This window comes from Chelon labrosus (assembly GCF_963514085.1).
Source record: "Chelon labrosus genome assembly, chromosome: 1".
In the NCBI taxonomy this organism is placed as follows: Eukaryota; Metazoa; Chordata; class Actinopteri; order Mugiliformes; family Mugilidae; genus Chelon; species Chelon labrosus.
Window position 1 is genome coordinate 27,799,378 of NC_140337.1, and position 121,896 is coordinate 27,921,273.

At 42.9% G+C, this 121,896-nt stretch overlaps 7 protein-coding genes, 1 long non-coding RNA gene and 1 pseudogene across 11 annotated transcripts; 5 read left to right on the forward strand and 4 right to left on the reverse strand.

Annotated features, from left to right (window-relative positions):
* Nucleotides 1–7,769: 7,769 nt before the first annotated feature.
* LOC311506846 (tripartite motif-containing protein 16-like) lies at nucleotides 7,770–9,455 on the forward strand (the record flags this gene model as incomplete). Its single annotated transcript, XM_084570958.1, has 1 exon — nucleotides 7,770–9,455. Exon 1 carries the CDS (start codon nucleotides 7,785–7,787, stop codon nucleotides 9,453–9,455), a length of 1,671 nt encoding a protein of 556 aa, XP_084427084.1. The 5' UTR covers nucleotides 7,770–7,784.
* A 12,071-nt stretch (nucleotides 9,456–21,526) lies between these two features.
* On the reverse strand, nucleotides 21,527–28,120 carry LOC311508207 (uncharacterized protein). Of its 2 annotated transcripts, XR_014699750.1 has the most exons (4): nucleotides 27,833–28,120; nucleotides 26,212–26,535; nucleotides 22,006–23,271; nucleotides 21,527–21,907 (listed from the first exon to the last, which is right to left on the reverse strand). XR_014699750.1 is itself a non-coding variant. In XM_084572894.1 (3 exons), exons 1-3 carry the CDS (start codon nucleotides 27,861–27,863, stop codon nucleotides 22,823–22,825), a joined length of 804 nt encoding a protein of 267 aa, XP_084429020.1. In that variant the 5' UTR covers nucleotides 27,864–28,120; the 3' UTR covers nucleotides 21,527–22,822. The 2 variants fall into 2 exon arrangements, 1 of the variants encoding a protein (XP_084429020.1); XM_084572894.1 differs by having other exon boundaries at nucleotides 21,527–23,271.
* A 7,407-nt stretch (nucleotides 28,121–35,527) lies between these two features.
* On the forward strand, nucleotides 35,528–37,092 carry LOC311505815 (tripartite motif-containing protein 16-like; annotated as a pseudogene). Its single transcript has 2 exons — nucleotides 35,528–36,875; nucleotides 37,020–37,092. The product of its transcript is annotated as a tripartite motif-containing protein 16-like (transcript).
* A 17,309-nt stretch (nucleotides 37,093–54,401) lies between these two features.
* LOC311504573 (tripartite motif-containing protein 16-like) lies at nucleotides 54,402–56,424 on the forward strand. Its single transcript, XM_084567752.1, is given in 3 exon segments — nucleotides 54,402–54,485; nucleotides 54,489–54,510; nucleotides 54,513–56,424. Coding segments are annotated over 3 exon segments (1,743 nt in total). The 5' UTR covers nucleotides 54,402–54,455; the 3' UTR covers nucleotides 56,204–56,424.
* Nucleotides 56,425–60,547: 4,123 nt separating this feature from the next.
* LOC311509642 lies at nucleotides 60,548–63,007 on the reverse strand. Its single transcript, XR_014699854.1, has 3 exons — nucleotides 62,681–63,007; nucleotides 62,229–62,585; nucleotides 60,548–60,940 (listed from the first exon to the last, which is right to left on the reverse strand). It is a non-coding gene; the product is annotated as an uncharacterized lncRNA (long non-coding RNA).
* A 3,573-nt stretch (nucleotides 63,008–66,580) lies between these two features.
* LOC311505079 (tripartite motif-containing protein 16-like) lies at nucleotides 66,581–70,988 on the forward strand. The gene is made up of 2 exons (XM_084568482.1): nucleotides 66,581–67,027; nucleotides 68,812–70,988. The coding sequence occupies exon 2, from the start codon at nucleotides 68,970–68,972 to the stop codon at nucleotides 70,638–70,640; it is 1,671 nt and encodes a 556-aa protein (XP_084424608.1). The 5' UTR covers nucleotides 66,581–67,027; nucleotides 68,812–68,969; the 3' UTR covers nucleotides 70,641–70,988.
* A 109-nt stretch (nucleotides 70,989–71,097) lies between these two features.
* Nucleotides 71,098–104,929, reverse strand: LOC311503226 (uncharacterized protein). Its single transcript, XM_084565830.1, has 14 exons — nucleotides 104,721–104,929; nucleotides 92,587–93,083; nucleotides 92,208–92,369; nucleotides 92,038–92,099; nucleotides 88,683–88,785; nucleotides 88,485–88,570; nucleotides 87,322–87,422; nucleotides 85,459–85,529; nucleotides 81,977–82,084; nucleotides 80,444–80,514; nucleotides 78,648–78,765; nucleotides 78,363–78,527; nucleotides 76,528–76,623; nucleotides 71,098–76,441 (listed from the first exon to the last, which is right to left on the reverse strand). The coding sequence occupies exons 2-14, from the start codon at nucleotides 92,902–92,904 to the stop codon at nucleotides 74,156–74,158; spliced, it is 3,747 nt and encodes a 1,248-aa protein (XP_084421956.1). The 5' UTR covers nucleotides 92,905–93,083; nucleotides 104,721–104,929; the 3' UTR covers nucleotides 71,098–74,155.
* LOC311505256 (tripartite motif-containing protein 16-like) lies at nucleotides 82,103–85,143 on the forward strand. Its single transcript, XM_084568722.1, has one exon. It carries the CDS (start codon nucleotides 82,660–82,662, stop codon nucleotides 84,328–84,330), a length of 1,671 nt encoding a protein of 556 aa, XP_084424848.1. The 5' UTR covers nucleotides 82,103–82,659; the 3' UTR covers nucleotides 84,331–85,143.
* An 814-nt stretch (nucleotides 104,930–105,743) lies between the features above and the next one.
* On the reverse strand, nucleotides 105,744–119,987 carry LOC311507678 (arfaptin-1-like). 2 transcript variants are annotated; one of them, XR_014699734.1, is made up of 9 exons: nucleotides 119,737–119,987; nucleotides 117,683–117,776; nucleotides 113,856–113,931; nucleotides 112,777–112,892; nucleotides 112,473–112,694; nucleotides 111,802–111,959; nucleotides 110,521–110,695; nucleotides 109,320–109,626; nucleotides 105,744–107,213 (listed from the first exon to the last, which is right to left on the reverse strand). XR_014699734.1 is itself a non-coding variant. In XM_084572119.1 (8 exons), exons 2-8 carry the CDS (start codon nucleotides 117,758–117,760, stop codon nucleotides 109,462–109,464), a joined length of 990 nt encoding a protein of 329 aa, XP_084428245.1. In that variant the 5' UTR covers nucleotides 117,761–117,776; nucleotides 119,737–119,987; the 3' UTR covers nucleotides 105,744–109,461. The 2 variants fall into 2 exon arrangements, 1 of the variants encoding a protein (XP_084428245.1); XM_084572119.1 differs by having other exon boundaries at nucleotides 105,744–109,626.
* Between the last annotated feature and the right edge of the window lie 1,909 nt (nucleotides 119,988–121,896).

Below are 121,896 nucleotides of genomic sequence, written 5' to 3' on the forward strand. Positions count from 1 at the left end.
CGTATCGCCCACCTGCTCCTTACTCTGAGTTTTTATGTGATTTAGTTCTTAGAACAGATAAAGTCATTATAGTAGGTGACTTTAACATCCATGTTGATGTTGTCAGTGACAGCCTTAGCTCCTCATTTACATTATTATTAGATTCAATTGGCTTTTCTCAGAATGTAAATGGATCAACTCACAGCTTTAATCACACCTTAGATCTTGTCCTAACATAGAAACTGAAGGTTTAACAGTATTTACTCATAACCCTCTTCTGTCCAATCATTCCCTCGTAACTTTTGAATTTACAGACATTTCATCACAGTAGATGTTTATCTGATGATGCTGTAACTAGATATAAGGAGTTGCCATGTGCCAATGATGTGGACGACAGCAACCACAATTTAACTCCCACACAGATTATTTTGTTGATGGCACTGCAGCATCTCTTAGTACAACTCTAAACTTAGTTGCCCCTCTGAAAAAGGTCATGAATGGAAGGAGGCTAGCTCCATGGTATAATTCACAGTTGATCTGTTCAAAGCAGGCAGTCTGAAAGATGGAAAGAATTTGGCATTCCACTAATTCTGAAGAAGCTCACATAGCCTGAAAAGATAGTTTACCAACTTATAAAAAAGCTCTCCGTAATATTAGAACAGCATATTATTCATCATTAATAGAAGGAAACAAGAACAACCCCAGATTTGTTTTCAGCACTGTAGCCAGGCTGACAAAGAGCCACAGCTCTGCCATCTATTCCTTTAGCCCTCAGTAGTAATGACTTCATGAGCTTCTTTACTAATAAAATTGTCGACATTAGAGAAAATATTTTAAACAGGAATGGTCTGTTTGAAGAGTTTCACTCAGGTTTTAGAGTTCATCACAGTACAGAAACAGCTCCGTTTAAAGTCACCAATGATCTCCTCATGGCTTCAGACAGTGGACTTGTCTCTATACTTGTTCTGCTAGATCTTAGTGCTGCATTTGACACTATTGATCATAACATTTTACTACAGAGACTTGAAAGTGAGATCAAGATTAAAGGAACTGCATTAGACTGGTTTGAATCCTATCTGTGTGACATGTGATTCCAATTTGTCCATGTCAACAATGATTCTTCTACTTATACAAAAGTAAGTTATGGAGTTCATCAGGGTTCTGTGTTAGGACCAATACTCTTCACATTATACATGTTTTCATTAGGCAAGATTATTAGAAAACACGGCATAAACTTCCATTGCTATGCAGATGACACCCAGCTATATTTATCCATGGAACCAGATGAATCAGCTGGTTAAACTCCAAGCATTCCTTAAAGACATAAGGGCTTGTAATTTTCTACTCTTAAACTCGGACAAAATAGAAGTCATAATATTTGGCCCTAAACATCTCAGAGATTCATTATCTAATCCTCTGGTTTCTTTGGATGGCATTACCTTGGCCTCCAGTACTACTGTGAAAAACCTCAGTGTTATAGCCGACGAGCATATGTCCTTTAAATCGCACATAAAGCAAGTAACCAGGACTGACTTCTTTCACCTATGTAATATTGTCAAAACATCCTGTCTCAGAGTGATGCTGAAAAACTAGTTCATGCATTTGTGTGGTCCAGACTGGATTTCTGTAATTCATTACTGTCTGGCTCCAAATAGCTCTTTAAAAAGCCTCCAATTGATTCAAAATGCTGCGGCAAACAAGAGAGATCATGTTACTCCAGTTTTAGCTTCTCTTCATTGGCTCCCTTTAAAATCTAGAACAGAATTGTTCTAGATTTTAAATCCTCCTTACATACAAGGCCCTCAAAGGCCTAGCTCCATCATATCTGACAGACCTCATTGTACCAGATCATCCCAACAGATCACTTTGGTCTGAAAGTGCAAGCCTACTTGTGGTTCCTAGGATTTCAAAAAGTAGAATGGGAGGTAGAGCTTTCAGCTATCAGGCTCCTCTCCTGTCGAACCAGCTCCCAGTTTGGGTTCGGGAGGCAGACACCCTCTCTACTTTTAAAGTCAGGTTTAAGACTTTCCTTTTTGATCAAGCTTATAGTTAGGGCTGGATAGAGCCATCCCTTAGTTATGCTGCAATAGGCCTAGGCTGCTGGGGGACGATGCACCAAGCACACATCCTCCACTTTCTTTTCTCTGGCAAATAGCTCTTGTCCTCTAACTTCTTATCTACTACGAGTCATGCAGCTCTGTACTATTACTGTATAGCATGTTAACTGCAGTGTTAACTGCTTGTTTTCTTGCTGTTCTCTTCTCTCTTTTCTGTCTCTACCTGGCTGGCCTTAGGCAGATGGGTCCCTCCATATGAGCTGGGTTCTGCTCAAGGTTTCTTCCTGTTAATAGGGAATTTTTCCATTGCTCCAGGGGTTTCAGGCCGGGTTTTTGTAAAGCGTCTTCAGACAATTTGTATTGTTATTCACACATTATATATAAAATTGAACTGAACTGAACTATTTCACTGATAATTGTGCATTTTTGTTTTGGACGAAGCAGTTGCACAAAACCAGATGTTTAATTGGCGTCGTTAAATAACTGAAATGTGTGTGTGTTACCTGCAAGAAGTTGTCCAGTTGCTACAACAACTCAGTGTCTCTCTGGACACTTTCCTCTACTGAGCGCGTGTGAGATGTCAGATACTGCAGATCAGCATCCAGCTTTTTCAGCGGGATCCCACCAAATCCATTCTGGGTCCTCTACTATTCCTCTTTCACGTTCTTCCTCTTGTCAATATTTTCCATCAATTGCTGATGACACCCGACTCTACTTCTGAATCTTGACTTCCTTCCTTGTCTTTTGACTTCCATCTTCTTCCTTCTTCTTGTATCTGCCTAGGGACAATAGATGCTACTAGCTATGGTGCTAATTCTAGCATATTTACATTGTGTACTGATGTGCATTAATATGCACTGTCCCTATCTAAATAAACAATTAAACAAACTTTTCCAACCCACCACATTTCCACCCATCTAACTGAAATCAAATCCTGGTTCAGAAGTCCTTGTTAAATATTCATAGCTCCACCATACTTCCTCCCCCAGCAACATTAACCGACCCCTCCCTAGCACAAAGTACCACTGCCAGTCTTGCTGAGGATTATGGGAAATTTAATATGTGACCATGAAAGCATGTCTGACCTGGCTGCAGCCTGGATGTAACTCAGCTTCAGAGGAAACTCCAGCAGCTTCTCATCTTTTTTCTGAGCTTCCTGAAAGGAAACATAGGAACAATTTGAGTTTTATACGTATACGTATATACAGTTGAAACCAGATGTTTGCATACACTGTGTTAAAAGACACATAAACCTTTTTTCCTCACTGTCTGAAGTTAAATCAGACTAAATCTCTCCTGTTTTAGGTCAGTTAGGATTACCAAAATTATTTCTATTTGCTAAATGCCACAATAATGAGAGAAAGAATTTTTTAGAGAATTTTTTATGTATATATTTGAATCGTCACAGGTTTGGTCCAAACTCTTGACGACTGAATCAGCAAAGACACAAAGATGAAGCTAAACATGAAGGAAAATGACCACAAAAAGACCTTAACTTAAGGCTCCCCTCACCTCTGGTGTCCACCAGCAGGTTCGTGGGTTGCCGCCACGAACAGCACCAGTGACCTTGCGGCCGCAACTTGCTACAGCCGCCTTCACAATGGCGGAGCGGAACATGGCCCATTCGGACTGACTCAATGTCCCCCACCACTCCCGGGACGCAGCTGAAGCTCTGGCGGAAGTGGGAATTGAAGACCATCTTGACAGGTTCTTCCCCTAGGCGTTCCCAGCAGACCCTCACTACTCGTTTGGGCCTACCAGGTCTGCGTGGTGTCTTCCCCTGCCATCTGGAGTCCCCAGTCAGGGCGCCATCCAGCGTCCGTCCTAGGGCCTCCAAAAAGGGAGGGTACTCTGAACTGCTGTTCCGCGCATATGTAAGGACCCATTCCCTGACTCGAAGGCGCAGGGAAGCAACCCTTTCGTCCACCCGGGAGAGCCCCAACGTACAAGCAGATAGTCCAGGGGCAAGCAAAAAGCCTACCCCGGCCTTCCGCCTCTCACCCGGAGCAACTCCAGCAAGGAAGAGAGTCCAACCCCTCTCAAGGACTTTGGTTCCAGACCTCAACCTCTTCCACAAGCTCCGACTCCTTCCCCGCCAGAGAGGTGACATTCCATGTTCCAGAAGCTAGCTTCCATAACCGAGGATCAAACTGCCAAGCCCCCCGCCTTGGTCTGCTGCCCGATCCACACAGCACTGGGCCCTTCATGTTCCTCCTGCGGGTGGTGGGCCTACAGGGAGGCGAGCCTATGTCTCACGTTTGGGCTGGGCCCGGCCGGACCCCATTGGAGAAGGCCCAGCCACCAGGCGCTTGCCCACGAGCCACAGCCCCAGGCCTGGCTCCAGGGTGGGGCCCTGGTAACCCTCCGGGACGGGTACACAAACTCTTTTTGTTTTTCTTCATAAAGTGTCTTCTGAACCGTTCTTTGTCTGGCCCTGCCTTGGGAGACCCTACCAGGGGCAAATTGCCCCGGACAGCATAGCTCCTAGGCTCATTAGGACACTCAAACTCCTCCACCACAATAAGGTGACGGTTCAAGGAGGAGTAAATTTAATTGAGCGAACCCTAACCCTAACCCTAACCCTAGGGTATGATGTTGACTTGAAGAATCAAACTTCTAATGAAAAAATACTTTTTAAAATAGGGAACATTTTTGGCGATTTTGTTCTTGTGTACAAATTTAAGCAGGAGAAACCTCACAACTGATCTTTTGTTCAAAGAGCAACAGTTTTATGTGTTATATGTTTAATGACCTCATTTAAGGAAAAAAAAAATGGAGGGTCTTCCTGCTTCAAATTGGACACTAGAACAATATCAGTAAAAGTGTTCATCATTTAAAGGAGTCCTAGAATTCAAAACCACATTTACGTTGTTCCTGTTGAATTTAGGCTCCGAGTGGTGTCTAAGGACCACACCAAAAACTTCACCGCCTTCTCCAGCCTGCTTTCGTATGCAAATTCAAAACTAGAAACGGCCGTGTTGAAATGGGCAAATCTGAACAGAGCTCCGATATTACGTAATAGGCGCCCAGCCCTTTTGGATACACCCTCTCTCATTTGCATGTTCCAGCCCACTGTAAGGGCGGAGGCGTTAGCTAGCTAGCCCCAGCGACAGCTAACCGCAGTTTCTGACAAGAGGGATACGGTATGTCGGACTATGCGTGTAATGTTCCAGGATGTTTGGGGCAGGTCAAGACTCTACACAGACTTCCCCAAGAACTCCACTGTCAGCGGGAATGGTTGATGTTCATTTACAACCCCGTTCCACAGAGCTTCAACCTGAGGTTGGTAGTTTGTTCTGCCCACTTCACCCCGGAGTGTTTCTCCAACCTCGGACAGTAACAAGCTGGCTGGGTCGCCGGGATAGCTCAGTGGGTAGAGCTGGCGACCCATATGCCGATGTTGAGTCCTTGCTGCAGCAGCCCAGGGTTCGAGTCCGACCTGTGGCTCTTTGCTGCGTGTTATCCGCACTCTCTCTGCCCCCTCTCCTGTCTATCTTCAGCTGTCTCTATAATAAAGGCAACAAAAAGCCCCCAAAAAATATATTTAAAAAAAAGTATCAAGCCGGATTTGCACAGCGCCTGAAATTAAACCCAGGATCAGTGCCAACGATTTTGACACCACAGCAGACATCCGTAAGTATCACGCTAGGATTTCGTGTGTTTTGTTTATGTCGTTAATGACTAATGTATCAGCTATTAGGCATAGTAGCTATCTGTATATGATTTGGCTAGCTATCTCTACGGCTATCAGTTTGACGTCTTGCGTTTTTGTGACTAGTTTGTATGACAAATGGCCGGTTATGGTTAAGGATATGTTTTTCCCTGTTTTTTCCCCGTTTGTGGACCATTTGTGGCAATGCAATCGATCACCTGTTGTCATTATATGGATTGAAAACTAAGTTTGCCCGGCTCGAAAAATACAGGGCAGAATTAGTGTTGCTAATTGGCATAGCGTTTGCTAACGCCGACGAATTCGACTAATTTCTTTCTCAGCAGTAAACGTAGTTCGGTTAGCTATCGATGGCTTTGGCTCTAGCTTCAGCCCGGTGGATTAGGCCAATCAGCTTTCAGGATATGTGGGCCAATCAGCCTTTGGGTAAACTGGCCAATCAGCACGCAGCTCATTTCATTATTCATGAACTTGCTGAGTGGGCGGGAAAAACAAACTGTTTCATTGCAGGGCTTATTTATGACCTTGTATTAGGCTCTCTAGCAGTGCTCCTGGGGCGTTTTCAGCCCCACAAATTTACATATGCCATTATTTAGGCTCAAAGATCAATTCCTAATGGTCAAAAAATGTGTTCTAGGACTCCTTTAAATGTATTTATGTCATGTTTTCTGTCACATTTTCTGTCATGTCTTCCGTCATGTCTTCCCTCATGTCTTCCTTTCTTGGGTTTTCATAGTCATGGTTTAGTTTCTTCTGTCTTCATACTCATGGTTTAGTTTCTTCTGTCTTCTGTCATGGTTTAGTGTCTTTGGTTTTCTGTTTATTGTATGTTCATTGTTAAGTTCTTGGTTTTTTCATAATCATGGTTAGTGTTTAGTTTTTCTGTTCTTGTTTCTGTTCTGTTTCCTGTTTTATTTTGCTAAGTTCTGGATTTCCTGTTTGTTTTACTTCTGTGTTTTCCTTTTGATTAGATCATTGGTTTCACCTTGTGTTATTTCTTGATTTGCTTCACCTGTGTCTCGCCACCCCTCTGTTCCTCATGTGTATATATAGCCCTGCCTTCCCCTTTGTTCCTTGTTGTGTCATACTGTTTGTCAGCCTTGTCCATGTCATAGTTTTTCACACTGCCAAGTGTTTCATGCCATAGTTTTTGTCATGCCAAGGACTTTCATGCCACGTCGTAGTTTTGATAGTGTTTCTGATTTTTGTTTTTTAGTTCTTGGATTTCCTGCCACCTGGCCAGCACTTTTGGTTTGTTAGCTTTGTCTTTCGTTAATTAAAAACCCCATTTTCGCCTAATCCTGCCTACTAAGTCCTGCGTTTGGGTCCTAAACTCCATTCCCCGCTACCCCTACTTGACAATTTATTTATTAAACATTTGTTGCTTAAGGCAAAACTAAACCCTGGGGTAAGGGGTTATGTTTGAAAATGTGATATTTTAAAGCAGGAAGAAGAAATAAATTCATTGAAAACATCAAGTTATTAACCAAAAACTTAAACAAACAGATTTATCTAGTTTTATTTTTATATTACACATTTAATATATTGTGAAATAAAAAGTGTAATTTTATGTTCAACGGCACACCAGTGTCAAGAAAACAACATGAAACAACCAGTGTCAAGAAAACAACATGAAACAACCACTAAATGACAGGAACCAAAAGAGAAAGAGAAAGCGAAAAGCAAAGAGAAAGATGTAACACGACAACAAAGACGAAAAGCACAACAAATAAAATGAGTGAAAAGGGGATTTATTACAATGAAGCCTCACGACCACGTTAAAACTGCAAAATGATATAAAACTGACCAGAGGGACAAAGTGCAGCAGGTTCATGCCCGGTCTGTTGGCCAGAGACAGGAGCGACAACGACTTGAAGCCCACTGCGCTTCCTGCATATCCTCCCTGGAATTAGTCAACGTCTAATTCCAGGAAATTCCACTACTTCCACTCCCTCTTCCTGGACCAGCTCCACTCATATTTCCTCATGTTTCCCTGTTCCCTCTCCTGTACATCGGAGCTCAGACAAGTTTCACTTCTAGCAAACAGAAACTCACACAGTCGTAGACACAGAGGTGAAATGGAGGAGAAAGGAGTTCAGCTGGACAGAGAAACCTTCTCTTGTTCCATCTGTCTGGATCTACTGAAGGATCCTGTGTCTATTCACTGTGGACACAGCTACTGCATGAACTGTATTAAAAGCCACTGGGATGAAGAAGACCAGAAGGGAATCTACAGCTGCCCTCAGTGCAGGAAGACTTTCACACCGAGGCCTGTCCTGGAGAAAAACACCATGTTAGCAGAGTTAGTGGAGCAGCTGAAGAAGACTGGACTCCAAGCTGCTCCAGCTGATCACTGCTATGCTGGACCTGAAGATGTGGCCTGTGATGTCTGCACTGGGAGGAAGCTGAAAGCCTTCAAGTCCTGTCTGGTCTGTCTGGCCTCTTACTGTGAGAAACACCTCCAACCTCACTATGATGCAGCTCCATTAAAGAAACACAAGCTGGTGGAGCCCTCCAAGAAGCTCCAGGAGAACATCTGCTCTCGTCATGATGAGGTGATGAAGATTTTCTGTCGTACTGATCAGCAGACTATCTGTTATCTCTGCACAATGGATGAACATAAAGGCCATGAAACAGTCCCAGTTGCAGCAGAAAGGAGAGAGAAGCAGAAGGAGGTGGAGGTGATGCTACAAAAAATCCTGCAGGGAATCCAGGAGAGAAAGAAAGATGTGGAGCTGCTTGGACAGGAGCTGAAGGCCATCAATGGCTCTGCTGATAAAACAGTGGAGGACAGTCAGGACATCTTCGCTGAGATGATCCGTCTCATCCAGAAAACAAGCTCTGATGTGACGCAGCTGGTCAGATCCCAGCAGGAAACTGAAAAGAGTCGAGTCAAAGATCTTCAGGAGAAGCTGGAGCAGGAGATGACTGAGCTGGAGAGGAAAGGCTCCGAGCTGAAGCAGCTCTTAAACACAGAGGATCACAACCAGTTTCTACACAACTACCCCTCACTGCCACCACCCAGTGAGTCTACACACTCATCCAGCATCAAGATTCTTCCTCTGAGGAACTTTGATGACGTGAAAGCAGCTGTGACAGAGACCAGAGAGAAACTACAAGACATTCTGAGAGAGACATGGACAAACATCTCACTGACAGTGACTGAAGTGGATGTTTTACTGCCACAACCAGAGCCAAAGACCAGAGATGAATTCTTGAAATATTCACGTGAAATCACACTGGATCCAAACACAGCATACACACTGCTGTTATTATCTGAGGGGAACAGAAAAGTAACAGTTATGAATCAACAACAGTCTTATTCTGATCATCCAGACAGATTCACTGTTTATCCTCAGGTCCTGAGTAGAGAGAGTCTGACTGGACGTTGTTACTGGGAGGTGGAGTGGAGAGGAGGAGTTTATGTAGCAGTCGCATACAAGAATATCAGCAGAGCAGGGAGCTCAGATGAATGTGTATTTGGAAGGAATGACAAATCTTGGTCATTACGTTGTTCCACAAACAGTTATATATTTTTCCACAACAAAGTCTCAACTGATGTCTCAGGTCCTGTTTCCTCCAGAGTAGGAGTGTACCTGGATCACAGAGCAGGTATTCTGTCTTTCTACAGCGTCTCTGAAACCATGACTCTCCTCCACAGAGTCCAGACCACATTCACTCAGCCTCTCTATGCTGGACTTTGGTTACTTGGTTGTGGATCCACTGCTGAGTTGATTAAAGTCAAATAGACAGAAGTCCCTTCAGGGACAGTTGGTTAAAATGTGTCTTTTAGTCTCAAGCTGAAGCTTCACATGATGAATAAAGCTGCTGTTTTTGTCATTTGTGTTTAACTTTTATTAGTTCTAGTTAAATTAGTGAGTAGGAATAAAAGTCAAGGATTTTGACTTTGATATAAAACTTATTTGCATTTGTTTGTTCTATCGTTGTATTGGAGTTGGTTTGTTTTTCCCTGGAGCCTTGAATTTATCTAATCATGTGGACATATTGATTGATGTAAAGAGTTTTCTTCAATATAACCAGCTTATTCTACCATTAAAACATATGGATGGACTTTATGTTAGTCTCTACGTGGGCATCTAAAGGTTTTTTCTTCTACATTCTTCGTTGATGGTTTTTGTGCTTCTAATAAAGTTTCCTTGAATAATTAATAAAAGTTGACAGAGTTTAAACACAACAGAGTTTCAATGAGGTCTTTGTGATACTGACAGGGAGGATGGAATAAGATGGTTTAAGGTTAAAGAATAATTAAGAAAGAAGGTTGCAGATAAATCTTAGGTCAGGGTTAAATCAATTCAAATCCATTTCTAAACATCTTTAAACAGGTGTCTCCACTACGTCTATATAAATCTATAATACTTCTATAACAATATCTATAACAATGATGGATGTCTCAGTTTACTGGAGTGTATCAGGGTTATCACGGAGTCACTAAAATGTTTGATCCAACTGTGTTTGAAGACGATAAAAGAAGTGGAATATGACAAGACTATGACAGACAATCCATTTGAACTGATGTTTCAGTCTTGAACAGAAATATTAAGTTTGATTAATTCATTAGTTTTAGTCATTTGTCCAGCAACATTATTGCAAGTATTAACCAACAAGTGCATTTCAATACTTCTCCACAAGACCTGGGGCCTCATGTATGTGGCACCCCTAACAGGGAATGGCCACATTAATGTTATTTTTTATGAAACTCATGTGTTCGTGAGACACTTTTTGTTAATGTATGTATTTATTTTCATTTAAAAGTAAAGAAACCTGTAGAAGTGGGTCATTTTATTTTGAAAGCAGTGGGGGGGAACATTTGTAATCGCTCCAGGTGTTCGGGGGTACGGTAAGGGAGCCCCACCTTCCGCCGCTCCCCCAGACACATTCTGGAAGGAAACAAAGACGCATCCTGTCTTTACTTCTCCGCTATATAACTGCTTTCACAGGCAACATATTTGTCACCCCGGTCCCACCCACGGACCGGTAACAAATCTTGGGGGCTCGTGCGGGATCGGCGCCACCTTCTGGTTTGGAGCTGATCCACTCATGACATCTGGGACCAAGACCGGAGTTGAGGTTGGCTGAACGAGCAGCGATCTGGAGCAAAGACTGAGTCGTTGCCGTGCTGAGTGGCCCATTGAGAGGGACAAGGAGGAGCTACAGCCATGGCCGAGAGAGGGAGGAAGAGCCTAGTGTGGGACATTAGGAAAATCCTACTCACCTTGTCGGCGGGAGAGCTCTATCAAGTCGCCAAAAATGTGGGTCCAGTGCCAGATCAGGATCAGCTGGAGCTCGGTGAGGAAGATCAGGAGGGCTGCTTCGATCGCATCAGTTCTTTTATGTACAGTAAGCACTTACTTGAGACAGAGGACGGCGGAATGGTGGAGTTGTTAATGTTAAAGGACTTCATTGATGATGTGATTAAGAATCGAGATGCACTGCCTGTACCTGATGATAGGGAGGATGCAGATTCACACCTTACCCAGATAGTTACACAAACTGTGTATACGGCTCACCCCTCGGGTGACATTGGTGTTAGTCCTCCACAGACTGTCCCTGTGACTACGACAGCTAACATGGTTAACCAGCCTCGAGTTGTAGGTGCAGCTAGTCAGGCTGGCCCAGCTAGTTCTATGTTCGATGGCAAATGCAGTGACGCTTCCACAGTTAGCCCTATGAGAACATCAGCTACAGCCATCTCCAATATCACCAATACTGAGTTACGGGAAATGTTAAATAGCTATGAGGAGCTTGGTAAAAGGCTTAGGCAGAGCATAATGGTACCTGTTGAACAATCACCACAACATTCTACACGGTTACCAGTTCAAGCTAACAACACCCATAGTGACCCACTCCGATCCAATCCACCTGGGCAGCCTATAGCTCAGCCCACCCGTGAGGGGATAATCTCTCTGAGAGATCTTTCTTATCTCCAGAGAAGAGAGTTCAAAGTGCAAGGGGGTCAGGTTGGTGATCATTCATCCGACATTAGCTACAACAATATATGCAAGCAGATGGATGAAGGGATTAGAGAAGGCTTCCCTGACACAGAGATAGTTCGTGGTGTACTCAGAATAATAAAACCTGGGACTTTCAAAGATATGTTAATCAATAAGGATGATCTCACCGTCATAGAACTGAAGGGGTTTCTCCAAGCCCACCTGAGAGAGAAAAATAGTACGGAATTATTTCAAGAGTTAATGTGCGCCAGACAAGACGAGAGTGAGACACCGCAGCAGTTCCTCTACCGTGTGATAGGGTTGAAGCAGCGGGTCCTCTTCACATCCAAACTGTCAGATGCAGGTATAAAGTACAGCCCAGCGACTGTTCAGGATGTCTTCTTACACTCAGTCTACCAGGGGCTAGGGTATAAGCACAGTGACATTCGGCGAGAGTTAAAACCTCTGTTGTCAAGTGGAGAGGTGAGTGATGAAACCATACTGCGTCACATAATGAGGATCACTAGCGAGGAAAGCGAGAGGCAAAAGAGGATAGGTTCTTCTCGTAGGCAGAACACAACTAGTGCACACAGCGCTCAGTCTGACCTTAACAGCATCCAGGAGTGCAGTACACAAGATAGAGCAGTTCACACAACAAAGGCAGACCCAATTAAAGAACTTACAGCCAGAGTTAATGAGCTCACTGGCCTGGTGGAGGCGATGAGACAACAGACCCTCTCACAACCATTAGACCCAGTGAACCCATATTCACATAACCGGACAAGAAGTAGAAGAGACAAGACTTTTGGGTGTCCAACCTGTGTTGAACAGAACCGTCCCGATTGTTGTCATTGTTTTATCTGTGGGGAAGAGGGTCACCGGGCTGTTGGCTGCTTAAAGAAACCGAGGAACCAGGGAAACGCCAATCGGTCTCTGCCGCGGGGCACCCAGTGACCGATTCCAGGAAAGAGCCCCAGAGTGAGCACTTAAGGCAAGTAAGGGCCCAACCTAGCCTTGACAACAGCAAATCAGATTCTCCCTTGTCAGTTACACCAGAAGTAGCTAACCATCAGCAAGGTGAGACACTTGCTCCGTCTAGTGTTATGTCACTCCACACTAAACGTGGAGCAGTTGCTAAGCTTATTGGAAAGAAAGCCCTTATACAATGTAATTTGAATGGCTTAGCGGTGAAAGCATTACTTGATACAGGTGCTCAAGTTAGTATCATAAGTCGAGATTGGAAAGATAGATACTTGCCTGACTTGGTCATGCGACCACTGTCGGAGATCATTGAGGAGATGGATGAGTTGAAAGTGTGTGCGGTCAATGGGGAGCCCATACCATTTGACGGCTGGACTCCCATCATGATTAATTTACCAGGGGGCGAGGACCCCAGCCTCTCTATCAGTACTCCGGTCCTTGTAAGCACTTTGCCTATGGACAAACCATTGATTGGTTTTAACGTCCTGGAACAGATTATTGAGGGGCAACCAGAACGGTTGATACCTACTCTGGTTACGTTGCTTTGTAATTCCATCTGTCTTCCCCCTGAGAAAGCCGAGGTGATGGTAAACTTCATCCAGACGGTAGAGCCAAACATGCCACAAGGCCGCTTAAGGATGGGCGAAAGAGATGTGGTTATCCCTGCTGGACAGGTTTCCTGGGTAAAGTGCCGGGTTCCATCAACCATGAACCCTGCTGATTGTCTGATGTTGTTTGAGGCTGATGAAGGCAGTCAGGCCCTAGAGCAGCTCGATGTCTTGACAGGGTTAGTGCAAATACAGAATCAAGCTAAGCCCTATGTCACAATTGCTGTGAGTAACGACACCAAGCATGACATTACCTTGACAAGAAAGACAGCCTTGGGCACCTTACAGCCTATTGGGCGGATTGTGGATGCAGAAACCACAAATGAACCCGTATCTGGTGTAGCTGTGGATGAAGTAACAGTTGAGCCAGCTGAATCAGCTCCGTCTTTGTGGCACCCTCCAGTGAACCTGGATCATTTGGAGGGGGAACAACAAGAAGTTGTCAGGAGGATGTTGTTTGAGGAGTGCAGGGCTTTCGCGAGAGATGGAAATGACATTGGTTGTAATCCCGATCTGCAAATGGTGATTAATCTAAAAGATGATATACCAGTACAGAGAGCATACACCTCCATACCAAAGCCACTGCTACGGGAGGTTAAAGAGTATGTTCAAGACCTCCTTGTGAAGGGATGGATAGTAAAATCCAAGTCCTCTTATGCAGCTCCCATGTGCGGAAGAAGGACGGGTCGCTCCGTCTATGCATAGACTACCGTCTGTTGAATCAGAAAACAGTGCCAGACAGGCACCCACTGCCTCGGATACGTGACTTGCTTGATACCTTGGGTGGATACTCTTGGTTCAGCATCCTTGACCAAGGTAAGACCTACCACCAGGGTTTTGTGGCTGAAGGCTCACGCCATCTCACTGCCTTCATCACACCCTGGGGCCTATATGAATGGGTGAGAATCCCTTTCGGTCTTACTAACGCGCCCGCAGCTTTCCAGAGAAGCATGGAGGAGATCTTAGGCTCTCTGAGGGATGACTGCTGCATACCATACCTGGATGACATCCTTTGTTACTCACAGTCATTCGAGGCTCATGTAGAGGTGGTCCGTAAAGTACTCCAGGCTCTACAAATCCACGGGGTGAAACTCCGGCCTGAAAAGTGTGAGCTATTTAAAGCTGAGGTTCGTTATGTTGGGCGGCTAGTTAGCGCTGAGGGTGTCAGGATTGACCCAAAAGATCTGGAGGCCGTCTCGGCTCTGAAGGCCAAATCACCACGGACTGTAGGCGATCTTAGGCGTGCCCTTGGCTTCCTTAGCTACTATCGCTCGTACATACAGAACTTCTCAAGACTAGCCCAGCCACTGTACGAGCTACTCAAGGGCAAGTCTTCAGAGCGGCCCACTCACGGTCGTCAGAGTAAGACCAAGGGGCCCCAAATGCCATCTAGGGCGCCCATAGACTGGACTCCTGAACATCAGAGGGTACTTGAGCAACTGGTCGATATGCTAACTCATCCTCCAGTTTTAGCATATCCGGACTTTGACCAGCCCTTCGTCTTGCACACTGATGCATCCGAGCAGGGACTGGGCGCTGTTCTCTACCAACAACAGGATGGAAAGTTGCGTGTTATTGGTTACGGATCACGGACCCTTTCACCTGCTGAGCGAAACTACCACCTGCACAGTGGCAAGTTGGAGTTTCTGGCTCTTAAGTGGGCAGTGTGTGAAAAGTTTAGGGACTATCTTTTCTACGCACCACACTTCACCATTTACACTGACAACAACCCACTTACATACATCATGAGCACAGCTAAACTCAACGCTGTCGGACATCGCTGGGTCGGGGCACTGGCAGACTTCCGGTTTAGCATTAAGTACAGGCCGGGAAAGGCTAATATAGATGCTGATACATTGTCCCGTGTTCCTCTCGACATTAACCATCTCACGTCAGTGTGCACGGAAGAACTGTCACAGGAGGTGGTAAGCGCGGCTTGGGAGAGAACGCGAGTAGCCCAACAGAAAGATATTGCTTGGGTGGCTGCCCTTTTGGCTTCTTCTCAGGATGTCATCCTGCAGCCTTGCGCACCCCTCCGGGAAATCGAACGTGATGAACTGATTCAGGCTCAAAGGGATGACCCCACAATAAAGGAGGTCATCAGACTCAAAGAGTCCAATGCCAGACTCACTGAAGAGATCAGGAGGTCTTTAAAAGGACCTGCTTGTAAGCTCTTCCGCGAGTGGAATAGATTACAAATCGAAAATGGAATTCTGTATCGACGAACACCAGAAAGGAAACAGCTAGTCTTACCTCTCCGGTACCAGCCTGTTGTCCTGAAGTATCTCCATGATCATATGGGCCATGTGGGCACAGAGAGGGTACTTCATCTCGCTAGAGAGAGGTTCTACATGAAGAGGTGCATAGAGGACTATGTAACTAAGAAATGTTGTTGCATAAAACAAAAGAAACCAACAGTTCATGTGCGAGCGCCTATGAGTAGCTTGAAATCCAACTCGCCACTTGAACTAGTTTGTATTGACTACTTGCATCTTGAAAAGAGTAAAGGGGGGTACGAGTACATCTTGGTTGTAGTTGACCACTTTACGCGGTTCGCTCAGGCCTACCCAACCAAGAACAAAGCTGGTCGGACGGCTGCCGAGCGAATCTATAATGATTTCATACCCCGCTTTGGGTTCCCCAACAAGCTCCATCACGATCAGGGGCGAGAATTTGAAAACGAGCTCTTCCGGACTCTTGGGCAGCTCTCGGGGGTTGGTCACTCTCGAACATCTCCGTACCACCCCCAGGGTAATCCCGCCGAACGCTTTAACCGTACGTTGTTGCAGATGTTGCATACCCTGACAGACAAAGAAAAGGAGTCATGGAAAGATCATCTTCCACAGGTTATACATGCGTATAACTGTACTCGCCATGAGTCCACTGGTTATTCACCACATTTTTTGCTCTTTGGTTGTCACCCCCGCCTTCCAGTGGATCTCTTGTTTGGTTTGGTCGAGCAGACTGACCCTGTGTCGCACAAGGGGTATGCTGAAAAGTGGCGTAAAAGAATGATAGAGGCTTATCGTATTGCTAACAAAAACAGCCTGTCATCCAGTTCTAAGGGCAAGTCCTATTACGATCAGAAAGTGAGGGGAGTAGTCCTGAAGCCAGGGGATAGGGTGTTGGTCAGGAATCTAGGAGAGCGGGGTGGACCTGGCAAATTGCGCTCTTACTGGGAGAACAGGATATACGTGGTCAGGGAACAAGTTTCAGATAATCCTGTGTATGTCATCCATCCAGAAGGTGATGCCCAAGGAAGAACTAGGACCTTGCACAGAAACCTGCTTCTGTTAGTTAATGACTTGCCAGTGGAGATTCCACAACAACCAACTAAACCGACCCCAAGACCAACACAAAGACATGCAAACGCTCGAGTGAGAGTTGAGAACAGTAGGGACCAGACAGGGAATGCTGAGACCTCTGATTCAGATGATGACTCAGGAAGTGGGTATTGGTTGAGAATACCATCAACCTGGGCTGAGCCCCAAGCAGCAGTTGCTCCTGAGAGACTAGCTGTCAGCCAGGAGAGGAGAAAACCAGTATGGCAGACACAGCTTCCCTCTGAGGAGAGGTCTGTTAAGATTCTGAGGGGCCGTGATGAGTCAGGGCAAAGGATGCCAGAGATGGATGCTCAAGACATTTTTGAGGACCCACCAGATATGGCTGGGGTCCACGAGGGAGGTCAGTTAGGAAGGGAGAGTCAGATGACACCTGAGACTGGGCCCACACTACTGGTGGATGATGGGGTGGTGGAGGAGACGAGCCAGGATGAGTGGCAATTAAGGGATGAACTTGAGACATCTCACCAATCTGGACTAGAGAGGAATGATAGCCTAGGAGCTCTTAACTTACCTCAGGCAGATGCAGAGCCTGAGTTCCCTCAGCATAGGTGTTGTGAGGAGCAGATAACAGAACCTCAGTCTAGCTCACCTACCCCCTTGAGACGGTCCACTCGACAGAGGCGTCCAGGCCAAATGCTCACCTATTCATCCCTGGGTCATCCAACATACCAGTCGCGTCCCACTGTGAATACTGTAGGTACTTACCTCGTGCCTCCTGCTGACCTGTGGCACCAACAACCATACTTACCTTCATTTCGAAGTCCACCTTTCGTTCAGCACCCGTGTCTATCTTTTCTTTATCCTATCTGTAGCTATTAGGAAGACCCAGCAGTCGTAACACACATACACACACACACACACACACACACACACACATGCACACAAGCCATAACATACATTAGTTACTTACTTACCCGAGGACCCAGCATTGCTAAGTATTTTGAAATTTTGATTATTATAAGGCTTTCGAGTATTGCCTGTTTGAGTTTTGAAGAGAGCACAGTGGTGTAAATGACAAATTTGTTTTGAAGTGTCAGGAGCCACTTTTGTTGTCGGGGAGCGTGTGGCACCCCTAACAGGGAATGGCCACATTAATGTTATTTTTTATGAAACTCGTGTTCGTGAGACACTTTTTGTTAATGTATGTATTTATTTTCATTTAAAAGTAAAGAAACCTGTAGAAGTGGGTCATTTTATTTTGAAAGCAGTGGGGCGGAACATTTGTAATCGCTCCAGGTGTTCGGGGGTACGGTAAGGGAGCCCCACCTTCCGCCGCTCCCCCAGACACATTCTGGAAGGAAACAAAGACGCATCCTGTCTTTACTTCTCCGCTATATAACTGCTTTCACAGGTCAGTAACCGGTGTGTTAACCGGATAAAAATGTTATTTTATGTTGTCGCTTTATCAACGCTAATGAAAACAATAGCTGTCAAGATAGTTGTCTGAGTGTATTTGTTGGTAGAATGTGCTAGCAAAGGGGGAGAAATTTCCCGTACGGCCGCCGTTACGGAGCAAGCTCATTTTAGTTTGTGCTGGTTAACGAGAACTCGTAAGCTTTACACACTTTGATTTCTTTTTGATTTGATTTCGATTGGGCATTATCTATATATTCCGTTAAATTGTATTTCGTCATGATGTAAGTATTTCCAGTTGTGTTTAGAAGTGACTGAGTCGATTAACTTTTGTAGCACAAGCACTGTATTAGCGATTTGGTGTAGTCACAGATGCACTTGAAGTGTTAATCCAACATGCTGGATTTTATAATACACTGTGAATAGTGAATAGCATTTCTACCAGTAAAATACTGAATCAGGGAACATGTAATGTATTTACAGATGTTGTTATTGAATATAACTGCGTAAAAGAAATGTGATGGTAAAGAGAAAAAAGTAGTTTAAAAAAAAAAAGAACAAATTTGGAAGTGATGCAAACAGAGAACCAGATGCATTGTAAAGTGAAGACTGAATTGTTTGTTGTTTATATATTATTTTGTGAAAATAAATCAGACTCAGACACATTCTGGAAGGAAACAAAGACGCATCCTGTCTTTACTTCTCCGCTATATAACTGCTTTCACAGGCAACATATTTGTCACCCCGGTCCCACCCACGGACCGGTAACATGTACAAAGACTGGATCTCCTTCTAAAACGCAGTGCATGGTCAGATCCAGAAGCGCATTAACCTTTGTACATCCCAATCAACGTGGAATTGTGCGCACATATTGTATCCGACCCCTCCCTGTCCACGGCCCCTTTTAAATATGCAAATTATATTTAAATTGACCATGCTCCTGAGATTCCCCTCTCTGCACGATCAGAAAATGAAAACATAAGAAAGAGTAAGACGGGAAAAAAGAAGAACTTCACAGAGAGTGAATTGGAGACGCTACTCACTGGAGTGGAATGTTATTTAATGCATTTGCGCATCACGTATGATCTGTACATTGATCGAATGAAACTGTTTCCTGCTGACATTTACAAATTCATCATATGATGGCACTTTGATATCAATGTGTGTTCAGTCGATAGCTCTGATTACATTCAGAAAACCATCTCTCGCTGCAAATTGCTCTTTAATGTTGACCTGTTCAGATGCATTGTGGGAATTTGATATACCTGACTGACATGCGGATAATTCCGTCCCACACGGCTGGCATGGCTCTGCTCAGGGTAGACCTGCACACTCCCGATCATTCGGACTAATAGTTTTCACATTTATGACAGTTTCCCGGCATCACCTTTGGCGACACCAAGTAAAGGATCAACAGCTGTAGAAGTGTGCGCCAGCCATGACAATGGCGTAGGCACGTACATGTTCACGGACATTTAACTCTTGATATATCTGAACTTTTCCGTGAACAAGAACCTTCGTACATGAGGCCCCTGATGTGTATCACAACGACAGAGGGGTTCAACTGGGGTTCAACAACATCCACTTCAACAAGCATCTTTTGAAAAACTTCAAAAATGTATTCTAGAGTTTTGGGGTATTTAAGGTCCAAGGCATGAGTTAGCCCAAGCAAGTAGCAGCAGGCTCTGCTGAGATCCTCAAGGTGGCTGAGTACGATGGAACCCTCAATGCTGATCTCTACATCCCTGACTTGTCCATTTCCATTACACACATGATACAGAGCCATCATCTCTGCTGCCAGCTCTTCTTCCACATTGATGGCTGAATCATCAAAAGTCTGCCGATGTAAAATCAACTAGTTAGAGCAGGCAGGATGTCACCACAATGAAATAAATGACCAAACTAACAACATAAATCAGCTATACAAACATCACGTTGTAAGTTGTCAATTATTTTAACTAGTATATATGACAAACATGAATGATATGAACAGATTAACAACAATAATGACAATGACTTGAAAACACTAATGAAGGTGTCTGTGAATATTTCCATTATTTCAAGTCATAGGTATCTCAAAGATATTTAAGTAAGTCAGCTGGACTTAGCTATTTGTCTGTTGGTACCATATGTAGTTTTTATGTTTTTTGACAGAGCCCAGCCTGAGACGTTCAGGTACATGAGAGACAATGAACAAACACGAGCACATGTGGCATATCAAATTAAAGACAGAGAAAAAGAGACATGAACCGAGACGCCTTGAATTCAACCTCTTAACAAAACTCTGTGAAGCCACCAAAACAGGACATAAAGCAGTGCGTCTTGACTGGGTCGGCGTTTAGAGCAGCCTAAAAGACAACATGTTCGAGCTGCACAATGTTTCAAATCCTGTGACTAACTTAAAACAGTGTAACACCTAGAGATGTTCAAAGGCTAACAAGGCTAATTAAGTAGCTAAGCTAGCTTTCGGAGAGGAATGGCTTCGTCGCGATAGTAATGTTCGTCTACTGATATTTCACGCTCATGTCTGGCTTCTATAACTAAAGGAAGGTTTTGAGAAAATCCACATTTGTTCAAAATTACTCACGGTTCAGTTGTCTTCATCTTCTGTAACTTCTGTAACCCTTCACTAACTTCCTGTGAAGGGTCAGGTTGTAATTCCATTCATTCCACTGTTCCCGCCAAGCTAGCTAATTTAGGAAAATGATGTCACACATATGAAGCACATGAAGCACATTGAAACACATATTATAAAGATTACTTAAGAAAATGTATTAAAGGTCTTTTCAGCAAAATGGAATTAAAAGATCTTGAGAAACAGGATCCTTGATCGCGTATGTTCACGTGTTGAAAGTGCTGCATTAATATTACTCATGTTTAAGTAGCCTTTTAGCAACAGAGCTGCTTGTTGACAGTCAGCCAGACAGAAAACTATGACATGTGATTGGACTGGACTTCATCTGAGGTTAACAGCAAATGTCAAGTAACTTTTTGAGTTTCAAACCAGAGCAGAGAGAAAAATCACATGACTCTAAAGCACCTAACTATGTGGTCAGTTCTGGGTGAAGCTCTGGAAGGACAGAGCAGAAACACTGAATGCACATCCTTCAGAGTGTCACAATAATGTTTCATGTTTCAAAACTCCACACCATTTTATTTTAACCCTCCTGTTGTCTTTGCATTTACTGCACACCTTTTGTCCTCCCTGGCTGTTTTGACTGCTGCTAAAGCATGAAGTATAATTATTATTTTATTTTTTTTCACCTTTTTATTGAACTTGTTTCTAACACATTAACATAAAATGTATATTTATTTTTGCAATTTATGGTATGATACACCTGATTTACAAAAAAGTACAAATCGTTTTTGAGTAAAAAAAAAAAAAAAAAAAAAAAAAAAAGAAATTCTGAATTATTTTCACTCAGCTTATGATCAGAGACATATGTGTTGATCCATTATCACAGGCTGGTAGACATCATTGTTCAGGCAGGATATTGTTTTGAAACCTTTTTTTTTTCCAATGGCACCAAATAAGGTCAATTTGACCCAGGATGTTTTAACTGGTTACAATGCATAATCACACCATTCCGTGTTACATATTTTTAGCCAACTTCATTACAAGACATTACCACAAAATTGTAAACTTCTACACTTGTAATAATGAAAATAAACCTAATTTACATGAAATTATTAGTTATTTGGCATAACTACTGATTGGTATACGTCAAGCATTAGTCAGGGTACCCCCAGGTCAAAACTGACTGGTGCGCTTGTTTTCATAAGTAAGAGAGCAAAGAAATATTATTTGGAAAGTGCAGCATTTATTTTAATGAACTCCTTCTTTGACGTTCTTTATAAAATAATAAACATAGAAACACAGTGCGAGCATGTGTGTGCGTGACAGACGGCCCATTGGTCCCTGACAGGGGGCTGTAATCCGTTTACAGCTGTATACAGTGGTGACCTGCAACAAAAGTAATAAAACAACAAATCATTCAAAAATTATTATTTCACACAAGAATGCAATGCATTAATAAATATTACATGAAAAAAGTGCAATACCTTGTCAAAGTTATGGACTCCCCCTTGTTCTTGTTATAATCAAGGATGATCTGTTGTCCTCCATGGTGCTACTAAAAGCAGTGTCTCAACGCAGAATGATCATGAGAAGCAAATTCTTTTCTCTATTTGAGGCGGTAGGAGACAAGAGAATGTCTCCTCTTCATCACGCTGTCTCAGAGTGAAATGTAAAATTCCTCGAGGATGCTGTATTTATAATCTCAGTTTTTTATTTATAGTTATCTTGTCCAGAATTGGAAAAAGGCAAATCACAGGTGTAAAATTAACATGTTCACAAATGTTTAGCTTTGACATTTGGTGTTGTCATTTTGAAACCAGGTCAAATTGACAACAGGAAGTTAAAATACTGTATTCTGTAATCAACAAGTTTTTACTTTCCTTGTTTTGACCTGTACTGATGACTACTTTATCTGTGTGCATGAAACAACAGCACCACCTAGAGGCTGCACGATAGAAACACACCAACTGGTGATTTCTCCTGGATCCACATTCAGATGGAAGCAAGAAGAGATACGGACAGAGCTGAAGATGTGAGGGAGCAATAAAACCATCTGGACACAGTGGAAATTCACAGAGACTGATATGAAAGAAGAAGAAAGTGTTGAGCTGATCAGGACAAATATGTGGAGCTCAGCTTTCCTGATCTATAGTCGAAGACCAAGGACGACAACACGTTGATCAACACCGATCCTTAAAGAGTCTTCAGGCCAGGGGTAGGAGCTGACAAAGCGTCCTCCTCTCTTCATCCATCGTCCATCAGGTCCTTCACTGATCAATAATCAAAGATCAAACTGACTCTTCAGCCATCAGAGGAGACGTTACATCCTGGACATGGACTCTCCCTGCAGAGGAGACACAAGACAGTTAGAGACAAAGAAAGACAGAAATAAAGAAAGAAAGAAAGAAAGAAAGAAAGAAAGAAACCTTTCACTCTGAGCTTCACTGTTTTCCATCTCAGGATGTCTCCCTCCTTGTTGTAGACTACACAGACGTATCGTCCACTGTCTCTCTTTGTGGGGTATTTCAGGGTCAGACTGAGGTCTCCAGTTTTCAGCAGGTCTTTATTCATCTTCGTTCTGATTCTGTAAATCTGGTTCTGGTCTTTAAGCTGGTCAGAGCCGTTCTGATACACATGGACCTTCCTGGTGTAATTGTCCCTCCACTCCACTTTAGGGTCTTCAGGCAGCTCTGTGGTTCTGAAGGGCAGCTGGACAGACTCCACCCCCTCCTGCACCTCCACCTGACAGACTGAGAGGACAAGAAATCACATCATCAGCTGTAGAGACAGCAGCAGCAGGTTTTCAGGGGGTTTTCGGGGGTTAGTAAAGGTGTGCTCAAAGGTGTGGATGCCTCTTGTCATGAAAAGATTGACCCAGTGTTGAAACAGCTTGAAGCCTGCGTGAACAAAATCACAACGCTGGGTACGTGTGTTACTGAGGCCGAGGGTCGCATTTCGAGCCAAGAGCTAGCTATCCATGGAGCTAAGCTATCAGAAGTTGAGAGTCACTGGGCTCCCTGAACGCTCTGAGGGTGCTAACCCTGTTGCCTTCTTTAAAACCTGGTTACCAGAGCTTCTTAACGTCAGCTTTAAAGGCGGGTCGATGAAACTTGAACGATGAAAGTTTCACAACTTTCAAGGCAAAGTCCGGACCATGCAAGCGGCAAGGAAAATGCACCCCTGCTACAAAACGGCGTTCGGATCATGATATTTGAGGATTTTTCTGCAGCAGTAATAAAGAAGCGACACGATCCCTTTTGCCATGACGTACCCAGCCATCCTCAGGATTAAGCATAATGGGCAGGAGAAATTCCTTAAGAATCCAAAGGAGGCCACCACATACCTGGATAAATTGCCACAGCCTCCGGGGTCATCTTCCGACCCCCCTGCCTGCTGAGGGAGTTTCCTTGTATCAAGTAAGACTATGTCTTTCTATCTTTTTTTATGATCGTAACAGTTCCCTTGTTTTATGGTTGTGTACCTTGTTATATGTTTGTTTACATAGACATATGCTCACTTCAACTGTGGTCTACTCGCTGAGTATGGTTTCTAACTGTTTATAACAGCTGATTGTTGTTACCAATTTAAGGTTTGAGAGAAGTGTTTTTACTGGTCCAGCATCTTCCACTGACCTCATAGGGATGTTAGCTTGCACCCTGAGATAGGTGTGATAGGACAGACCCTAGTCTGACCCCCTGGTCCTTCTGTTGTCTTTTTCTGACATTGAACCACTGCTCGGCCATTGTTCTGTGTGCTTTACATCAGATTGTACAAAAAAGGAGGTAAAACTGATCAGATGTCCTGCTTGTAATATGATGTGATGATCCACTGGCTGTTATATATAAAGCATAAAGTGCCTTACCACGCCAGCATTTAACTCGTCAAGGTATGGCACCCCGCCATACCTTACACTCAAGGCAGTATGGTGTTGCAGATGGTGGATGAGGCATTCCATCAAATATACATCGACTCGCTCTCATTCTTAACCATGTGCTTAGCAGCCATGGGTCTCGACGCCGAGATCAGTCTGCGCGGCGACGAATTAAGCACGTTTTCTTTTCACATCAGTTCAGAGGCCCACTTAAATTATGTAGGCTCTTACCCACTCCAGACGCGTACAGCGTAGACAGAATGTCAGCGGACACAATGAAAAAATTCATTCATTCAGCCTGGTACGCCACCAAGTAGGGTTGCACGTTTGATTTCAAAAAAGAGGCCGTGCTTTATTGTGACAACGACACAGAAATCCTAGCAGCGTCTCGCTTCCGCATGCATGAAAGCTTTTAAAACAAACTTCCTTCCTCCCAGCGCTCTGGCTCTCCCACCCACCGATACCTACAACTGCCAATTCAAATACTACTTGAATGCGAGGGGGATTCAGAGGTCAGAATGGATGTCACACAGTGAAAACGTCGCTAGTCAACACGCTCTAAACCAGAGGTGCTGAATACGTTCATCGACTGGTAGATCACGAGGGCAATGCAGGGAAATCGTGTGCCATTGAAAAAAAAAAAAATGTTTTCGATGTTAGTCTGATCATTTAACTGTCCGCCTCCAGAACAAACAGCAAGACAAACTTTTTTCTTTTATTTTTTTTTAAACATTTTATTGCAACCTGCCTTCAGTTCAGCGGCACACATCTGCAGCCATAAGGAGATCACTTTGACTTGGTCATTGTACAACTAGCTCGCAAACCAAAAAAGTGTGGGCACCCCTGCTCTAAATGGAGTTGAGAAAAGGCTGGGGAAATACGTCGTACACAACTATGTGGAAACTGGCGGCGTTCAAAAGGCGCGGGAGTTTCTTGGCTGTTTCTTCCACGGGTGTCCCAGGCGTTTCTCACCCCGCGAAGTTAACCCCCTGACAAAAATTCCCTTTGAGCCTCTCCACTCAGCCCAGTAGGAAAAGCTGTTAAACCTGCGGTCGAAGCTAAACGTCTCCGTAGAGTTCATATGGGAGCATGACTGGACCCAAATGACAAACTCTCATGATCGTGTGAAACAGTTCCTGAGTCATTATCGTGCTCAGAAGCCTTTGAAACCTTGCGATGCGCCGTTTGGAGGTAGAACTTGTCTGAGGTACACGGCGAGTGACACTGAGCAGGTTTGTTACGTGGATGTCACATCTTTGTACCCCTGTGTCAACGCGTACTTTGACTAGCCTCTTGTCCACCCCAAAATCATCCGCCAGGATTTTAAAGATCGTATGTACTATGTATGTACTTTGGTCTGATCAAAGCCTTCGTGTATCCTCCTCGAGGGTTATTTCTACCGATTCTGCCTTACAAAACCCATTGAGGTAAACTGCTGTTTACTCTCTGCCACCTGTGTGCTGAAATAAACAATCAAACTGTGTGCATAGCGAGAAAGAGAGAGCTTTATCTGGCACCTGGACAACCCCCGAATTCACAAAAGCCCTCGACACTGAAAAAGCCCCCTCCCCCCATCCCCTTGACCTAGGTAGGCAGACAGGAAGAAAAATGAAAGAAAGAAAGTAAAAAGACAAAAAGAAAGAAAAACTGAAAGGAAGAAAAAGGTGAGAAAGAAAGTGAGATGTAAGAAAGAAAGAGACAGAAAGAGAGGCAAAGAGACAAAAAGAAAGAAAGTAAGAATGACAAAGAAGGAAAGAAACAAAGAAAACAGCAGACAGAAAGATATAAAGAGAAACAGAAAAGAAAGAAAGAAACAAACCTTTGACTTTGAGCTCCACTGTTTTCTCTCTCAGGATGTTTCCCTCTTTGTTGTAGACGGTGCAGGTGTAGGTGTAGTTGTCTCTCTCTGTGGGGTATTTCAGGGTCAGACTGAGGTCTCCAGTTTTCAGCAGGTCTTCATTCATCTTTGTTCTGTTTCTGTAAATCTGGTTCTGGTCTTGAAGCTGGTCAGAGCCGTTCTGATACACATGGACCACATCGTTGTATCTGTCCTTCCACTCCACTTTAGCGTCTTCAGGCAGCTCTGTGATTCTGAAGGGCAGCTGGACAGACTCCTCCCCCTCCTCCACCTCCACCTGGGGGACTGAGAGGACAACACATCACATCATCGGCTGTAGAGACAGCAGCAGCAGCAGCAGCAGCAGCAGCAGCAGGTTTTCATAACTTTATTGAATGATTGTAGAGAAAGCTGAAGGACAGAAGCAGATGAGAGCAGAAGGAACAGGACAGAGCCTGATGTAACAGGTGTGTTGGTTTAATGGGTTTATATTTCACCAAAATCCACCTTTGTTCATATTTTCTTACGTATTTACCCTTCATTAGGTGTTTATTTCAGAGGGATTTTATTTTGTTGAATGTGCTTTTATTCTGACAGTAAAGGATGTCAGTACTCGTAGCCATTTAGCGCCACTTTCCTCAGTTCCATTAGACTCCACTGAGGAGAGGTAAGGTAATGCTCCTGAAGGGTAAAACATGTAAAAAAAACTTCTACAGAGCTGAAAAAAAAACTTACGTGGGCAAAACTGTGGCACATTTTTGGAGTACTTTTTACAGTGTGTATGAATAATGTAAATGTATTTTCGTTGTGTACAGCACTTTTAAAAGTATGCTAACTACCGACCTCTGGTTAAACTAAACTCGACTTTTTCTCATAGAAGTTTTGCGTTCTGCTCTTTTCTTTTGACGGTGTAAATGTTAAACCCGTGGAGTCTTGGTACTGACATTATCGTGTTTTTACACAGGTATGTGATCTCCCTCTTTCTGTCTTTTGTGTATTTATTTAATACACATCGTTCTTATTTCAATTTGTGTTAACACTGATATTGTTAATTCCCATGAAGTAATGGCAAAATTGTCATCAGGGACTTATGAAATTAGTAGTATTTATTTTTTATTTTTTAATGTAGTTGGAACATTTTGTAAGACAGTATAACGCACGTTTTCCTGAGTTGCGTCAGGCTCCGCTGAGGAGAGGTGCAAATGTTAAAGCCTGTGATATGGAGTTGTGGTACTGACATTAACGTGTTTTTACACAGTTTTACACAAATTCCTGGTCGACAGTGAAGTGTCCTCACTCATTCCTGAACCCCCCCCCCCCCCCCGACACTACGCAGAAATTGTAACAGAACGAGTGTTGAGCCAGACCGGCTCCACTAACATGTCTTCAGTCTTTCTCTCTCTGGGGTGTCAAAGGGTCTCAGCTCCACGCAGCATTTCAAACACAGAAAGACAGAAAGAAAAAAGAAAAGGAAAGAAATAAACATGAAAAGACAGAAAGGAAGAAAAAGGAGAGAAAGAAGAAGAAAAAGAAAAAATAACAAAAAGAAATTAATGAAGAAAGAGAGCAAGAACGAAAGAAAGAAAGAAAGAAACAATCAAACCTTTCACTTTCAGCTCCACTTCTTTCTTCATCAGGATGTCTCCCTCCTTGTTGTAGACTCTACATCTGTATCGTCCACTGTCTCTCTCTGGGGTATTTCAGGGTCAGACTGAGGTCTCCAGTTTTCAGCAGGTCTTCATTCATCTTCGTTCTGTTTCTGTAAATCTGGTTCTGGTCTTCAAGCTGGTCAGAGCCGTTCTGATACACATGGACCTTCCTATCCCACCAGTATCTGTCCCACCACTCCACTTTAGCATCTTCAGGCAGCTCTGTGGTTCTGAAGGTCAGCTGGACAGACTCCACCCCTGAATCCACCTCCACCTGACAGACTGAGAGGACAACACATCAGCTGTAGAGACAGCAGCAGCAGCAGCAGGTTTTCATGACTTTATTGAATGATTGTAGAGAAAGCTGAAGGACAGAAGCAGATGAGAGCAGTAGGAACAGGACAGAGATCTAGAAAGGTGTTGCAGATGATCAGAGTCTTGATGGTTGGTTGTTTGTCCATGTGCTGCTTCACAGTAATGTCTCCTGTCAGTGTGGAGCTGCTGTCTGCTGCTTTTCAATTCAATTCAATTCAATTTTATTTATATAGCGTCAATAACAATACAAATCGTCTCAAGACGCTTTACAAAAACCCGGCCTGAAACCCCCAGAGCAAGCCTGAAGGCAACGGTGGCAAGGAAAAACTCCCTTTTAACAGGAAGAAACCTCGAGCAGAACCCAGCTCATATGGAGGGACCCATCTGCCTAAGGCCAGCCGGGTACAGACAGAAGAAAGAGAGAAGAGAACAGCAAAGAGAGAAGAGAACAGCAAGATAAACGTACATCTGTCATAGATACACATATCTGACTAAAGTGTACATGTGGAATCTTATGATACAAACTGATGATGTTACATGACAGTTTGAAAATGTAAGAGAAATCATAGGCAGGTTGGAGAATTGTTCATTCAGGTAGGAGTGGATAACTGCAGGATTCCATGAAGACTGGGCAGGCTGATGAGACCACGACAACAGATGTAGTATAGAGCTCCACAGGAAACACACCACTCCAGGCCAGAGATACTCACAAGAAGAGGGGGGAAGTGGGGGGGAAGGGGGGTGGAACACACACAGCAGTAAACATTCTACATAGTAATAGCACAGAATTGTATGACTAGTAGTATATAGGGAATTAGAGGGCAAGAGCTCTGTGCCAGAGAAAAGAAAGTGGAGGATGCGAGAGAGGAGAGAGAAGAAAGAAGGAGGACATGTGTTTGGTGCATCGTCCCCCAGCAGCCTAGGCCTATAGCAGCATAACTAAGGGATGGTTTAGTCCAGCCCTAACTATAAGCCTGATCAAAAAGGAAAGTCTTAAGCCTGACCTTAAAAATAGAGAGAGTGTCTGCCTCCCGAACCCAAACTGGGAGCTGGTTCCACAGGAGAGGAGCCTGATAGCTGAAAGCTCTACCTCCCATTCTACTTTTTGAAATTCTAGGAACCACAAGTAGGCCTGCACTTTCAGACCGAAGTGATCTGCTGGGATGATATGGTACAATGAGGTCTTTAAGATACGATGGAGCTAGGCCTTTAAGGGCCTTGTATGTAAGGAGGAGGATTTTTAATTCTATTCTAGACTTTAAAGGGAGCCAGTGAAGAGAAGCTAAAACTGGAGTAATATGATCTCTCTTGCTAATTCCTGTCAATGCTCTTGCTGCAGCATTTTGAATCAATTGGAGGCTTTTTAAAGAGCTATTTGGACAGCCAGACAGTAATGAATTACAATAATCCAGTCTGGACGACACAAATGCATGAACTAGTTTTTCAGCGTCACTCTGAGACAGGATGTTCCTAATTTTTAACGATATTACGCAGGTGAAAGAAGGCAGTCCTGGTCACTTGCTTTATGTGATATTTAAAGGACATATCCTCATCAAATATAACACCAAGGTTTTTTACAGTAGTAGTACTGGAGGCCAAGGTAATGCCATCCAAAGACACCACGTGATTAGATAATGAACCTCTGAGATTCTTAGGACCGAATACAATAACTTCTGTTTTGTTTGAGTTTAAGAGTAGGAAATTACAGGTCATCCAAGCCTTTATGTCTTTAAGGCATGCTTGGAGTTTAACCAGCTGATTAGTTTCATCTGGTTTCATGGATAAATATAGCTGGGTGTCGTCTGCATAACAATGAAAGTTTATGCCATGTTTTCTAATAATCTTGCCTAATGGCAACATGTATAACGTGAAGAGTATTGGTCCTAGCACAGAACCCTGAGGAACTCCGTAAGTTACTTTTGTATAAGTAGAGGAATCATTATTGACATGAACAAACTGGAATCTGTCAGACAGATAGGATTCAAACCAGTCTAATGCAGTTCCTTTAATCTTGACCTCACTTTCAAGTCTCTGTAGTAAAATATTATGATCAATAGTGTCAAATGCAGCACTAAGATCTAGCAGAACAAGTATAGAGACAAGTCCACTGTCTGAAGCCATGAGGAGATCATTGGTAACTTTAACCAAAGCTGTTTCTGTACTATGATGAACTCTAAAACCTGACTGAAACTCTTCAAACAGACCATTCTTGTTTAAGTGGTCACACAACTGATTAGCAACAACTTTTTCTAGAATTTTGGAAATAAAAGGAAGGTTGGAGATTGGTCTATAGTTGGCTAAAACATCTGGATCTAGAGTGGCTTTCTTGAGTAAGGGCTTAATTACAGCAATCTTAAAAGACTGAGGCACATATCCTGTTAATAAAGATAAATTTATCTGGTTCAATATGGAGGTGTTAATTAATGGAAAAACTTCTTTGAGCAGTTTAGTTGGGATTGGATCTAGAAGACAGGTTGATGGTTTAGATGCTGTAATTGTTGAAGAGAGCTCAAGAAGATCTACTGGGGAGAAGGATTCCAGATATTGATAAGGTCTTACAAAAGTTTCTAATGTCACTGTACTTACATCTTTAACAGCTGGAGGAAGGATGCCTTGAATATTTTCTCTAATGCCAACAATTTTATTAGTAAAGAAGCTCATGAAGTCATTACTACTGAGGGCTAAAGGAATAGATGGCTCAACAGTGCTGTGGCTCTTTGTCAGCCTGGCTACAGTGCTGAAAAGAAATCTGGGGTTGTTCTTGTTTTCTTCTATTAATGATGAATAATATGCTGTTCTAATACTACTGAGAGCTTTTTTATAAGTTGTTAAACTACCTTTCCAGGCTATGTGAGCTTCTTCAGAATCAGTGGAATGCCAAATTCTTTCTAGCTTTCAGACTGTCTGCTTTGAACTGATCAGCTGTGAATTATACCATGGAGCTAGCCTCCTCCGATTCATGACCTTCTTTTTCAGAGGAGCAACTAAGTTTAGAGTTGAACTAAGCGATGCTGCAGTGCCATCGACAAAATAATCTATTAGTGCAGGAGTTAAATTGTGGTTGCTGTCGTCCACATCATTGGCACATGGCACTGAGGTAAATAAAGAAGGAATTAATTCTTTATATCTAGTTACAGCATCATCAGATAAACATCTACTGTAATGAAATGTCTTTTCAGTTCCTGTGTAATCCATTATTGTAAATTCAAAAGTTATGAGGAAATGATCAGACAAAAGAGGGTTATGAGTAAATACTGTTAAACCTTCAGTTTCTATGCCATATGTTAGGACAAGATCTAAGGTGTGATTAAAACTGTGAGTTGACCCATTTACATTCTGAGAAAAGCCAATTGAATCTAATAATAATGTAAATGAGGAGCTAAGGCTGTCACTGACAACATCAACATGGATGTTAAAGTCACCTACTATAATGACTTTATCTGTTCTAAGAACTAAATCACATAAAAACTCAGGGAATTCAGCTAAAAACTCAGAATAAGGAGCAGGTGGGCGATACACCACAACAAAAAGAATTGGTTTTTGTGTTTTCTGGTCTGGATGGGGAAGACTAAGAGTAAGACTTTCAAATGAATTAAAGCTCTCCTTAGGTCTAGGATTAATAGATAAATCAGAGTGGAAGATTGCTGCCACTCCTCCTCCTCTACCTGTGCTTCTAGGAATATGATAATTACTATGACTGGGTGGAGTAGACTCATTTAAACTAACATATTCATCATCCTGTAGCCATGTTTCAGTCAAACTAAATAGATCAATCTGATGATCAGTTATCAGATCATTCACTAAAAGAGATTTGGATGAGAGAGATCTGACATTTAAAAGACCACATTTAATTTTCCTATTCTTCTGTTCTACCAATGAACTTGTACTGATTTGAATAAGGTTCCTATGAGAAACTCCTCTTTTGTTATTTTTTGGTTTAACTAATCTGGTAGCAGACAGAACATCTATAGAGTTTATAGAGTTTAGGGTGTGAGACAGTCCTAGAGAAGCGGCAGAGAAGTGTGTAAGACTACAACTCCGCCTCCTGGTCTGAACTCTGGGTTGTCATGGTTTCGGGGGGTTAATAAAATCGGCCATATTCCTAGAGATGAGAGCAGCACCCGCTAAAGTTGGGTGGATGCCATCTCGCCTAATCAGACCAGGCTTTCCCCAGAAAGTGTGCCAATTGTCAATGAAGGCCACGTTGTTTGCTGGACACCACCTAGATAACCGGCGATGGAATGACGACGTGCGACTAAACATGTCATCATTGGTCAGGTTGGGCAGGGGACCAGAGAAAACTACGGAGTCCGACATAGTTTTAGCAAACTTGCACACCGATTCCACATTAAGTTTTGTGACCTCCGATTGACGTAACCGGGTGTCGTTACTGCCGACGTGAATAACAATTTTACTATATTTAACTTTAGCCTTAGCCGGCAGTTTGAGGTAAGATTTTGTGTCGCCCGCTCTGGCCCCTGGAATACATCTAACTATGGTCGCTGGATTCTCTATCTTCACGTTCCGCAAAATAGAGTCGCCAATCACCAGAGTTGGTTTCTCAGCGGGCGTGTCGCTGAGTGGGGAAAATCGGTTGGAGACGTGAAGGGGTTGGTGGTGATCCACGGGCCGAGTGGGACTATGCTTCCCCTGTCGGCGGGCATGTGACAGAGGCATTTTATTTTATTTACAGCCATCAAAATCATGGCATTTTTAAGTTATTCTTATTCGTTATAAGTTATTCTTTTTTCTGTTGGATTTAGATGAGGCATGTTTTATTTTGAGACATATGACCCATTTTGAGTTGATCATGTTGTTCCTAAGGAGCCTGTTGATACTATATTTTAATAAAGAGCACAAAAGAAATACCTGTTATGTCCTATGGTTATGTCCTCCATAGTAGAACTTTATGTAGGCCTACACTTAGGAACAGATATTGGGTTATGCCCAAAGTCAAGCAACATAAAAGTAACGTAAAAGTAACGAGTAACGTAAAAAGTTACTTTCTGCAGGGGGTAACTAAGTAAAGTAACGGGTTACTTTTTTAAGAAGTAACGACTAACGAGCAAACACTACTTTTTAAAAGTAACTTCCCCAACACTGGTCCTCACTGACCGTAAGTTAGACTTTCTCTGTTTGACCGAAACCTGGCAACAACCCAACGACTTCTCTCATCTTTTTTTACTATGCATTTTCACGTAATATTCAAGGGTTTCATCATGGCCGTAGCGGACGCGGGGCACACGGGGGACATGTCCCCGGCACTTCCTGTCTCTGTGCCCTCCGTCCCCCGCACTTTTTACAGCCATTACAACCACTTAATTCATTTTTAACATGTTGAGTTAGCTAGTTATAAACCCACTCCTCCTTAATTTCTGCACAGAACATGTGCTCACTATTTTTTTGCACATATTTTTTTTAAATCTTTATACAATAGAAAGAGCAGGGTGAGGGAGGAGAAAGTGGGCCAGAGGCCAGCAGCAGGGATGGTCACGGAGGGTCTTCACAGCAGGTGAGGAGAAAATAACTTAAGTCCTTATAATGTCTCTGGCTGAGAGAAAATATTGATAGCATAAAACGGATTTTGTGGTTAAATTCTAATACTACTGTATTCCTAATTCTGTTTCAAAATGTGGCTTTCCACTTTTTTTTTAAATCTTTATTGCCACAGTAGAAAGAGCAGGGTGAGAGAGGAGACAGTGGACCAGAGGCCACCAGGGATGATTATGCAGGGTCACAGGGTCACAGGTGAGAAAAAAATTGATTGACATAACATAACTTTTGTGCAATCTCTAGAACAGATTTTTAAAAAATGGTAAGAAGACACAAAGGGGCTGAGGGCGCTCAGGAGACTTCAAAAAGTTTCAAGCTTAGGTGCTCTTCTGCGATGGGTGAAGTAATAATCCAAAAAAAAGAAATTACAGAGGCACTCTGAAGTTGAAAAAGTATCAAAAAAAGCCTTTAATTTAACATGGCAAGGACTGATTAAAAGCACGTGAGCCTACGTGTTGCGGCCATATTGAAAACCTGATCTTCTATTGCCGCTACATTGATGATGTGTTTTTTTGCTTTAAAGGTACTGAATCCAACCTTCTGGAATTTCATAAATATGTGAATTTCATTAATCATAATATAAAAATGACATTAGAATACAGTCAAAGAGAAATATAATTTTTGGATTTATTAATCAGCTTAGAGGATAATGGAGACTTGCATTCATCTATTTTTAGAAAAAGCACTGATCGTAACACTATTCTGAGAGCTGACAGCTTTCATTCACCACACCTGATAAATAACATTCCTTATGGACAGTTCCTTCGTCTTAAAAGAATTTGTGACACACAAGATGACTTTAAATCTGAATCTGTGGAGATGGCTAAATGATTTGAGGAAAGGGGATACAAGACAGAGGTGGTTCAACAGGCCAAAATGAGGGCCGACCAATGCAACAGAAATGACCTACTAATAAAAAGACGGAAACCCAAGAGCAATCATCAAGTCTATTTTTCCACCAGATACAGTAAGGCAGCTTTGAAAATTAAAAACATAATTAAGAGCAATTGGGCAATACTTCAAGTCGACCCCTCACTGAAGGAGGTATTTCGTGATCCTCCCTCATTCTGCTTGAAACGAGCACCCAGATTGAGAGATAAATTGGTGCATAGTCACCTTACAGTTCAAAAGAAAGAACACTGGCTACGTAAAATTAAAGGGAATCACAGATGTGGGAACTGTAACCATTGTGGAAATGTAGTTAAAACTGCTGCTTTTGTGGATGCGTTTTCCAATACAAGTTTTACTGTCAATGCCTTTGCCAGTTGTAACACTACCTTTGTAGTCTACAGATTAGAGTGTGAGTGTGGCTGCTTCTATATCGGCAGAACTAAAAGAAGGCTGAAGGACAGAGTGGCTGAACACAAAAACGCGAAAGGCAAAGAGAAAGATGTAACACGACAACAAAGACGAAAAACACAACAACTAAGATGAGTGAAAAGGGGATTTATTACAATGAAGCCTCACGACCACGTTAAAACTACAAAATGACTGACCAGAGCGATAAAGTGCAGCAGGTTCATGCATGGTCTGTTGGCCTTGGTGTCGGCCAGAGACAGGAGCGACGACGACTTGAAGTCCGCCGAGTTTCCTGCATAGCCTCCCTGGAATTAATCAACATACAATTCCAGGAAATTCCACTAATTCCACTCCCTCTTCCTGGAGCAGCTCCACTCATATTTCCTCATGTTTCCCTATTCCCTCCCCTCTACATCAGAGCTCAGACTAGTTTGACTTCTAGCAAACAGAAACTCACACAGTCGTCGACACTGAGAGGTGAAATGGAGCAGAAAGGAGTTCAGCTGGACAGAGAAACCTTCTCTTGTTCCATCTGTCTGGATCTACTGAAGGATCCTGTGTCTATTCACTGTGGACACAGCTACTGCATGAACTGTATTAAAAGCCACTGGGATGAAGAAGACCAGAAGGGAATCTACAGCTGCCCTCAGTGCAGGAAGACTTTCACACCGAGGCCTGTCCTGGAGAAAAACACCATGTTAGCAGAGTTAGTGGAGCAGCTGAAGAAGACTGGACTCCAAGCTGCTCCAGCTGATCACTGCTATGCTGGACCTGAAGATGTGGCCTGTGATGTCTGCACTGGGAGGAAGCGGAAAGCCTTCAAGTCCTGTCTGGTCTGTCTGGCCTCTTACTGTAAGAAACACCTCCAACCTCACTATGATGTAGCTCCATTAAAGAAACACAAGCTGGTGGAGCCCTCCAAGAAGCTCCAGGAGAACATCTGCTCTCGTCATGATGAGGTGATGAAGATGTTCTGTCGTACTGATCAGCAGAGTATCTGTTATCTCTGCTCTGTGGATGAACATAAAGGCCATGAAACTGTCTCAGTTGCTGCAGAAAGGAGAGAGAAGCAGAAGGAGGTGGAGGTGATGCTACAAAAAATCCTGCAGGGAATCCAGGAGAGAAAGAAAGACGTGGAGCTGCTTGGACAGGAACTGAAGTCCATCAATGGCTCTGCTGATAAAACAGTGGAGGACAGTCAGGAGATCTTCACTGAGATGATCCGTCTCATCCAGAAAACAAGCTCTGATGTGACGCAGCTGGTCAGATCCCAGCAGGAAACTGAAAAGAGTCGAGTCAAAGATCTTCAGGAGAATCTGGAGCAGGAGATGACTGAGCTGGAGAGGAAAGGCTCCGAGCTGAAGCAGCTCTTAAACACAGAGGATCACAACCAGTTTCTACACAACTACCCCTCACCGCCACCACCCAGTGAGTCTACACACTCATCCAGCATCAAGATTCGTCCTCTGAGGAACTTTGATGACGTGAAAGCAGCTGTGACAGAGACCAGAGAGAAACTACAAGACATTCTGAGAGAGACATGGACAAACATCTCACTGACAGTGACTGAAGTGGATGTTTTACTGCCACAACCAGAGCCAAAGACCAGAGATGAATTCTTGAAATATTCATGTGAAATCACACTGGATCCAAACACAGCACACAGAGAGCTGTTATTATCTGAGGGGAACAGAAAAGTAACAAGAATGAAACAACAACAGTCTTATTCTGATCATCCAGACAGATTCACTGGTAGTTGTCAGGTCCTGAGTAGAGAGAGTCTGACTGGACGTTGTTACTGGGAGGTGGAGTGGAGAGGAGGAAGAGTTTGTGTAGCAGTCACATACAAGAATATCAGCAGAGCAGGGAGCTTATGTGAATGTGCATTTGGATACAATGACAAAACTTGGTCATTATATTGTGACACAAACAGTCATACATTTTTCTACAACAATGTCTCAACTCCCGTCTCAGTTCCTGATTCCTCCAGAGTAGGAGTGTACCTGGATCACAGAGCAGGTATTCTGTCTTTCTACAGCGTCTCTGAAACCATGACTCTCCTCCACAGAGTCCAGACCACATTCACTCAGCCTCTCTATGCTGGACTTTATCTTTATTATGGATCCACTGCTGAGTTGATTAAAGTCAAATAGACAGAAGTCACTTCAGGGACAGTTGGTTAAAATGTGTCTTTTAGTCTCAAGCTGAAGCTTCACATGATGAATAAAGCTGCTGTTTTTGTCATTTGTGTTTAACTTTTATTAGTTCTAGTTAAATTAGTGAGTAGGAATAAAAGTCAAGGATTTTGACTTTGATATAAAACTTATTTGCATTTGTTTGTTCTATCGTTGTATTGGAGTTGATTTGTTTTTCCCTGGAGCCTTGAATTTATCTAATCATGTGGACATATTGATTGATGTAAAGAGTTTTCTTCAATATAACCAGTTTATTCTTCCATTAAAACATATGGATGGACTTTATGTTAGTCTCAACGTGGGCATCTAAAGGTTTTTACTTCTACATTCTTCATTGCTGTTTTTTGTGCTTCTAATAAAGTTTCCTTGAATAATTAATAAAAGTTGACAGAGTTTAAACACCACAGAGTTTCAATGAGGTCTTTGTGATACTGACAGGGAGGATGGAATAAGATGGTTTAAGGTTAAAGAATAACTAAGAAAGAAGGTTGCAGATGAATCTTAGGTCAGGGTTAAATCAATTCAAATCCATTTCTATTCTTTCTTTTTAAATTTATTGCCTTTAAAGAACATTAACAGTCAAATATAGAAGCAGCAGCTATGTTCGCCCTGATATCAAAAATCGCCCCCTGGTGGCCGAATGACACTATTTGGAGGCAAAAAAAGACTTTCGCTAATTGCAGCGCCCCCCAGTGGCCGAATGACATGACATCTGGCTTGTCCCCTCGGGACGGGGTCTGTAAACGTACTTCCAAATTTAGTTTTGATACATCACACCGTTCCTGAGATATGAGCTTGTATCTCGTTTGCCACCTTCGCCGCCAATTTTGATTGGCTGTAGTGGCCTGATAGTAACTTTTGTGCGCATTGGTCACAAGACCAAAAATGCAAAAATGCAAAAACGCAATTTTCCTAATTACATCGCCCCCTAGTGGCCGAATGGCACCAAATTTTAATTGCGCACTTCTAAGGGACTGTCGAAGCGAGTGACCAAGTTTGGCGTCACCAAGATATAAGCAAACTTCCCGTTTGCCGGCTTCGCCGCCGACTGTGATTGGCTAACACGAAAAGTTGGCATGAACTGTCACTGGGGCAATCCCACGGTATCTGTGGATATCACGATTTCATTTCAAATAAAAACGCATCAAGAGACATGAGCAAAAACAATGTTTTGCAAATTTTAGCGCCCTCTAGTAGCCACATGACACCAGATTTTTTTCGTCCACTTGGGACAGCGTCAAATTATCAAATTTGGTTTCATTGCACTGATGCGTTGCCGAGATATGAGCTCAAATGGAAAACGGCGCCTTCCCCGCCAATTTTGATTGGCTGGCGCGGCCAAATGGTTTTGAAGCTGAAGACGCCTGATAGTAACTTTTGTCCGCATTGGTCAGAAGACGGTCTGTGCCAATTTCCGTGAGAATCGGACAAAATTTGTCACCGCTGAAAATTAGTTTTGTTTTTCAACAAAATCGTAAATTGCGAAAAATCTATCATGACGCATTATGACGTCATAGGGTGCGTTGAAATCGTCATGATCCAAGGATTCCAACGATACCTTGTTTTCAAAAATCGGACATACGGTTCAAAAGTTACATGCACAAATGTACTTCAAACTTTGACCAGTTGGTGGCGCTAGACCGTGCTTAGTGCTTACATGTAACTCAGTCAAAGTAATATTGAGACTGCCCTTAAGCTATGTGCCAAATTTCACAACTTTCGACCATACTGTTCTATGGGCCGCCATAGACTCCCATGGCGGAAGATTTAGGAAAAATAATAATAATAGGAAAACATACAAAACCAATAGGTTTCCAGCAGCTTCGCTGCTTGAACCCTAATTAACATCACAGAAGAAAAACTCATCTTGGGATTGGGTCTGGACTGTCACCCAGAGATATCACTGTATAAAATGTAGAGAACATGTCCATTTATCTAGTTCTATAAACTTTGAGGTATAAGAGTCTTAGGCTAGATAGTCAATAATTGGGGAACATCTTCTCATAAGAATAGACACTTTTAGCTGTAACTGGGCAGTCATGTACACTCTAAGAAAAAAACTCAGTAAAAAAAACATAAGATGTGAGATTCTGTGCACTGCTTGAATAAAGAAACGCTGACTTGGAGATCCTCATTGCAAGAGTGGTGACTCCTTTTTTCACCTCACATAATTTGGTCCTTGGAGCCGGATCCCTGGTGCCGTTCCTTTTCCTTCTCCAAACCTGGGAATGTAAAGACCGTGCACGGCGTAACTGCAAAAACAGATTCTGAAGAAAGTAAAAAAAGCCCTTTTTCTAGAAAATTTGTCCTGTTTTTAGTCTAAAAAGAAGAAGAATCTTGCCAAGCATTTTTCACATAAGAAAAATAGTCTTATTATATCAATAAGAAAATATATCTAATTTTTCTTAATAAGATTTACCAGCTTATGTCAAGCTCAGTTTAGCTAGTAACAAGGTAAGGACATCTTTTGTAAATTATACCAGCAAAGGAACAAGATTATGTTCCTTATTTTAAGATTTAGACCACTTAAGAAATGACAGCAATATATATAAAAACTAGAAAATTCCTGCGGAAATTTTGACTGTGCCGATGATGCTGACGTCCAGTTTCAAGTGTGCGTCGTGTCTGCCCTAAAGGCCTGGCTGAGAGAGAGGGAGGGAGAGAGACACTGAGAAGGGCCGTCCTTTATGCCCTTCTACAAACTGTGGCTCCGCGATAGCTGCGGGTTAGCTCGCGGTTATAGCCGCCGCGGCTAGGCCCGCTAGCTCGCTAACATACATGAGCTATGCTGGAAGACTAGCCTAAAGCTAATTAATTGGTCGGCTAATAGTTAACTTCTATTAACAGTTCGGCTATGTTGGGCATAAACACTTAACATATAAATAATTCTAGAAATTCACTTACCTAATAAAGTGAAGGAAACATGTCAGGGATGTTCTGTCAGAAGTTACAGCAAATCAGCCAGATATAATTTGTATTTAAAATGGAGGAAATCTGAAAAATGGCTGACAAGTTGTCATTCACTCAATGAGAGGAGCTATGGCTAGCAGGCCTAGCAGCTGTGTGTTAGCACCAACAGAGGGAGGGAGGGAGAGGGAGAGAGGGAGAGGTAGAGGGAAGGAGGGAGAGAGGGAGGGAAGCAGGGAGAGAGGAAGGGAGAGAGTGAAGGACGGAGAGAGGGAAGGAGAGAGGGAGAGAGAGAGGGAAGGCCGAAGAGAGGGAAGGAGAGAGGGAAAGAGGGAGAGAGGGAGAGAGAGAGGGAGGGAGAGAGAGAGGGAGGGAGAGAGGAAAGGAGGGGGAGAGGAAAGGAGGAAGAGAGGGAAGGAGGGAGAGAGGAAAGGAGGAAGAGAGGGAAGGAGGGAGAGAGGAAAGGAGGGAGAGAGGGAATGAGGAAGAGAGGGAGGGAAAGAGAGGGAAGGAGGGAGAGAGGGAAGGGAAGAGAGAGGGAAGGAGGGAGAGAGGGAAGGAGGAAGAGAGGGAGGGAAAGAGAGGGAAGGAGGAAGAGAGGGAGGGGAAGAGAGGGAAGGAGGGAGACAGGAAAGGAGAGAGGGAGGGAAGCAGGGAGAGAGGAAGGGAGAGAGTGAAGGAGGGAGAGAGAGAGAGGGAAGGAGGGAGAGAGGGAGAGAGAGAGGGAGGGAGAGAGAGAGAGAGGAAAGGAGGAAGAGAGGGAAGGAGGGAGAGAGGAAAGGAGGAAGAGAGGGAAGGAGGGAGAGAGGGAACGAGGAAGAGAGGGAGGGAAAGAGAGGGAAGGAGGGAGAGAGGGAAGGAGGGAGAGAGGGAACGAGGAAGAGAGGGAGGGAATGAGAGGGAAGGAGGGAGAGAGGGAAGGGAAGAGAGAGGGAAGGAGGGAGAGAGGGAAGGAGGGAGAGAGGGAACGAGGAAGAGAGGGAGGGAATGAGAGGGAAGGAGGGAGAGAGGGAAGGGAAGAGAGAGGGAAGGAGGGAGAGAGGGAAGGAGGAAGAGAGAGAGGGGAAGAGAGGGAAGGAGGGAGACAGGAAAGGAGAGAGGGAGGGAAGCAGGGAGAGAGGAAGGGAGAGAGTGAAGGAGGGAGAGAGAGAGAGGGAAGGAGGGAGAGAGAGAGAGGGAGAGAGAGAGAGAGGGAAGGAGGGAGAGAGGAAAGGAGGAAGAGAGGGAAGGAGGGAGAGAGGAAAGGAGGGAGAGAGGGAACGAGGAAGAGAGGGAGGGAAAGAGAGGGAAGGAGGGAGAGAGGGAAGGAGGAAGAGAGGAAAGGAGGGAGAGAGGGAAGGAGGGAGAGAGAGAGAGGGAGAGAGAGAGAGAGGGAAGGAGGGAGAGAGGAAAGGAGGAAGAGAGGGAAGGAGGGAGAGAGGAAAGGAGGAAGAGAGGGAAGGAGGGAGAGAGGAAAGGAGGGAGAGAGGGAACGAGGAAGAGAGGGAGGGAAAGAGAGGGAAGGAGGGAGAGAGGGAAGGAGGAAGAGAGGGAGGGGAAGAGAGGGAGGGAAAGAGAGGGAAGGAGGGAGGGGGGGGGGTCATGGAGTGTTCTGCCTCCCCATTGTAACAGTCTGAGAGTCCCTAATGTTTTGTCAGTCTGTGTCTATAATGCTATAGTGGGAGGGGAGGTGGGGGGGTTGGAGTGGGGGGGTCATAGTGTCAGGTTCTGGCTCCATACAGTAGTGGAAGGGGTGGTTTTAATGTTTTGGCAGATCCTGTTATCCACTCAGAACCCTTTTCCCTCCACTTTCTGTGTGCACCTGTGCTGAGTCTGCTCGTCAGGGGCCGTTGCCACGACTACACGCCGCACATGATATTCTATATGTTATACTCCCTTCTCTCCTGCACCCTAGGATTTGCACTCCGAACAAATGCTCATAAATCAAAAACTACAAGTCCTATCGAGAAAACGAACACACTGTGAGCGTCAGCCGAGGGTTTTCTACAATTTAGTGTTGTTCCCACGCGCGTACTGCCAAAATTGTGGCCGTAGCCGTTTTAGAAAAAAATATGCGACGAGAAAAATCGTCGAAAAATCCCCCTCGCTTTCCACATACACACACATGGGGAAAAATCCGAAAACTGATCGGCGCACTCCTCGCTCGGAGGAGCCTGCAGACCAAACCGTACGTCCCACACAAATAAAACCCACACCATCTGAAAGCCAACAAAAATCCCTATGTTTTTATATATTTTTTATCTCTCTACCTCAAAAACTGTGGCCACCCTGTAAGACTGAACCTTTTTTTTTTCAGAATTTCGACGAAACTCTGAAGTTAGAGTGAGCGCCAGAGTGTGCTCATAGAGATCCATTATAAACGATGATTTCTTATTTTTTTTCCAAAATTTCTCCAAAACGTAAACTGCGACCCTGACCAAACCGTAAAAGGTATCGAAACGCCGTTTTCAGGACTAAAAAGCTACACTTCCCGTGCCTTGTACAAACTTCCAAGCATTTTTCTACTCCGAAGCACGGCCGAGTAATCGCTGGACAAAGCGAAGGAGTACATTTTGGAATGTTGGCGATTTTTTCGGGCGTCTCCATTCATTTCAATGGGAAAAAACGCCCGCTTTTTGCCCGATTATTCTCGCCCCGTTGGAAGAATCGCTTAGAAAAGTCATAGCACACCATTCCCGATCAAGGCGCACGTCTGGATATACAATTTGTCTATTTTTCTTCAAAACTCTGGGACGAGTTTCGCGGCGAAAAAAAGGCCGGAAGAAGGCGGAAGAAAAACTAGAAAATTCCTGCGGAAATTTTGACTGTGCCGATGATGCTGACGTCCAGTTTCAAGTGTGCGTGGTGTAAAGGCCTGGCTGCTAGGCTCAAAATGAGTGGATGGGTGTGAGTTTTCTGTTAACTCACGGCGACTCCTGTGGATTAGACCGTTAGCTCACAGCTAGCTCCGCGGTGCAGTCCGTTAGTTTGCGGCTAGCTCCGCGGTTTAGCCTGCAACGAGGGTTAGCTCGTGGCTAGTCTGCTAGCTTGCTAACATACATGAGCTATGCTGGAAGGCTAGCCGCCGGCTATGTCATTGGTCGGCTAATAGTTAACATATATTAGCAGTGCAGCTATGTTGGGCACAAACACTTAACACATAGATAATTCTAGAAATCCCATCTGAGGGGGGAAAGAGAGAGGGGTGGGGGGGGTCATGGAGTCGTGTTCTGCCATCCTACTGTAGTCCTGTAATGGGTTAAGTGGTCATAATGTTTTGGCAGTCTATTACTGTAATGCTAAAATGGAGTGGGTGGGGGGGGGGGGTCATAGTGTCAGATTCTGCGGCCCAACTATAGTCCTGTAATGGGTTAAGTGGTCATAATGTTTTGGCAGTCTATTACTGTAATGCTTAAATGGATTGGGGGGGGGGGGGGGGGGGTCATAGTGTCAGATTGTGCCACCCAACTATAGTCCTGTAATGGGTTGAGGGGTCATAATGTTTTGGCAGTCTGTGTCTGTAATGCTATAGTGGGGGGGGGGGGGGGGGGGGGTTGGAGTGGGGGGGTCATAGTGTCAGGTTCTGGCCCCCTACAGTACTGCAGTAATGGTTTGAGGGGTTTTAATGTTTTGGCAGATCCTGTTATCCACTGAGAACCCTTTTCCCTCCACTTTCTGTGTGCACCTGTGCTGAGTCTGCTCGTCAGGATTGGTCATAATGTTTTGGCACTCGGTGTCGGTGTGAATGTGCTCCTCTTCTGCTGCGTGTGTAAGCTCGTTAGGGTCCGGTTGTCATGGCTACCAGGGCCACCTGCTGTTTGGAGTCTCCTTCTGCCTCTCACCTCTGCCTGAGTGAGAAGGAGGTCCAAAAAAAACTGGACCCTAGGATTTGTCCTCCGAACAAATGCTCATAAATCAAAAACTACAAGTCCTATCGGGAAAACGAACACATTGTGAGCGTCAGCCGAGGGTTTTCTACAATTTAGTGTTGTTCCCATGCGCCTACTGCGAAAATTGTGGCCGTAGTCGTTTTAGAAAAAAAATATGCGACTCGAAAAATCGTCGAAAAATCCCTCTCGCTTTCCACATACACACACATGGGGGAAAATTCGAAAACTGGTCGGCGCACTCCTCGCTCGGAGGAGCCTTGAGTCCAAACCGTAAGTCCCACACCAATGACACCCACACCATCTGAAAGCCAACAAAAATCCCTACGTTTTTATGTATTTTTCATCTCTCTACCTCAAAAACTGTGGCCACCCCGTAGGACTGAACCTTTTTTTTTTCAGAATTTCGACGAAACTCTGAAGCTAGAGTGAGCGCCAGAGTGTGGCCATAGAGATCCATTATAAACGATAATTTCTGACGTTTTTTCCAAAATTTCTACAAAACGTAAACTGCGACCCTGACCAAACCGTAAAAGCTATCGAAATGCCGTTTTCAGGAAAAGAAAGCCCCACTTCCCGTGCCTCGTACAAACTTCCAAGCATTTTTCTACTCTGAAGCACGGCCGAGTAATCGCTCGGCAAAGCAAACCTTGACATTTCGGAATGTTGGCGCTTTTTTCGGGCTTCTCCATTCATTTCAATGGGCCAAAACGCCCGCTTTTTGCCCAATTATTCTCGCCCCGTTGGAAGAATCGCTTAGAAAAGTCATAGCACACTTGTCCCGATTAAGGCGCACGTCTGGATATACAATTTGTCCATTTTTCTTAAGAACTCTGGGAGGAGAAGCGAACCGAAAAATTACGGAAGATAAATAAGAATAATAAACGCGAGCAATAGTAATATATGTGCCATGCACAGGCAGGATTGCCTGCAATGGGAGCTAGTGCATCGGCACAGATAACTAGAAAATTCCTGCGGAAATTTTGACTGTGCCGATGATGCTGACGTCCAGTTTCAAGTGTGCGTGGTCTAAAGGCCTGGCTGAGAGAAAGAGAGAGAGACACTGAGAAGGGCCGTCCTTTATGCCCTTCTAAAAACCCTGGCTCTGCAGCTAGATCCGCGGGTTAGCTTCGTGGTTTAGTCCCTCGAAATAGCTGCGGGTTAGCTCACGGTTAGCCGCCGCGGCTATAACCGCGGGTTAGCTCGCGGTTAGCCGCCGCGGCTAGGCCCGCTAGCTCGCTAACATATATGAGCTATGCTGGAAGGCTAGCCTAAGGCTAATTCATTGGTCGGCTAATAGTTAACTTCTACTACCAGTTCAGCTATGTTGGGCACAAACACTTAACATATAAATAATTCTAGAAATTCAATTACCTCATAAAGTGAAGGAAATATGTCAGAGATGTTCTGTCAGGAGTTACAGCAAAGATATAATTTGTATTTAAAATGGAGGAAAATCTGAAAAATGGCTGACAAGTTGTCATTCACTCAATGAGAGGAGCTATGGCTAGCAGGCCTAGCAGCTGTGCGTTAGCACCAACAGAGGGAGGGAGGGAGAGGGAGAGAGGGAGGGAGAGAGGAAGGGAGAGAGTGAAAGAGGGAGAGAGGGAAGGAGAGAGGGAGAGAGAGGGAGAGAGGGAGGGAGAGAGAGGGGGAAGGAGGGAGAGAGGAAAGGAGGAAGAGAGGGACGGAGGGAGAGAGGGAAGGAGGGAGAGAGGGAAGGAGGGAGAGAGGGAGGGGAAGAGAGGGAAGGAGGGAGAGAGGAAGGAGGAAGAGAGGGAGGGAGAGAGGGAAGGAGGGAGAGAGGGAAGGAGGAAGAGAGGGAGGGAAAGAGAGAGGGAAGGAGGGAGGGGGGGGGGGGGGGTCATGGAGTGTCCTGCCTCCCCATTGTAACAGTCTGAGAGTCCCTAATGTTTTGTCAGTCTGTGTCTGTAACGCTATAGTGGCAGGGGAAGTGGGGGGGTTGGAGTGTGGGGGTCATAGTGTCAGGTTCTGGCCCCTACAGTAGTGGAAGGGGTAGTTCTAATGTTTTGGCAGATCCTGTTATCCACTGAGAACCCTTTTCCCTCCACTTTCTGTGTGCACCTGTGCTGAGTCTGCTCGTCAGGGGCCGTTGCCACGACTACACGCCGCACATGATATTCTATATGTTATACTCCCTTCTCTCCTGCACCCTAGGATTTGCCCTCCGAACAAATGCTCATAAATCAAAAACTACAAGTCCTATCGAGAAAACGAACACGTTGTGAGCGTCAGCCGAGGGTTTTCTACAATTTAGTGTTGTTCCCACGCGCGTACTGCGAAAATTGTGGCCGTAGTCGTTTTAGAAAAAAAGCATGCGACGAGAAAAATCGTCGAAAAATCGCTCTCGCGTTTCACATACACACACATGGAGAAAAATTTGAAAACTTGTCGGCGCACTCCTCGCTCGGAGGAGCCTCGAGCCCAAACCGTACGTCCCACACAAATAAAACACACACCATCTGAAAGCCAACAAAAATCCCTACGTTTTTATGTATTTTTTATCTCTCTACCTCAAAACCTGTGGCCACCCGGTAAGATTGAAACTTTTTTTTTTCAGAATTTCGACGAAACTCTGAAGCTAGAGTGAGAGTTAAAGTGTGCTCATAGACATCCATTATAAACGATGATTTTTTATTTTTTTTCCAAAATTTCCCCAAAACGTAAACTGCGACCCTGACCAAACCGTAACAGGTATCGAAACGCCGTTTTCAGGACTAAAAAGCCACACTTCCCTTGCCTCGTACAAACTTCCAAGCAATTTTCTACTCCGAAGCACGGCCGAGTAATCGCTGGACAAAGCGAAGGAGGGCATTTTGGAATGTTGGCGATTTTTTCGGGCTTCTCCATTCACTTCAATGGGAAAAAACGCCCGGTTTTTGCCCGATTATTCTCGCCCCGTTGGAAGAATCGCTTAGAAAAGTCATAGCACACGATTCCCGATCAAGGCGCACGTCTGGATATACAATTTGTCTATTTTTCCTCAAAACTCTGGGACGAGTTATCCGGCGAAGTTTGGCCGGAAGAAATATAAGAATAATAAACGCAAAGCAATAGTAATATATGTGCCATGCACAGGCAGGCTGCGCCTGCCTGTGCATGCACTAGCTCCCATTGCCTGCAATGGGAGCTAGTGCATCGGCACAGATAATAATGAATTTATTGTCATTTTAAACAAGACAAACATGACAATACAGTTTGACTGATTAGGAAAAAGGTATTAAACAGTTCTGTGTTGCCCACTAAATGAATTTCATAACATTTCAATAACTTTTTGCCAAATTTCCATGACTGCACTGCAAAAAAGGAATTTTAAGAAAGTAAAAAAGGCCTTGTATCAAGGAAATAAGTCCAAAAAGAATAATACTCTCGTCAAGCATGTTTTGCATTAGAAAAATGATTAGCCTTATTTTATTTAAGAGTAAGAGTAAGAGTATTTATTTTAAGAGTAAGACCATTTGCTCAACTTCTCAATTTAAGAATGCCATGAAACAACAACAATTATTTTTATTTCATTGCAGAACATCTGAACCTGACAGAACCTGCTGCTTCATATCTAGCATATTAAGATGACAGCAGACTGGTCTATACAACTCACAACATACGACATAATACAAATAACCATGCTGGACGTCATTCACACCTCTCTGAAAAACAGGCAAGAAAGAAGAGCAGATTAAATCCCAACAGTCCATCTTTATTTAGTATTTATTATTAGCATACAATCTCTTTTATAGACAGCTGGGATAGGCTCCAGCAGACCCCCGCGACCCTTAACAGGAATAAGAGGGTACAGAAGATGAATGAATGAATGAATGAATCTCTGTTATAAAGAATAAGAATATTAATAACATTGACACCAACACAATGATGCTTTTCCAACTAATTAAAAGCAAATTCAAAATTTGAAATTATCCTAAAATAAATAGCAGAGAGTAAATACAAGGAATTATTAAATATCAAATTTCATAGATACAAGTTATGTTGCAGCTAATGGAGACTAATAAGGTAACTGTAAATTATTATTTTTTTCATTAGGAATGTCACACAATACTTTAAACACAATGTTTTAAACTGCAGGCACCAGCCCAGATGTGCAGCATTCAGTGAGTGAGAGGTAGGCCTATGCCTCGTTCAGCTCACAACAAGAGCACTCAAGGTCACCTCCTTTGACCTCATTTCCAAGCTTGGACTTGACGTGCAGATAATCAACAAAGCCACAGATTACATAAATGTAATAATGTTGTATGTGGACAAACCTGTGAAAGATGGTGTTTTTGTCTTGCAGTCAACATAACAGCAGTAGCTTGTCTGGTCAGAGTGTTACATCTGATGTCATCCTGTTAAAAAAAAAAAGAAAATCCAATGTGTCATAAAACACACTGTTGCTACAGACACTGATATGCTGTTATAAAACAGCATCATGACAATCCAGTTGAGATTTGTGTTGGAATGGCGAGACATAAACAAAAAGGTTGATGGTAAAGCTTAGCTGGTTGTAGTTGTGTACAGAAGGAAACACCAGACTTACCTCTGACTGACATGATGCAGAAGAGTCCAGAGCAGGACGTGGCACAACAGTCATTACATCTTGCACCCTGTTTTCCACCACTGCTTCGTCTGTTTGACTCTGTTTTCCACCGTGGCATCAGCTGGCCTGTATGCCCACATGTTTCTGTTCACTGCTGATGAGGCTCCCCTGCTTGGGGTCGCTGTTGTCCTCTCTCCCCGTGACTTGCTGCTGCCACTTTCCAGGTGTTCGTGGTGGTTTCTTTGAATGTGACACCATAGCGAGTTGTAGACTCAGTACTCTTTGGTGCATCCATCGATTCCACAAAACACATGAGAGTGAGAGCCACAAACACAAAGCATACAACACAGCGCCAAACATCTTCCAGTTTGGTTTTTAGCTAGCATTAGCTAGCTAGCTGCCGACCGCGTTTGCCTCTGAACGTGAACCGAAGATGACCTGGTGACACATCACAGAAACGACTTGCCATGTATCAATTATCACATAGATGTCACTCGATTTTAATAATTATGAAGTAATATGAACGTATTTAGATAAATATAGTTTGCATGAATGCAAATTAAACTTAAGTTTAATTTTAATTAGGCTCCCCCTTGAAAGATGGTACAATCCACGCTGTCGCGCTTTTTTTTTTTTCTTTCTTGGGGTCCATTGCAATTTGAAATGCACAGCTAATTCTGAGGTCACTTGTCGCTGCTTTTGTCCATTGTGGATATCAGAATCATAATATGGACAAACTGGACGAGGTTGCAATTACCACACTCAGAGATATGCTACAGTGGTTACTTTTATGCTGTACTGGTGTTATATTTAATGTAGTCAACCTAGCTTAACGAGTTGTGGATGTGTAGGTAATGGGCTAACGGTTAGGCTAACGGTTAGGCTAACGGTTAGGCTAACGGTTAGGCCAGGGGTGTTCAAAGTTTTTTTAGTGAGGGCCAAATACAAAAAATAAACAAAGGGCCGGGCCACACACTAGAGGTGACAAATTGACACATGAATACTGTGTGTATTGCTAACTCACATATAATGTGAAGAACATTGCAGTCAGTGGGAGCAGTGATGCTGTCCTTTGGATTGAAGGATGGCTGACATGTCAGGCGAAAGTTTGGTGGTTGAGACACGAAGGACTTCACAAAGATGGCTATCAGTCATTCTGCTTCTCAGTCTGCTTTTGTTCTGATTTAACAGAGAAAATGTTTGTTCACATATGAATGTTGAGCCGAACAGGCTCATCATTCTTTTTGCATGGCGTCTCATCAGAGGAAAGTTGGCATTATCCAAACTCTGATAGAAGTCAGGGAGTGAGGGAAACTGATGTTGACTCTTCAGAGAATCATCACATTGCATTTCAATCAGTTCTAACTGCGGACTCTCTTCCACTTCTTCTGCATCCACCAGGAAGGGGGTCGAGAACAGCTTGATTTGCTTTTCAATGACAGAAAAAATCTTGGAAACGCCGGTTGAATTCTGTCACGAGAGATGCAATCACAGACACATATTTCTCCTTTTTAGCACAAAGGTCGGCCTTTGGAAAAGCAGAACTGATTTCAGACAGCGCAGGGAAGTGTGCAGCATTAAAGCTTCGTAGTTGTGTCTCAAACAGGCGGAGTTTTACACAGAAGGCTTTCATGTGCGCATACAGGTGTGGCACCAGCTGTTCTTTGCCTTGTAGGTTCTTGTTCAGTGTATTCAGGTGATGAGTAAGATCAACTAAAAATGCCAGGTCTGCCAGCCACAGAGGGTCACTCAGTTCATGAAGAGGTCGGCCCTTCTCTTTCAAAAACTGGTCGATTTCTGATCTCAGCGAATAAAACCGCTGCAGCACAGAGCCGCGGCTGAGCCAGCGCACATCAGAGTGGTAGAGTACATCCCCGTATTCAGCATCCACATCAGATAAGAAAGCTTGAAATTCTCTGTGGTACAGTCCTCTAGCTCGAATTATGTTGATAGTTTTTACAACAGTGTTCATCACATCGCCCGGCTGGACAGTCTTGGCACACAGTGCTTGTTGGTGGATTATACAGTTCATCCTAACAGCCTCACCTCCGCTCTCTCTTACCTTGGCGCACACCATCGATGCCATTCCTTTGCGCTCGCCCATCATGGCCGGAGCTCCATCTGTTGTTACTCCACAGAGCTTGTCCCATTTAAGCCCCATCTTTTCAACCGACTCTGACACGGCTTCAAAAATATCTCTACCCGTTGTTGTGCCTTTTAGGCTCATCATATCAAGCAGCTCCTCCGTACAGCAAAAATTATCATCCACTCCCCGCAAAAAAATTTACAGCTGCGCGATGTCTGTGGCATCTGTGCTTTCATCGCATGCTATCGAGTAAAAATCAAAAGCACAGGCTTTGTCTCTCAGCTGAAGTTTCAAGTTAGCTGACAAGTCCTCGATTCTCCGCACCACTGTATTTCTGGATAAGCTCACGTTGTTGAAGTCCTGCACTTTTTCCGGGCACATTATTTCTGTGACTTTGATGAGGCACTGCTTTATGAAACCACCGTCTGAGAACGGTTTGCCGTGCTGGGCAATAAGTTTAGCGACTTTATAGCTTGCCATTGTGGCGTTTTCCTGTATTTTGTTAGCACGAAAAAAAACTGTTGTTCAGCTTGCAGGCTAGCTGCCATTTGCTTGAATTTCTGTGTTCGTTCGGCACCGGTGTACGATGTGTAGCTCTGATGTTTGGTCACATAGTGCCGACGGACATTATACTCTTTCATCACAGCAACATCTTCATTGCAGATCAAACAGACACACTTTCCGTTGATTTCTTTGAAGAAATATTCATTTTCCCACCGTGTTTGAAATCTTCTACACTCACTTGCTATTTTGCGTTTCTTCGGTGCTGCCATTTCTGGTGACTGGCGGTAAAAGTTATTCTTTGCTTAATTTTGTTTAGTGGAGAAGCACCGTTTCCGTGGCTGGATCCATCTAGTGTTGAAACTGAGAAGTGCAACAAAGTTCAGCTCAAGCTTCTTATGCGGGCCATATTCAATTATATTTTCAGAAGCTGCTGCGGGCCAATAAAAACTGGACACCCCTGGTTTAGGCTAATGGTTAGGCTAACGTTTAGGCGCTAAACTCCATAAAAAACATTAGTCATCAGAAAGTTTGACTAGTTTTTTTTTCTTTCTTTCTCTGAATCTATTTTTCAGGTGCTGGATGAGCTGCAGCGAATCATCCAACCGACCAGCTCCCAGTACATATCAGAGATGCAGAACAGATGGAAAGCCTTCTAGTCCAGTTTTATGGAGTGAAGAAGGCCATGAAGCCTCCTAAAACTCTGAATGGAGGTGAAGTCACGATACATTGACTTGTTCTTTTTATGTAATGTCTAATAATTATTTAAGTTATGTTATTTATGGTACCACCTTGTATTGGGCCTTTTCCATTAAACCAGCGGAGCATATCACAGCTGTCTTCAGAGCCCTGCCACTGCTCTGTCCATCCAGCATAATCCCACCAAAGAAACTGGACTCAAGCAGCGAGGCTCTTTTCCAAAGTCCTTGCGGTGAGATTAACAGACTTACTACAATATTTCATGTGTTACCGTTTTCCGGGCATACATTTTATAATTAGGTTTAGTTACTTTGAGATAAACTTTCATCATTTCAAAAGATCCAGAGGGGAAGTGTTCTCCATAGTGTACTTAATGTAGTACTAACTTCACTGGAACTAGCTGTGGTGCAGTTAGCATTTGCAGTGCTGAATGCTGAATGCTTTGCACTGTATGATTTCACTAATGTCCTAGTCCAGGTCAAAGGTCATGTTGCTTGTAATGTTTTTCTAATCTTCTTCATTGATTTGTGTCGTCCAGACTCCTGAGGATCCCCTGTCTTCTCCGGTTCTGCTCGTTTCTGAGGACAACTGCATGATCGCTGTTGGAAACACACCTGTGACGACCTTCACCATGGACAGACTTAATGAGGGACTTCTCTACCTCATGGCATCTCACTATGCCCTGCACATGACCTACTAAAAGCGCATCTCTACACTACTGTCAGTACTGCAGACAGAGGTACTTCAAGATTCAATTCATGAGCAGGATTTGACCCTCCACTACGAAAAAGCCATTGGTGAGTGGAAGTCATTCATTGAATGGGTGAATCCTTTTGTTTGAAACTTACATCAGACGGAGTGGGACAGAGTGACAAAGAAAGTTGAAGTTCTGTTTCAAATAAAAGTTCATCACAGTTAGTCACATTTGTTGGTGACATTAGGACATTATGCTGCAAAGCAGCTGCAACATGATGTTTATTGCTGTGGTGCTGCTACAATAACTGATGTGTAACTTAATCTGAAATTAGTGGTTTTTCATTGCTTGTTTTAGAATAACTTGGATTAATGTCAGATTTTCTGTCTCGTTTTAAGACTCATTTTAGTCTTCAGAGCCAAGAACTTTGTGCTTATTTTAAGAATTTAAGAATCTTTCTAGTAGGGCTGTTTTTGCAGTGTTGAATGAAGTTGATTAAAATGACTCAATAAAGAAAGAAATGCTGAAAACAAGATGCTTCTGGTGCCTTAATTTGAGACAAATGAACTTATTTTTATTGTGCTGTTTTAAGATATTGTGTCTTGTTTTAAACTGTTTTGGCTAGTTATTAAAATAACTTCAAGCTATTAATTCTAAAAGTCATCTCAATTCAGAGAATAAAATGCTCATTTTAAGAGTCTTTTTGCTAGTTATTAATCTTATTTCAAGATATAAATTCTAATAGTCAGCTAATTAAGAGACTAAGTTTCTCATTTTAAGTTACTCTGTCTTAAATAAATATATTGCATTGCTTGTAGTGAGCTCAGTTTGCTCAAATTCTAGGTTTTTTGTCTAGTTTTAAGAATTCTAACCTAGTAAATTTTTCTTACCCCATTGGGAGATTTTTCCAGCCTGAACGTCTCTCTGTCCTCGCAGAACAAGTCCATCAGCTCCTCACCTTCCTTCTCCAGCTGCTGACGACAAAACGCACACGAGGTTCATGGGTTTGTATTCAGTAAAAGTCCTTGTATGAGTGCGAGGACAGAATGAACAATTTATTTATGTCAAATATGAGGAATTTATCTCAATGAATCAATTATTTAAAGGTAAAGATTATTTGTGTTGCATTCTGGCCTCAAGCTGCAGATCAGTGACTGTCTTATAAGGATGACAGATGTTAAACACAAACACAGTCCTGGACATTTGAAGACTGTGCAGCAGGAGAACTGCATTTCCCATGAAGCACCAGTTCTAATGCACCTTTACTGACGTCAGGCAACACTGACGACAACAACAAGGAAGGAGGAAGAAGTCTTTAGTTTAACTCTACGACGGCCATGTTTAACAATCCTTAGAGTTTATTCAGTGGTGTCTCACTCTGCATGAAGATATTTATAATCTAGAAATACTTCAACAGGGAGGAAACTAGAAGAAAACTACAATCAACAGGTAAAGATCTGGAGCATTCATTCATGTCCTTCTCTTTGTGGTAGACTTGGATTATAATCTGCCTTCGTCTCGTAGAGTGTTCCTCACATGGAAGGATGTAGTGAAGGGGTTTGTGATTTTCTTACTTCTACTGCAGTGGTTATTTTCTGTGTTTCATGGAATGTATGTGAATTATAGTAGTCATGAAAATGTGTCATCAAACTGTGTTTTAGCTCATTTTACCACCTAAACATTTAGCTGACCAACGTTTTTAAATGTGCTCTGCTGTAAAAAGTTTCAAACTGTTTCTCTTCCTGGAATTAGTCAACGTCTGATAACCACTCCCTCTTCTTGGAGCAGCTCCACTCATATTTCCTCATGTTTCCTTGTTCCCTCCCCTTTAGATCTCTACATTGAAGATGGGTGTAACCAGCATGTGGTGAAGTGTAAGAGCTGACAGGCTCCATTCACTGTAGAATCACATGTTGTTCAGATCAGAGCTCAGACTAGTTTGACTTCTAGCAAACAGAAACTCACACAGTCGTCGACACTGAGAGGTGAAATGGAGCAGAAAGGAGTTCAGCTGGACAGAGAAACCTTCTCTTGTTCCATCTGTCTGGATCTACTGAAGAATCCTGTGTCTATACACTGTGGACACAGCTACTGCATGAACTGTATTAAAAGCCACTGGGATGAAGAAGACCAGAAGGGAATCTACAGCTGCCCTCAGTGCAGGAAGACTTTGACACCGAGGCCTGTCCTGGAGAAAAACACCATGTTAGCAGAGTTAGTGGAGCAGCTGAAGAAGACTGGACTCCAAGCTGCTCCAGCTGATCACTGCTATGCTGGACCTGAAGATGTGGCCTGTGATGTCTGCACTGGGAGGAAGAGGAAAGCCTTCAAGTCTTGTTTATTCTGTTTGATTTCTTACTGTGAGAAACACCTCCAACCTCACTATGATGTAGCTCAGTTCAAGAAACACAAGCTGGTGGAGCCCTCCAAGAAGCTCCAGGAGAACATCTGCTCTCGTCATGATGAGGTGATGAAGATTTTCTGTCGTACTGATCAGCAGAGTATCTGTTATCTCTGCTCTGTGGATGAACATAAAGGCCATGAAACAGTCTCGGTTGCAGCAGAAAGGAGAGAGAAGCAGAAGGAGGTGATGCTACAAGAAATCCTGCAGGGAATCCAGGAGAGAAAGAAAGATGTGGAGCTGCTTGGACAGGAGCTGAAGACCATCAATGGCTCTGCTGATAAAACAGTGGAGGACAGTCAGGAGATCTTCACTGAGATGATCCGTCTCATCCAGAAAACAAGCTCTGATGTGACGCAGCTGGTCAGATCCCAGCAGGAAACTGAAAAGAGTCGAGTCAAAGATCTTCAGGAGAAGCTGGAGCAGGAGATGACTGAGCTGGAGAGGAAAGGCTCCGAGCTGAAGCAGCTCTTAAACACAGAGGATCACAACCAGTTTCTACACAACTACCCCTCACTGCCACCACCCAGTGAGTCTACACACTCATCCAGCATCAAGATTCGTCCTCTGAGGTACTTTGATGACGTGAAAGCAGCTGTGACAGAGACCAGAGAGAAACTACAGGACATTCTGAGAGAGACATGGACAAACATCTCACTGACAGTGACTGAAGTGGATGTTTTACTGCCACAACCAGAGCCAAAGACCAGAGATGAATTCTTGAAATATTCACGTGAAATCACACTGGATCCAAACACAGCAAACACACGTCTGTTATTATCTGAGGGGAACAGAAAAGTAACATTAATGAATCAACAACAGTCTTATTCTGATCATCCAGACAGATTCACTGATTGGTGGCAGGTCCTGAGTAGAGAGAGTCTGACTGGACGTTGTTACTGGGAGGTGGAGAGGAGAGGAAGAGGAGTTGATGTAGCAGTCGCATACAAGAATATCAGCAGAGCAGAGGACTCACATGAATGTGGATTTGGATACAATGACAAATCTTGGTCATTATATTGTTCCACAAACAGTTATACATTTTTCCACAACAATGTCTCAACTGACGTCTCAGGTCCTGATTCCTCCAGAGTAGGAGTGTACCTGGATCACAGAGCAGGTATTCTGTCTTTCTACAGCGTCTCTGAAACCATGACTCTCCTCCACAGAGTCCAGACCACATTCACTCAGCCTCTCTATGCTGGATTTTGTCCACTTTATTATGGATCCACTGCTGAGTTGATTAAAGTCAAATAGACAGAAGTCACTTCAGGGACAGTTGGTTAAAATGTGTCTTTTAGTCTCAAGCTGAAGCTTCACATGATGAATAAAGCTGCTGTTTTTGTCATTTGTGTTTAACTTTTATTAGTTCTAGTTAAATTAGTGAGTAGGAATAAAAGTCAAGGATTTTGACTTTGATATAAAACTTATTTGCATTTGTTTGTTCTATCGTTGTATTGGAGTTGATTTGTTTTTCCCTGGAGCCTTGAATTTATCTAATCATGTGGACATATTGATTGATGTAAAGAGTTTTCTTCAATATAACCACTTTATTCTTCCATTAAAACATATGGATGGACTTTATGTTAGTCTCAACGTGGGCATCTAAAGGGTTTTTCTTCTACATTCTTCGTTGCTGTTTTTTGTGCTTCTAATAAAGTTTCCTTGAATAATTAATAAAAGTTGACAGAGTTTAAACACCACAGAGTTTCAATGAGGTCTTTGTGATACTGACAGGGAGGATGGAATAAGATGGTTTAAGGTTAAAGAATAATTAAGAAAGAAGGTTGCAGATAAATCTTAGGTAACTTTACTGCCTTTAAGGAACATTAACAGTCAATTAACATGACAGAAGAAAACAAAAACTCATCTTGGGATTGGGTCTGGACTGTCACCCAGAGACATCACTGTATAAAAGGTAGAGGACATGTCCACTTATCTAGTTCTATCTAGGTCTGAGTGGACGCTGGCGAGTCTTGCTGCCGCTATTCTCCGGTAACTTTTAAAGTGTTTCTATGGCCTTACAGCCCTATGGACTGTGCAGTTTCACTCAAGTACAAGCTAAACTTTCCACTACCTTTGGATTATCTACGATCTGTTTGTTCCTCCTGTGTGTTTGTGTGTGAGCGGGCTAATAGCCTGTAGTGACCTGTTGGACACACCACCCGGCTTCACGACTCCTTGTGGCCGTCGTACAGCATAATGTGGGCTACCAAGATCTACATCTGGTCTGCATTAACCTGGGCTCTCCTGTCCTTTCTCCATCAACCCGTGTCTGGTTTGCTACAACACACAACCGCTGAGCTCCTCCACCTCCGCTGTCACCTGTTTGAGCCTCCGCCGGCAACTCTTCACCTCCACCTGCACATCGCTCTCCTGCCTCGCCAGAGATACATCCATCGGGGGTCTCGCCGGAAATTTCCATTTCGACAACTTCAAAGCAACAAAATCCTTCTGGTCCACCACTCGTCATCCTCCCAGAAACGCCGACCGGGTTGTTGATTGCACCATGTTAGCCAGCCTGGCTCGGTCGGCCAACACTCCCGTCAAACATGACAACTTCTGTCTGCTTAACCGTCCGTTCACACACGAGCAAGGGACATCTTATCCAGGATGTCCTCACTGACCGTAAGTTAGACTTTCTCTGTTTGACCGAAACCTGGCAACAACGCAACGACTTTTCTCATCGACTTTTTTACTTTGCATTTTCACATAATATTCAAGGGTTTCATCATGGGCGTAGCGGACGCGGAGTACACGGGGGACATGTCCCCCGCACTTCCTGTCTCTGTGCCCTCCATCCCCCGCACTTTTTACAGCCATTACAACCACTTAATTCATTTAACATGTTGAGTTAGCTAGTTATAAACCTACTCCTCCTTAATTTCTGCACTGAACATGTGCTCACTATTTTTTTGCAGATATTTTTTTAATCTTTATACAATAGAAAGAGCAGGGTGAGGGAGGAGAAAGTGGGCCAGAGGCCAGCAGCAGGGATGGTCACGGAGGGTCTTCACAGCAGGTGAGGAGAAAATAACTTAAGTCCTTATAATGTCTCTGGCTGAGAGAAAATATTGATGGCATTAAAGGGATTTTGTGGTTAAATTCTAATACTACTGTATTCCTAATTCTGTTTCAAAATGTTGCTTTCCACTTTTTTTTAAGTCTTTATTGCCACAATAGAAAGAGCAGGGTGGGAGAGGAGACAGTGGACCAGAGGCCACCAGGGATGATTATGCAGGGTCACAGGGTCACAGGGTCACAGGGTCACAGGTGAGAAAAAAATTGATTGACATAAAGAATTTGTGACACACAAGATGACTTTTATTCTGAATCTGTGAAGATGGCTAAACGTTTTGAGGAAAGGGGATACAAGACAGAGGTGGTTCAACAGGCCAAAATGAGGGCCGACCAATACAACAGAAATGACCTACTAATGAAAAGACGGAAACCCAAGAGCAATCATCAAGTCTATTTTTCCACCAGATACAGTAAGGCAGCTTTGAAAATTAAAAACATAATTAAGAGCAATTGGGCCTTACTTCAAGTCGACCCCTCACTGAAGGAGGTATTTCGTGATCCTCCCTCATTCTGCTTGAAACGAGCACTCAGATTGAGAGATAAATTGGTGCATAGTCACCTTACAGTTCAAAAGAAAGAACACTGGCTACGTAAAATTAAAGGGAATCACAGATGTGGGAACTGTAACCATTGTGGAAATGTAGTTAAAACTGCTACTTTTGTGGATGTGTTTTCCAATACAAGTTTTACTGTCAATGCCTTTGCCAATTGTAACACTACCTTTGTAGTCTACAGATTAGAGTGTGAGTGTGGCTGCTTCTATATCGGCAGAACTAAAAGAAGGCTGAAGGACAGAGTGGCTGAACACAAGAACGCCATAAGGACAATAAATCCTGCTTATCCCATGGCGGTCCACTACCAACAGGCAGGTCATCCCTCGTCTTCCTCCCTCAAAGTGATGGTGATAGAGGTAGTCTCCAAACCCCTGAGGGGTGGAGACCATCTAAGGACCCTTCTCCAAAGAGAAACCTTTTGGATTAGTGAACTCAAGGCGACCTCTTTCCCTGGCCTCAATGAGGAATGTGATTTTTCCCCCTTTCTATGAAGTTTGGACATTTCTGTGTGCTTTTATTGAAATCTATTTCTCTCTCTCTCCCTCTCTCTCTCTAGTGATATCTCTTTATCTATGTTTTGTCTATTAATTGTGTTTTGATAACCTACTAGTTGGGAAGGCTCCACCCACTAAACACCCAAGGGTGTCCATTTTAAGCTGTGATCTACTTATGTTTAGGTGTTGCTGCATGTGCTACATAATATTGATGTGTATTACGATTTAACTGAATTATTGATTATGCATGATGATACTGATGTCAGAAACAAAATGTAATTCAGCTATTTTGCTATCTCAAAACTCCAAGTGTCTATTTTTTTATTTAGATTTATTCTTAGATAGTAGATGGAACAGCACAGACGCTGCAATTGGACTTTATTTACCTTGTCAAGTTGATTAGTGCTAAATGTATAGGTAAAAATGGGTTTGTTAATGACTTGGCTTTGTTTACAGCTGCCAGCATAGATGAGGCCTTACTCCACCCCCTCAGTCTGGATGAGTTAAGAGACCTTTTTCCTGGGCCAGAGAACTTTCTCAGGAGGAAACAACTGTGGGCTCTTATTAGACAAGAGGTAAGTTTTTGCCTACTTGTTATTTTTTTCTAAAACAAACAAAAAAAATACCTAGCACAACACAAGTTGTGCCATGGTTTGTCTCCACTTCCTTGTTCATGTCCTGTTTTATTTTGAAGTTCCATGTCTTGTCCTCCTGTGTTCTCCCTCCTGTGAGTCCCTCGTGTGTCTCAAGTGTATGCGATTGTCCCACCTGTGTCTCGTTTCCTCATGTATTTGACCTCAGTCTTCGTCTGTGTCCATGCCGTGTGTTCCTGTGGTGCCTCCGTGAGTTAATAAACTCTTTTTTTGTTTTACTGCCTTAGTTTTTGTGTCTGTCTGCATCAGGGTCCAGTTCCCTAAACCGTTCTAATTGTGTCTGTCATTTCCATTGTAATAATTGAGTTTAAACACCACAGAGTTTCAATGAGGTCTTTGTGATACTGACAGGGAGGATGGAATAAGATGGTTTAAGGTTAAAGAATAATTAAGAAAGAAGGTTGCAGATAAATCTTAGGTCAGGGTTAAATCAATTCAAATCCATTTCTTTTCTTTTTTTACTTTGATTGCCTTTAAAGAACATTAACAGTCAATTAACATGACAGAAGAAATCAAAAACTCATCTTGGCACTGGGTCTCGACTGTCACCCAGAGATATCACTGTATAAAAGGTAGAGGACATGTCCACTTATCTAGTTCTATAAACTTTGAGGTACAAGAGTCTTTGGCTAGATAGTCAATAATTGGGGTCCATCTTCTCATAAAAATAGGCACCTTTAGCTGTAACTGGGCAGTCATGTACACTTAAGTAATTTTCTGCCAGTACATTGTCTGTTATTCTACGGACACCTTCTGTCAACCTGATAACGGATAAATACGTAGATTTACAGAAAAAAAAAAAAAAAAAAAAAAACCTGCACCCACCGGCGAGGAAGAGGGCCAAATAAGTTCGACGTCCAAGGATTCCGTGATAGTCTTCTCCATAGTCTCCTTCTCAGGTTTGCAGATTTTGTACAGACGCTTGGATGGGAGAGGTGATCCTGGAAGGAGATCTATGGAGCAGTCGTAAGGGCGGTGAGGCGGGAGGGAGAGAGCCTGGTCCTTGCTGAAAACCTCCTGGTGGTCATGATAATCCTGGGCTACGTTAACCAATCTAATCAGTTCCGGTGTGGTGGGGTTCCTGGAGTCTGGACCGGGGATCGCCAACCGGAGGCAGTGAGCATGGCAGTGGTGACGCCATCCTTGTATCGTGGATGTTCCCCTGTCCACATGAGGGTCATGAGTTTTCAGCCAAGGTAACCCCACCACCACCTGGGTCACAGGAGAGGAGATAACATGGAGGTCAATATGTTCTTGATCATTACAGTGGCAGCGCCAGGGAGGAGCTAGGTGGTGTTGTAGCTCCCTCTATAATAGCCATAGCACCCGCCCAGCACCCCCAAGAAATGTCTGTGAATTTTTATATTTATACTTTAATATCATATTTGAATAGTCTTTTTCATGTAGTTTAAAAATGTGAATTAAATAATATACAAAAAAAACAAACAAAAAACACAAGGCTTCTTTGGCCAATGGGCGCAGCCCGCTGTGAACCTTTGACCTTAACGTATGGCAGCTGGTTTTTGATAGCAAGTTTGGAAGTAAATTACACCAAAATGGATAAGTTTTTGCTCCCTAAACGTCCACGTTCTGAGTCACAACCTGAAGGGAAACGAGGCAAACACGCTGGGATGAAGACGAAAGAGAATCGCTGGCGGTGGTTTCAATTGGGGATGCTAACATTATGGTTTGGTGCAGGTGATATTAGCAATTATTCATCATTAGACTAGTGTTGGTAACTGGCTGTGTGATTTCGTGATCGGAGCATTTTAGGCCGAAGCGTACACAGTGTCTGTTGCTGCTGTTTGCTGCTCCGTTGCTGGAATGGGACGCACTTTGTCCTGTATTACCATGAGAATCAATAGTGTGTAAAATGTCAATGGAATGAATGAATGAGTAACAGGGCGCTTTATATGAAAATTTAAGGTAAACTTATTCCCAGGCCGTCTCCTGCTCTGAGACCAATGAGATGACAGCGGGAATCGTTCCGTATTTAGAAACAAAAGTACGTGTCGAGGTACTGTTGCTTGCGAAGAAGATACCGGAAGACAACAAAGCAACAACTTCTGAGGTGTCCCTTATTTAGTTTTCCTACTTGTGTTGAATAATTTTACATATATTCGCAGAACGAGTATAGTTAATGCGGGCGTGTACGTGTGTATATATACCAAGGGTGGTCCAATGCAACCTCCATAATGAAACACACCAAAATTCAAAGCACCTTCTCTTAAGTGTTGAGCATCCCCATAGCACCTGCAACAGAAAATATCTGGAGCTGCCACTGGATGATTACCGGATAACAGAAGTTTCAGTGGTTCAGTTTTGTGTGTGTTTAATGTCAATCTTTGGCCGTCTATGGCTAAAACCTCCTTGGGTGCGTCCAATTCCCGCAGGGGCAGATCATGTTGCTGAACCAGACCTGAGTCAATGAAACTTTCGTCGGCCCCACTGTCCACCAGCACACGGACTGGGATGGCGAGATGGGGCCGGAGCAACATACCTTTCAGATGAGTGCAGGAACCAGTTCTGGCCGAAGTAGGCGTAGACCGGACCACCGGGATTCTCTGGCGTGGTGAGGAGTTTCCGGCGCACTGAAGTTCTGGGCACTTGACCATTATGTGCCTCTTGTTGCCGCAATATATACATAGACACGTCTCAGCTGTCGCTGCTGCCCTGCCGGAGTCAAGTGGGTGCGCCCCAGAATTAATGGTTCTCGGGGAAGGGGCGCCACTGCTGGGTTAGCCTCTGCTGGAGCAGCCAGCGTCATCAGAAAGAAGACGCTGGAAACTCCAGGTGAAACTCCAGGAAAAACTCAAAGCGGCTGCCGGGGTAGGACTCTGGCTCTCCCTGTGAGGCACTGGAAGGTAGGGAACAAACACAAGAGATACGTCCAAAGTTAGCAAAAGATAATCCTTGAAGGCGCAAGGGGAAAACAAGAGAACAAGCACAAACCGTGACATGTGGAATTATCTGGCACTGGAGGGAAGCCACGGCCAACCTTTTAAAGAGTGTTTGATTGAAGAGTGGTCGCAGCTGTGTCATGTACTCTGCCAGAATAACTGCCCAGGTGAGCCTAATGAGGGGGAGAGAGAGAGAGAGAGAGAGGGGGGGGGGGGGGGGGGGGAAGAGAACAAAAACACCAGCACTGGAAACCCAGGACCACAACACATTAGTTCTCAAAAGTGTTAAGGTCAGACAGGAACTTCATCAACCTTGGTGGTATGTGTTGTTGCTTTGCTCCTTCTTTCCACCTTGGACCCTTGGCCAGGATTTATTCCCAGGAAAATTCTAAGGAAACGTAAAAGTATTTTAGCTATACATGCATTTAAATGAATTAAACTGTAATACAGAGCAACATGCTTACAAGCTTGAGATGGATAAATACTCTTATACTCCAGAACTTTGACGTCTATATTATGTGAACAAACTCAAATGTATCGAATAGAAATACGTTGAAGAATTTTCAAAGTTCCCCTCAAATGTACACAGAAGGCCTGATTAATAACAGATGAAGAAGAGAACAAAATAATAAGACTTCAATCTGTGGCTCCATCATAGCTACATGGCCTCTGTCAATATCGGAATCAAACCCACAACCCTAGAGTCAAGTGTCAATCACTGTACAGGTGGAACTAGTCAAACACATGAACATCTCTCTCTAACGACCACAGCGGAGCATGACACAGTGTTTCCTGAGACGAGTGGACCAAGCCGGCCAACCGAGCCTCAGCTCTTCCTCCGTCGTCAGGAGGTGATGGTCCCTGAGCAGCTAACACCCCGTGGGTGGAAATGAAGCGGCTGAATCACAACACCGTGTTTTGGTCATGTCTTATCAGTAATACACTACAACATGACGGGGATAATAACTGCTTTATCCCACAATGCTGTGAATATTGTATCGTATATGATTCTATTTTTATTCATCTATGGTGGAAAACAATCAAACAAATCCATGTTATGAACAAAAAACAAAACTAGATAATTACAAGCGATCATAAAGGCGTCCATGCCGTGGCGAAGTCATCTCCAAGCAGAACGCAGAGACATAAGTCACCAGTAGCGCCCCCTATAGACCGTATTGCACGAAACTTGGTGGGCTTGTAAGGAGTCATCCACAGATTATTATAGTCAAGCAGTTTACTGTGGTGGTTTGTGGGATATAAACATGTAGTGGTTGTAGCGCCCCCTACAGCCTGAATTCACGGAAGTCGGCATGATTGTGTCAACAACTCAAGTCAGCGTTGTGAAGCAGATAGTGGTGTTTTGGTCTAAGACTTACATGTGGAAACAGCTCTTGCCTCATTTCCACATACTCTTTGATCAGAACCTTCACGTAAGCAATCTGCGACTGTGAAAGGCAAGGTGCACGGACAAATTCAACAACTTCCCTCAGAAGAAGTACAAGTTGCCATACAGCACTGTCAGCATCTTCAACTGTGTCATGCACTAAAATAGTCAAGAACCTTAGCAGCCACCTGTTTTGGGCTGCATGGCCTCCAAGCTTTCCTCCCTTACTGGGAACAGCCTTATGACTTAGCGCTGCTTTCACCAGAAAAGGTTTTGATTCTGTTGTTTAGCAACTCGTAACCAAACCACGTCTTTGTTTGAATCAAGAACTGCAAACACAATGCTACATCATGGTCAACCACACCCTCAAACAGGTCATGTGCTAGACAGGGTGGCAGTCCTGGCTGACATACATGGAAATGGGACAGTTTGTTGAAAACGCTGTTGCCTTTAATGCCCTGGTGCATGGTCACTTCAGGGTGACTGTCCAAAAACTGCACCGTCTCATTATAACCAGCAGGATCCCTATGAGTGAATACTGTGAGAGGGTTAGACTGAAATTCAGCTTTTGTGACCAGACAGTATCTACAGAAGTACTGAGCAAAGCTGAAATGTTCTGTGAAGCCACCAGTCATGTGGGAGCCCAGGTTATCTCCCATGATGCATGCAACAGTACCTTTATATGTCTTTCCATCAACAGATATGCCCTTTGACTCTAACTCACACAGGTCTGACACAAGCTGAGTGAAAACTTTATCCACTCCAAAATATTTACAGTCTTTCTCAATGCAGAGCAGTGCCAGCTGGATCTGATCAACAGTGGATCGCTGGTGTGGATGTAAATTTCCCAGAGTGAAGTAGACAGCTACTACTTTGTGTTTTTGCTTTGCAGATCCTAAAGGATTAGCAACCTCAAAAGTATCTTGACAAAGCTTCACCTTTAAAGAATCTGTATCCTTTTACTTCCCTTCTGCTTCCAGTAAATAAGGAAGGAGTAGAAGCCACAGCAAACACTGTTTCCTGTTATCTCCATCTCGGCCTGGTGGCCTTGTCCGAGTCCCTAGAATGAGTGGATTTGTCAGAGAAGCTGCCGCTGTCGTTCCTCTGGCGGCCTTTAGGGGGAGCTGCTAGGTTGTGAAGTGGTGAGCTATGGGACGACCTGATGCTCTGAGACCTCCTCAGTGTTGAGGAGGAGGAGGAGGAGAAGTTACTGACGACGCCTGAAGAAGACCTGGACGAGGCGGCAAATCTCAGTGACCCTGTTCGGGTAAAAGCTGGGGAAGCGCCAGGTGGGGTGACGGATGAGACGCTCAGTTACACCAGTCTGTGCAATATCTTACATTTCAATCTGTGGAATTTTTTTTTTGATCCTATTCTATTTCATTATTTATCTTTCATACCCTTTGCTTTTTACTCTTGATATATTTTCTGCAAACTTAAATTTCCCCATTGCAAGAATACTAAAGCTTTTCTTTTCCTTATTCTTATTCTTAACATGGCTGAATTTACATATTTTGGTGATATAAGTCACTTGACAATGAGGTCATTCTGAACAAGCTCAAAAATGAATACTTTCCAAAAAGATGACTTTCCCAGGGAATAGATATGTTGCTGCTGCCAGTACCAGTGAAACATGTTGGGGGAATGGGCACAAAATACAGACAGACTGGGCAGGTTTTCAAGACACCAACGTTTTATTTAAGTACGCTGCTTTATTGAGCTATGGACCTTGTCATGTCTCAACAGGAGGGATGGTAGCTATGATAAATGAAGTGTTTACTGCATATGGATTCTCAAACTACTGTAACTACTGTAGCCTGTGAACTGCTGGAGAGACGCAACCAGAGAGCTACACTCAGAGACATCACCAATTTTATTGAGATACAAGTGAGAATCTGAACTGATCCAGTCTTTGGGAACATACAGGATGCTCCCTCTGTGACAGTTAATAAAGGCAGAAACAAATTCATATTTAATTCAAAATTTAACCCTTTATTAACAAAAAATATATAATCAACTCATGATATCGTGCTCTGAAATATAACCGAAATAATTGTCAAGTCAGTTACTGCACTTTGGGCCAATGAGACAGTTTCTGTCTTTGGCCACTAGGTGTCAGCAGAGTCAAATGTAAATGTTGTGGAGCAAATAACCTTTTGATGAGAACAATCAGAACAAGTGAAGCCACGTCATTATTTGAATCTAATTATCTCACTGAGACTTTTTCAACATTTAAACTGATTCACCAGCAAAAAGGAAATAAAACTGTCCAGCAAACAAGAAGCAAACAAGTCATGAAATCCACAGAAAATCTAAAGTCATATCAAACATGGACTAAAGAGGAGCTGATGCTGAGTTTCTCTCTGTGCCTGTAATAAAGCCTAAACCTAAACGTCCCAATGTACCCAACGTACCTTGACGGCATTGATGAACTTTGAACAGAAGGTGTGGAAGATGCCGAAGCAGTCGTCCAGCCTGAACGTCTCTCTGTCCTCACAGAAGAAGTCCATCAGCTCGTCACCTTCCTTCTCCAGCTGATGACGACAAAACGCACACAAGGTTCATGGGTTTGTATTCAGTAAAAGTCCTTGTATGAGTGCGAGGACAGAATGAACAATTTATTTATGTCAAATATGAGGAATTTATCTCAATGAATCAATTATTTAAAGGTAAAGATTATTTGTGTTGCATTCTGGCCTCAAGCTGCAGATCAGTGACTGTCTTATAAGGATGACAGACGTTAAACACAAACACAGTCCTGGACATTTGAAGACTGTGCAGCAGGAGAACTGCATTTCCCATGAAGCACCAGTTCTGAAGCAGCTGTACTGACGTCAGGCAACACTGACGACAACAACAAGGAAGGAGGAAGAAGTCTTTAGTTTAACTCTACGATGGCCATGTTTAACAATCCTTAGAGTTTATTCAGTGGTGTCTCACTCTGCATGAAGATATTTATAATCTAGAAATACTTCAACAGGGAGGAAACTAGAAGAAAACTACAATCAACAGGTAAAGATCTGGAGCATTCATTCATGTCCTTCTCTTTGTGGTAGACTTGGATTATAATCTGCCTTCGTCTCGTAGAGTGTTCCTCACACGGAAGGATGTAGTGAAGGGGTTTGTGATTTTCTTACTTCTACTGCAGTGGTTATTTTCTCTGTTTCATCGAATGTATGTGAATTATAGTAGTCATGAAAATGTGTAATGTTGGGCCTGTGTACTAAGGCACTCAATATTGGGGTTTGGCTATCATGAATAATAAATAATTATCAAAAATAATTATTTATTATTAATTAATTGAATCTGAATTACTAGATCATCTCGGGGCGACACTCTTCTACGAAGGGAAAAGATACCAAATTAATCAAATCAGTCTCATAAAATATACTAAATTGTGAATATGGATTTCTGATTAATAATTAACTTAATGACTATAACCAAAATTACCACATTAACAACTAGTTAAGGTGAAAGAATTTAGAGTTCTTGACAGTGTAGAGTTTGGCATTATTCACTCTTGTGCAACATTAAACAGACAGGTATGTTTAAAAGGCATTTATTAACAAGAAAAAAGGTCAAAACATATTATCTAACTACAGTGGACTTTATACAGGTGTGTGTGTGTGTGTGTACGTGCCTCTATGTGGGTGTGGGTGTGTCAAGATGGCCGCTGGGTCCTTGAGGCCTTGAACACAAAGGAAACAAGATGGCTGCTGAGCAGGGACACTCAGACCATGTGCTGGCTGAATGCCCGTGTGGAATATGATAAGAGTTTTATGAGGTGCCAGGTTAGAGGAAGGGTGGTTAGTTTAGCATGCAAGAGACCCTGAGTCTGTGTGTTGCACAACCTAAACTAACATCAAACCACTATTATAACCTTACGATCACAACAACTCAGTAAAAACAAATATCACATCAAATCAACGTTTCTAGTTCTATGCTTAGCTTAGCTTGACTAGGCCCAGGTCATACAACCAGATTTGGTGGAAAAGTCAATTTCTGGTGTGTTGCTCCTTTAGCTGGCGGTTCCTGAATGAAGGGCCGAGCTGGGAAACGTTGAAGTCCTTGCTGTGTATTCTTGATGGCAGACGTTTGAGGGAAACCAGCCACTCCTGGAGTCCTTTGAAGTGGCTTGTTAGCAGCTCAATGCTAACTCGTCGTGGCTCCTGTTGTTCGGGGGTTTAGCCTGCAAACCTTCTGTTTGTTGGCTAAAAGAGCTGGTGCAGATTCCTCAAGCAGGATCTCGCTTCGCTGCTGTAAGGAGAACAGGCCTGGAGTAGTTGCTCTTTGTTAGCAGACTACCTGGCAGCCAGCTGCAGCCGAGCAGCTGGGGGTCTCCATGTGGAGGTGTGGAGTTGAAATGGGGGAGAGAGTAAGAGAAAGAACACAGGCCAAACAGCGCATTTTATATGACCTGATGACCTCAGAGGTCACATGCTACTGTCAGCCAGTGAACTGTTGGGTCAGTTTTCACACCTGGAGGATTGTGGGACTTGAGGTTTCCAGTGCTTCCCTTTGTTTCAAAGACAAATACAAACATGCGGTTAACTTGGTTATGCATGGTGAGCTTCCATAGCTCACCACCAGGTTCAGGTCCCAACAGTAATCAAACTGTGTTTTAGCTCATTTTACCACCTAAACATTTAGCTGACCAACGTTTTTAAATGTGCTCTGCTGTAAAAAGTTTCAAACTGTTTCTCTTCCTGGAATTAGTCAACGTCTGATAACCACTCCCTCTTCCTGGAGCAGCTCCACTCATATTTCCTCACGTTTCCTTTTTCTCTCCTCTTCAGATCTCTACATTGAAGATGGGTCTAACCAGCATGTGGTGAAGTGTGAGAGCTGACAGGCTCCATTCACTGTAGAATCACATGTTGTTCAGATCAGAGCTCAGACTAGTTTGACTTCTAGCAAACAGAAACTCACACAGTCGTCGACACTGAGAGGTGAAATGGAGCAGAAAGGAGTTCAGCTGGACAGAGAAACCTTCTCTTGTTCCATCTGTCTGAATCCACTAAAGGATCCTGTGTCTATACACTGTGGACACAACTACTGCATGAACTGTATTAAAAGCCACTGGGATGAAGAAGACCAGAAGGGAATCTACAGCTGCCCTCAGTGCAGGAAGACTTTCACACCGAGGCCTGTCCTGGAGAAAAACACCATGTTAGCAGAGTTAGTGGAGCAGCTGAAGAAGACTGGACTCCAAGCTGCTCCAGCTGATCACTGCTATGCTGGACCTGAAGATGTGACCTGTGATGTCTGCACTGGGAGGAAGCTGAAAGCCTTCAAGTCCTGTCTGGTCTGTCTGGCCTCTTACTGTGAGAAACACCTCCAACCTCACTATGATGCAGCTCCATTCAAGAAACACAAGCTGGTGGAGCCCTCCAAGAAGCTCCAGGAGAACATCTGCTCTCGTCATGATGAGGTGATGAAGATTTTCTGTCGTACTGATCAGCAGAGTATCTGTTATCTCTGCTCTGTGGATGAACATAAAGGCCATGAAACAGTCCCAGCTGCAGCAGAAAGGACTGAGAAGCAGAAGGAGGTGGAGGTGATGCTACAAGAAATCCTGCAGGGAATCCAGGAGAGAAAGAAAGATGTGGAGCTGCTTGGACAGGAGCTGAAGGCCATCAATGGCTCTGCTGATAAAACAGTGGAGGACAGTCAGGAGATCTTCACTGAGATGATCCGTCTCATCCAGAAAATAAGCTCTGATGTGACGCAGCTGGTCAGATCCCAGCAGGAAACTGAAAAGAGTCGAGTCAAAGATCTTCAGGAGAAGCTGGAGCAGGAGATGACTGAGCTGGAGAGGAAAGGCTCCGAGCTGAAGCAGCTCTTAAACACAGAGGATCACAACCAGTTTCTACACAACTACCCCTCACTGCCACCACACAGTGAGTCTACACACTCATCCAGCATCGAGATTCGTCCTCTGAGGAACTTTGATGACGTGAAAGCAGCTGTGACAGAGACCAGAGAGAAACTACAGGACATTCTGAGAGAGACATGGACAAACATCTCACTGACAGTGACTGAAGTGGATGTTTTACTGCCACAACCAGAGCCAAAGACCAGAGATGAATTCTTGAAATATTCACGCGAAATCACACTGGATCCAAACACAGCAAACACAGAGCTGTTATTATCTGAGGGGAACAGAAAAGTAACAAGAATGAAACAACAACAGTCTTATTCTGATCATCCAGACAGATTCACTGTTTGGACTCAGGTCCTGAGTAGAGAGAGTCTGACTGGACGTTGTTACTGGGAGGTGGAGTGGAGAGGAGGAGGAGTTGATGTAGCAGTCGCATACAAGAATATCAGCAGAGCAGGGAGCTCAGATGAATGTAACTTTGGACTCAATGACAAATCTTGGTCATTATGTTGTGACACAACCAGTTATATATTTTACTACAACAATGTCTCAACTGCCGTCTCAGGTCCTGATTCCTCCAGAGTAGGAGTGTACCTGGATCACAGAGCAGGTATTCTGTCTTTCTACAGTGTCTCTGAAACCATGACTCTCCTCCACAGAGTCCAGACCACATTCACTCAGCCTCTCTATGCTGGACTTTGGCTTGATCCTGGATCCACTGCTGAGTTGATTAATGTCAAATAGACAGAAGTCACTTCAGGGACAGTTGGTTAAAATGTGTCTTTTAGTCTCAAGCTGAAGCTTCACATGATGAATAAAGCTGCTGTTTTTGTCATTTGTGTTTAACTTTTATTAGTTCTGGTTAAATTAGTGAGTAGGAATAAAAGTCAAGGATTTTGACTTTGATATAAAACTTATTTGCATTTGTTTGTTTTATCGTTGTATTGGAGTTGACTTGTTTTTCCCTGGAGCCTTGAATTTATCTAATCATGTCGACATATTGATTGATGTAAAGAGTTTTCTTCAATATAACCAGTTTATTCTTCCATTGAAACATATGGATGGACTTTATGTTAGTCTCAACGTGGGCATCTAAAGGTTTTTTTCTTCTACATTCTTCGTTGATGTTTTTTGTGCTTCTAATAAAGTTTCCTTGAATAATTAATAAAAGTTGACAGAGTTTAAACACCACAGAGTTTCAATGAGGTCTTTGTGATACTGACAGGGAGGATGGAATAAGATGGTTTAAGGTTAAAAAATAATTAAGAAAGAAAGTTGCAGATAAATCTTGGGTAAGGGTTAAATCAATTCAAATCCATTTCTAAACATCTTTAAACAGGTGTCTCCACTATGTCTATATAAATCTATAATACTTCTATAACAATGTCTATAACAATGATGGTTGTCTCCGTTTACTGTAGTGTATCAGGGTTATCAGGGATTCACTAAAATGTTTCATCCAACTGTGTTTGAAGAGGATAAAAGAAATGGAATATGACAAGACTATGATAATCAATTTGAACTGATGTTTCAGTCTTGAACAGAAATATTAAGTTTGATTAATTCATTAGTTTTAAGCATTTGTCCAGGTGCTTAATATAAGTTGATGAAAAAGAAGGAAAATAAATACAGTTTCTGAACAAAGAGTGCAGTATGTTGGAGGAGTAATACTTTATTCATTGGTATATATATTAAATATTACTACTTGAATGGAGATACACAAACATACAAATAATCTCATATGAACAAACTTGCCACAGTTGCTTTGAATCAGACTCTTTAAATATCTCCTTTATTAATCTAATCACTTCTTTATCAAAACAACTCCATTATTCTCTGAGATGAAGCTTTGTCAAAATACAAAGTAATAGTCTAATTTCTAATTTAATCAGGCCAGATTGACACAGCTTGGTCATCTTGGTTAGTGATGTAGAAAGTGCATGATAATAATCATGAAGGCATTTGAAGTTTTACACCCAGCTGGGATTCAGTCTCAGCATTTACAAGAAAAAATTGAGTAACTTTAAAAGATTCGAAAAAGTCTTTTTCATTATTATTTCCTGTTATTGAAAAAGGACTAATATGACTCCATATCTCCATACCTGCAAGCAGCTCTAGTCATCCCAGTCCCAAAGACCCCTCACCCATCCAGCTACAATGACTCGGCCCACAGCGCTGACCTCCACCATCATGAAGAACTTTGAGTGGCTGGTCATGTAGAACATCAAAACATCAAATCCATCCTCCCTCCCTCCCATGACCTGTACCAGTTTGCGTACAGGTCAAACACGTCTACGGAGGATGCTATCTCCGCTGCTCTCCATCCAGCACTCACCCACCTAGACTGTAAAGAACTTGCATATACGAATGCTGTTCTTAGACTTTAGTTCAGCATGTAACTCAATTAGTCTGTTTGCAGTCAAGGTGACAACTTTGCAATGGGAGGTAGCTTATTAGCGTAGAGAGCAGGGGTCGTATTCCTACAGATTCTTAGTGCAAAGAGTTGCTCCTAGTGGCCAAATTCTAAGAAAATTCTTAGAATCATTTTGTTTTCTAAGAATTTCCCCTCAAAGTTAAGACTAGATCCTGGTAAAGATAAAAGGTATTCCTAACGAATCTTAGCTCTTAAGAGTGCTCCTAAGGTGAGATCTGTTAAGAGCAGGGAGGAGGACTTTTAAGAAATTTAGGAGTTACTTAAGCAGAGGACAAAATGGTGGAAAGGAGGCATTTATCTGTTGTGCTATATTTTCCCATGCCTTCTTGGCTTGTAGTGTGACATTGGGGCTAAATCTACCTCTCAAAACACTTTTATTCCCATTGACCAGTCGAGCCAGAAGCAAACACTGTTCCTCTGTTCGGTTTGTGGAAGATTTGAACGCCAACCAACACTGCTTGCTTCTAGGCTGGTTAGCAATCACGGAAACTGATGAAAGCTGAGCCATTTTACCCTCGTTAATACCAAATGGATGAAGTGCAAAAATGACCAGCATGGTAAATGAACGGGCCTGAGTATAATCACACATTTTGTAGGATAATTTTACAGTATAGCTTACTATTTATTTATTTTTATGTAAAATATTATTTATAATTACACATTCTTAATAGAGATTAGATTCTGTGATTATATTTTACAGTCCATTCTAGGCCCATTATCACCCAAAGTGTATTTTTATCTAGCTTTTAGGATCAACCAATCACACGTTTTGAAATGATGACTCATACCTAGCAACGGGGTCAACTAAGATAAGAGTTTCTGTCCATTCCTTGGTCAGAGGTCTCTGAGAATGTCCTGGAATCACTCCTAAGCTAAGACTCCTAGCTAGGAATTTTTAGGCTAAGTTAGGAGCTCTCTGAGAGGATTCTCAGAATCTTTAGGAATACAGGCCCTGTTGTCCTCTCCTCAATCACTGGACTAACATGCTAATGTAGCTTGTTAGCATTGTTACATAATGCACTGTTATTTGACATCGTCTGTTATTAACTCTTCCAGAAACTGATTTAAGGACATTTGTAAACTGTTGCTGTCCTGTTAGTGACTGAGATAACAACCCTGCTAAATGCGGTACCTCATTAGCTTTAAGAGCTTCTATCAGGCCTCGAGAAATTCTTTACTGAATTCCTGGAGCAAAATTTCAATGAGTACAGGACAAACCCTGCAATTGACTAGTATGGTCCTGACTGACTTCCTGTTAGCAGTTAGCTCACAAGCTATAGCACCATTAGCATCTAGTCCCTAAATCTCAAAGGTTTTACTGTGCCTCTTGCTGGTGTGACCGGGCCTTGAGAAAATAACTATGATTATCAGAGTCTCATTATTACGTATTTTTGAAACGTATTTTAAAATCATTGCTTGGATCTGACATGATTGCTGGAGCTCCTTAGAGACATTTCACTCTGCAACTCAGAGAGTGACCTTCGTGGTCAATTAAAACAGATTATATGCACTTCACAGAACAAATGATACATTCTGAACATGACGTAGTGCTTTTAATTGGTATTAATCATTATATCACCAACAAGATTGAAATGCAAAGGAGACAAATTGTTGATATTGGGATGAAGCCTCACAACCTCAAATAGTAATGTCTGTGTCTCATATTGGAATGTGACTTTCTTCAACATAGACTTTTTAGTTGAGAATTAATCCTTTCTTCCTACATGTACAGGAGTCATATTCATATTGGAATGTATCCTTTTACTTCCCTTCTGCTTCCAGTAAATAAGGACGGAGTAGAAGCCACAGCAAACACTGTTTCCTGTTATCTCCAGCTCGGCCTGGTGGCCTTGCCTGAGTCCCTTGAATGAGTGGATTTGTCAGAGAAGCTGCCACTGTTGTTCCTCTGGCGGCCTTTAGGGGGAGCTGCTGGGTTTTGAAGAGGTGAGCCATGAGACGACCTGATGCTCTGAGTCCTCCTCAGTGTTGAGGAGGAGGAGGAGAAGTTGCCGACGCCTGAAGAAGACCTGGACGAGGTGGCAAATCTCAGCGACCCTGTTCGGGTAAAAGCTGGGGAGGCGCCAGGTGGGGTGACGGGTGAGACGCTCTTGGGGGAGAATTTAGGAGATGAGCCCGAACCAGCGTTGGATGAACGAGAAGGTGCAGGAGGAGCTAGCGTGGCGTGGGACCGTCTGAAAGAGGATGAGGCAGTGTTGCGAGCAAAACTTGGAAGTGGTGATGAGGAAGGGTTAGCAGTCTTGTGCAAAGGAGTGGCAGGAGCACTGATGCTGTTTCCTCCACCACCTCCTCCAGCCTGAGCCAGCGCCCGCAGTGTGGAGCGACACATCTTCTCCTCTGCCTGGACTTTGGGCTTCATCAACGACTTTCGGATGGAAGGCTTCCTCTGCAAGTTCTGGCTCTTCTCTGGGGCAGACGCTGGAGTACTTGAAAGCTTCTGGTTATTTGAATCTGACATCTTGTGGACGCTGGAACGTCGGGATGAAGGAGCAGTCGCTGGCCTGTCTCCTCGTTGGAGGATTGTGCTGTTGTGCTTGGAGGCGGTCAGACTGCTGGGCACTGTGGAGGAGCCCCTGTTCTCAGTACGCTTGGCTAGGGATGGAGTGCCTCGGCTGGTCCTAGAGATGGGCACAACTCGCCTCATTCCCTGGTTCTCAGAGTTGGTGAGGGTTCGGACGGGCTTGGACCTGCCTGCTGCAGAGGCGTTGTTGGGGCTTGAAGGTTTAACCCCAGCTGGTCGGGGTTTAGAGGTCGGGAGGTTCTTGGTGGAAAGTTTGGAGGAAGCCGAGTGACGAGATGCCGACTGTTCTGGTTCAGTTGCCTCGTTGCTCTTCTCACTGGTGGAGCTCTGTGCTTCTACCTCTTGATTGGCCAGTCCTTTATCTTCTTCAGAGGCATCTGTGGTGACGTCGGGTGGTGCAGGCTCTGCTGGGCGCCACCCAGGGGAAGAAACGGGGAGTGACGGGTCGTCACAGCGGGACACAGGCACTGGTTGGCTGCTAATGGGCATTGGCTTCTCATTGGCCGGCTCAGGTTCTGAAGGCATGTGATTGGCTGGAGTTGAGGAAGATTGCTGGTTTCCTTCCTGGTTGTCACACGGATCCTTCTCGTTTTGTGTTTGTGCGTTGTGCATGTTGCCGGCAACCTCGCACACACCTGTCACACACCATACAACCACCTTTTCCTCTCGCCCTTTGTCTTCGTCTCGTTGCGGTGAGGAAGAACTTGTCTCAGGACCTTGCACATCAGATTTTTGAGAGTCCTTCGTCTCCTTCCGGACTTTGAATGGGTCTACCGCCCCTTGATCCAAATCTGTGTCGTCTCGGTGACGACCGGCGGGATGACCTTCGTTGTGGCTGGTCAGGGCAGTGGCCTCGTCAAACACCTTCAGCTCAGGCACCAGGGTGCATTTCTCTAAAACCACAGACATGTTTCCAGCAGCAGTACAGCGTTTTAACTTTTCATCGCTGCATGTTATCAGTTCACTAAAAACCTGATCGTATTTGTTCATTTTAGCCGTGAGTGTTTCCTCTGTGCTAAAACCCACGCGGAGTCGACTGTTCTCGTCGTCATCAGAGTGCTGGTTTGAATTAGAGGTAGGTTTGATTTTAGTTTCAGGATTAGTGGTGTTTACTCCAGTCTGGGTAGAGTTGCAGCTGAGGTAAGAGGAAGTTGCATGATTTGTGGGTTTTGGACTCGGTGACGAGGGCGTTTGTGGTTCCATCTGCATACACGCTGCAACCCTCTGAGGGGAGAGTCCTGGCCTTCCAAAGGCAAATTTGACTGAGTCTGATGGAAAATCTGTCCTTGCCTCTGCTCTCCCTCTCTGCTGTGCAGCTTTTCGGTCAGTCACCGTTTCCAGGAGTGCGTTCAGTTCACACTCTGCAGCAATAGACGGCGAGCCTGACGGAGAGTTCCGGGAACGTCGCAAACTCGGCGAGCGTCCCAGAGGACCGTGGGAGTTGTTTAGGGGTGAGCGCGGTCGGGACTTTGGGGTCAGGAGCTCCATTAGCAGCCCGGCCTCGTCAGGTCTCGACACGGCCGCTGACATGTCGCTCTCGCTGCTGCACCGCCACCCGACGGCTCCGCTCACCTACGACAGGACCACACAGTGGGAACGCATCGTAAGTCGAGCAGTTTGTGTTTGTCTTTCATTGTCTTCATTGTGTTTCCTCCTACCTGCTCGCCTCCAGCCCAGGAGTGCCTCTTCTGCTCCTCCAGCTCCTGCATTCGCCGCCGCCGAGCTGCCTCCTTAGCCTCCCTCTCCCTGTTCTCCTTTAGAGAAAGTGGGATAGACGTCACGTCGCCACTCAATTAGTATCTTCCCTAGTACCAACACAACTGGTTGTAGCTGAACACAAGCCCCAAGATAACAGGCATGATGGGATAACACCCGGAAGTAACGCATGAGCCTCTTTATTTGTGACAAATCGTCCGCGCGTAAACTGTCACTCGCCAGTTTGTTCGGTACACTAGTCAAAACATTCTAATATGCACTAGTCCTGTAGCCTAGCGTAGTCATTTGGATTTCATTATGGGCCGTGTTTCAACTGATACAGAGAAAATAAACCAAAAAAAAAACTCTGCATGAACCAATGAGAGAGACTCCAGTCTGGCTTCAATTCCACTCACTTGCCATTTTAGCAGGTACACTAGTGAAAACATTCTTATACAATAGTCCTGCTCTAAATCTACTCTTCATCAAGGTTCTGCTTTTCAGCATTAGTTTCAAATAACTGACAGAGCTGTTGATTTAAATGTGTTTTCATTTAGTTGTACTTTTAAGCTGACAGATGTTACTATTATTTTGACATTGTAGTCAGTGGGGAAGGCTAAATAACAGAAACACTTTAATTCAATACGGTTTAAGAGCACCACAGACTACATAATTTAAAACGATCATCCAGGTGACTCACCACCTTTCTGACGCTGTTTCAACATTAGAACATGAAGGAGGATTCAGATTAGAATGCATTCACTAGTGTACCTAATGTTTTGTCAAGTCAGTTACTGCACTTTGGGCTAATGAGACAGTTTCTGTCTTTGGCCACTAGGTGTCAGCAGAGTCAAATGTAAATGTTGTGGAGCAAATAACCTTTTCATGAGAACAATCAGAACAACTGAAGCCACGTCATCATTTGAATCTAATTATCTCACAGAGACTTTTTCAACATTTAAACTGATTCACCAGCAAAAAGGAAATAAAACTGTCCAGCAAACAAGAAGCAAACAAGTCATAAAATCCACAGAAAATCTAAAGTCATATCAAACATGGACTAAAGAGGAGCTGATGCTGAGTTTCTCTCTGTGTCTGTACTAAAGACTAAACCTAAACATCCCAATGTACCCAATAGGGTAGTAACAGTATTTGCATTTGTCCCGTGATGTCACGGTACGGGCGTCACGGTTTGGTGCATGCAGTCATACGGCGAATACGTCCGAGTGCCTATTAAAAAAAAAAAGAATAATGTCCTCACTTCAATCCAGGTGGCGGTAAAGCAAACGTCATTAGCCTACAGAAGAAGAAAAACAGACGAAGAAGAAAAGCAGTGTACGGTGCAACATAATGGCGATGGGATGCGAGTGGTGGACCGGACAAAGACTGTCTGCCGATGATGTTTTGCGGAGGTGCGGTATGTAGCTGGAAACACGTCAAACATGACAACGCAGATAAGACACACTCATTATTTTATTTTGTAATATTTTCAAGAGAGTTTTGTACTATTTGAAATATTTGTTTGACTTGTTTGACAATATTGCTAATGTGAGAGTATGTTCACTGCTTACATTTTACTGTGTAATACAACATTGAAATTACCAAAGGTGCCAGTTGCTACCCGACTACCTCAGTTTATCCCTACAAAAAAAAGTGCTTTTTCTTTTCCTCTGTATGAACAAATGAATGAATGGTATGAGAACACTCCTAATGCGGTTACCGAACCGTGACCCCCACACCGAGGTATGTGCCGAACCGTGACTTGTGTGTACCGTTACACCCCTAGTACCCAACGTACCTTGACGGCATTGGTGAACTTTGAGCAGAAGGTGTGGAAGACGCCGAAGCAGTCGTCCAGCCTGAATGTCTCTCTGTCCTCACAGAAGAAGTCTATCAGCTCGTCGCCTTCCTTCTCCAGCTGCTGACGACTGCCGCGCAACCAGCACAGAGACGACGTGGCGTGCTGACGGACGACAAAGCACACATGAGGTTCATGGGTTTGTATTCAGTAAAAGTCCTTGTAGTTGCACAAAACCAGACGTTTAATTGGCATCCTTAAATAACTGAAATGTGTGTGCATTACCTGCAAGAAGTTGTCCAGTTGCTGCAACAGCTCAGTGTCTCTCTGGACGTTCTCCTCTACTGAGCGTGTGCGAGATGTCAGACACTGCAGATCGGCGTCCAGCGTTTCCAGCGGGATTCTACCAGAAACATCAAATCATTCTATCGATCAACTAATGCATGTGGCTTGATTTCAAGCGATAAAGGGAAATATGTGTAGCATACAGAGTTCGTAAGTCCAAACCTCTTCCAACCCAGTCTAGTAAAAGCCTGCCTCCCTCCCATATTATACATTCCTCCCTGATGTCTGGTCATGTTCCATCATCTCTCAAAACTGCTGCAACTACCCCAATAACGGACCCAGATAACCTAAATAACTTTTGTCCCATTTCAACCTTGCCATTTCTGTCAAAAGCACTCAGACCTATTTAATCAAAAACACTGACGCAAGGCAACTGGACCTCAATGGTACAAGACCAGTTGCCTTCCTTTAATGTTTTTGGATATACCATGACCAGGATGACTGATAACCTTCATAGACTTAGAACTATTTGACTTTTAGCTCCTCCTTGAACTGTTTCCTTATCGTGGTGGAGATGTTTGCGGGCCCTACTGACCATAGGGGCTATGCTGTCTGGGGCATTGTGCCCCTGGTAGGGTCTCCGAAAGCAGATTGGTTGGATAGGCAAACAGCCAAACAAAGAACGATTCAGACGACCCTAAATGCCAAAGAAAAATAAGAGTCCGTGTGCCTGGCCTGAAGGGTTACCGGGGTCCCCCCCCCCCTTGAGACAGTTCTGGGGCTGGGACTTATGGCCGACGTGCATGTTGGGGTTCTCCCGGTTGGACGAAAGGGTTGCTTACCCGCGCCTTTGGGTCAGGGAATGGGTCCTTAATGTTGTCTGCGCTTATGTGCAGATCAGCTGTTCAGAGTCCACCTGCTTTTTGGAGATCCTAGGACAGATGCTGGATTGTGCCCCAACTGGGGACTCCATTGTCTTAATAGGGGACTTAAAAGCTCAAGTGGGCAATGACAGCATAGCCTGGAGGGAAGCGGCAACACGCTCACACCATTTTCGGTGAGGGCAGGGAGCTGTTGACGTCAACTGGGGATATCGTTGGGCTGTGGAAGGAATACTTTGAAAAACTCCTCAATCCCACCTACATGTATTCCATAGAGCCATATAGCCCCTTGCTAAGGACCAATCAGGAGTGTGAGTTTGGTCCGTGCAGCCGGTAGTAAGTCGGACCTGTTCCCAGTGAGGGCTGGGATCTGCCACAGCTGCCAGGGAAGATGAATCTGGACTTATTTTTCTTGGCCTAAGTGCAGCCTCCAATGTTTCATCTCCCACAACACCTTCCTCGAACACCGCCTATCATGATTGGTTTAAATCATATCTTTAGGAAGTAACTCAAAGTAACTCTTTACCCCTTACAAGAGGAGTACCCCATGGCTCTATTCTGGGTCCTCTACTATTCCTCTTTCCACTTCTTTCTCTTGGCAGTATTTTCCATCATTTGCTGATGACACCCGGCTCTACTTCTGAATCTTGACTTACTTCCTTGTCTTTTGAATTCCGCTATTCCAACCCACCGTCTTTTCCACCTGTCTAACTGAAATCAAATCCTGGTTCTCCTGCGACTTTTTACAAATGAACAGCAATAAAACTGAAGTCCTTGTCAAATACTGATAGCTCCACCGTACTTCCTTCTCTGGCAACATTAACCGACTTCGCCAATCCCTAGCAGAGGATACCACTGCCATTCTTGCAGAAGATTATAGGAAATTTAATATGTGACCATGAAAGCATGTCTGACCTGGCTGCAGCCTGGACATGACTTAGCTTCAGAGGAAACTCCAGCAGCTTCTCATCTTTTTTCTGAGCTTCCTGAAAGAAAAAACAGCAACAATCTGAGTTTTATACGTTCAATATTTGAGTTGTCACAGGTCAGGTCTAAACTCTTGATGACTGAATCAGCAAAGACACAAAGATGAAGCTTAACAAGAAGGAAAATGACCACAGAGAGACCTTAACCCTCTATGGTACCACACTGCCTCCAAGAGTTCAGATATAAAATGAGACCCACTGACCCATTTAATTGGCCAATGCTATCTCAAGAGAGATGAACTCATATATGAACCAATGCAAAAAACAAAACAAAACAAAAAAAAAAAAACTGATCAGATGACCCACAGGCCTTAATTTGGCTTCCTCTTTTCGTATATGTGCACACATCACCAAGGGCCATATTTTCCCTGATGAAGACTCTTTTCAAAAACTACATGACATATCATTAGATGGGTTTTAGGAAATTACAAAAAGCTGCATGTTGCTGAGGAAAAACTGCATGTATATTGTATTTGTCAGGAAACTAGTTGTAAATATCTATTAGCTGTAAACAATATTTTGTACAGCATTCATAAGAATATGTAATTCACCCACTATACTGTATCTGAGCACATTAGATTAACACAGGAAAGAGATTTAGTGGAGATCCTTATCACGCTTTTTTATTCTATATAAAATGTTTCATAAGAAAAAACACATAAAAGTGTTTGGTTAAAGAAACTGATATATTCAATAATCACATTTCTTGTTGCTTGAAAATATCACATTTTGCAATTTAAACCTTTTTACATTTTTACTGATTTTGTTCTCGTGTCCAATTTGTAAGCAGGAGAAACCTCACAACTGATGTTTTTCTCAGAGAGCAACAGCTAAACATACAATTTCCCTTAATTTTAATTATATATGAAAAATGTACTTTATAAAAATAACATAAATCTCATCGTTTAAAGAAAATGATGTGTTCAATACATGTATTTTTTCTTCCTCCTTAAAAATATTACATGTTCCCCTTTAACCCAAAACTTAATTTGTCTAACCCTAACCCTAACCCTAGGGTATGATAATGACTGAAAGAAAGAAACTTCTAATGAATAAATAGAACAAAATCAGTAAAAATATACATTATTTAAATGTATTTATGGATTAAAAATCTGTTGCTTAAGGCAAAACTAAACCCTGGGGTTAGGGTTATGTTTGAAAATGTGATGTCTTCAAGCAGGAAGAAGATATAAATTCATTGAAAACATCAAGTTCTTCAACCAAACACTTAAAGAGATTACACATTTCATATATCATGAAAAAAGCATAATTATATGTTCAACATTTTATGTTCTTCGGCCATAAAGAACAACCAAAAAAAAAAAAAAAAAGACAAAGGAAAAAGAAAGATGTGACACGACGACAAGGACGAACAGCACAACAACTAAAATGAGTCAAATTGGGATTTATTACAATGAAGCCTCACGACCACGTTAAAACTACAAAATGACATAAAACTGACCAGAGCCACAAAGTGCAGCAGGTTCATGCCCGGTCTGTTGGCCTTGGTGTCGGCCAGAGACAGGAGCGAAGACGACTTGAAGCCCGCCGCGTTTCCTGCATAGCCTCCCTGCAACACACACAAAACAACCAACACAGATGTTAAACTCAAACACAGTCCTGGACATTTGAAGACTGTGCAGCAGGAGAACTCCATTTCCCATGAAGCACCAGTTCTAATGCCAGGCAACACTGACGACAAAAGTGTTCCTCACAAGGAAGGATGTAGTGAAGGGGTTTGTGATTTTCTTACGTCTACTGCAGTGGTTATTTTCTCCATTTCATCAAATGTATGTGAATTATAGTAGTCATGAAAATGTATCATCAAACTGTGTTTTAGCTCATTTTACCACCTAAACATTTAGCTGACCAACGTTTTTAAATGTGCTCTGCTGTAAAAAGTTTCAAACTCTTTCTTTTCCAGGAATTAGTCAATGTCTTATAACCACTCAAATTTCCTCATGTTTCCTTGTTCCCTCCCCTTTAGATCTCTACATTGAAGATGGGTGTAACCAGCATGTGGTGAAGTGTGAGAGCTGACAGGCTCCATTCACTGTAGAATCACATGTTGTTCAGATCAGAGCTCAAACTAGTTTCGCTTCTAGCAAACAGAAACTCACACAGTCGTCGACACTGAGAGGTGAAATGGAGCAGAAAGGAGTTCAGCTGGACAGAGAAACCTTCTCTTGTTCCATCTGTCTGGATCTACTGAAGGATCCTGTGGCTATTCCCTGTGGACACAGCTACTGCATGAACTGTATTAAAAGCCACTGGGATGAAGAAGACCAGAAGGGAATCTACAGCTGCCCTCAGTGCAGGAAGACTTTCATACCGAGGCCTGTCCTGGAGAAAAACACCATGTTAGCAGAGTTAGTGGAGCAGCTGAAGAAGACTGGACTCCAAGCTGCTCCAGCTGATCACTGCTATGCTGGACCTGAAGATGTGGCCTGTGATGTCTGCACTGGGAGGAAGCTGAAAGCCTTCAAGTCCTGTCTGGTCTGTCTGGCCTCTTACTGTAAGAAACACCTCCAACCTCACTATGATGCAGCTCCATTAAAGAAACACAAGCTGGTGGAGCCCTCCAAGAAGCTCCAGGAGAACATCTGCTCTCGTCATGATGAGGTGATGAAGATTTTCTGTTGTACTGATCAGCAGAGTATCTGTTATCTCTGTACAATGGATGAACATAAAGGCCATGAAACAGTCTCAGCTGCAGCAGAAAGGACTGAGAAGCAGAAGGAGATGGAGGTGATGCTACAAGAAACCCTGCAGGGAATCCAGGAGAGAGAGAAAGATGTGGAGCTGCTTGGACAGGAGCTGAAGACCATCGATGGCTCTGCTGATAAAACAGTGGAGGACAATCAGGAGATCTTCACTGAGATGATCCGTCTCATCCAGAAAAGTAGCTCTGATGTGACGCAGCTGGTCAGATCCCAGCAGGAAACTGAGAAGAGTCGAGTCAAAGATCTTCAGGAGAAGCTGGAGCAGGAGATGACTGAGCTGGAGAGGAAAGGCTCCGAGCTGAAGCAGCTCTTAAACACAGAGGATCACAACCAGTTTCTACACAACTACCCCTCACTGCCACCACCCAGTGAGTCTACACACTCATCCAGCATCAAGATTCGTCCTCTGAGGTACTTTGATGACGTGAAAGCAGCTGTGACAGAGACCAGAGAGAAACTACAGGACATTCTGAGAGAGACATGGACAAACATCTCACTGACAGTGACTGAAGTGGATGTTTTACTGCCACAACCAGAGCCAAAGACCAGAGATGAATTCTTGAAATATTCACGTGAAATCACACTGGATCCAAACACAGCACACATAAAGCTGTTATTATCTGAGGGGAACAGAAAAGTAACAAGAATGAAACAACAACAGTCTTACTCTGATCATCCAGACAGATTCACTGATTGGAGGCAGGTCCTGAGTAGAGAGAGTCTGACTGGACGTTGTTACTGGGAGGCGGAGTGGAGAGGAGGAGGAGTTGATGTAGCAGTCGCATACAAGAATATCAGCAGAGAAGGGAGCTCAGATGAATGTGGATTTGGATTCAATGACAAATCTTGGTCATTAAATTGTTTCACAGCCTGTTATATATTTTACTACAACAAAGTCTCATCTGACGTCTCAGTTCCTGTTTCCTCCAGAGTAGGAGTGTACCTGGATCACAGAGCAGGTATTCTGTCTTTCTACAGCGTCTCTGAAACCATGACTCTCCTCCACAGAGTCCAGACCACATTCACTCAGCCTCTCTATGCTGGACTTTATCTCTATCCTGGAGTCACTGCTGAGTTGATTAAAGTCAAATAGACAGAAGTCACTTCAGGGACAGTTAAAATGTGTCTTTTAGTCTCAAGGTGAAGCTTCACATGATGAATAAAGCCGCTGTCATTTGTGTTAAGAGGAATAATTGAGTTAATTTTCTAATCATGTGGACATATTGATTGATGTGAAGAGTTTTCTTCAATATAACCAGTTTATTCTTCCATTAAAACATATGGATTGACTTTATGTTAGTCTCAACATGGGTCTCATACCGTTTTCTTGAATAATTTTAACAGTAATTTTCCTTAGTGCATCAGCCATATCCTGTACTCTGCATGTTAATCAGATGTATATATCATCTTCCTACTTCTCGCTGTTTTTCTGTCTGCACCCAGCCGGCCTCGAGCAGATGTTTTCCCTCACAGGAGCTGCTCAAGGTTTCTCTTTAGTGCTTGCTCTAGGCGTTTCATGTTCTGGATTGCTGTAAGGCATCTTGACACTAAATAAATGGAATTTAATTGAGCTTTGCGCATTTCCTGAATCTCTACGATTGTATAGAGTTGGCATGACCCGAAGAGACACAACATTAACAGGGCATCTGTCATGTTGAGAAAAACTGGGATTATCTTAAAAGGCTGTTGTCGGGGTCCGAAGGGAGTTTGCTCTGCAGGTTACTCCGCCACAGTTTCCACCATGAACATTTTCTTTAACTAAAAGATAATAATGTAATTCCCTTTTAAGTTCATTGAACGGAAAGAGAACAAAAGGACAAAAACAACAAAACAAAAAGAACAAAAAGAGCTACAAGTACCAAAAACCATCCTATTTAAGGTTAAGTAGCTTGAAAATCACAACATTCGTCAACTGAAAATTCACTCTGTCATAGAATAAATTCATTTCAAAAGCACAGATTAGAATTTTTTTTAACCTTTTTTTGGCACAAAATTTAATCAAAGGCTAAGCTGGATTGTCGCATATGAAATAAGCTCCGCCCCCTTCACATGAGCCAAAGGGGACATATTGTTAAGTGCTTTTCATCATGTTGATTTTTCTGATGAGTTGCTTAGGGTTGCTTTAGGCGTCCTAAGACAGTCTGCTCTGCAGCTTTCTCCACCACATTCTCCTCTCTCTTCCTTGGCCAATTATTCTTAAAGGTTGTATTTATTCACTCACGGCGTTGAGGATGTTTCCGGCCTGCAGCACCAGGTGGAGAACAGCGTGGAGCTCCTCACAACACATTAACTCTGGAGAGACAGAGAGAGATCATTAGCTCGAGAACGATAATCCGAAAACATCAACATCTACTGCAAAAACGTCTGAAAAGAAAGATCACAGGAAAAAATGAGGAGGGAAATGAACACAAAGATGAAGTTGATTATAAAAGGAGCTTCAAGTGCTATAATCCCCACAGTGTGTTGTGTCACCGCCGGCAGCGTTAGCATGTGGAGGGTTAGTTATCAAGTTCACACACACACTGCCAAAAATATTCAAGGTGTTAGTTTGTATTGAGTGGAGCGTGTGAAGGGAGGAGGACAGTGATTTACTGCAGGTCGTATGTTGACGTCTTACTCTGAATCATCTGTACCAGAGACGGAGACAAAACAAACAACCAAATCCGTTTTAACTTTTCACAATCACAAATCCGATTTCCACTTTACATTTCCTCAGCTTAAAGAGTCACTTCTTCCTCTGACATGAAGGGATTAATCGTGGATTGTGAACAGGGGTTTAAAGGAACCGGTGTTCACTGTTTTGAACGCCAACAACAATAAGTTAATGTGGATTAAAGACAGCAAGTTCATTATATGGATAGAAAACAAAAAATTACAACATTCAGCAAGGCAAAATTCACTCCGTCATAATATAAGTTAATTTCAAAAGCACAGATTAGAATTTTTTTGAACCTTTTTTTGGCACAAAATGTAATCAAAGATGGGCGACTTCATGGCTAGCTTGATTGTAGCTTAGGCAACAAGCCCCGCCCCCTCCACATGAGCCGAAGGGGAAATGCGACATATCCTGAAGTACTATTTATCATGTAATTTCTCCGATAAGTTAGCTTTTGTGGTTTTGTTAAAACATAAAAACAATGTTTTTCTGTAACTGCGTAATTTATCGTCGTAAATTAGCTGAAACACTGCAGTCACCTAGCAGTTTACAAGCCAGGACCTCAACGCTGTGACGCTAAACGTTGCTAACACCCACTAAGAGAGGAACGTTCATGGTAATCTACCTGGTTTGGTTTTAGAGGTCTTTACGTGCGGCGATGCCATGCTATTCATTAGCATCGCCCGTTAGCATCTGCTCTTGAGTTTCTGTAGAGTTTTTTTTCTAAAAAACAACAGATGAGGACACAACAACGCCCATCAACACCAACCGTCCGACTAAACTCACTGGTATAGCGATTCAAATACTCGGCTCAACTACACTGAGGAGAAGTTTAAATTATAGTAAGCCAACTGGCTGTATTACTGCTCCCTTCAGGGCAAAAATATCAACAACAACAAGAGTATTTCCTCACTTTTGACATTTGGGTAGGGTTTTTTTTTTTTTAGTAAATATTAGTAAAATTGACGTATTCATGTAGTCATTGATGACAAGTTGTAGCAGCCATAGTTGTAATCACTGGACTGGAACCCTTTGTGGGAGCTGTTCCCTGGTGGTTAGAGAAGGTTAGAGTTGCCTAGAACAAGCAGCCAAAACCCCCATATTGCTTCCCGGGTGTATTGCGTAGCTACCCACGGATGGGTTAAATGCAAACAAAGCTGATTTGATTTGACTAAACACACAGCACTGCTCAGGCTGATGGGATTGTTAAAGACAAACTGATAATATAAAGTCTACGGAATCTGGTAATTCCTGCATTGTGTCATCACTCGTGTTAATAAATAAACATTAAAATGAAAATGGTGAGTATTTGGTGACAGACTGGGTTGCTTCTGGTCTTTTATGGGATTTGTTGATAAAAACACAAAATATTCCTACAAACAGACAAAGTGTGCGCACTAAAATATATACGGCTATATTGACTGATACCTTTGGTGGCGCAGCGGAGGATCTCAATGTCTTGTTTCATGGCCTTGTACATTCCAGGAAACTCCTCCTTCAGCAGCATGGACTCGATGCGGACTGAGTAACTACAGAGGCAGAAGAATGAACTACTTTTATGTGAGGAACAAGCCAGTAGACATGAACACTGCATCAAGATGTTGTGCACACATGTAAATCCTCAGGGAAACCAGCTACCAAGACATATTGCATACCATTATAATGCTAACCTTCAGGTGAAGTTGGCAGTATTGTATTTGTTATCTATAGTGCCATCATTAGCCCACTGGGGAAGGACCGTGTATGAAATTGAGGCACAGGGCTAAGATTCTGTCAGGCAAGTTACCACGTGGTGCATACTTGATAAAAAATTATGTTCATTAGTTGCATTTGAGGTCAGTTGCTTTTGGATTTGGTGAAATGCTGAGACATTAGAAGAAATTCTGGCATGCCGAATGTGAAAATTGACATTTGACTGCGTTTTCTGTTTTTTTTTTTTTTTTTCTGCTGGCAAAAGATACCACACATGTGACCTGTTTATTGGCAGTTCATTACATAACATTCTGTATGAAGGGATTAATGATTCCATTCACTTGTGAATGGAACCCCCAAATCGGGGGTAGGGTCTCCTTTAAGGATCACATAATAAATCTGAAGGGTTATGAGTGAAGTGATGGGAGACAAAAAAAGAAGAATCATGATTTAGTTTTTCAGATTTTTCTAAATATATACATATATGTTGCAAAAAAAAGTAATAAAACAATTTATTAATAAATAAGCAACTCTGAAATAATAAAAATAGGCATTGATAAATGTTTTTCTTTCTAAAAGTAAACATATGTTAGGAAGCACTATTTTATATTTTAACAGGCAACAAAAATAGGAATTCGATTTTTTAACAATGGTAAATTGCAGTTTATACTTTGGGCCTAAAGTAGTTAATTAGATGAAAACAAGAGATGATTCAGGGACAAATTGTCTCTTTGTGACAACTCAAACATCTGAAACCTTTACTTGACATAATATATATTTTGTTAGGTGTCATATCTTGTAGAATAAGCAGCAATGTACTTCCTGAAAATGAACCTCAGGAAAGTACTGAATAACAGTACTTGAGTAAATGTACCTTCTACCACTGAGTGTGCGTTTACCTGGGCAGCTGAATCAGCAGGTACATGAAGGAATCAGCCAGCGGGAGCTTAGAGATGTCGCCTCGGTACGCCGTCAGTTTCTTCACCTTCACATGAGGTAGGTACATGGTCATATTGAGTGTTTCTATATTTGTGAGGACTGGGTTGGGTTTTTTTTTTTTTTTTTTGTGAGTTTGTGTCAATGAGTGCATGTGTCACCTCCTCTGTCTCCGGCAGCAGTTTCAACAGCTCTCTCAGAGGCTCCGCCCCAAACTGCTCACTGTTGCCATGGCGAATGTCATCTGCTATCGTCTGATTGGACCTGGAGGAGGAAGGTTTTACATTTAATTAAAGGCGACAAATTACTTGACAAAAATGTGCGAAAGTCGCGCTGCAATTAGCATAAAATGTCACATGTTCCGACACTTGATTAAATAGTTATTCTCAGATTCCTACTTCATTAATGTTTCTGCGTTTCTTCATGCACACCACTAATGTTGTGCGCCTTCATCTCACATGACATACTTTGAAATATATCAAATTCCTAAAAATGTCTTTTATCTTTAGCCTTTCTCTGCACCTTTTATTTGTTACTTCCAAATTAATTTAGCCGTTCATTTAATTTCTACCACACATTCGTCTAAATCTTCCTTTTTGTTTCTTTGTCAACATTAATTTGTCCGTCTTACTTTGATCAACGTATCCCACCTTTAAACTGTGTTCTTTAATTATGCAATAAACCGACAGCAGAAGCTGAAGTGTTTTGAAAACCAGAAAACGTCACATATCACCTCTGTTGGAATGATAAATGGTGGTCAAAATGGTCTAAAAGTGGAATTTCCACAATGGAGTATCAAGATACAAAACTCAACATACACAGATAGCCATATCATTATGACTGCCTGTCTAATATTGGGTAGGTCCCTCCTTTTGCCACCAGGGAACCAGCCCTGACCCCTCTAGACATCTTAAGGTGTGCTGTGGGACACAATTGAATTGGCCAGGATTGCAAGTTGCTGGCCTTAGGATGTAGGTGACTAGTCTCGTAGTGGAAGTGACCAACCTGGGATATGTCTGTGAAGGTTCTCAGTCATCCAGGTGAGGGATTGGTGGGAAGTTTAAATTTAAACCTCAAACTTCCCACCAGTCCCCTAGAACTGAAGAAGCTACTCGGATGAGTTGTGAAACATCTTCTCAAAAAAACTCTACAAGTCCAGTTGCCTTTTTTGAACCTTTTTTGGACCAACCTGAGATGCGTAGGGATGCTAGTAATTAGCCTAGGAAAAGCAGCGGTTAGCATATGAATGAAAGTAACTTGGCTAGGACTGCTAGTTGACAGCCTTAGGATGTAGGTGATTAGGCCTGTGACAGTGTAGAGATGCAAATGACCAGCCTGAGAAGGTCTACTGGTGACCCTGGCATGTTAGTGATAAGCTAAATACAGCTAGCAGCTAGCCTAGGGATGCTTCATTGAGCCTGAGGATGGAGTGTAATCTAAGTAGGATGGCGACCAGCCTAGGGATGCTAGAAATGCTCTGGCTCCTACCCTTCATTGGACGACTTCAACTTGCTGCCCTATATATATTCCCCACAGAAAGGAGCCACGATAACCAGATAATTAGCGTTACTGACCTCACCTGTTAGTGGTCACAATGCTGTGGTTGGTAGCCATGGTTGCTTACATCACTTGAGCCGTCTCTGACTCCCTCATGCCTCTATGTCTCTCTTTGTGTTTGGTAAGCAGCCCAGTCTGAACATGTTGATGTAGTCACTACAACGTAAACACATTCAGGACACTACGCTGCCTGTGGACGCCATTTTGGTCCCTTCCCTGCCCGAACACTGACCTCTGATGGGGATGCAAATGAATGGAGATGGAAAACTGAACTTTAAGTGTTCTTTAATGCGTTAATTAAAAGAAAAACTATACCAAAAAGGCACAATACCAAAAAGTTGAACTCCAAGACCTATTCTCAGCAATTTTGTCTCATTTTGTGTCTCTGTAGTTCAGGGTTGCTTCTTTGCAGCAATTTGATGTCTCTTTTAGTCATGTTGCATGTCCTTGTCATCATTTTGTGCCTTTGTTAACATTTTATCTGTTTGTAGTCATGTTCTGCCTCTGTGTCGTCATTTTGTGAATCTTTGTGAGTCATGTTCTGACTCTTTGTAGTCATTTTGTGAGTCTTTGTGAATCATGTGTGCCTTTGTAGCCATGGTGTACCTCTTTGTGGTCATTTTGTGACTGTTTTCAGTCATTTATCACTTTGTAGCCAGGTTGTGCCTCTCTGTGAGACTCTTTGTTGTCATTTTTTCTCTTTTGTGGTCATTTGTAGCCATGGTCATGGACTATATGACGTCATGTTCTGCCTCTTTGTCGTCAGTTTTTCTTTTTGTCACCATTGTGCCTCTTTGTAGTCATTTTGTGAGTCTTTGTTGTCACTGTGTGCATTTATAGCCATGGTGGGCCTCTCTCTAGTGAAAATGTAGCTCCTTGAGGTCATGATGTCCCTCTTTAGGGTCACTTTTTTGTGTTTTTCTCTCAGTGTTGTGTCCCTTCTCATTGCAGTCAATTGGCATCTCTTGCAGTGACATTTTGTTTTGGTGAATCTACATCATCCATTCATCTAATCCAACATGAACGTGGATCAGTCATATGTCTTTAGCGTCCCCATCTGCATTGCTGCATAACACGCCATCATCCCCACATCTGTTTACCCATAACACCTAAAGATGAGGGTGAGGAAACACGTCACGCCAACGTCAACGTCAGGGAGTATGCTTGTCTGGATTCACATTCCTAAACGGTACCCATTTGGGCAGCAGCAGAAATTTACTTGTGTTGGCAGGACAGGTACCTGGCTATGAGCACGTGTTTAGAAATCTCCTCTGGGATTCAAACCTGTGATCATTAAGCTTGTGTGTTGAAATTAGCACTTTGATGGAGAATAGTGTCTTCCTGTTTCTGGTTTCATGACAACGGTATTAATCAATGAAATAACTATTAAAATGCCTGGCAATATTTTATAAAAGCTTAAGAAATTATGTCGGACCTTCACATAATCTGGAACATGAAGGTACAATACTTCCAAGCAAAGGTGCTTGAACTCCATTGCGGCCTGTGAGATACAAGCAACAACCATGGGACTTTAAAGTCGTTCAACGCCTCATTGTTGTTCTTTTGTGGCTCTTTTGAAACCATGTTGCATCCATGTGGTAGCTGTGCATGTCTTTGCAGTTGTTTTGTCTCTTGGATTTGCCGCATTTTGTCCTTTTTGTGTCTCTCTGCAGTTCCATTTCTTCGTTGTCATGTTCTGCCTATATTTATGAGACAATTCCTGAATTGGAACAGCAGCGTACTTGATGACAGTAGTAAAATGCACCATGCGACGCAAGTTACCTGCAGATGTATCCTTGATCATCCTCAACGGCGCAAGAATACATCCGAGTATTTGGATTGTAATTGATCAGATGTGTACTTTGAAGTGTGACAGTACGAGTGATTGCTTTTAACAAGTTCACCAGGGCACAAGTACAGACGGGAACGCATATGGAGAGTGTCAAAAACACGGTTTACCTTTTGAACTGTTTGAGGAAAATTCCAATGTTCATTGCCCGTTTGGAGTCTAGAATGGAGACCTGGCAAAAAGACATAGAGACAGAGGTGAACAGGTGCTGGTTTGAAGTCACTGCTCAGCTATAAACTGTCCACACAAGACCTTCAGCAAACAGCAGCCACAAACTCACCTCCTCTTTGGCTTCTCTGAACGAGCCCCTGGTTGGGTTTCCCCTGGTGGTCGTGATCTTTGATTCGTCGTTGTGACCAAACAGCTCCTCGATGGTCTGAACGTCGATCTGGTACTGCTGCCGCACTCTGCCCTGAGTCCACAGGTTGGGCCGCCCCTTCACCTGCAACGCACATTTTACCGTCAAAGTTTCTTCAGACTACTGCTGATGCTAGTGACTAACATAAGGAAAGTCAACTGCTAGCATAGGTACGAAAGTAACTTGACTTGCATTGTTAGTTGCCAGCTGTAGGATGAAGGTGACTATTCTAGGTTTGCTGTGACCAGTGTCTTTAAATCAAATGTGGAGGCGATACCAAAAAACGAAACAGCGACTTTACCTGATCCTCTGAAATCGTTTTCCAGTTGAAACTCCTGACCCTCTTCTTCTTCCTCAAGCCTACTGCAGAGTCTACTAGCCCTGGAAGCAACGGTAGAAGAGGAGGCGGAGGAGGAGGAGGAAGAAGAGGAGGAGGAGGAGGAGGTGGAGGAAGAGGAGGGCCAGGAGATCTAATTTGGTCGCCTTCGTGGTCAGACAACCTTGAAGGAGAGCGAGGAGGAGAAGGAGGAGACATAGGCATGGCGAAGCCTACAGCCCCATCTTGGAAAGAGAAACGCTCGCTCTCGCTGGCCGGGGAAACGCTGCCCATAACATGCATCACCGCTGATGATTGGACGGCAGCCAAGAGGGAAGGAGGCAGGATTGGCTGCGGGCTGAAAGGTCACCAGGATGATGGGTGACCATAGCGAGGGGCGAAGTGACAAAGAGGAAGGCGGGTCAGAGCACTTGGAATTTCGCAGGGTGTTGACAGGTCAGAGGATGCCGATAAGCAGAGACCTGGAGAGAAATTAAAATGAATTTGAGTAAAAGGCCACAAACTTGAAATCATTTTATTATTTGGTTTGGTACGTTGAGGGACAACATGTTTTAGGTTTATATTTGTTCTCTTTTAGCTCTGTGTTTGGTCTCTCTAGCTATGGCACAGTCTACGGATGCTAGTGACTAGCCAAGGATTGCTGGTTGCTTCTTTTAGTATGCAAGTGACTCGCTTAGGTATAATGTGGCCAATTTAGGGACGCCAGCTAGAAGCTTACCAAAGCTAGTAGCTAGACATGGGATGCTATTGTCTGGTCAAGGAGAGTTAGCAGAAATCCAAGGGATTCTAGTAACTGTTGTAGGATTGTCATTTGCTAGCCTTAGTATGTAGTATAGTATTGGTATGATGTTGACCAGCCTAGTGATGCTAGTGACAAGTCTGGGAAGGTCAGTTGCTAGCCTTGGGATGCTAGTGACCTTCCCAGAAAAGTTACCTGTAAACCTTGGGATGCTAGTGGCTTGCCAAGGACTGCTAGTTGCCAGCCTAAAAACGTAAATGATTAGCTTAGCTATGCCTACAGTGACCAGTTTAGGGATGCTAGTTTTGTAAGGTTAGTTGCTAGCACAGGTATGAGAGTAGCTTTGCAAGGAAGGGTTGCTAGTTGCCAGCCTTTGTATGTAGGTGACTAGTCTAGGCCACTGACTTGCCAAGAAAAGTTGGCTGCAAACCTAGGCATACTAGTGATTTGTCTAGGATTGCTAGTTGCTAGATCTTGGAATGTAGTACAGCATAGGTATGATGGTGACCAGCCTAGCAGAGTTAGTTGCTATCCTTGGGATGCTAGGGACTTTACAAGAAAAGTTTGCTACAAACCTAGGGAAGTCACTAGTCCTGGGATGCTAATGACTAGCATAGGAAAATTAGTTGCTAGAATAAGCATGGAAGTAATTTGCATAAGATCGCTAGTTGCTTGTCTTAGGATGAGTAGATGAGTAGTCTAGGTACCTTTGGGTTTATTTTCAAGCATCACCATGAGTGAAAATTGGTTGGGACATTCATGTTCTCCTTAGGATGGCCTGTGCCCACATATACATACATGTATATAGTATTGATGTGTGTGAGGGTGTTACACAACTGGTCAGAATCAAGTTACAAATGATCTCAAATATCTATCAAAGTTTAGAGTTAAATACACAAACTGCTTCTTCCTTCCATTTTCAGTTATGTGATTTGATTAACTGAATTGTTCAGAACATATCGTTAATTAAAAACATAAAAACAGACAAACTACAAAGAGGTGCAAGAATGTAAATGGCCACAAAGATGCAGAAAACAGTCAAAGAAAAACACAAACAGCCACAAAGAAAACTACAAAGACATAGGAAACAGCCACAAATGAAGTATGACTACAAAGGTCAAACATGTGTCAAAAAATACAAACGTAAAACAGCCAAAGATGTAGAACGGTCACAAGAAAAGACAAAACTATCATGAAGAGACACAAAATATATAGGAAAAGACACAAAACAGCAACAAAGAAACACAAAAAGGCAAAAAACAGGCAAGAAAACACAACGCATTAAAGATTAATTTATGTGTTACGACTTAAGCTTTCCATTAAAATTAACATTATAGTTGGTCTTCAGCCACATTTACCAGAACACTTTAATACTTAATAAAAAACTGAACTAATTGTTTAGATTTGATAAATTTAAATAAATAAATAAATAATAAAAATAAATCAAATGAAATAATATTGGCTGAATTTGCAACGGAATCCGACGATTTGTTCAATTCCTTCTGCACCGTTTAAGAGAAGTGTGTGTTTCAGATGCCAGGCCTGGTGCTGCCATCCGCTACCGTGGCAACCGGTCAGAGTGCAACAAATCGTCGTGGTAACAGACCCGGTTATGAACAATGACAGTTTGTTTACTTGGCAGACAACACAATCGGGTCATGGCGAGTTAAAACGACACCAACACTTGGTCCTGAATTTCCTCTTTCGCTTCTCCACGTTGTTTCCTCTCTCATCTCTTCATCTTCAATTTTTTTTGTGGGGGGGTGGGCAGTGGGCATGACATCATCCATTCAGGCGACTCAAGGTGTAAAAATAGACCGTGGCCAAACTAATGACCTGGTTCACACGAAGCATTCTGATTGGACAATGGGGTCAAGTTTGAACTGGAGTCAGAGAGAAAACTACTACTAGTGCTGCTACTGCTGCTAAAACAAGCACTGCTATTGTGAATGGTTCAACCCATGGGTGGATTAAGAGCACCAGTTTACAACAGACACAATCACCAAGAGACGTAACACAACCACACAAAACAGCCACAAAGGAATTATGACAACAAAGATGCAACTTTTGTAAGAGACACAAAACAATCAAAAATTAAACAAAAGATGTAAAACAACTACAGAAACAGAAAAGAAAAACACAAAGACACACAAAACCACCACATAAAATACAAAACAGGCACAAAAAGACGCACAACATGCATTAAAAGACACAAAAAGACACAAAACAAGCACAAAAGACACAAAACTAGCACAAAAAGACATAAAACAGTCACAAAACAGGCACAAAACTACCACAAAACACACAAAAAGATACAAAATGGCCACAAAAAAAAAATAAAGTGGGCATGAAACGACACAAAATGTTCACAAAGAAAGGAAAAATGCCACAATAGTGGTACAAAAAGAAACAAAACAACCATAAAACAAGCATGAAGAGACACAAAACAAGCATAAAAAGACACAAACAGGCACGAAAAGAAACAAAACAACCACAGAAAGGCACAAAACAACCGCACATGGACACAAAACAGCCACAAACAGCCACAAAACTTCCACAAAAAGACATAAAAAAAGCCCAAAACTATCACAAAAAGACACAAAACAGTCACAAAAAGATACAAAACAGCCACAAAAAAATATAGAATGGGCATGAAAAGACACAAAATGGTCACAAAGAAAGGACAAAGGGAGTAGAAACTACGACAGAGTGGTAGAGAGGAAGTACAACCACAGAGATGCAACATAACTAGAAATAAATGCAAATGAACCACAAGCAAAAAGTCAAAACTGCAACAAAGACACATTAACACAAAGAGCACAAAGACGACTACGACTACAAGTAGATCTGCACAAATAGCCGAACCCCACAAAGCCCTGAAAACATCCTCACTTTTCTTTTACTCTCAGAATCACAGATGTGACCCTTGCAGACAATTTTTTTCTCTGGGGAACATGAAAAATGCGTTTGTGACTTTCAGATGGCAGAAGTGGCTTCAGGCTCAGATGCATGTTGTGACACCGCAGTGCACTCACTGGGACGACAAAACACTGAAGTCCAACCAACCACTGCAGAATGACGACCCAGATATGATCCCTCCATACATCCCTCTTTGCTTTTGCTCCACATTCCTTCAGTGTCGGCTCTGACCTCAATACTGAGAGAGAGAGGCAGCTCTGACAAACCTTAATGAGTAACTGACAGCTACATGACAGAAAAATCCCTCCTTCTGTTTTGTTTTCCTGACAGAGTGGCAGCTAACTGGCAACTTCGCACACAAGATGCAACTTTTTATAGAGAAGCTCACAAAACATAAATCACAAAGAAACTGCCAAAAAATACACACAACTATCACAGAAAGACACAAAACAACGACAAAGAAGCACAAAGGCAGAAAACAAATACAAAAGAAGCACAAGACTATCATGAAAAGACACGAAACCACCACAAAGAAACACAAAATGGTCACAGAAGACAAAAAACTAAGACACAAAACTATCATAAAAAGATACAAAAACTGTCACAAAACTGTCACAAAAGAGACAAAACCATTATGAAAGGACACAAAAGAGCCACAAAAAGACACAAAAGTATGATTTAAAGACAAAACAGCCACAAAAGTCACAAAACAATCATGAAAAAACACAAAACCATCATAAAGAAACACAAAATGGACACAGAAGGCAAAAGAAACACAACTAAACCACAAAACTATCATTAAGACACAAAACAGCCACAAAAGACACAAAGCTGTCATGAAAAGATACAAAACTGTCACAAAACAGCCACAAAAGACACAAAACCATCATGAAAGGACACAAGAGAGACACAAAAATCCACAAAAAGATGAAAAGGTATCATTGAAAGACACAAAACAGCCACAAAAGTAGCATTAAAAGACACAACACTGTCACAAAACAGCCACAGAAGACACAAAACTATCATGAAAGACACAAAACAGCCACAAAGATTGTGAGTTGAACCTCCCAAAAGATTCGATTGATCCAACAGATTTTTGCCAAGTTCTACCATGAAGGCCTGATTCACTCTTCTGAAGTTTATTATCTGAAGTGAAACTCTTTGAAGCTCTAATCTGAGCTGCTGTCAGTTTGCAGGAAACTCTAATTAACTTTTCTTGGTTTGCCTTTCACCAAAGTGTCTAACGGTTTTAGTGATTGTATTTGAGGACACGTTCAAAGTTCTTAAACTTTTTAACAGACCAACATAGCAGCAACATGGCTGCCAGTGAAAGTGTACAGTAAAACACACTCGCACAAAAGTAATTGCAAACCTGTTTGAGAAATAATGCGCTGGCAAATATTTACACTACAAATTCACTTGACCTCTCCCGTGTCACATGAGATGCCACGCAAAGGAAAACACAGCGATACAAACCTTTAACTGAACAAATAACATGACCTCAACGCACACATACGCACAGCGCTGACGATGACTAATTCTCTGCCGCCCGCCGTGACTCATGTAGTGCATCAGTGCTAACCACCATACCACTGTGCCGCCCCGACACACATTCTCATTCAACATTTTTTCTTTCTTGTTATTAATAAAAATGTCCAAATGAGATACAAACAGTCATGAACAGACACAAAATGGTCCAAAAGAAATTTAAAACAGCCACATAAACAGGCACAAAAAGGCTGGAACAAAAAGACACAAAACGGAAACAAAAAGAGAAAAAACTGCCACAAAAAGACACAAAACCCGCACAAAAAGAGAAAAAACTGCTACAAAAAGACAAAGACCCGGAACAAAAAGACAAAAACTCGGAACAAAAAGACAAAAGAGGCACAAGAAGACACAAAACAGACACAAAAAGACACAAAATCTGAACAAAAAGACAAAACAGACACAAAAAGGGAAGAAACTGCCAAAAAAAAGACGCAAAACCGGAACAAAAAGACACAAAACAGGCACAAAAAGACACAAAACAGACACAAAAAAGGAAGAAATTGCCACAAAAAGAAACAAAACAGACACAAAAAGACAAAACAAGACACAAGACAGACACAAAAAGACACAAAACCTGAACAAAAAGACAAAACAGACACAAAAAGGGAAGACACTGCCACAAAAACAGTCCAACATCCAAGTCCTTAGTTTTTACAGACTGGTGGTGAGTTGATGTTTTTAGGGACATTTGTGCCTGTTACCCATCAGAAATACACATAACGACCATAAAATCACCTGCGCCGTTCATTGAAGAAGGAAAATTAGGATCAAAACAGTTTCCTCCAATTAAAAGTGAGTATCAGGTCGTTAACAGGCGCCAATCACGTGTGTTTCTGATGGTCGACACCCACAGATGATTCTATATAAACCCCAACCCCTCCCCTTCCTGATTCATGAGTGTCTCTGGAATTCAGTGTTGCATTTTGGTCGACTGACATATTTTTGTGGTTGTTAGCGTAACTGCAGTTCTTGAAATGTCCAATGCCACATGGCGACTTGCCTGACAGAATCTGAGCCCTGAGTGTCTCAATACAATACTGTCAGCTTGTACTGAAGGTTACAATAGTATGTAATATGCCTTGGTCAGGATTTACATACGTGCACAACGGCCATATAGAGGAAATATCAATATTTTTACGGATTGTATAATGTGCACAATGGTAGAATGTGATGATGTCCAGGCTGAATAAAATAACCAAAGGTTGAATTGTGTGTATATTGACTCCTGTAGTGGAATCAGTAGTATTTTGTAGCCAGATTCCCTTTCAAGACGTAAAAAACAAATGTGGAACACTTTGGGTTCTTTGGTTCTCCAAATGTCCAAATGAAGAGTGGGCCTGGTTCTATTTTTACTAGAACATGTGTGCTTTGTGGTATTTCTATAAACTCTTGGTCCAGTTCTACTCAAGGGGTTGCTGAACACAGACCGGATCATTTTCAAACTATTCCTAATTTATGTTGGGTTTGTCTTTTTTGTCTGTTTCTCATCAATCAACTTTTCAACAAAGAATATGTTTCTGACTGTTCGCTGGACAAAAAGAAGTCGCCGACTTTTGCCGAGAGAAGCTGAACTATCCTGTCAAAGCGATTCATCAATAAATTCCGGAGGCCGTGATGTACAGTATCTATAAACATTCCTATTTCACCGGGCACAAATCAGAGTGTATAGCTCAGCCCGGTAAACTGCCACCTGCAGATGACTCATCAGTGGACAGGTGTGTCTCGGCCGGGCGATGAGGGACTTTTGTGCGAAGGGACGTCAGCGGAACTCGCTTTCACTGGGTGAAAGAGGAGCTGGTGGACGACTACAGCACCAGAGAGCGACCCAGTCTTAAAATCCTCACCTGAAATCTGCAATGTGCCGCTTTGCAGTGAATAAAGTCCAGATTGTTCTCTGAGTAACATAAAACACGTAACATATTCCACCCCTTTTTAGAGCAAACTTGTTTTACAGTGACTTTTCTTTAAATTGTTCTTAAATAATCCAGATATAAAGGATTTTGGAGGTGCTCTGTGCTTTTTAAGAAACACGTCTCTCATGTTATAACCTACTTTAAGCATCTTTAACTTGAGTTTCTGATAATTAATTCCTTAAACCAAAGCATGTTTACTTGTTGTGTGGATTACTGTAATAATTGGCTACGTGATTTAATGTGTTAATTTAAAACAAAACCTTCTAGGGCGTCAAAGAGCTTGGGAAGCAGTCACTGCTTGCATTCACGTCAGCATTTCTTCAACCTGATCAATCAGAGACTCTGACTTAACTTTTTACACGCACGACAAATTAAAAATGATCGGATTAAATAGAAATTAAACAGAAGAAGATGCTGTCCGCATGGATCAAGATCAAGAGCTTCTGTTGCTCCGAGGCGTTTTTATCGTAAACGTAGCCCAAAGCACGTATTTAAGGGAAGCCATGACCAGCCAATACCACAACATCACCTCTACAGCTTGTTGTCAAAGAAAGGCCTTGCTAGCAACCAGGCGGCATCGTGGTGGAGCCCTGGAAGCTAAATGAGAGAGGAAGCTGCTCCGGACCGCGATATGCGAGTCACGGCAGGCTTTCAAGTCTCATTTTTTCCCTTTTTTGTGATTTCTGTGGGTTTACAGTTTACAGGCTGCCTGGTTGTGGCTCAGCAGTCTGACAGATTAGCTCCCACACTTTCTCCAGCAGTGACAGATTTCCTAGCGCCTCAGTGTGAGGATTACAGCAGCAGCAGCAGCAGCAGCAGCAGCAGCAGCAGGTCAGGAGACTGAACGTATGAGGTAGAGGATGCACGGCTGTCCGCAAACCTTCCTGAAACAATTCAATTGACAACTCAGAATGAATACATGGTAACCCAATCACTTAGAAATAACCAATAACTGACCAACAAACTATCCAGAAATATCAAGAAAACCATGTTGTAAATATGGCCAGGAATCTTGCTAAATATCAATCAATAAATCCACCTACACATCACAGATGAATATCCAATGGTCCAATCAACGGTTAACCCAGAAATAACCAGAAAATATCTCACAACCCAATAAACAACCTACCAACAAATAATCCATAAATAAACCCAGTCAATAATCTGACTAAAAAATATCCAATTAATTTAGATAAACCAATAAAATCCTCCCTAGAAATGAACAATAAATAACCAATGGTGCAATCAATAATAAACCTAGAAAAAAGCAGTAAATATCTGACAATCGCATTAGCAAACTAGCTAAAGCAATAAATATTCAGGTAACCTAGAAGTTGCTGATAAAATCCAATCAATAATCTGCCTACAAACAACCAGTAAACACAACAATAATCCAATCAACTGCTAAAAAAGTAAGCAATAAATATGGAACTAACCCAGTCAGTAACCCTAACTACTAAAAAAATGACCAATGAATGAATAATCCAATCTATAAACTACTGAGGAATAACCAATAAATATCCAATAACCCAATCAATGATCTAGCTAAACAATGACCAGCAAATATTAACAATTAACTTCGATGAACCAATAACATCCTTCCTAAAAATAACCAATGGTCCAATCAACAATAAGCCTAGAAATAACCAGCAAATATCTGGCAACCGCATAAACAACCTAGCTAAAACTATAAGCGAAAAATATCCAATTAACCTATTAATGGCTGATAAAGATCCAAAACCCCAATAAAAATGACCAATAAATGAATGAATGACAACCTCAATCAATAATCTGCCTAGAAACAACCAATCAGTGGCGGGCCGTCAACTTTATCAAAATCACAGACTTCCATTTTAATATTTTCCCATTAATCTTATAAAATTATTCCCAATAATCTATTCTTTTCACGTTATGTCTTGTCCGTCTCTCAGCTGTGGTGCAACTTTGCATCAGAGCTTTTATCCAATCATATTTCAGCCATCATGTGTTGCCGGAGTCAAAGAAATCTGCCTGGGCCTTCACAATTAAAACTGAAACACATTGTTATGACGCTGTTCCTTTAACCAAACACATTTCTGGTTGGTATTCTTAGTCCTTCTCCTTCAGCGTTCCGTTTGAGCCAAGCTAGCGGTTCATGTTCATCTGTTGCTAGCTGCACAACGTTAACGTTAAGGAACGAGGAGAGGCTATCGACTTGGTTGCAGATCTTCTTAGAAAGACATCTTCACGTCGGACTTTCCAGGAAAAGCTGGATATTGTGAGGAAAGGTCGCCCAATCCCGGAGCTAGCTAGCCTGACTCAGCAGGGAAAAAGGTATGTCCGCCAGTTTCAGGTCAGCAACTATGAGCGCTACCCTTGGCTGACTGGCTCCAAGGAGAACTCTACATAGTTTCTTAAGTTCTGGTGAATAAAATGAAATATATATTACTTCTGTTATGTAAATTTTTGTCATTTTATTGGGTCGACATTGATGCTTCTGCTGCTGGATTTGACGTGCGAGGTGCTGATGCTTATTTCTGGCATAAAATACGATCGTTTATTCACCCATATAACTTTGGTGTCATTTGGAAGATATTTAGATCCAGTGGAGCACCGTGTATATCCATATAGTGGGAGTGAATGGGGCACCGAAACGCAGCCTCTAAATAACGCATTATCTGCCGCGAAACTCGTTCATTTCACCAATATTTTGTTATGATACACTAGTGCTATTCCCCGTTGAGTCCAGAGTTACATGTCATCATCATCCAGGGTCTGCAGATTGACTTACTAACCTCTGACCTGGATGATGTCATCTCTGAGCGCCGTTTGTAAGTTGCTACTGCTAGTTTTTTACAACATGGCTGAATATTTTTCCAATTCTGAGGTTGTGGATGGCGACTTTGTTTATGATGGACGTCCTTACCGTTTTGAGCCAGAGTATACGGATGAGGAGATCTTTGAAAGGAGGATGTGGAGGCAGAGAGAGGAACAGCTGGCCGAAGAACAACAAACCACTGCACGTCTGCAAATAGATAACAGGTAACTCTGGACTCAACGGGGAATAGCACTAGCGTACGATAACAAAATACTGGTGAAATGAACGAGTTTCGCGGCAGATAATGCATCATTTAGAGGCTGCGTTTCGGTGCCCCATTCACTCCCATTATATGGATATACGCAGTTCTAAATATCGTCCAAACAACTCCAAATGACACCAAAGTGATATGGGTGAGTAAACAATCATATTTTATGGCAGAAATAAGGTCCAGGTTGTAAAAACGTAAAAAAACAGAAGGCATCAATAAGCTAGAAAGTCTTCCAGAGCGTATCCAAAGAGTGATCCAGCAGACTAAGACATAAGGATTCGCTCTGAGTTGCCCTGGAAACCCCATGAGAAGGCCTCCGTCTTATTTACCAGACAAACAACAGTAAACATGAGTGTGGTGGTGGTGGTGGTGGACACCGGTTTGCGCCAAAGTCTTTCACGGCTCTCCTGAGCAAATGACGTCTTCTTTCTTCAACAGAGGGAAGAGCTGGAGATTAAGTTTACTGCTGTGTTTTACAGTACGGGGGGGTCAAGCAAAGCAAAAGCCTGCCCGAGCATCACTCGTCTATGGGGTCACCATGGCAACAGGGACAGAAAGTCACCCCCAACTAACCCCCAGAAACAGCGTCCCATTTCTAAAATGTCAGCCGGCTGTATCGTCACCAGGTCGGGTCAGAGGAGATCGGATGGAGGGCCGTTGGTTAAGATCGCACGTGTTTCATCATAAACTCTGAGAAACCTGGACAACAAAAGCAACTGGGTGGTTTTCAAGTTAGCAGATATTATCAAAAGACCATGTCGATTCGGGGAATGCCAAAAATCACCGTGCGTGTGTGCCACTAAGCAGCAGGAGATTAAATTAATAGATTTCTGAATGGAGTCTGGTGCAAGGGTGTTTCCTAGAAAGAATGAGCTAAGCTTTGCAGGTTTGACAATAAATTTGCGAAATAAATTCATCCGTAGCGGTTCTCAAGACTGACGAATTCACCAGGAGGACGTGTCAAGTCAAGAAAAGACACAGATCAGGGGGCAGACATTGTCTTTGTTTGCCACTAAGCAGCAGAAGATTAAATTAATAGGATTTTTTTTTTTAATGGAGTCTGGTGGGACAAAGTCTGAATATTTGGAGATGCTATTTTCTTGGCAATTGTTTCAGGTTTCATTTATGAAGTAAGAGAAAATAGTTTGGCCATTATGCAAAGAAAATAACTTTAAACCTTGGCTCTTTTTGCTGTTGACGGACTAACAGTGAAAATATTTGTGAGTCGCAGCCGTAACACGAGCATATCTGACTTTTCCTGAAAACTGCAAAAGCTACTGAAGTAGCATTTTAACTTTTTGTGAATTTAACAGACAGTTAATCACAACATTTTCTGTTTAATCAATGATGAAAGCAGCGTTTAGCTGCAGCCTTAGAGTGGAAAAGTACCTATAAACACAACAAAGAAGGTAGAAGGTGACACTGCAGAGCCAAATATAATACAGAAATATAACATATTAGACTTAAAAATGAAAGAATTATGCTAGAAAGTTGGGGTAGGAGACTAGATAAGAGCACTATTAAGGATCAAAGACATGATTTTAATGAATATAAAAGGATGTAAACACAACAAACAACCTGCAGGAAATAATACAAATAATAGCACGGAAAAAACAAGTTAACTTTCAGTGTCACATGTGCCGAAATGCTGGCGAGATTAGACAACACCTAATGAAACACTGTGAGGATAAATGTGCGAACGCTACAGGGGCTGGGTGCCAGCTTATTCCCAAAAGCAGCGGAAATCTGAACGGAGTCTGGTCGGTGTGAAGTGTCACCGTGTTTAAGGGGCTTGTCAGCGTGCAGAATTATTTTTAATAAAGCGAAGCGGGTCCCAAGATGAAAGTGGGAGCTCTGAAAGATAACCGATAAGAGTGTGGGGCATTTTAAAAACATATATGAACTCACCGGAGTGAACGCGTCCGGCGGCGAACAAGCTCCTGCGCGGAACTCCGTTTGAAAATTATGGAATTTTAGGGGGAAACAGGGTTTAATGAGGCCCCGCTTGACACCGGTTCGCATCCATAGGCAGCGCGCGCTGTGCAGGTGACCCACGCACTGACGTCGTCTGTGGACGCGTGTGAATGCGCGAGGAAAAGAAACAGAGAGAGAGAGAGAGAGAGAGAGAGAGAGAGAGAGAGAGAGAGAGAGAGAGAGAGAGAGAGGTGGGAATCCTGGAGACTTTGCGCATGCGTGCTCCCTCAGGTGGAAGGGGAAGCGCTTTCTCTCGCACACGCCCACCTGTGCGCGTGTGTGCCGCCCTGATAAGCTCAACCGGCCCCGCCCTTGGCAATGAAAGGCTCGGGCTCCCCTCCGCGCGCACGGTTATCATTAAGAGACACATTAGAGGAAAAAAACAAATTGGAATTAAAAACTAGACAAATATAACGTCTCGGGAAAAAACAAAACAAGTCTGGCCGGTCAACCAACACTTCCCTAGCAGGGGGTGTTTTCTTGTTGTTGTGAGAAACTCTATTCTGCTATTGAAACGTGTTGGCTGTTGCCAGGTGAATAATTGCTTCTCTTTAAAGCAATCGGGGCAACAGAACCGCAAACAGACAAACGGAGTCTTATTCCGAAATCCCCCTCCGACTTAGAGGAAGAAACACATCGCTGCATACTGATCCTTGCTGGGATGCTGGGAGATTTCCTAGAAGAAGACTTGCTCTCGCTTTTAGAAAGTTTGAAACTGGAAGGGCTTAAATTGGCAAAGACGCCCCAAAAGTTTATGGTGCCTTCTTAGATGGACGAGCTGTGCACGCTAAATGGCTGCTGGAGGGCCGCTATTCGGCAACTGTTAATGCAGATACCACAGATGCTAACAGCTTAGCAAAGTAGCAAGCAGCAAAACCTCTGTTCACACCTGGATAGTCCTCCAACCAAACGATTTGATTGGCCCGACAGGTAGAACTGAAACTTCGGTGACTTTGGTGGTTCGGCAAACTGTTGCCGCCCAGAAGCCACCGATGCTAACACCATATAGTGGGAGTGAATGGGGCACCGAATCGCAGCCTCTAAATAACACATTATCTGCTGCGAAACTCGTTCATTTCACCAATATTTTGTTATGTTAGGCTAGTGCTATTCCCAGTTGAGTCCTGTTGCCGCCCAGAAGCCACCGATGCTAACACTTTAGCAAAGTAGCGACCAGCAAAGCCTCCGTTTTGCACCTGGATAGTCCTCCAACCAAACGATTTGATTGGCCCGACAGGTAGAACTGAAACTTTGGCGGCCGAGTTCATGGGATTTCAGTTTCACGTATGTCAGGTGTTTAAGACACATTCACAAACAAAATATTTTACACTCAGTTTATTTGACAAGTTTGACATTTACATTTATAACAAGTTGTTTTACATGTACATTTTGGTCCTTGTTGGGCATCTACAAGTGAAAATGAAGCTTTGAGCTTTTTACTGGTAGAGGTGGAAGGGTCCTGGGTCTGTTGGGGGATGTCCAGGGGACGTCCAACTCTGCTGCTGGAAAAACCCTAAACATTCATTCACCGGCAGCCGTTATAAACAATTCAAATTAACTTTCGGTTTTCATTAAGTCAGCTTGAAAATATCACAAAACATTGGACTCATTCAGCATATTCAGAGCCATTGGCGGTGTGCAACAATGACTTTGCAAAGGCCATTGGGACATAACCGCCGTCCTTGCATAGTTGATGTTGAGGTATATACAAACAGAAACAAAAAGAATACATGTAGATTACAGTACAAGAAATATTTAAGGCAGACTACGCTTTGGGTGGAGTGGAAAGAGTGCAAGAACTTATTTTAGCTGGACAAAAAAAATTAACAGTTTGTATTACGATACGAGATGTCATTTCTTGTTATTTTGTCCGCAACCGAAACTTAAAATGGTTTTGAAGATTTTTAGGAATGACTCAAACGATGCAGAATTTCAAATATTGTGTTCCCTCAAAAAAAAAAGTGAGCTACGGCCTCAGCTACCTAAGAATAAGACAACATTGTCAGCGTAAAGTGTTTTTTTTTTTAATATATTTTTTGACTGCGAGAATTTTTGGTGTCACTAACAAGTTCAAGTTACGGATGGTTGTTTATCAACAGACTTTGTGTTCCCAAAAACAAGTTAGCTACAGCCTTTTCTTTTCCTAAGAATAAGACAACAACTTCAGCGTTTATATTTTTTTGGCTCATAGCAAATTTTTGGTGTCACTAAATGTTAGCCACGTAAACTAGAAAAAAAAAATAGTTCTTAAATTAGATCTTTGGTTAACAAGTTCAAGTTACAGATGGTTGTCTATCAACAGCCTTTGTGTTCCCAAAAAAAAAGTTTGCTACTTGTCCTCATCAACTAAAGTTGCAGAAATTGACAATCCAGGTCGACACACTGTTGTGAAATCAATCGTCGGAAGTGGCCAGATGTACCTCATATCTATTAAAAAAAAAAAAAAAAATAGCGTTTCGTTAGACCGATCATAGATCAACTCGAACACTTTGGCAATTTATTAACTGCTGACTGAAAGACAAATTTTCTTTACCTAAGAATAAGATAATATTATTAAGTGTCTTTTTGACTCATAGAAAATTTTTGGTGTCACTAATAAGTTCAAACAACGGATGGTCGTCTATCAACAGCCTTTGTGTTCCCCCAAAAAAAGATGGCTACAGTCTCAGCCACCTAACAATAAGACAACATTGTCAGCCTAAAATGTTTATATATATTTTATTTTTTTGGCTTTTTGGCAAATTTTTGGTGTCACTAAATTTTGGCCATGTAAACCAGGTCTTTTTCTAACAAGTTAGCGACAGCCTGTACTTGTCCTCTACCAACTAAAGTTGCAGAAATTGACAATCCAGGCCGACTCACTGTTGTAATATAAACCACTGGAAAGTTTTTTTTATTAAGAGGCCAGTTGTGGAAGTAGCTTATATCCATCTTATTAGAATAAGACAACATCATCAGTGTAAAGTGTTTTTTTTATATATATATATAGCTAAATTTTGGTGTCACCAAAGTTTGGCCATGTAAACCAGATCTTTGTCTGACAAGTTCAAGTTACAAATGGTTGTCTATCAACGGCTTTTTCTTTGAATGCATTGTGCTTAGTGCAGCAACTTTCCAGCAGCAAATACACAACATCTGAGAGGACAGGCAGCAAATGAGCATTAAAACTACTGGTGACATGAAGACAACCAACCTGGCTTTAACAACAAATCAGGCACACGGTAGTATGGTAGTACCGGTACTCCAAAATATCCCATCAAGGCAGAACTTGACAGTAAGCACAAAATGTCATGCCTACGGATTAAATGATCCTCGTATGACAAACAACTTATATGTACGAACAAAACAACATCATCTGCATACGGCAGCAATTTTTTTTTTTATTATTATTATTGCCTTTGAGTTGCTCGGAATGTAAACCAGACAAGGATCTCAGCAATACAACTAGTCCTGAAACCAAATCTGTGTCCAATTAGTTCAATTTATTGGTCCCCAATCATCAAATGTCAACATTTCTCATCAAGACACAGGTTGGCAACAGACACAAAAATCGACCTAGTTTTGATTACGAACAAGCCAACATCATCTGGCTTTTTCAATTTGCCTCTTTGAGTTGCTTGAGATGTAAATCAGATAAGGATCTCAGCAAGACAACTAGTCCTGAAACTAAATCTGTGTCCAGCTACTTTAATTAATTGATCGCCAATCATCAAATGTCAAGACACAGGTCGACAAGAGACACAAAAAACGACCTAATTTTGATTGTGAACAAACCAACAATCATCTGCATACGGCAATATTTGTTTGGTTCAATGGGTTTGCGCAGACGAGGAAACAACCTGCAGCCAAAAGTAATCACTTACGAACAAGCCAACGTCATCGGCATATTGCATAACATATTTTTTGGCTCCGTGAGCTGCATGGGATGTAAACCACACGAGGAAATTCCCTGCAGCCAGTAGGTCAATCGGTGTAGACGCTAAATCCGAGGCTAGCATGTTAATTTTAGAGGCAGCAATTCACCAGCAGTCCAAGGGTTTTCTCAAAAAACAGCCGGCTGGAGGTAGCGTCGAGGTTCGTCATTCTACGGATATTTGCTAATAGCTACAGCTGATATATTCCAATGTAAAAGTTACAACTGAACAGTGCTGGTTAACATTTTCTTTTGTAACAAAGGGAAGCGATTCAGCCAGACCTTATCGACCGTGAGGTTGTTTTCCATGAGTGGTTTTGAGGCACTTTCAGTTGCTCTGAGTTTCTGACTGCAGTGGCTGAGGATTCGTACACTTCAAAGGAAGGCTTAATGCTTCATAGAGGATTAGATGGATTTACTCCCCAACAGGAGGGGTGCGTATGTTGGTGTGTTTCATTGTTAAATAGGACCGTATGTATGTTAAAACATGTACATTTTCTAGGCCTGCTTGATTTCCTCCCCGGAAACCCGTTCCTCAATAAGAACAACATTTTTAAAGCACTCATTTCCCCCCACGTGTAGAACATTAATTGTCAATCTGATATAAATAAACTACTAACAATCCCAGATTTCACATCCATCCAAACATTTCCCGTTGAGTAATCCCAAAGCGTTTCCCACTGAACATCCACCGATCCACAAAAAAAAAAGAAGAAAAGCTCCACCGGGCTCACACCCGTCCACCGCTTTACGCTTTCACTGTCAGCTTTCCTCCAGCCAGGAGGATGAGAGGCCGTCCACGCCTCCGGGGTTGCTGAGATGTTCGCCGGCCTTTTGGATGTTCTGCTCCAGGAAATGGTGGCAGGACGAATTGTGAGCAGCAACTGAGCTGTGGAGCAGCCACAGCTGATTATGGAGGACTTTGACCTGCAGAAAGACAAAGGTGTTCAGCAAAGCTTCAATGTCAAAAACAAAAAAACGCTTTAACAGATTTTCAAAATGTTGTTTTAGATTAAATTACAGTTCTAACTGGGAGTAGTCATGGACTTTAGACTTCTCAAACTCATCTGATTCAGTCCATTTACTTTTGGTTTTAGCAGTACCATATACATTCTACCTCACAATACTTCTATTTATTTATTTATTTATTTATTTATTTATCGATTTGCTGACTGTAATTCCTCTTGTCTCCACTCTTAAGTCACATACTCCACAGGAAGCAAGAAATCTGTTCTCGCTCCTAGGGCTGCGAGAACAAGAACAAAGTTCGTTCTGGCCAGGTCATTTACACTTGCCCCTCCCACTGCAGCATACGTAACTCGCGCTAAGCATTGTGGGAGACGCGGGAGACCAGTCGTTTTTGCGACCGTGTCCGTCGGATGGCGCCGTTCATTCAGCGTGCCGATCTCTACCCAGGAGAGATTAGTGGTCACACTGCGGATATTAGCATCTGAGGGCTAACAGATTGCCCACTAGCATTTCCGCTTATCCGCATTAGCCACACCCACTTCTAATTTCTGACCAATTGTTAACGGACACCACAGGAGAAAAGAGTTCTGCCCAGTTGACGAGAACAAGCTGCGAGAACAAACTTCTCACCTAATGATGCCGCAAAGAAAATCTCCTGGGATGCTTTGATGAACTAAATAATTTAGTTTTTTAATTCTCTTTCTGGGTATTTCTCATCATCTGTTTACTACGTTCAACTTTTAATAAAATGCTAAAAACGCTTAAACTAACCCTGAACATTTACAGACTTGAGCGACCAACTGTTGATCCAAACATTAATCATTTAACCGCATTTCCAGGTTCCTCTCTCACCTTGTTCTCCTCCAGCAGCTTGACTTTGACCGACAGGTCGTCTCGGACCTTCTGGTACTTCTCCCTCTGGCTCTGGAAGTTTTTCTGGGCCAGCTCCAGTTTGGGCACGGTGATGGCGTCCCGGGGCCCCAGGTTCAGCTCCTCCAGGTCCACTCGGTAGGCGTCGTACTCGATCCTGGAGGTCAGGGGATTGATATGGTCGTAAAGAGCCGGTCACCAAACTGACAAAAGTCATTTTTCACCTATTGTTCTGATGCTTTTTGTTTAAGGATGATTTAATTATGGCTTTTCCTGGGATTAGCAACAGAGCATGAGGAGTCTGCTCAGGGCGCCGCCATAACCGGAATGTACTTTGATTTATACAGTGGGTAAACAAAACAACCCATTCACAAACGCATGGCTCAACACAGGAGATCCATGTCTTCAGGCCAGGATCCAGTGGTCCACCTACACCGCAAGGACAAAAGACCCTCCCAATTGTCTGAAAAATGAGTGAATAAAGACGTCTAAAAATGTACAGACGTCTAGAGAGCAATAGGTTTTCCCAGAGTTGGACCTGAAGGACAGGTGAACCGGTGCAGCATTGAGGTGTGAAGTTGCCTCAACAAGGACGCCACAGATCACATGTCTGTCCCTTTGTTGCTGCTCACAGGCACGCTAGCAGAATATCCACAAGACCGTTATCTTTTCAGGGTGAATTCCTCGGGAGTTTACCCAAATGTTCATGACTGGACTCCGCTGACCTTGGAGCATACCTTTGAGAACTTTACCTCAAGAGTTTGCATCGAAAACATATAAAGAACGTATTTTTTGTTGCTTGTGATTCTCAAATTTCTGCTTCACATAAACTATAAAGACATATTGTGACGGGAACTTGTTCAACCTGAAGATGAAACACGCAGGCCACAAGAGAGCGGGGTAGCTGACGCAATTCTGTGGATTGAGGTTTGTACAGACTTGTAAAAAACTTGTTTACAAACACATGTCTCAAAGACAGGGGAGAGACATCTCTTCAGGACAGGATTCAGCTGCCCACCTCCACCAGAAGGACAAAGGACACTCCTTAGAGGACATCAGCGTCCATTCATAGGTTGTTGGAAGACCATTCATTGGAAACAGGATCGAAACAGTTCCTCCATTTGAGAGAGCTGGACTACCTTGGTGTCCATCCTTTCCTTCTTACTATTGTGAGTTTTTCCCTTTATTTTCAAGAATTCCTCTCAGTTCAGATCTTACGATCTTACTTATTATCAACCGACAGCACAAACAGGAAACACCTACCTGGCAGCCTCGTACTGCTTGGCGTTGATCATGGTGTCCTCGATGGTCTTGTTGATCAGAGTGTTCATGTCGGACGTGAAGGCGTTGACGGCCGCCGTCAGAGTCTCGCCATTCTTAGACAGAAACCTCTGAGCCTCTGCATTCAAACCAAACTCCACCTGATGTTGTTAAAGGAAGTTTATTAGACGATAATTCTGATTTATTATCGCTGCTGATAAGTTGTCCAAGCTGGAGGTCCATAACAAGATGGTCGTTCCAAACATTGAGGTATTGAGGCATATTAAAACCAAATCAGAGGTGCTGGGAGGCTAGGAAGCTAGGAAGAGCTACTATTAGCTGGAAGGCTATGAAGCTAGTAAGTGCTACTATTAGCTGCTAGGTTAGGAAGGCTAGGATGAGCTACTATAAGTTAAGAGGCTAGGAAGAGCTACTATTAGCTGGGAGGCTAGGAAGTTAGGAAGAGCTACTATTAGCTGGGAGGCTAGGAGGCTAGGAAGAGCTACTATTAGCTGGTAGGCTAGGAAGGATAGGAAGAGCTACTATTAGTTGGGAGGCTAGGAAGTTATGTAGAGCTACTATTAGCTGGGAGGCTAGAAAGCTAAGAAGAGCTTTTTAACAGTTCCAGAAGCAGCTTAGCAGCCATTATGCCTTTTTTCCCCCCCAAGACTCACGTGTAGTGTCGGCGTTTTGACACTCAGCTCTGTGAAGGCATCGCCCAGGGTCTTCTGGGTAACTGAGAACTGTGCCAGCTGATTTGCCAGCGTCTGAGCCAGCTTGGTCACGTGATCGTAGCGCTGTCGGTCGTCTTTGAGCAGCTCGAGACGAGGCTCCAGGTCCAGGTCCACGGTCCGAGATCCACGGCCGAGTTTCTCAGACAGAGCCTGCCTGGTGCACTGAGGAGAGAGAGACAGATCATTACCACTGATCAGCACTAGATTTACTGATTATAACTCTTGTCATTTAGGCTCCTCCCACCTTATACGTCGTGATGCTCCACTTCCGAACCTTTTCCAGCTTCTCGCTGGCTGGGTTCTTGTTGCCTTGAACGACCACATATCCACTTCCTGGCGTCTGTGGTGTCACTGGGAGGTCTGGAAGCAGATCATCAATACAGAAATAAATCCATGTAGAAAAACACAAATAGCTTAAATAAATGCAAGAGATGATATATACTATAGACTATAACCACTAAGAAAGATTGGAAATATTTTTTTATGGCCAAGAGTTTTGGTTCAAATTATTACTTTAATAATGATCACGTGACCCAGCTAATAGTAACTCTTCCTAGCCTCCCAGCTAATAGTAGCTCTTACTAGCTTCTCAGCTTCCCAGCTAACAGTAGCGCTTCCTAGCTTCCTAGACTCCAAGCTAATAGTAGCACTTACTAGCTTCAAACCTAATAGTAGCTCTTCCTAGCCTACCAGCTAATAGTAGCTCTTCCTAGCTTCCTAGCCTCCAAGCTCATACTAGCACTTACTAGCTTTCTAGACTCCCAGTTAATAGTAGTGCTTCCTAGCTTCAAAGCTAATAGTAGCTCTCCCTAGCCTCCCAGCTAATAGTAGCATTTACAAACTTTCTAGCTAATGGTAGCTCTTACTAGCTTCCACCCCCCCCCCCCAGCTAATAGTAGCACTTACTAGCTTTCTGGACTCCCAGCTAATAGTAGCTCTTCCTAGCTTACCAGATAATAGTAACTCTTAGTATCTTTCAAGCTAATGGTAGCTCTTCCGAGCCTCCAAGCTAATACTAGCACTTACTAGCTTCAAACCTAATTGTAGCTCTTCCTAGCCTACCAGCTAATAATACTAGCACTTACTAGCTTTCTAGACTCCCAGCTTATAGTAGCGCTTCCTAGCTTCAAAGCTAATATCAGCTCTTCCTAGCTTACCAGCTAATAGTAGCTGTTCCTAGCTATTCAAAGTCTGTTTTAGTCATTTTCATGGAGTGTTTGCAATGTACGGCTCCACAGAAATGCCTGGAGAATTAATCCAACTGGTGAGTATGTTGTTGTTTTTTTCCCGTGACAATAGCTTTTCAGTCTTACTCCATCTTACCTTTACCCTGCTCTGCCGTTTCCATGGTGACCTCAGTGTCGTCGCCGTTGGTGCTGTGGCAGTTACGGTTTGCTTCCTGTGAGAAAAAAAAACCAAAACAACAAACGTCACTGTAGGTAAATAAAGCAAACACGGCCTTTGAGGACTCAGCTTTGATTTCTACAGCTAGGAAGAGCTACTTTTAGCTCAGAAGCTAGGAAGGGATGATGTAGCATGTAGCATGTAGCTTGTAGCGTATCATTACTTCACAACATTCAGGGCTAGTTAAGGCGTAATATCCATGGTGAGCTCTTAAACCATGTAGCACTTTGCTTGTAGCTTTTATTCCAAAGTCCAACATGGTCGTTTATGGAGACCCCTCGACATATCTTCATAAACACATGTAAAATATTAACTTTTCTTTTGTTTCATTGGGTTTTCCAGCTAATACATCCCAGCTACAGTCACCTGCAGACTAAATTTCTATGACACGACGCCAGTAGCAGTTGTAGCACTGACCTAAACCGTGACGACGAATTAAAGCGGTACCTCAGCTCAGGTTTCCAGCAGTCTGTGAACGCAGCATGACCCTTGAACATCAATTCATACCCAACAGTAAACAGGTCAAAGGTCAGGAGTCATACTATGGAAGGATTGTCGTGGGAACCGCAGCTCACGGGGCCCAATCATAACCCAGATCAAAAGGTTGCGAAGTTGCCACGGAGATGAAGTCTCCCTGTTGTGACTGGCGGGCAGGAAGAAGAAGAGTTCAAAGGTCACTGGAGCACTCAAGACAGGAAACAGCCACCTGATGTAGATGAGAGGTAACGACACGCACGCGTGGGCTTCCACCTTTGCGAGGACATCGAGCGTCCACAGCGCCTCCTCCTCGAAGCCCGATTCTGACCTGGACCCCTAGACAGGCCCCTTGAAAGTCCAACATGTCCTTCGTCTGAAGGTTTGCCGCCTCTCACACACCTGTGGAGAGCTCGCTGGGCTGGAGAAAATTGTCTCAAAGGTGTTGAGTCGCATTGATGAGACAGCGAGGCATGTGGTGACGTAAGAAACGAGACTAACGAGCGTCCACGGCTGCTCTTTGCAAAGGTTAGAGAAGATGATGAGTGACTGGATATATCTGCGCTGAGCTCTTAAAGGGACAGCGCACTCAAAACTCCTGTACAGACAAACAACCTGTGCATTTGTTGTTTGTAGCATGTAGCATTTAGCGCAAACTACAAACAAACTGATAGGGGAACAAATGTTTAGGAAAAATTATGTAGCTATTAGCTTGTAGCTTAGCTTATCATCATCACACAACAACATTCTGGTCCAGCTATGCCTTGATATCCACGATGAAGAAAGGTGTAACTTGTAGTATGAAGCGTGTAGCATTTAGCTAATAGCATGCAGCTTGCAGCATGTTGAAAGTCACAAGAGCATGTGTAAAGCAAACTACCTACAAACTAGCATCCTGTGCATTTGTTGTTTGACTGATTTCTTTTAAGTTTAGGTTGCAGCACGTAGCTTGTAGCACATAGCATGTAGCATGTAGCACGTTCAAAACCACAAGAAAAGAGGGTAAGAGCGAAGCAAACAACACACTGGTAACGTATGCGTTTAGGACGGATGATGTAGCTGTTAGCTGTTAGCTGGTAGCTTAGCTTATCATCATCACACAACAACATTCTGGTCCAGCTATGCCTTAATATCCACGATGACGAAGGGTGTAACTTGTAGTATGAAGCGTGTAGCATTTAGCTAATAGCATGCAGCTTATCGTATGAAGCCAGTAGCATGTTGACAGTCATGAGAGCATGTGTGAAGCAAACCATCGACAAAGTTTAGGTGAGACGATGCAGCAGAGATGTAGCATGTAGCATTAAGCACGTTCAAAACCACAAGAAAGGAGGGCAACATTCTGGTCCAGCTATGCCTTAATATCCACGATGACGAAGGGTGTAACTTGTAGTATGAAGCGTGTAGCATTCAGCTATTAGCATGCAGCTTATCGGATGGAGCTAGTAGCATGTAGCATGTTGAAAGTCACAAGAGCAAGTGCAAAGCAAACTATCTACAAACTAGAATCTGTGCATTTGTGGTTTGGCTGATTTCTTCTAAGTTTCGGTGATATGATGTAGCATGTAGCATGAAGTGCGTTGCTAGTGGCATTGTAGCAACTCTTGAAAAAAAAAATCTCCTGTAGTTAAAAAACGCCAAGATATTTACGATCATTTGAAGTGTTGTAGGATCAAACTGATGACTTGAAACAGCTTCACTTGTCGCTCAGGTGAGTCACCTGTTGATATCTCATCAGCGCGGCGACCACTCCCGTTGCCTGCCCTCACACACATTATCAACCACAACAATGGCCGTGTTATCTTCACTGTCAGATCCATCCAGTCGGCGTCACCATTCATCACCGCGGACGGCTCCCGTTGTCGCGGCAGCCGGCGATAACATTGTCGGAGCCGTTAGCGAGCTGCTGCTGCTGCTTTTCTTTTGATACGACTGACTGCATAACGAGCGCGTGATATGTGTACGGAGCAAATAAATCTGTGTGATGTTCACACGCTCGGTTACTCAGCAACTTTGCAATGCTAACATGCTACACTGGTTGAGCTAGCGACATGGTTATGTGAGCACAGACGTATGATTATGCTAACACTTGTCTGTCAACTTTGGAGGCTTAGTTTGACAGGTTCGTGTCCTCAGGTTGCTAGCTGTCTTTAGCCTCAGCTCCATTTAAACTCCGTCTCTTTGACCATTTTTGAATTAGCTGGTAGTAAAATGGCGGTTTAGGCTTCTGCATCAATTAGCCTACGTAGACCCTAACGCCGTAGCCTCCTCCCCTGAAATGTTACTTCGCATTGCGGCAAGAACTGTGATTGGTCCGCTTGGTGGTAGCGTGTTTCCTCTTTAGTATTTCTGGCTGCTTCTCCATCTCCGCAATTTTCCAATCGACTGTTCTGGATCAGTAAAGAATCAGTAGGTTTGGAGATACAGACATTTTGAGGAAATTTCAGTAGTTCATTGTTGAAAGTGGACAAGGACGTTGGAGTACAGGACACTCATAGGAGACTTTGTGGAGTGGTCCCAGACGAAACACCTACTCCTGAATGTGGACAAGACCAAGGAGCTGGTCATTGACTTCAGGAGGAAGAGGACACCAGAGGAGCCAATCACCATCCAGGGCCTGGAGGTGGAAGTAGTGGACCACTAGAAGTACCTGGGAGTCCAGATGGACAACAGTGATGCTGTGGACAAGAAGGTCCTGAGTAGACTCAAGTCTTTCAGTGGTATAGACGTCCTACCAGTCTGTACTTTGCTGTGGTTTGTTGGGGGAGCAGCACCAGCAGAAAGGACATAAGTAGGATGGACAAGTTGATCTGAAAGGCTGGACACGTTATTGGCAGAGAGTTGGAGACGTTTGTCTCAGTGAGGGACAGGAGGACACTAGACAAACTGCTCTCCATCATGGACAATCCATCTCATCCACTCCACCAGACAATAAGACGGACAGTGGAGCTCATTACCCACCAGACTGATCCAGCTCTGGTCCCACAGTCAACGCTACAGGACGTCATTCAAACCCTACTCAGTCCAGCTGGACAACAACTCACCAAACAAGACACAGCGCCGACTAGTGTTTGGGTGGAGTTGTTACAGAGCGAGACAGACTGACGAGGCACAAGTAGAAATGTCTCACAGCGACGTAGGCTACGTACGTATAGGTTACGGCGTCTATGTCCCGTAGAACTTTAAATGAGCCTTAGTTGAAGACAGACCCTCTGAAGACGGAGACGACCAGAGACACCACACTGAGCTTAGGTAGATAGATGTTGTCTCACCTCTGGGAGAGTCTCTTCTTCTGTGGTGCCTGACGCCACACCGAGGCCTCCTCCTCTCTGCTCCACCACCTCCATCATCCTCCTCTTTGTCCTCCTGCTCAAGACAAAACAGAAAACTCTGACGGTGAGTCGCCCGTGCCTCAAGAGGTTTGTTGGACATGAATCTTAGGACGCGAGGACATGAGGTCAGAGGTCAGAGAACATGACAGCAGCTCTAGGAAACTGTGTAGAGACTGGATCTGACCATGTCAAACAGGTGGTTGTCTTCTAGCTCCATCTAGTGGTTGGACATGATCAGCTGCTCAAGAAGAAGAAAGACGAGGAGGAGGAGGAGTAAGAGACAAAAAAGAAGGAGGTGAAGAAGATGACAAAGGAAACGAAGGAGACAGAAAGGAAGAGGAGGAGAAGGAGGGAGAGAAGGAGGAAAAGAAGACAAAAGGGAAGGAGGATGAAAAGAGGACAAGAAAAAGGAAGGTGAGGAGGACAAAGAGGAAAAGAGGAGATTCAGGTGGAATAGGAAGTAGGAGGAAGAGGAGGATAAGGAGGAGGAAGAGGAAAAGATGGACACGAAGAAGATGGAAGAGGAAAAGAAGAAGACAGAAAGGACGGATGGGAGGAGGAGAGGAAAGAGGAGGAGGAGAAGGCGAAGGGGTAGGAATTTAAGAGAGAAAAGGAGGAGGAGGAAAAAAGGAGGACAAGAAGAAGGAAAAGGAGGAGAAGGAAGTGAAGGAAGAGGGAGAGGAAAAGATGGAGGTGAAGAAGACGGAAGGGGAAAAGAAGGAGGCAGATGGGAAGGATGGAAGGAGGAGAGGAAAGAGGAGGAGGAGAAGGTGGAAGACTAGGATGTCAAGAAGGAAGAGGAGGAGGAGGAGGAAGAGTAAAAAAGGAAAAAGAGAAGGAAGTGAAGGAGGAGGAGGAGGAAGAAGAAAAGATGGAGGCGAAAGATTAAGAGAAGAAGGAGAAATAGGAAGAGAAGGAGGAGGTGTAAAAAAGGAGGACAAGAATAAGGAAAAGGAGAAGGAAGTGAAGGAAGAGAAGGAGGAGGAAGAGGAAAAGATGGAGGCGAAAAAGATGGAAAGGGGAAGAGAAGGAGGCAGAAGGGACGGAAGAAAGGAGGAGGCGAAAGACAGTGAAGAAGGAGGAGAAAGAGGAAGAGAAGGAGGAAAAGGAGAAGAAGGAGGCGAAGGGGAAGGAGGAAAAGAAGATGGAAGAGGAGGAGAAGGAAGCGAAGATGACAAAAAGGACGGAAGGAGGGAGGAGAAAGTAGAGGAGTTGGAAGTCAAGAAGGAGGAGGAGCAAGTGAAGGAGAAGGAAGAGGAAGAGGAGGATGAGGAGGAAACGAAGAAGAGAGAAAGCAAGGATGGAAGGAGGAGAGGAAAGAGGAGGAGGAGAAGGAGTAAAAAGGTAGGACAAGAAGAAGGAAAAGGAGGAGAAGGAAGTGGAGGATGAGGAGGAAGCGAAGGACGAGGAGAAGGAGGAGGAGGAGGAGGAGGCAAAGAAGAGAAAAAAGAAGGGAGGATGGAGGAGAAGAAAGGGGAGGAGCAGGAAGAGGAAGAAGAGGAGGAGTAAGAAATGACAAGGGAGGAGGAAAAGAAAGATGGAGAGAAAAAGCAGTGGAGGAGAAGAAGACAAAACAGTGGAGGGGTGGAGGAATGTCTCTGATGGAGATGAACCAAGATGTCTCCACGTCTCCAGCGTCTCTGTCCACATGGACTCCATCTTGGCTCAACTTGTTTCAACAACTGGTTGTTTTTCTACTTCAGCTCTTAAAGAACTCGAGTAAAAAACAAATAAACAAATAAATAAATAAATATAAGGGTCAGTATCATAGAATACTAAATTAAATAAAAATAATATAAAACGCAAAGTGTGAACGAGCTTCCTCTGGTTTTATTTAAGAAAGTTTTAGCGACTGAACGTTTTCAGGACAAACTGTTTTAAAGAGAGAAGGAGAATAAACCGTGTTAATAAATGTCCGCTAATAAAAGCGTAATAGACGGTGTTGAGACATTAAAGACACTAAACAACGAACAGGAGACGAACTTGACTTTTACCTTCACAGCAGCTTTCAAACAAACTCCTCCTTTTTCCTCTTCTTCTTTCTCCTCCACTTCTTCTTCTTCCCTCTCCTCCCTCGTCAGTGTCTCACATTTAAAAGTTTCAGCACGAAAACTAAAACGTATTATTATTACTATAATTATTTATTTAGTTATTTCTAAAAGTTGTGAAGCCGGAGTTAAAAGTCAAACACACCCGGAAGTGTTTTTCTGGGCGTTTTTTGTTTTTCCGTACAGGGGATGCTCGTTTTACTTCTTCTTTGCACACCGGAGGGGCGGTGACATCCACTAGTGTGTTTAAACAACAAACAAACTTCAGCATACTGTGACGCAATAAAATTTATTTACAATACTTTGATGATCAAACTGTCTAAATATAGCGGATTCTGATTATTATTATTTTGCTTCGTGAAATATTTATAATAAAATAAAAATCAAATATGCGAAATTAAAATAATTAAGATTTATTTTATGAAAAGTTAAATAAAAAATTAGAAATGTTTTAAAGCCAATAATGGTGGTCGCCATGTTGGATGTGCTCAACTCCGCCCCCTGGCGACAGGAAGGAAGTACCCTGGTCTTTAAGGAGAAGTTACTTTAAAATATACAGAGATCAGATTTGAGATAACAAATCATATTGTGATGTAATTTAGTATTAAAGCAGGTGACATTTTAATCATGTGATAGAATGTCACAGTTTCATGGTAAAAAAAAAAAAATGAACCATAACGCGATGAAAAAGTCATAATTCGAGCGAAATCATGAGATAAATTAAAAAACAAAATGATAGAAAGTTAAAAAAAATATTTAAAATATGACATAAAAGTCATAACTACTGAAAATAGAAAATAGAAACTGACAAAATATGAGTTTAACAACAAACGTTTTGTGAGGAAAGTTCATATTGTTTAAATTATTTATTACAAAATAATTAACAGCAAATACACATGGTTTTATGTCTTTAAATAACAATATCAAGTCTGCTATTGAGTAAAAAAACAAGCAAAGACAATTCAAATAAACTTCCTACAGCACATATACACATATACAAAAAAATAAATAAATAAAGATTCAAATGTTTCAGCTCCAGGCAGTTTAACATGAAATACTACATATTTAAGTAACAAGAAAATAATCTTTTGTTTAGTTTTTGTACGCTATTCCACTAGTTAGATGTCTTTCTCGCGACATCTTGTGGTTAAACGGGAACAGCGCAGCCGAGAGAGAGCGAGAGGATGGTCAGCTCTCGCGATACTTGATACTGTCTTTGAATACCTGTGAAAAAACGTTTGGTTTATAATCCCACATATGCGCTTTTCTTTTTCTTTTTTCTTCTGCCGGTAAGAGACACGAATAAACCTCTAAACACATATAAATATTATATTTTAAACACCTGGTGTGATATGAAACAGCTCCGTCAGGTTTAAAGTTATATTTTTTAACGGTTTGGTTCTTTTATGTGAAAAAAATCAACTTGCTTGCTAGCTACAGTTTTCAGTTGGAACCATAAAATATAAAATTTAAGTTGTAATGTACATATCTCTAGTTCAGCTTTATGTACATTTTGTAGCTTTTAAGATAGCTGTCAGGTATTCAATGTTAGCTAATGTAGCATCACAGGCTAAAGCACTTTTAAACAGTATATAGTATATAGCGATAATACACATGTTTGTATCTTTATTTAGAGAGCAGTGAACATCAGACCCCGATAATGGCGATGAAGGTGTGCTATGAGGAGGAGGAAGATGAAGGCGAACCACAGCCCTTCCCTGAGAGAAAGGTCAGCTTCTGTTCTATTACCTGGTTACCGTGGCACCAAGTGGACATTTGTCCTCAAAGTTGACTTAAGAACCAAGAAGATGACGTGTATGAACGCCGTTACTCTTCTTGTCCATCACCGCATAAAGCTCCGCCCCCCAAAACGATTTGACTGGAGGAGCATAATCAGGTCCCAATGGAGAGACTCCAGACCAAAAGCAAAACATTTGTAGGAAACAAGAGGAAAGATATTGTGAAAATGCGTAAAATCTGTGGAACCAATGAGAAACAACTGAAATATCTCAAATCGAATCGATTCAGGACATCACTGTTGGTCGGCTTGAAGAGGACGGGGCGCCATGGAAGAGCTACTGTTCGCTGGAAAGTTAGAAAGAGCTG

Coding starts and splice junctions, on each gene's coding strand:
- LOC311508207 (XM_084572894.1), bottom strand. CDS start 27,863: ATGAAGAAAGAAGTGGAGCTGAAAGTGAAAG. Junction 26,536..27,832: donor AGTGGAGCTGAAAGTGAAAG/GTTTGATTGTTT, acceptor TTGTCCTCTCAG/TCCCCCAGGTGGAGGTGGAG. Junction 23,272..26,211: donor AGTGGAGCTCAAAGTCAAAG/GTTTGTTTCTTT, acceptor TTGTCCTCTCAG/TCTGTCAGGTGGAGGTGCAG.
- LOC311505079 (XM_084568482.1), top strand. CDS start 68,970: ATGGAGCAGAAAGGAGTTCAGCTGGACAGAGAAACCTTCTCTTGTTCC.
- LOC311505256 (XM_084568722.1), top strand. CDS start 82,660: ATGGAGCAGAAAGGAGTTCAGCTGGACAGAGAAACCTTCTCTTGTTCC.
- LOC311503226 (XM_084565830.1), bottom strand. CDS start 92,904: ATGCATGTTATGGGCAGCGTTTCCCCGGCCAGCGAGAGCGAGCGTTTC. Junction 80,515..81,976: donor TGCTGCACTTTGTGGCTCTG/GTCAGTTTTATG, acceptor TTTTTCTTTCAG/GAAGCTCAGAAAAAAGATGA. Junction 76,442..76,527: donor CCTGGGCTGGAGGCGAGCAG/GTAGGAGGAAAC, acceptor GTCCTGTCGTAG/GTGAGCGGAGCCGTCGGGTG.
- LOC311507678 (XM_084572119.1), bottom strand. CDS start 117,760: ATGATGGAGGTGGTGGAGCAGAGAGGAGGAGGCCTCGGTGTGGCGTCA. Junction 113,932..117,682: donor AAGAAGAGACTCTCCCAGAG/GTGAGACAACAT, acceptor TTTTTCTCACAG/GAAGCAAACCGTAACTGCCA. Junction 112,695..112,776: donor GGAGCATCACGACGTATAAG/GTGGGAGGAGCC, acceptor CTCTCTCCTCAG/TGCACCAGGCAGGCTCTGTC.